Source organism: Struthio camelus, chromosome 3 (genome assembly GCF_040807025.1).
Source record: "Struthio camelus isolate bStrCam1 chromosome 3, bStrCam1.hap1, whole genome shotgun sequence".
NCBI lineage: Eukaryota > Metazoa > Chordata > Aves > Struthioniformes > Struthionidae > Struthio > Struthio camelus.
The window spans coordinates 81,829,366-81,961,449 of NC_090944.1; the positions used below are offsets into that span (position 1 = coordinate 81,829,366).

The following is a 132,084-nucleotide window of genomic DNA, read 5'->3' on the forward strand; positions in this document are numbered from 1 at the left end:
CAACATTTCAGCCACCTTTGAAAAGCTTTGCAGTAAAATACTGCATGCGGTTGTTCTGTACCCGCTCAACATCTGTACGTGATGCTGGCAATGGCAAACCTCACTTTGGCTTAGGTAGCCAAGAATCAATTATTCCTTCTGCTACAGCACCTCACCAATAGTTCAATTGCTTGTTCAGAGTAAGCACCTATATCTTCTTCCAGTATCCAAGCAACACTTTCCCACTCTGCAGATATGGCCCACACGACTTTTTCCTAGAGGTGCACGTTTACATATGGCTTTCTTAACGCACTAGAAATACATTGCTGAATTCACACACACGCTATTGCACCTACCAGGGTAAAGCACCAAGGACGCCTGCCTACTGAGGGTTCACAGTGTCAAAGAGTTCAAAGCGTGCAAAAGGAGCAGACACTTCACTCCTGCTCTTTCTGGTCGCCAGCTTTAAGAATGGGGAAAGCTGAAACACTCTCCTTCCCTCATTTTCCTCAGGCGCTCCTGTATGAATGGCAACTTTAGGAGTAAAACCCAACATAGGAATAACTGGCAGAGAGGGCGAGAACAAGGTTGGGGGAAGAATGGCTCATCTGCTTCCTTCTATGCCAACTATGCATATCCCGCCATTGTAGCCTCATGAGGTGCATTGTATGATATGATTACAAGCACCTTCCTCCTCTTTCTAAGCCACCTGGAAGAGCAACCACAGAAGACACCACAGTTCCTGCTGTAAAACAAGCAAAGGCTAATTATGCCATGAAGCGGACCCCAGAAACACACACTCTTGCAGGCTATCTTTGTATACTAGAGGGGCACTTCAACACCAAAACAAAAAAAAATCAGCTTCACTTCATATTTGTCACAGGCCACTTCAGTTCCTTTCATTAGTCATTTTGAAAAGCCAAAAGGAAGCTTTCATTGCAGCCAAATGTGGCCTTTCTAATGAAAGCTGTCCAACCAGGGTAGTGAAGAGCCTGGGCTGTAAGATTTAATTTCAAGTTGTTTCAGTAACACTTTGCTATTGACATGTCCCTTGAATATTGCCCAGAGCCAAGAACACCCACACAGTATAAAGAGGTAAAGTACAATGAAATCTTAAGTGAATGGGTTGATTCTCTCCTCACTTACACTGAGGCCCAGAGTATCTCCATTGAGTAAAAAGAAGTGAGAATCAGATCCCATAAGTCTCCAGGAAAAAGTTATGCCAGCTGCAAACAAGAGCTATTTAGAATTCATTTTTGCTTACTGACACTTTAAAGATAGCAAAACATTTAGGGCAGGAGGAGAGGAAACCCTTCACAGTACTGACTGCTCCATTCACACAGCAGACAAAGAAGAAAACAGCAAGGGCTGTCCCAACCTTCACTGTTTTTCAGTGTATTACTGATCTCTTCCAATCGGTTCCAAAAGGGGTAGAGCGCTGTTTTCCACAACCACTTCAGTGCCAGAGGAAGAGGACCAGAAGATGCAAATAGGTGAAATGCACAGTTAGGCATTTTTCTAGTCAAGCAATAGGAAGGAAAAATATTTGTAGAGTAGCATTTTGCTGCATGAGGAAAGAAGTAACCAGTGCAGTTTCCATTCTATTTCTGATTTTGCATGTCATTATTACAAAGGAAGAGAAAATCTGCTATACTTAGAAGTTGTGAGTTTTGGTTTTTAATGAATCCAAATCATAAAGTATATCTGCAGGTGTGGAAGGTACTGCAATCAGCATGTTCAGACTTGGGGCTGTTTCCAAACATCATCTGCAATATGTCAGTGGCTATAACCATCTCAGAAGTTGAAAGGGTTCTTGTATGTTATCAGCTGTTTCACCTCATTTGCTACATGTATGTGAATAAGTTTGTCAGGAACAGTACTCACAAGCTGACAGTGTTCCAGACACCAACTCAATACCTTGGAGACTATTAGCAAGTCTCAAATTGAAAGGGATTTTTTTTTTTCCACTTCGGACATAATAGATTTGCTGCTTGCAAAAAGACTCTCAGTGCTTTGCAGACCAACACACTTTCTAGCGACAGGCCTGTGAAAGCCCGTGCCTAGTCCGATGTCAGCTGTTCCCTAGTGACTAAGAATTCTTTCTTCTTTACCACACATCTTGGTTTCAGTGAAAAATCTAACAAAAGGCCCTCTTACCTCAGGAGTTATGGAAGATTTTCATAGAGGCCCTCTCCTTCAAAGGGTGATGTTGGTCCAAGCTTGATCATTTAGACCTAGCTACAGCAGATCCTCTACAAGGAGCACAGGCGAAGGAGAGACAGTCTCCTTGTGGTAAGAAAGAGGTTATTCACATGGGCCTCTTTTAGCACTGAAGACATCCCACTGATAAGGCTGACAATAGTGGCAGACAGCAGCACAAAGTTCCCACTGATCTCCCTGGAGCACAAGTTTCACCTGAAGTGCCAATTTAAAAAAAAAAAAGCTTTAAGACTCTGTAGGTAACCAGAGCTGAATTGCAACTTCAGCAAGGTACAAGATTTAACTTCAGATGTTGCAAGACAAAACAACCAACAGCCTTTTTTCAACGCTGCTGAAATTTCTTGAGGGGAATTAAGAGATGCGGAGAAAGGAGGAAAGGGAGAGGAGCACTTTATGAAGGATCCCCTGCTGCAGCCCTTCAGTAGAGAACTGGGAGTCGCTCAATTGTAAGAGCTCCCCTACTCTTAATTTCGGGGGAAGGAAAAAAGGAAGCAGAGCATTTATCTGAAAGAAGCTCCTTGCCTTTTTAATCCCTCAAAGCACAGGGAAGCAAGGCTCCATTGGCAGGTGACTTTCAAAAGTGAGTCCATGCACCAGGTCACAGCAATTCTGCTGAGCGATACCGGGTGAGGGCTTTTGTTGCACGTTAAAAGGCAACTAGAGCCTATCTAGCTGGGTTCCCGGGTACTTACCACCAGACAGGCTTCTCCTTATGATGATCGAGTCCATGTTACCAACCTACTCAGCAACAGTAGTTTTGTAAAGTGTACACGTAACAAGTCACAAGTTGTTCCATTTATTTGAGTAAATATCTGGTAAACAAAATCATCGGTAAACATTACAAAATTAAATACATTAAAAAAGCTTGCCAGTATACATAAAATTCACAAACATGTACTTCTTTTGAAAAATAAAATATGTTCAGAGCACCCTTGATATAAAATGCCTGGCTAGCGTCACCTACCGGCATATGGTAGCTTATAGAACATTTTAGGACATTTTTCAGGAGGGAGCAGGGATCTCTCTTCTGTTCTTGCTTTTACAAGTAAGAGAACCCAAGTTAAGATGTCTCCCTACTTCTGAGGGCAGAGCCATAAACAAACACTACAATATTCTTTGTCTGCTTTAACAGAGAGGAATCTGCGTTTGATTAAAACCACATCACTAAATACAAGATAGTGCTTTTAATTCATTTTCATAGCACTGCCTCTTCCTCCACTGTGAAGCGTCTTTTAAATGGTGATAGACATTTCTCTAGATATCACTGTAGGCCCTTACTCGGTGTTGGATAATACAGTTCCAAGACACCATGAGGCGGGGAGGAAATGATCTGGCAAAGCATCAAAGTCAATAAAATAACTTTAGGTCTACAAATTAAGCCCTTAAAATTCCCAGTTCTCATATGCTGCGGACTAAATAAGGAGATATGATGAAATTCTTCACTGGGCTGCTTTAAGGGTATTTAGAAAAATGGCAGCACTCATTCTAGTAATCTAAATTGTTGCCTTCTGGTAGCAAATTTGCAATAACCACCATTTAAATAATTTATTGTAACAAATTTTTCCTTCCATCCATGTGAAACAGTTTTCACAACCCACTTTATAATTTATGTACAGACAAGCACAAGAAACTTGACATCCATGAGTTAAATGTACAACCAACTTAAAAAACGTTATCCAACTAGTTGCAAGGAAAAGTCTCCTAGCTCTGTAAGTTTACAAGATCTTCTGATTCACCATGTAGGTTGGCTGCCCCTCATCACTAACTCTTGGATTCTTCTCTTGCTTCAGTAATCCTCAAGTGAAAGTTGAGCAGCATCCAAAATGTAGATATTCTTGATTAAAAAAAACTGACACTTAAAAAAGAACCTTTAGAACACACAAAAAACTTCCTTGAGTAAATGTCAAAACTGAATGAAATCAAAAAAGTTGTGGAGATAGACAACTATTTTAATAAAGGTCTTGTATTCAAAGTCCCATTTCCCTTGCCATGTCTTTTACAGAGTGCTACTACTTGGAGTTATTTATATACTTTTCTTTTGAGGGGGACTGAGTTTCCTCATTCCTCTTATCCGAGTTAGCAGCTCTTTGATAAATTCCTAGGAAAAAAGATTAGAAAATATATTTATGATCCTATAATACCATGATTTTGAGTCAAAAAAAAAAAAAAAAAGATCACAGCAAATTGTACATCTTTAAGCTTTTACTGTTAAGCTGGAATTTCTCTGGCCTGATCTCCAGGAATTTTAAGTTATATGCATACTCTCATCACACAGTGGAGAAGTGAATAATTAAGTTTTTCCTCTGCATGGGTGGTCAGGCTTGGCTGCTAGTCATCTTCCACCCTTCTACTACACAGGACCATCTATCAGCTTGTAAATCAGGTAAAACCTATGACTAGATACAAAGCAAGTCAAGATAGAATTTCACAATCGGTTTAATCCTGCATAGAAATCAGCACTCCTGCCAAAAGAGGTGTTTCTCCCACCATTTTCCATGATGGTACTAGCATTTTGGTTGGCTGCATAGTCAGCTGCAACAGAGAGCTCATCTGCCTGAAAACTCAGCTGTTTCTCTGTTGTCCTGTTACTTTTCAAGCTGTATCAGCTCTCTGACCCGTTCAGCTCTCAGCCCCACACAAACTTGTGCCAGTCGGAGGTAAGGGCAGGGGTAAAGTAGCTAGAGGTAGCAACGCCAGCTTACGCCAGGTGAAACTGGTCGTGGAGCTCAGTGAACAACACTAATCTGAAAAAAATACGTTCTTTGACCCAGTCTTATCATAGTGATAGTTTACCCAGCTTCCATGGATCTTCTCCTTTAAAATTGTGTGGGAACAGAAGCTTACAGAGTTGTACCATTTCCTGAAATGCCTTTGGTATACAATTTCATGCTAACAACTGCAGATATGTTAAAAGCAATATCACCTCATTAATGTCACAATAGTAGAATAATGTTTATCCGTAGTACCACATATACCTACAGAAAGGTTCTTATCTTGAAATCATTTAAATGTAAACATGCAATGTACTTATGGATTTAGTCAGTCAGGTTGATGGGAAAGGACAAAAAGCGCAACTTCCAAGCTGACTGCTTGAGGCTAAAAATTCCAGTGAACAAGGTCACCACCTAAATGACAACACAGTACCTTTCCAAAAAAAGTCACATTGAAACATTTATTATCCAGGTGCTACACTGTGCATTAAAAAATTCTCTGTAATTGTGAATTTTAACTTGAGAGAGAGGTCAGTGTTGCTGGTGGAACCATAAAGCTCGTGGACTTCACCATCACACGGCAAATTTCTTTCCTGACGATTTATGCATGTCGATATAAGTTCGTACATACTGTTGCATCGTGGTTAGAGTACCCGCACGAGGTACAGTTGCGAGTAACAGCAGCAAAGGTAGAGCAGCACAGACATCGGCGTGGGTTATAAAAGCCCATCAAGGATATCCTGTATATATCCTGGCCTCCACTCCTGAATTAGCTAGACCACAGCCAGTGCGGGAATACATCTATGCATGCCAATATCCCCCTTGCCATCTGGATAAGCATACAGCCTAAAGAGTTGATTGGGGAAGCAGATTTGTTAAGGCCCCCGATCCTCCCTCTCTACCACCTTGAAGTTGTATTTTTCCACACATGCACAAGCCTCTGCAACAATATCCACTCTAAGTCTGTCAGAAATACAGCACTTAACCATTCAGAGGTCAGAGAAAGGAGGGAGACATTTCTACTACTAAAAACTCACAGCATTCAATGCACTGTGTATTGATTCTGTACTGTCTTTCATCATCCTTTCGTCCTGTAAAGGCCTGCTAGAATAATGCAAGACTAATGTGGCATTGTGCTGTTTGAAGGATATAAATACTCTTCAGGACTTTTTACTATAATACTTAAATGAAGTCATTACAGAATTACATTTTATAAAGTGATCTTAAAGGTTTTTACTTCGGATTAAAGCAATTAGTATTGTATCATAGACTGTGTAAACTATTTCAACATCTCTTCCAACAAAAAGCTGTATCTCCATCCTACAGCATCAATTTAAGACAAAGTGTGTGGGGGGGCGGGGGGGAAACAGTTCGGAATTCTGTTCTTCCCTTTGGGCTACTTGATCAGACTGCTGTTAAAGCTACAAATACTCTACCTGTCCTTTGCCCATTATCTAGGGAGTAACAAGACATTGCAAGTAAAAACTGGCCAACAGCTTCACAGAAGTAGCAAGCAAAAGAGATTTCAGGAAGGAGCATCTGCAGAATTGATAGGGAAATCTATGGGCGTTATTCTGATTGCATCCTGTCAGGATATCCTTATTTGAAAGGCAATTTCATGTTCTCCCATACCTCAAAGGAACTTGCACCAGGCTTCCTTTCAATAGGAAGTGCAACCAGGGGTCAGCTGATTTTCAGTAGCACATTACGGCTGAAAGCAGTAAGGGTCAGGGAGGATGTGAGAAGAGAGCAGAAAAATAAAATTTGCTATAAACTAAAAAGGGCAAGGTGGGAGAGGAGTTCTTACCCTCATTCTTTGAGGTGGCACCACGAGCACCTCCTTTAGCAAAACAGGGTATTTGCTTGAAATTTTCAATATTAAGGACATCTTGAAACTTCCCAGTGCTGCCGTCAGAGCACCAAAATAAACCAAGCGGTTTGGGGGAACCCCCTAACTAAATCTGAACTAAGTGAGGCTGTTCTTAAGGAAGGGGAAGGAAGTCACTTTCACCTGAAGAAGTTAAAAGTGTTTCACTCCTCAGGAGCTATTTTACTTGCAATATGGGATTGCACTACTGAGCAGTAAAACTCAACAAGAACATTTTGTGTGTGGCAGACATTTCACATAATGCTGTAGCGCCGTTGTGTGCACTCCACAGGTGTGCAAACCAGAGCACTGGTTCAATACATTTCTGATTTGCTTTAAGCGTCATTTTGCATTTGAGCTTGCATTGAGCCTGCAGTTGTTATTAAAGATGTGTTGCAGTGCTTGTGCCTTTCCTTGCTCCTCTTTTGCAGGTCCCCATCAAGGAAGGGCAGCATTCCAGAAGAGGTGCACGTTTTTCCTCTTGGCGGCACAAAGGAAGACTTTGTAGTGTTTTAATAAGCCTTCACTTTATAGCTGATTCAGCTTTATGACATATAGTAATACTCACTTGTTTTCTTTAAATGTCACTCAAAAAGAGCAGTTTTATTGTTTGTGGACATTTTAGTAGAAGCTTAATAGAAGGCTTAATATCCACATCTATCTCAGCCTCACACACAAAAAACATTTTACACGCAGACTGTTTTCTTGAAATCCTCTCTAGGAGAGGGACTGAAGTTAAGCACCATGCATATGAAATCTGATCATGCATCAAACTAAATTAGAAGTAATTCTGTAACACAGGCCGGGTTATCTACTTCTTAATACCTATTTAATTCTCACACTTGGAAAACACTTAACAATAATTCAGTTAAAGATTCAAGAGCTTACAAATTATTCCTTGGAGGACTACAAACAGAAATGCAGAGGGCACACCTTTACTTTTAATGAAAGAAAAATCTAGTATCATTAGTTAATGAAAAAATGAAACATTTACACAAATGCAGTTTAAATTATTTTTATAGGTTTTCTGCAAGGAGACCACCTTTAAATACAGTTTTGTTACAAGTATGGAGACTCCTGTTAATTTATAATACAACATTATTGCTTCTAGATGACATGTCTTTTTAATTCTAAAGGCAAATTCAAATGAGAGAGAGACAGAGACTAAATCTATAGTTCATTTGAACTCATTTATATTCAGCCTTAGGCATTTGTCTTCTCCCTTCTCTAATGCTTTCCCTAGAATCAAAGGCATTCACTTCAGCAAAAGCATTCATCTGATGCAGAATAAAAAAAATAAATAAAGAAGGCAAACAAAGGTGAAATGATAATTTAGCAAAGGGAGGAAATCACTTCACCTCTTTGCTTTGGAGGTGTGATTCACTGTTTTAATGAGGTCATTTGACAGACAATGAATTCCAGGCTTCCCATTCAAGTCTTCCAATTAATTCTGGAGACTAATTAGACTCTGTCTCTCCAGATTTCTCTCCCACAAACAGAACATGTGTAATAGGAGCAGTTCGTAAACTGAAACGTAGGGCTTCTAGTGCTCCTGCTTCACTAGAGCATGAAATGAATCCTGAACCAGCTTTCCTCCACAGCTTTACTTCCTAGCAGCCAAGTCAAAAATTAAGATAGAAATTTCCTGGAGAAAATCTGATGGGTTGGATGCCATAAAGTCAGCCTGGAGACTACTCCACACAACTACTTGGGGAATAAAATGAACAATAGCTCCCAAATGTCATCTGTATTTGTTGAGGGGGGGAGATGGAAGCCTCCTTCCAAACACCTTCCTGTCCCCACAGGCTGAAACCATAAGCTGATCATAGGGGAAGAAGGGAACTGAGGAGGTAGCGATGTGTCACAAGAAAGGGGCCAGAAGCTGCCTTCTCTCAGCAAGAACCGGTAGGGCATCTCTGCAACCTCTCAATCACGTCAGCATGGCCTCTCCAGCCGGGCTACCGCAGCAGCAGTCACGTCTTCTTGTACTCTGCGCTGCCAGAGGAGGACTAAGCACAGTAACCGAGCTTCCCGACATGCCCTGGGCAAGGCATTGGCCAAACGCCACACAGCTGAGCTATGGTCCGACTCCAGTCACCCTCCAATTCAGTAACACGTAAACATGCACGGCTTATTCTTGTCAAATCGCTGTTTTCTCCTCCGTTCTTACAGTACTGCTATGAGTACTTATCAGATGTATTCCTGAGTGCTTGTAGAAATGAAAACATGCAAGCTTAATTCTAACACTGCAGCAAAATATAGGACAGATCTCAGCAGGCAAAAAAAACAGAGCTTCAGTTCACTGAATTCAGAGTGGTCAAATGGATGAACAAGACACCATTTTTTTTGGTTGGTTGTTTTTTAGAAGTGCCTCTCCCTGCACTGTTTTTTCATATGCATGTTCCTTAACTTTTTTTCTTTACAAACAGCCTACTTGATTTCAAGTAATATGGACAAATAATGCAGTTACTGTGACTTAAAAAGTTGTCACCCATTAGCTGAGCTACAATAAATGCCTATGTGTTTCTAGGCTCCTCCAGATGTAATGCAGTATATTGCACGAAGATTTTAAGATAAGTTAGGCTGGCTAAAAAAATGACACATTTTTAGTTACTACTGCTTAGAAAGAGTATCTTAAGTATTGCTGCCTTGTGATTATATTAACAAACAAATAGTAATATAAACTTAAAAATTCATAACATAGTATGTCCAAAAAACAATACGATCCTCCAAAGGTTTAGAGGTTGCATTTCAAAGGACCGAGCTTTCTATTCATGTCTGCATACTAAATACATACATTATGTGAAGAAATACCCAAAATAGTTTTAAAACCACAGTGCTTGGACCACTCCAGAAAGCTGTAGCACAAGCCTGTCATTTGCTCCAACTAGGAATAAAGCTTTGGGAAACATATAGTTAGGGAAAAGCATCTCTCTCCCTTTGAAATGAAGTGTTAAAAGCTGCTGAAATATTCTAGCCACTGAAATAACCCTGTGTACGCCAGAGACTTAATCTCTGGCCCAAATTCTTCAAAGAACATGCACAGTAATTTAACGCAGAGTGTTTGGACATCATGTTGAAAATTGTTATTAATCATAAGTCCCAAGTAAAATAATTATCTTTTATGACCCAAGTGATGCTACTTGGTCTCCATTTTTTCCCATTTTGCATTGAATGGAGAAATACACTGATAAGATGGTCTGAATACAGATTTAATCCTGCCTGCCTGAGTGGAAGAGACCTCTAGCCCATTTGCCTGATACTCTGTATATTTCTACGAGAAAAGAAAGAAGCAGAGAAACCCCAAACCTAATTTATCTGGTGCTCTTCAAAGACTAGTTTTCTGCAGACACTGTAGAGCTCAACCACTTCTTTCAAAGCCAGTATACACACCAGTTGCCTACTCACTGGATTTCTCTCTTGAAGTAGTATACACGTCTCATGCCATTTCACAATCGCTTTGGCAGTCCCTCTAGCAGAAGCTCTAATTCAGATCTGTCACAATTATTTCAGATTTTCTCCAAAGCCCAGTTTAAATGGATGGACTCGTTATTACCAATAGCAGAGATGTAACAACACACATGTAGTCAGTCTCCTTCAAAAAAAACTCATTTATTTCATGCCCACAACAGTCCTCCTATTCTAAGTAAGAGTCTGGTCAAAATTCAAAACTCTATTGTCATGACTAGCAACTATATTTAAATTTCTTTGTTACATTTATTAGTACCATGAGACTCCAGTTCCCCGTGGTGTATGTGAAGAGTCTCCAGCAGACAGAGAGAAGTGAAACAGCCACTCAGCGAAAGTCGGGGTGGGATTTTCCACAGGGGAAAAGTGGCACAGAGGGAATCACTGGCTGCTCTGGCAAGGCAGCTGACACCGGAGGAAGATGCTGCTCCCTGCTCCTCTTAAATCACAGGAGTTTGGATCTGAGATTTGTTTATGCCACTCATTTTCCAGACAGGACCTAACATACCCTTTAAATTTATGCGGTTCTAAAAGTGAAGTGGTGTTCTCTTACACCAAATCTTGGCTTATGTCAAGACTAGATCACATGTACCACTTTTGAGCTACATATGATAGTAACAGAAGAGAAGTGGAAGGGGAGAGAGTGTAAACTAGCTGAAGAGTACTTAAACAAACTTAAACAAAATTAAACACTGTTTAATTTTGTATGATGGCCATGATTACATACCAAAACTTTGTCCATGTTTGAGATTTCAGTGAGATTTGCAACTTGCACCCAAAGCCTACGCTTTGGGTCAGGCAGGTGCTCAATTTCTCTTCAGCAAGCGCAACTTAACTGCCTGACGCAAGGAGATGGTGACTCAAGTAAAAAATACGAAGTATAAATATGAGTCACACATTGCACTGATTAACTTCAATGAGAACATAAACTTTACAGTTTTCAAGCTAACAAATGCATCTCTTAGCCACTGTTTTAAAAAAAAATAATAATCTATGTTTGTAGAAACAGATAAGTTGGTAAGCTGTGCCCAGAAACTATTTTCACTATCTGGTACAATTTTACAAAGCTAACTTCTAATACTGAATGACACGTGAGTCATGCTATGCATCAATCTTTGTTAGCAGATCAACATTTTGATTTAAGGATCATTAATTTAAACTTGATACTACCCAGAAATCATACTAACTGTGTGCACTTTCCTGATTAACTTTTATACCTCTGTTTGGGTAAACTAACTGACTCTTTGCAACAGGCTTACCACTTTACACAAGTTTACATACAAATTAAAACAACAGCAATAACTGCTACCTTAGAAAAGCTTTTAAAAGTTTTAGAGCACATTTAAGAGTCTAGCTATATTTCACTCTGAAGAAAGATTTCCTGGTAGTCCCTCATAAGTTGCTATCAGCTACTATCTTTAGCCAATTTATTACAGAGGCTGAGAACAGCGATTCTAAATTCCTGCCACCTACCAAGTGCTCTGGATAATTCCGTTTCTTCTGATCGAAAAATCAATGTAAAACACACGCATAAAGCAACTCCTCAGTCTTTTCTTAACCTTCAAATTAAGTAAAACTGACTTACAATATCCCATCCACAAAAAAATATGTTCATATAAGATATATTCGTATAAGAACTTCAAATTATTGAAGTTATGGAAGCCTATACTGAAGCTTTCTGCCTGTAGTATTTTTCCTTATTTCTGAACAGCGGAGACATAATATTACATAATTTTTCCCCAGTTAGAATTTAGGAGTACAGCCTTTTTCAAACTGTGGACCTCTTGATGCTTAAATCTCTGGCATATTTGATTTATAGGTCAGAACAAATTCCATTAGCTCACACCCATTCTCCACAAATTTTCTAGAAATCCCTTCATACACCAATTACCTCAATAGTTTTGAATGGTCTGCAAATTGGAAAGAATTGCAAATTTTCCAGAAGAGGTATGTATCCTCGTACAGCAAATTTAAGCCTCCTTATAGAGAGGCTTTTCTTAGCCCACAGATGGCAGGTTAAAAACCACTGTTTTTAAGTGGCCCAGGTTAGCAGTCATGTGGTATTACTGGGTTTACCATGCTACAAACGAGGACGAATTGTGAAAACAATACTGGGAAATAACTCCCCATTTGGCAACTAACCTCCTAGCAGACGGGATTAAGTACTTTTCTCATCTGGACTATCTCAAAAGATTGTCAAGGAAGATGGATATTCTGCACAGATAGAGGAGCTGCTTCCATTCCATCAGCAGAAGACTAAAGAGACAAGTCATAGGTTCAGTATTAAAATCTCACCTTGATCTTAATGCCTGGAGGACAGTTTAGCACCAACACAGATATCCAGGATATTTTGTTTCATGGGAACTGCCATGCCAACTTATTTTAACTGCACTGCACAAAGATGTCCTGCAAATCTATAAATAAGCTTTCTAGTGGAACTCTACCAAAAGTTACTATCCTCTGTCATAAACCCTCATTAGAGCTCTGACATTTGTCCTTGCATGAAGTGTCAAACTTCAGAGCTAGAAAAATAATAATTCATATTACATGCTCAGAAAAGGAGGGAAAAAAGGTAATCATTTGTTTCTCTGCCTACCTCATCCTCCTTCAGGTAATAGAAGGCTGTGAGAGGTCAGCACACGAGTGGTTGCTAAAATCCTGGTAACCTGTTCCTCCCACTTACAACCTCAGCTTTCTTTCACCATATTCTGACACGAACCACGTCAGGTTCCAAGTCATTCAGACCCATGTTATGAAGAACAACTAAGGTTCAAGAGCACTTGCTGCAGAAGGCGGACAGGGGTCAACTGTCGTGTAGCCTTACTACAGTGAGACATCTGAAGAGCTGATTTTTTGGTTTGGCATCTCCGTATCAGGAGGTGTTTGTTACCCACTAAAGAGAAACCAAGGAAGAGCAGAGAACAAGCTATACGAGTGCTGCCATGTAAGCTGTTCTGGGTCAATTCCCTGTAGTGTCGAACAGTTCTTACCAGCACCTGCAATAGCAATTACTGGAGGACTTTCCAAAACTACCGTAAGAATCAATACAAATGGAAAGATCTCAAAGAAAATAGATGGACTGGAAGTGTCCATTTAACCATAATGGTGGTTCTTCCTGACAGTTTGACTGTCTTTGAGCCTCAGTAATTTAAGCGGCTCCAGGTACAGATATTATAGCACTGCTTATCCTGAAAGAGGAACTAAGCTATGTGCAGCCTTGTTTCAAAAAGCAACACCTGGCTCTTAGTCAGACACAACTGAAGGGTTACTAAGCAGGAGAGTCGTATATGCCATCCAGTCTATTAAATGTTATGCAGTGGCTCCTGATCAGAAAGCACTGACTTTACAAAATGAACCAAGACAGTGACCAATAACCTAGTCTTTGTCAACTGCTTTATTACTCTAGTTAACTGCATTTGACTTTTCTTTTTAATGAGTCCAAGTTTTTTTACAATACTTACTCTTCCTAGTTAAGTATCCATTACTATGAGAAGCAGGCCATGGCGGCATTCTACAGAGACTTATAGACATGAATGTCTTAATAGACATTCAAGTTGAAAGTTGAGTACTTTTAACTAAATCCTGCTGGTTCAGGTTGTCCCACTACTGTATTAAGTCCCATTCATAAAGAGAGCTAGCTGAGCTATCTATCTGCTTAACAGTTGTCAGAATAAACAGGTTTTTACTGCCAAAGATAAAATTAAATGGCTCCACACTGAAGAGCATACAACACATCCTCAAGCTGAAATTTCATGCAAATATAGTAGGGCCTTTTTTTCAACTATGTGATAAAAATTGTATTGAGTTCCCTTGTACCCTGATAGTTTTAAACATCATTAAAGTCAGTCAGGACATTACAGAACAAAACATTGACACTTGAGTTTGAATGATAAGCAGTCCCCCCAAAGGGCCCAATCCTAGTCAAATGACAGATATTAACATTCTCAAGAAATAAAGCCCCAAGCCCTTCATCTCCCCATGAATATTCTTATATTTACTTTAGCACAAGCAAAAAAAAAAAGTTACTTTAGCTTGAGCATAGATACACTTTCCACAGGAAAAGAGTATTTAAGAAAAGTTATTTTTTTACCTCTGTTGGTTTGTAGCAATCTACAAGAGTTTCCTAGAAGTAAAACATGAAAGCGTTAGTTTAAATACAGAGTAACAGTGAACTCAAACAAATCTACAGAATGAAAGCTGGCAAGGGAGTATGAAAGGAGAAAGGAGCAAGAACCACAAACCACTGGATGAAGCTGCTACCAACAACCTCTGAGTGTCATAGCAGATCACCTCTGTTCCCTAGATGGATCAGAACAGTTTATGACAGGAGAGAAATAATAGCTGCTTCCTCCAAGCTGAAAGGAATGAAATCCTTCTCTCCCAGAAGACTGGGGAGAGGAGAATCCAAGATCATTTATCTTAGCAATACAGATGTGAAAGGTATCAGCAGCATCACAGTATTTGCAATCCAGAAATACTGACATTAGCTAGGTCAGGCACTCCTAGCAGGGCAGCGGCAGCAGCTAGTTTAGGCAGAAGCAGCAAGGCTACGTAAACAGCTTGGGGGCACGCCCCATGAGCCTGCAGCTGGGCAACAGGCACTGAGAAAAGGGTGTCGATACGCACTTCAGTCAGATGTGACTGCAACGCTGGTGCGTCCAAGCACCAAGTCAGTGATCTCCTAAAAGGGTGCTAAGGTGCAAATCACTGCCCTGGGACTAGTTTCTGTCCTTCTGTAGATCTGAAACCATTATAGATGGAGACCCTCGAATTGGTTCTATATACATCTCAACCAAGACAGTCCCCCTCCTCCTCATTCTTCTATTCATCAGCCTTGACCTTCCGCAGGATTCAGGGAATTAAAGGGTTGTAACTACATCATTTCTGCAGACAGGTTCTGAATTTCCCTACTAATTCCTGTTGCTGACCATCTTGCTCCTTTCCTCACACTTTTGTTATGGGTCACACCAAGGTAACTTGATGGGTTCCAATTACTAGTGGTATAGCTAGAAATATTTTCCAGTGTCCTGAAGAAAATGACAGATTTCTGGTCTATATATGCACGCGCATTTATTTCTGCTGCTGCAGTGAATCAGAAGAACTCTTTGGTCAACATAACTGATTCTCAGCCACATAATTTTTCTATGTTCTTTATTATATATAAAAGACAGAACACATGGAGGAAGAGTTAGGTCTTCCTAACCCGTCTCAGTGTACCTCCCTATATTACTAGATACTTTGAAATTTTGTTTACTCCTGTTATCACCTATCTTCCAGAAATTTCTAACCTTAAGGGATTTTGATTACCTTCATACAGTCTACTAGATTATGCTAAACTCAGAACTAGGATCCTCTCCGTTGTAACTCTATTCTCACAGTAGGTTCGATCAAAACTAAGATATGGACCCAGACACATTAATTCAGCCCCACTCAGGTTTAATAGGAGCAAATAGTTTCACCTGTAATTTGAGAGCTCTCTCCTCTTCATTGGCTGCATCAAGAAGGTCATCAATGTCAATTTCTACATCTGGCATCTCTTCTTCCTGAAAAGGGAAAACTCCCATTTAGCGCGTAGAGATATTTCTTAGCTAACCTTAAAAGCTGATGTGGCAGTCTAGTGATAGCACACATAACCCCATCTGCCAGGGCTCAGAGAAGAAGGAAATCAGTCAGGGAAGGAGGCTTATTTCCTTGCTCCGAGGCCAGTAGCAGGCCGAGCCTCAGTCACGCAGCAGGTGACAGCTCTTGAGCAACCCCTCCCTCAAGTCAGGGAGCTGTGTTACTAATCCATAACTAACAGCACGAGTCTGCTATTCTCAAAGTACTGGGCAAGAAGATGAAGAGAGCAGAAGAGGTCAGGGAAGGGGATGCAGATAAAAACTGCAGCAAGCTAGGCAATTGCTTTGAAAACACCGTTGATTGGACTGCTTATTTTGTAACACTGTGGAAGATCTCCCTTTCTCAAAGTTGGATGATACTTATCCCCCATCAGAAGAACATGGATTTCCAGTGCCTGCACTGAAGCAAGAAATCTAATGAATAGAGCATTTTTTACTTAGGATTTATTTTTTGCCTCCTCCATCAATATACTGGCCCTTTTGCATCACCAGCAAATCAGGCATGTTGTTTCCTGAGAGAGAGCAGCAACTTACACATTTTGAAGCAACCCTGAGTGCACTGCTCATGGATATCACTGCCTATTGCATTTGCAGTTACGCAAAGGAAAAATTCTGCTGGCCGTTTTTTCATTTTCTAACCATAATAGACACTTCGAAACGGTAAAGACAGGTTCAAAACTCTGTAGCTTAAGAACCTCCCCGCACATACAAGCACTCTAGTCTCACACTCCCCACTGCGCTGAGTCCCACCCTCACGGACACCTCAGCATCACAGATGCACAGCTCCTCCATCTTCCTGCTCCCACCGAGCCAACACACTGACACTCTGAGTCTATCCTCTCTTATCTCCCACAAGCACGGCAGCCTGACCTGTCCCCAGCATCCAGATTGCTACCTCTGTACCACCCTGGCATTTCCTGAGCGAGAAGAGGCACCTTGAAGTGTCCAAAGGGGAGGACGGATTTGAGAGTGACAGGGAAGCATCCTGAGGCTAGAGACCACTGTCTATAGCAAAGGCTGCTTCCTTGTATCCCACAGATATTTTTGAAGATCCCTTAAAGAGGCACTTTGACCAAAACTGTGATTTTCAAAAGTTTACCAATTTTGAAATAATTTAGCAGCTCTAATAGCTTATCACTAGTAACACTAGAATTACTCCTCTACTAGACAAAAGAAGAGTTCAGACATCATTAATAAAGTTAGTAATGTAACTCAAGTTAATCTAATGAAAATAAAGCACAAGACAAACAGCTACCTACAACACAAGTTCCAGCTAAAATGCCAACTGCTCAAAGTTTATGAGGGTGTGAGGAGGAAGACAGAAGTAGAATGACTTTAAGTTTTTGCCTTGCCTTTGAAGAAAAGAGGGCAGCAACACAATCACACAGAAGTACGGGCTGTTAGACACAACGAATAAGATATATAAGGCACATCCTTTGCTCAGTTAGCAAGTTCACTTTTTTCAACATGAATTTTAGTCAGAAAGGAAGTGTGGGCATTTGCTAAGATGAATCATAAAAAATATTAGCTACTGAAAGATATTATGGAGTTTTCTAACCTAATGCTGCAGCCTTTTCAACAATTTATAAAGAATAAGGAAAAGGAAGGAGAAAAGAAAGATGAGTCTTCCATGGACTAGAAAGCCATTCAGTAAAAGCAATTGGAATTACAGGGGATAAATATTGTTCCACAGTAGTTTGTTACACAGGTGCTTACTGTCTCAACCCTACACTAATTCACCTATCATACTAAGAACCAGAAATTGGTTAAATAGACCGTATACCTCCTGCACATGTTACCTTAGCAGCTGATTATATATATATATATATAATGGAGTGTTTGGAGTTACCATTAACACTGTAAACATTCATCAAAATGCACTTCCACTAAACTGCATAAATGCTGATTGTGTATCTGTCATGACCCAGAAGTGCTGTTCAGCACACTGAATATTTTGTCAGACACACAGTTTGAACTTTTGCATGCCAGAGTGTCACATGCATTCTGGTAAGCTTAAAAAATGATGTAGAAAGGTAACAATGAGGGGGAAATCCTTAGAACATAAATAAAAAGCTCTATTGTGATCACATTTCACTGGCAGCTGAGAGCTCCTGAAAGGTTAGATTTACTCTGATCAGTACCAGTCACGTGGAAGAAAACCTCCTTTCTATCCCTCTCCACTCTATCTTCTTCAACTTTCTCCTACACCTTCAAGGTCCGTTCAAGTTCCTGCGCAGGGCAAGGTGCAAGTACGGTAGAGTTTACATCCTCACATCTTCAGGTGTTCATTGATAATGTCAAGGAAGCTAACCAACTCCGTCTTTGGAGTACTTGCACTTGCAGCATCAAAGACAGAGTACAGCCTGAATCTCTTCTTCCTAGGCACATACTTCACTATACCATCTTTAGTTACATTATCATGTTACTCCTTGCCTGGATAAACAGCAGGGTTCAAACCCAGAGCTTTCTAATCCACAACTTAGACCTGTGAAGCTGAGCTAGAAAAGAAACTGGCCATACGAGTGAGGAGCTGATCATGAGCCCAGATATTTCTTTCCACCAATAAAAGTAACGCAGTATTGCGCTCCTAGTTACACACAAGTCAGCAGAGCCTGCAGAAGTGACAGATTCTTTGCTGCCAGCAGTAGTTAATAGATCCAGGTTTTATTCTTGATCTCTGGGAAAGCTTCAGCAGTCTATCACCAGCCCAGCCAGGACACATCCCACAAAAAGGGAATATATACTTTCAAGTTGTTCCAACAAAAATCTTCATGTATACAGTGGACTGCATTTTCAGAATTAGGAAATACTTCAGGGCAACGTTTAGGCAACCCAGATTCAGCAAACTAAGTGATACCTTATCTAAAAGTCCTGCCCAACATATCCAGATGGTAGGTATTTTCAATTACATAGATAGATAATATTCCAAACCAATGTTTTAAACAGTCATTAAGTGCTGTTTTGGCCAGTGTCACAGTAATACACTCGAACCTCACAATTCTCCTTCCACTCTAGGTAACAGCAACCTCCATCTCTGGCTCCTCAGTAACTCTTCCAGCTGAACTTCCCAGGATCCCCAGCACACTTCCCCAGCTGCTTATTCACAGTGAGACTCCCATATCCTTCCCCATTCAGTAGCTATCTGCCAGAATGCCCTACTCAGGACCTGATACTTCGGGTTAAGTTAGGGTCTCCTGTCCCCGTCCTCCCTGAAGGTCCTAGTTTCTTTTGTAAGGTTTCTCATCCTTTTCCCCAAGCCAGATATTTCCCCTCACTGACTTTTGGTGGCATATCCAAGGCAAACAGAGCCCAAGATGATGCTGCAGTTTATCCTTCCCCTGGAAAGGATTACCATCTGCTGCTGAACTAACATTCAGCGCTTTCAGTGCCATGTCAGCTGGGTTAGCTTAAAAGCAGCCACCAGTCCAAAGGGCAGCTGTATCAGTAGTTCATTGAAGCTTTGATGTAAGAGGTAACACAGCTCCTCTACGTTAAAGGAAACCATAACAAATAACAACTTAGGAATACGTTAGATATGAGGGAAAATAATTGCATCTGACACGCTGGCATGCAACTGGCTTACATTTTCTGTAACAGGTTATGCAGATCTTCATCGCTTCACTGCAGATTTGAACTCTGATATTCAAAGCAGAGGGAGGGAGGAAGCCCAGGTAGGTAACTCCTGCTTTTACTTTTGGCTGACTAAACAAGCAAGCACTTGCTTCAAAACTTTCTTCCTCTTCTGAACTACTACCATGCCTGCAAGATCCCAGAGTTTGATATTAGCCATGAACAAAGTGTTCAGGTCAGGAGCCTCACCAGGCCACAGCAGCTGTAATGATACAGGGAAGGATAAAACTGTTGTATCTTCTGTTTGCCTGATTCTTTAATAGGCACCAGTGAGACAGATGTGGTTGATCTTACTGTAGTTAAGCAGCTAAATGAAGATTAGGCTGGGGCAAGCCTGAAAGGGGTCAGGCATAGCTGAAGGGCGTATTTCAAGGGGTTTGTTATTGTCATTAGGCCGTACAAGGAATGCAAAGTACTGCCATTTTCTGCTTCAGTGAGAGGGAAATAAGGGATTGTAAATAGCAGATGATGGGGGAAAAAAAAAAAAAGTCACAGAAGAGACAACACAAAGCATGCTGACAGGGAGCAGCCCCCAGACAAGCTAAAATAGAAGAGGTATGGGGGTTGCGGGTGAGAACACCCATCATTTGAAACACTACAGGGCCTGGAGGGGCAGGGGGAAGACACTCTCCTTTAAGCACCCTCTCCAGTGTCACGGTAACAATGTAGGCAGGTTCCACCTGAACATTTAAAAGCCCAAAAATATCACTGGAGTTAACTTCTGAGCTATTTTATGCAACTTAAATGACCATGAGGCTGTCTTCCAAAGTAAATTTGAATTTAAGCTGCACAAATTCTTTGCAGACGACCAGCAAAGGACGCTGGGGCACAGATTTGCATTAATTAGTAAACAGCTGTGGCAGTTTAGGACATTACAACCTCCCCAACTGTTTGTTACTTAGCCCCTGGCAGAGGTTATCCCTGCCCTGAACAGTAGAAGGAACAGAAACAGCTGAGCACTTTTTAGCAAGGCCAGTGTAAAGGTCTGACAGCATCTCCAACCACCTCCAAAAGTACGTTAAACCAAACTGCTGGATTTTGCTAAGGCAGCGGAAAAAAAAAAAAAAAAAACGCACACACACTCCATTCTGCTGACCATGAGGACCGCACCTCCAGCGCGGCAAGAGTGGGGTCCTCATGGACCATCACTGCAGGGATTTATTAACTGAACATATATCTAAGGCTTGAAAACTTAAATGGCAATAGCTGCCCTATGGTTAAGCTTCTCATTACAAAACTAACTCTCAAACTGGCCTGCTATCCCTGTTCCTCACTGGCCATTCACTGCATATCATCCTCTCATTAGCATTCTTGGGAAGTAATTAACTACTTTTTTTTGTTTGTTTGTTTCTTACTTTAGATTTTGAGGTTGGAAAAGAAAGGAAGAGCTGAGTGCAGCAAGAAAGGTTTGCCAGAAAGTTAAGAGCCATCATTTGTACAGTGAATTCAGAAGCAATCTCTCTAGAAAGGACAACAAGACAAAGATGAAGAAAAAGAAAGAGGGAAAGAGCACTGGACATTAAAGATGCTTTAGAGCTTCTGAACATATAAGTCAGGAAGTTCACTCAGACTCCTAGAAGATGGCCGGGGTCTAAATATCAAAAACAAACTGAAAAATAGTACCAGTTATTCTACAAGTATCCATTTAATGTGTCAAAAGAGATTATATTTTTGGAGACATCTGCTAGACAACTAATACAGTTACCTCTAAACAAGTTTCTAAAAGTTAATTTGCAAATCAGGGTGGCAATGACCCAACATAAGATAACTGCTTGAACCTCAGGATGATAAATGAAAATGTCATAAACCACTGGGACTGCAAGCTGTTAGTTGTGTACGTAACTTTGCAGGATTATGACACGATTGCATTTAATATCAGTAAAAAAAAAAATGCCAAATAGTTATTTGTGTAAAAAGCAAGGAAAAAAAACACGCATCCCTTTCTTTGAAGCATTTAATTGTCTTTGGGGACTTGTGAGTCAGAGGCAAAAGCAGATAAAAATGAGAAGAAAAAGAATAGTTTAAGCGATTAAAAAATATGAATCCATAATCAAAAAAGCAAGTTTGTATTTAAAGCTAATTCTGTTTAAGTGAGGAGTCAGAAGGCAACAGCTAAATTAAAGCTGTTTGTAACACAAAAGGGCTGCTGGTGTCTTATCGATTGGTATGAGGTACAAAGGATTATTAACGTGGGATGTTAAAGACAGCACGAAGAGATTTGGGATTCTGAGGGCTAAGGACAATTGCATTAGGAACAAGCGTCCTCGTAGTGGTATAATCCAATTACTACATGATCATATGTCTTCCCCAACCTAAAATATTAACAATAGCAATGCCACAGCAGCCATGATGATCTAATGATAGGAATATAAAAATTGCTACTTTCATTTCAGTTGGTCCATGTGAAATGGATCATACAGCAGTTACGTTGATGAATATTAGGCTGCAAAGTCAATAACCAGTGAACGTATTTCGGAAGCTGTTCTCATAATGACACAATCCTTATCATGCAATTATGTGCTGCTTTCTCCCTCATCAGACGCTTATCTAATTAGCAACCAATCAGTTGAATGTGAAAGCGCCAAAGGAAACACTGAGTGCATAGCCTCACACCCTCAAGCCCGTGCCATCCAGTCTTGGCTCCAGCTGAGAGTTAGAAATGCGTATGTGGCACCTGAGCTGTTCTGACCAGTGTGCTGTCTCTTCTGCAAACATTGAGTTTACCTTTCTTCATCACCTTCATTTATTAAATAAAAGGGCAGAGAAAATGAAAGACAAAGTTACCAGATTTGCCCACTCACTTTGAGACAAGGGTCCTATTGTTTCTGCATACTCAGAATTTATCTGTAGTATTGCATATCTTTATAGTCACCTTCTCCTGTGATGAGCTTGTCTTCAGGTCTGACCTCACATGGATCAAGTTAAGTACCTAGAAAAGGAAGGACACCAAGCGTTCACCTGTTAACACAACGGCTTAAGCAAGTTGCCCAGTGCCTCATAGGAACACCAAATGCTTCTGCCTCTACATAACATGGTATGAATGGATGGATATAAGTTGGGGACACAGTGATTTATCTATATCGTCTGGATCTGATCTACCCTCGTTACTGAAGCTAGCAGCAGGACTATGCCCACAGCCCTGCAGACACACCACTAGAGGGAGGTAACACTTTACAATCACAGCAAGGGCCTACAAAGTTGGTGCTAGAGCACGTCAAAGTCTTCTGAGACCTCGACTCACTTCCCACCTCTGGAGAAGGGCAGTCTTTAGCTTTTGTCCTCAAGTATGCATTTTCCTTTGATCCTGTTGTTAAATGTTGAGTCTTCAGTTTTTACTCACATTGGCTTGGTTCCTACAAAATCCTACCTCCTCTGCTTCTGTTTTTTAGGGTATTGCTTCCACTCCTTTCCCATGCACCTTTGCTCCTCTGGTCAGTCCAGCTGAGCGCCAGAAGATAGGGCACTGTGAGCCCAGAAGGGAGCTATGCTCAGCTCCCAAGTACTGTCATCAGTGGCTCCCTGCAAAGAATTACAAGAGTCCAGCCCTTCCCAGTTGGTTGCCTATATTGAAGCACGTTCACAGAAGACAAACTTTGGAGCTTATTGCCAAACTTTAACAAGTTTGGGCACATGACAAGCTTCTGCAGAAGAGGAGAGGAGATGCTTGATTAAATTGGGAACATTTTCATAAGCTGGTCACAGGCATCTCTAACACAAAGCAAGTCTGTTCCCTCCCAAATTGCAAGATCAGACATACTAAAACGTCCTCTAAGCTGCTGAAAATCCTCTACGTAATATGGAAAACACTGTCATTTTCTCCTAATTTTAGTCTCAACATCTGAAATAACTGAACTCTTACCTAAAAATCTTTCCAAGAAACTCCAGCTGAGGCAGGCACCTACTATGAATCTCTTCAGCTCAGATGATTTCAACTCCGACATGTTTAACATTTTAAAAGCGTTATGTTTCAGTTGTTAAGTCAAGGCTAATGCCAAGGACAATGCTTACAAGGCTCTGCAGGGAGGAATACACACCTTGTTGTGAAGCAGAGGGGAAGCTTAGGTAGGAATCATTAGCACATGACAATAAAGAGGAAGTAACAGAAAGCTGCAAGGAAAGGATATTTAACTAGATGAAAAGGATGGACAGATACACACAATGGCAATGTCTGCACAGGCAGGCACAGTTAGACCTGCACTTGCTCAGCCAATGTGCACGGACTGCATGGTCCAGAAACTGTATCTATATTAGTGCAGCTTTAGGACCAAGAGAATACACTCTTTTGGCAGAGTATTTACATTCCGGTGCCTCAGTATATTAACATGGCAGTTAGACTTCCAGACCAAAGCTCACCCACATCCAGCTGGCTCAGAGAGGAAAGAGCCAGCTCAAGCCTGTCTGCATCTGCAAATCCACCCTACATTGTTTAGCAGAAAAGTGGGCAAACAGCCTGAAGCTTATTTTAGGAAGAGCATATCCTACCTCAAGGAACTCTCAAAGAAGAGACACTCATTGGAGAGTCTGTCTGTACCATGGGAGCAGGGACTCTCAGTTTCTCAGCTCTTTAGTGTACCCTAGCCACATCCCAGTCCCATGTCAGCACATGACTCAGGTGTGCACTGCCCCCAACCAAACGTACACTATGAGAAAAAGCACAAGATTACATGTTAAAAGGATACCGCCTTGCCGTCTAGGTGATTGGAAGAGCATGTCCGTCCCACAATTCAGCCAGGATTCACTGAACCAGCATGGTTGGGAATTCTCCCTTCTCCTTCCTCTCCTTCTCCCAGTACAAGCAGATGTATCCTCCTAACACATTCAATTCAAAATACAAAGATAGGTCTACATAAACAACCTTTTTTTAAAATAAGCCAGTAAGGTCTGGAAGGACAACACTGAATGGGTGGAGGATATGACAGTGACAAGATCCCTTCACGTCTTCCAGGCCAGTGTATAAGCCACACCTTCAACATACTGTTCAGCTACTTAAAGCGATAGGTATGGACTTGCTGGTAAGTGACTCATGATAATATGACTCCTGTGAGGTGAATCCTCTAAGAGCAGGGAGCTCCCTCTTGATCACCAGTGAACAAGGATGAGAGAAGACTCAAACTCCTTCTTTAACTATAGATCAGCAGTTCATTCACTATTGCTGCTGAAGAACCATGTAGCTTTCACAGTATTGTCAACTGTAAATCTTTGAAAAAGGCACACAGGGCTACGGAAATATTGAGGATGACAACAACCTGTTGCTGCAATGTTTGGAAGCAACCGGTCCAGATGAATAGATTAGAGGATGCTCTCTAACAGGCATCAATGCAGTTCAAGGGAAGAGGACAGCAGAGGTGAGAGGGGCTCTCACTCACGTTTCAGGCAACCTTTTGCAAGCGTTTCCGTGAAAAATACAGTTCCCTTTGAAATGCTTAGCTAAGATGTCCTAATGCTATCCCTTGTTAAAAATTACAGGCTCCAGGCATATCTGGAACAAATGGTCTCCTTGACCAAAATGCAAAAACCAGAGAGACAAGGAAGAGGGGTCTATTAAGAATGTTTCTTTGATGGCTGGGACTCTTAGGAGTTTTGTACACTCAGCATCACTGATTCCTTTCTGAAAGTTATTAAAGGGAGCAAAGTTAGCTAAGAGAGAGACAGAGGAACAGACAGCTGAAGATGTATGAGGACCATGTCTAACACCACACCCAACACCATCCCCTTAATCATTTCCACTTACACAGGTTGCAGATCAGATTGAGCAATTTGTCCCATGAGGACAAGAGAAACCCAAAGTTTGGATACAATCAGTTTTGATGATGACAAGTTTAGAAATGTAGTCAAGAAGAAAAATTGCTAACTTTGGAAAGTGGTTCAGGCTCTCACATCTAGATGACGGCCAAGGCTATCAACAGAAACAGTAAGAGGAAAATAGGGTCTCATCTGGGACCCGGATTTTTAAAATGTAAGGGATGCGGTCACAACTCAGAGACTTCTGTTAATTGCATTATCTGAGAACAGAACACATGATCCAGTACTCTCCTGAAAGCTGCTCGGAAAGGATAAATCAAGAGGGTTGCAGGTTTAGTGGTTTGCTGGGGGCAGGGGGGAGAAAATCTGTATCCAAAAAGAAATAGAAGGATGTCAAATAGGATAATCCCTGTATAAAGATACCACCACAGCCAAACTGAGACACTCATCTTATATATTAGTGTCATTTATCAATAGCCAAGAACAGCTCAAACTTCTTTACTTAAAACGGTTTAAAAAAGCATGACACAAACAGAATTTAAACAGCTTCTGGGAATCACTTAAGTGCTAGGGCTTCTTAATGTTCCTATATATGCCGGAGTTAGATACTGCTGCAGCTTCAGAATTCAAATGGAAATGAAAGGTATACCAACAGGGCAATGACTATACAGCACACACAAAACATTTAAAATTTAACCTTAATTAACTACAATTAATATTTTCAATAAATAGGGGAGGAGCACCTACTCAAGCTGAGTGCCTCCATCTCATTGTCCAAGCTGGCTCCTTCTCCTCCCTCAGAGGAGGAGAAGGACAAAATGAACCATTTTGCTTTGTTTTGAATTAGCACTGCCACAGAATGTCTTCTCCTCCTGGATCTCAAGTGACTAAAGAGCAGATAAAGTGGCAGTGATGCTATTCCAATTACAAGGGCTATCCTAAGAGTCTGCCCCTCTGAAGCAGTACCGTGCATGCTGCCTTTTTCTTATAAAATAGAGCTTAAGTACCCCAAATAGCAATAGTACAATCCTGGTGCCTCAGTGATGCAAAAAGAAGCAACTCAGATATGCTCTTACTTCAGCGGGAGTGCCTCTGTGACCGAGGGGGAAATAGGATTGTGGGCAGAGACGAGAATAACATCCCCCATGGCAATTCTTAGGAAAGCCCCCTTCATGGGCCAGCCTTTGTGAAAGAGGACAGGGAAAGGCGCTCAACATCCAGAACAAAGCTTTGTCCCCCCACCCCCACCTCACCTCACTGAGCATCTTCACCCTCCCCCAGAAAATAAGCCTGCCTGCACTGACACTGTACACAGGAGCAGCTGCTGCTGCTGTCTCTACAGATGCCATTGCAGTTTGCCTTCCTTTCAGTTAGGAGGCTACAGGGCAGAAGGACCATGAGAACGCACCGGCGTTTCCTCAGGACAAACTCCTTATCTAGGCTACGTGCTGGCCAAATGCTAACTTTAAGTCAGACACGCAGGTCCTACCACAGAACACGGTTAGCACGTATAACATTTTACCTTGTGTACGGGGTGGGAAAAAACTAAGACTGACAGCTCCCAAAACTGTGTCAAAAGTCAACTGGAAGAGATGAAAGGGAAGTTTAAGTTAAAACACAGTCAGACAAGTATAAATATAGCTAATCCCTTCACTGAAGTGAAGTTACTCAGGGAAAGAGAGGCAGGGCCAACTTCAGAGAACGTTTCAAAATAGAGAGGCTACGTAACTGGAGGCTTTCAGAATTAAAGCAACACAAAACCAGGGCAGTTCTCCCTGCTCTTGGGCTCTGACATGCCATTGACAAATGCTGCATGTTACATCTAAACTACATTAGTACTAAACAGTTTTGTCCAAACAAGGTATGGAATAAAAACATGGTACCTCTTAGCACACAATAAAAGTGCAAGCAGCTGAAAAACTGCTGACTTATTTATTCAAAGCTGAAAGTTTAACAACGGTAGTAGCTTGCAAAAGACAAAGCATCAAGTTTCTACCAGCCTCTTCAACATAGCTTCTGGCCTACCTACACCGAAGGATGAAGGTAGCAGGATTTTCAAACGGAGCATGAAGTTTGGGGGGATCCTTGCATCAGTAAAGGTTAACTAGCCATTAACATTCTTTGAACACTTCTGCGCCAGTGTGACTGCTACTGTCAGGGCACCTCACTGTTTATATAGCCCATATGAAAATGCCAGGGGTGACCTCAGTCAAATATTCTAAGACCTTTTCTGCAAATGAAGAAACCTTGGTTTCTTCCCAATCTTCTGTTTCCACAGTTCTGTTCTGCTTGCTGGTAGGGCCACAAAGCTACTATTGAAAGAATAATGTGCTAAGAGAGCTAAACTGAAGTTTTATTGCACTTCATGCTCTGCCAGTTCAGCTGAGACTGGGCATGTCTAGCAGACACATTGCCTATTGCTGGTCACTAAACCTCCTGTCAAGTTTTCCTGGCTGGAAGGAAGACTTTCTGTGCCCCTTTCGAAGGCCATGCCTTTGTAGTTACCCCAGCTAGCGTGGGATGGCTGCCACATTTCACTGAACGCTTTCTCCCATCAGCAGCAGGGAGATAGCTCTGCACGCATGGATGCAGCCTGCAACTCCAAAAACAGCACGGGAGGCTTGTGCAGACACCCCACTCAGCAAAGGGAAATAACAGAGCCTTTTACTTCTCTACTTCTCTTCTCCCTATTTCTGTTCGATAAATTTTTCCCTCTCAGATTTTTTTTTTTTTGATTATACAGGAGCTAAGGAAGTCATTTGTAAAGAATCAACAGCAGTAACTTTTCCTCTAATTAGCTGCTAAATGGGCTTTTGTAGAAGGGAAAAAAACGCATACATACACTACTTAGGTTTTTTCAGCAAATGAATTTCTTGGTATCCTGTGCTTTGACAACCAGTTTTCAAAAGAGTCTATTATGTAGGTGACTGAAAATACTTATCCTGGGCCTCGGACTTGCTATTTTTAGTTTGGCATTTATCTGTTCCTTGAATGGCTGACTGAAACTCTAGTCAGGGGTCATGCACTTGCAGTACTGATTCTGGTCTGTCCATACACAGTAGTTTTTGTGAGAGCAGCTGTTTAGGAAGCACTTGCTCAGATCTCCTGCCGCAAAACATCCAACAGTGAGAAACCAAAATAGGCTCTGACTTGGAACAGAACAGCTCCTAGGAATCCCGAGCTAGCCAAAAATACAATTTGGCAAGCCTTGCTTGCTTCTTGGCCCCATCATTCATTTAAATACTTATTTAAATACTTACATTGAATCATTTGAGAAATGGAAGTTGAGTGAGACACGACTTGTTATTTTACCATAAGGATATTTGATAACTCTAGAAAAAATGTGACAGTCCTTGAAAATCAGATGGATTTAACAATGACGTCGGTGCAGCTGCCCAGTATAACGGAAACATGGCAACTTCTCTCGAGTAGAGAGAATACCTCATTGTACTTTCCTCGCCTGGCTGGTAAATCCTTGCCTACCTCTACAAGGAACAGCCTTTGTGCGATGCCAATGCAGATGCAGCTGCTAAGTTAGAAAAAGCACCTTTTCCCAACATTTCTGTACAGACAAAACAGCACAAGGGAGTAAGAAATGTGCAAGAAAAGCTCAGTTTCTTTATCACTTGACAATTTAATATAAGTCTCTCATCTGAAGAGTTTATATCAAGGGAAGGTAGAACAGGTAAGTGTTGAAAGGTGAAAGTTAAACATAAAGTTCAGATTACACTATATTCTCTACCACATTGGTTAGTAATGACGTATTCATTCCTTTCAAAGTCATCATTTTCAATGTAAGCATTCAGTTCTCCCTTGTATGGAAGCAATGTCTACCCAGCTGCTTTGTTTACTGGGAATTCGTCTTTCAGCAACGCTGTTCTGGACTGAGTCACGCTTGCAAAAGCACCAGTTCACTACCTGACACTTTTTTTCACAAGTCCCATATGTCATCTCATCCAGTCAATTATCCTCTAATTGCCAGTCAGTTTTAGCCCAGCTCTTTTTCCAAAATTATTTCAATATACCTAAGTACAGCATGTTTGAGAGTAATTTAAGCTCCAGACTTCATTTTAGGACACCTCAGTTTAAAAGCCCTTTTTTGACAATACTATCTTCCCATTTAGTTTCAAGTATACACGTTCACTCTTTTGTGAGCGTCTCTGATAAATAGGTTCTAATTAGGAACCATGTTTCTACATTAAAAGCATTTCCTTAAGACCAGAGCACTGAATGCAAGCGTTGAGCCTGTTGCATCAAAGAAGTCCAAAGCACCATGAAAAGAAAAGCTTCCTGAACATGCTTCTGAATCTCAGTTTCTCCCACATCGTTCTACACACTTCACAGTGGAGCCCCTTCTGACCACACAGGCATGTTTAAACATTCCAAGACAAGCAAATCTCTGCTCATTGCTGAAGAACCATACTCTGAGCTGCCAATCTTATAAAGCATGACATTTTTGTCTTCAGGATTCTGCCATCTTGAAAATGGAAACTGAGCAAGTATCATCTGACAGAGTCTGCAGATAATCTGAAACAACTGTTTAAAAAATGGATACCAGTTTAACTGCCCGGCAAGGTAGCCTGTGGGTGCTGCAGTATCAGGACCTCTCATTTCACCCCCAGTATCCTGAAATGACACACTTTTGTGGCTGACTTCTCACTTTGCTGTGGTCAGCCTAAAAGTTTGTTTTCCCTCTTCTGCTTCTTCCTCAAGCTTTGTCTTTTTAAAGATGAATAATAAAGATGTCACAAATATACATTAACACATTTTCCTCCAGTTTTCCCAGAGATACAAACAGGCAAAGTCAGGACTTGTCAAAGATCTCTTTTCATCTACATTGCTGGAAATGTTCAGATCAAAGAAAAATGTGTATTTCTGCTCCCAGTGGCATTCCAGAAGAACTAAGAGTTATGGGCGAGATGGGTACCTCTTTTTCTAAAGAAGTGAAGGCTTTGTGGTTCTATAACCATAGCCTGAAGAGTCATTTAAGGCATACTGAAGGAGGAAAGTATAGTGTAGGGCAAGTATTTGTTGTTTTGGCTCGGTATAAAAGTACAAAATGAAGTCGTTCTGAAGTGTCTAATTTACTTACAGCTTTACTTTTCAAATGCTGAAGAGCCCATCATCTTCCAGGACACACTCTCTTGCCTGCAGCAAACGAGCGGCAGACCTTTTCACATTGGATAATGAAAACTTGTGGTGGGCTACATAATTGTGACTGTGTTAGCAAGCCCAAGAAACACAATGCTGCCAAAGCACTGGTGTCCCTCTGCTCCTTGGATACACAAACAGTTGGATACAGACAATTCTTTTCCAGCACAACTGTAAAAATTCCAGATGTTCATGCAGCAGCTGTTAGCCCTTGCAAACTGCTGTTTGAGACAGCAGCTGAAAGATGATACAAGCAAAGAGAGCAAGTCCAGAACTGAGGAGGGCCCTTCAATGAATCTAAATGAGATGAGATTATAGATTGACAATACCAAGAACAGAGAAATTGCAATTGGGCTGGACTAAGTGGAAAGAACTCCAATAGGCTACCGAAGGATGAACACAACTGACTTTTTTTTCATTGCCCCTTAGTACCACAAGTCCCATGTACATGCAAAGAAAACAACTATTTAGGCTGTTTCCTGTGACTGAAGTACAGCTCTAGGCAAGGACTATTTTTAAAAAGCTACATTAAACCTAGCCCTTCATTACTGGGTTGGAGCCCTGGCAGAAGTGCTACAGTCCACATGTTGCCAAGATAACAAAAGAGATAGTCTACCCTTAAATATGTTAACTAACAACATATCTTCAAAGAAAAAGATGGTAGTGGGGAGAAGATTTGAAGGGAAGTGCAGTTTTCTCAAGTATCCCTTAAATGCTGGAGGGTGCCACCCTCAGTCATCATGGATACCAAAGCTTTACTCTTTCCCAGAAAGGAAAGAACCCACAGGCATACTCAAGATCCTATTTCTAAATAGTTTCCTGGTTCCAGCTGGATAACACACACCAGGCCTACCTGGAATATGAAGTACTTAAGTGTAAATCAAAGCTCCTCTCCAACTCTGGGAAGTGCAGAATACAATTAGGCTGATGCTTCTCTTTAGAATTGGTCCAGAGACCAAAATACATATGCATTAGCAGGGACTTCCTCTTTGTCTGTGGCTGACTAGACTCAACTTTTCAGACAGAATTCAAATGAGTACAGCAGTCTTTCAGTTTTCCTCTAAAGTTATTTACCTACTATGCAAAGCATTTGCAGCTGCTTAGGTATATTAAAAATATAGTCAAACAGTAGCTTCATTCAGTTCAATGTTATACTGAATCGCAATACTATTTTACGTTATGCCATCCAACAGTATACTATACATACAGTACACTAACCCTTCAGAAGCATGTTAATGTACCACAAATTTATATACCTATATATATGTGTGTGTGTGTACACATATATATGAACAGTTACCTGTTTTTACAGAAAGTTACCAGAAGAGAAAGAATCTGTACACAAACTTACGCAATGGAAAGTTTAGGTAGCAAAGTCTTGAAGAAACATTGCTAGTTGTAGTACAGCATAGCATTTTAACAAGCCATCTGCTCATTACAACAAGCTAGACAGGATTCAGCTTCTAGCTGCAGAGATGCTACCTACAGCATGTCCCTTGATCGAGCAGACAGTTGTCGGATATTGCCAAAGTCTTGCCACATTCATTTCAGAGAACATGTTATATGTCTCTGCCACCAGCAGAGTCTGGATTTAAAAACTGCCTTCCCAGGAGGCCATGCCTTTGAGCGAAATTAGTCACACTAACGAGCAGTCCAGAGTCAGGTTCCTCCAGCTAGAGATATGCAGACATAACCAAGGCTATTTGCTCAAAGCTCCGAACTTCTGCTCTCACCTCAGAGAAAGACACGTTTTCTTTTCAGACACATGAGCACTGCTCTTCTCAGAACAAATACCAGCTCTTGGAAAAAGATGCAAGAACCAGCTTTCTCCCTTGTCCTTTGCAGGCACGACCATTAGTCTTGCAGTCTCTCTTCCCCCCCACACCTCTGCTATGTTTCTCCCTCCAAACAGAGAAATTGTGAAACAGCTGTTACTTTTGCCAGCTTTGTGAGAGGCAAAGAACAGCAGTTAGAAGTAGCAGCAGGGGAACAGGACTGTGATATACGCTGGGTCCCATCTGTTGAGAGACCAGCATACAGCAGACAGAGGGTAGGGGGAGAAACAGGAACTCCAACGTACAGTTCAACAACTCCTTTCTCACCACCAACCCTGTGTTCTTTGGCTCAGCAACTAGGGCAAGGGGAAGGACAAAGCACTTCACATTAAATGTACAATATCAATTAATTTAGTATCATGATAGCACTCACAAGCAAGTTGTTGGGTTAATACACTGTCCAGTCAGTATTTTGGCTTAGTTGTGCTCTGCCATGTGGCAATCTAGACAAAGCAGATGGTCAATAAGCTCTGTTAAACTGTCCGGGCCAGCTACTATAAAGAGACAAAACAGCTCTCTCCTAGTTCCAAAACTCCTGAACTAAGTCTTAGCAAGCTCAGTTTAATCCCTTCTCCTAGAAATGCCGGCATCTCAAGAATCAAGATAAAACTAACAATCTTCCCAAGACTCCAATCGCAACTTTAGAGCAATCCAGGCTCCATCCAAAAAGATGCTCAAGTTCATTAAAAGCTGCAAGAATGTGAGAACAGGCAACATCATCCGCAGCACACTGAGAAACTGCTGGCTTGCTAAATCATGCTGTTTTACATCACAAAAAAAAGTGTAGCACTTCCGTCAGGAGAGCTAGGATTAAAGTCAAATATTAGTGCCTCAGCTTTTGAATTCCAAGCAGGGAGACTAGCACGGCATAAGTCTTACTTAGAAGGATGAACAGGTTAACAGATCAAATTTCAAAACATTTTCTGCTCTTCACCAAAAAAAGTTGTTGCCATTCTTAAACTCTGAAACCATCTCAAACACTTTATGTCTCATGTACCTCCAGATAGTACTCTGATCCTCACAACAAAGGCAGACCAGGAACACTCTTACAAAATAACCAAGCAGAGTTCAAGTCTGGTTCAAACTGCACCAGCTTTGTTGGGTTACAATAGAAGGGTCCTGACATGGCATGCTGCTACACCTTGCTTCATTCTGCTAAAATCCATCTGTTCCTGCCACAGCATCCTCCCTGCCTACTAGTCTAGAGACTTTTAAATAAAGGCCTTGTTTTGAGATGTCTTCTGAGACAAAACGTTCACATTTTGACAAAATCATTCCTTCCCCTCCCCTGCCACTTCCCATGACAGCAGGTTTTCCTTCAAGGCCTTCAGGTGCTACAGTTAAACTTCTGTGTTTCACCCAAGGAAGGGAGCATTGTGCAGTGTTAGAGCAGAGCATGGTTATGACAGCCCTAATCCCAGCTGCAACAAACTCAACCAGCAAAACACGACATACATGCAGCCCTGGGGCTCCACAGAGCTATTCTGAAATGAAGCATCAAAAAAAGAGACCGGTATTTTTAGAGCACTCAAGCAAGAGATGTTACCGTTTTATCTGAAGATAGGAAGTTCTGCTCTCCTGAAAAAAAGCAGTTGAACCTGTACGCCAAGAGTCTAAAAACAATTAAATTTTTTAGTCTCTAGTAAAACAGACCAACATCTTAAACAGAGCCAACCAAATAATGAATATGTTTGCCTAGCACAGGGTAGAAGTGAAGGGGTTTTTAGAATCATGTTTTAATGCAAACGCTCACCGCTCAGCAGCTCATGCGTCTACATCCTCAGACTTCAGTCCCACCTACACAGAGTATTATATTGGCTATCATAATGCCAGCATGTTTTGCTCCCATAAAGAAGCCAGGCAATGCCATTGTCTACTGTTCCCTTGCAATACAGTGGCTGAGCATGAGGTGTGCCTTCTGCTTTAGCGCTACATCAAGCTGAAGTAGCTGAAGTTTGCTTACAGTTTAAAAGTTTGACTTCAGTTCTCTGTAAACCACCGTGATGAGAGAACAGAAGTATAAATTTACCTTTCAGGCCCCAGAACACAGGGAATAGTGCTGCAAAAATACCGTAGCTAGAAGTTGTTTTGATTATGCTATATTTTGTTCCATTTTAACCCTTATATTTACAGTAATTGAAAGTTTCCCTTTACAGTCAGACCAGCAACCTTATTAGAGAGTCCTGACATGGCGTTCAGTGACCTGATATCCCTGTCTCTGAGAGCTCTTGAAAGGCAAATTCTTGAAGCATCCTTCTGGAAATCAGGCTTTGTTTTCACAAGCAAAATATCAGCAGATAAACCTTCAATGCTCAGCACCTTTTCAAGGTCCAAAATTGCCTTTATCTTTAGGATACTTCTTTGAAGCCAACCACCTTAGATGAGAGCTTCACACTTCCAGCAGCTCCTGAGGGGGCCTTACATCACCTCACTTCGGCACACTACAGTCATCATCACCAAACCCCTCAGCAACAGATTTTTCAGGAAGGACTATCTCTTGCTTGTATTTGCAACCGACTGCCAGTCACAGCAAGGCCCTAATCTGAGTTGCTTGCGTGGCAAAAGCTCCTGCAATAGCCGCCAAAATCATTTTACTCATGATAAGTTTGCATGAGTTGGCATCATCAGGAGCTACTGGCAAGAGGAATTAAGGGATAAGGAGACAGATCAACTTTGTTTATTTTCTAAATCATCTCATGATTTGGGTAATATGGGCTCACAATTTCTGTTTTGGACTCAGCCAATACAATGTTTTCACAGCAAGGACCCAGATCAGCTTGAGCAGCCTCCATGAGGCTGCAACAGCATGCATTTCCTCCTTCTGGACAATGCTGGCTGCTTTCTAGCCTCTGGCAGCTTTTCAAAGAGCCATTCAGAGATCCACGTTTCAGCTACTCATGAGCAGCTGCGAGTTTCAGTTTCCTTCCACCGTCTTCCACCTTGGAAGAACACGGAGGTTAGCTTTCTCCTTCCTTCACCTTCTCTGCTTCCAAAGAATGGATCATGGGACTGCCAATACTCATGCACATGAAGCCACTCAGTATACAAACAGTTACACCCGACTTAGAGCAGACATCTTCCAGAATGAGATCCTTAACTGATCAAAACTATTTGTGTTGGGCAACATCTTAAAGCAAGGCTACAAAAACAGCAGGTCCTCTGCTAAGGTCCAAAACTCACAGGCTGGGATTTCTCTCACTTAGCTTTAGACGTTTACCACCCATCTACACTAAACAGCAGGAGACTATAAAGGGAGCCTCAAGCAATTAAGCAGCTCCTAAAAAAAAAGGAGTCAAGCCACTTAACTGCCTCACGTTAAACCTGGACAGTTTTGAATTAATGTGCTCACTATACTGCAGTAGTCTTTGTGGCAGAAAATGATTTTGCACTTCCAGGTACAAAGAAAAGGAAGAATAAGTCTGTCAGCATCCTTTCTACTCCACTTCTTAAAACAGAGTTTAGCCTTTTCTGGTTAGCTCATGTTAGTCAAACAGGGCTGATAGTTTTGCATCCTTCTCACACATTACTTCATCTTTAAAATTGAAGATGGAAACGCAGGAGAAGAAAATTTAAAGCAGTGAAACATTACAAAGTAAACATTTCCAAGAACCACAATGCTCTCAGTGACACACTGTATACACATAGCACATTACATAGCACAGCATATGCATTTACGTCTAGAGACTTTGGGTGGCAGTGAAGCGTGCATAAGCAGCATAACATCATTATTATAGGGCACAGATAAGGAACTCAGAACCAAGTCTTTCAGTAGACCTCCTTCTCAGATGACGTAGGCCCGCAAAACACTTGTATACAAACCCAAATACCTGCAGCAGCCTTTTCCCATTCTAGGGACAAAAAGATTACTGAAAGAGATGACATAGCCCTAATTAATCACACACTTTCTGCAGACAAAAGACAGAAACCTCATGGAGTAAGACCTCATAGCCAAGGTACAAAACTGATGCCATCAAAAAGAACCAGAAGTGGCCTTGTGCATCTTTAAACTGAAAATACCTACTTCAGTCCTGAATTAGCATATGTTTAACACAGAACAGCCATTCCAAAGTAACTTTGAATTCAAAGTATGTTACTGAGTTAAACAATGTAAAACAAGCAAGTCTATTTTTAACTGGCTACTTTTCTCATAAACGTCCACCGTCTGAGATTTGAGGCCCTTTGAAATATCAGCCTGGGCACAAATATGCTTGTGAGGAACATTCCGGCAATCTCTGCTCCTCCAGATTCTCACAGTCCTGTTTCTATTCCCACCTACAGTGTTTCTCAAATGGGAGGTATTCCAGGGATACTAGAGGCCATAATCAGGTCTTCAGACATGAAACTGCATGAACATGCATGCAGAACCAGGTGGAAGGAAGGGAGCAAGATCAAAGTCAGGCACTCCCCTTCCCTCTCTGGGAAAGAAAGATAAGAGAGGAAGCTCCATACTGTTTCTGCCTCACATTCCTGTTGTTTCCCGCTTTAAAAGATTTCAGCCGCCAAAATAACCTTCAGCACAAACGACACCTAACGCATCCTGAAAGAGTTAGCTTTTACAAGACGTCTTGTAGGTGGAACAAGAGCGTTCATTCAGTTTCCAAGGCAATGTATAAACCCACTGAGGTTTTAGGGGTATTTTGGAGGTGAGTTGTTTTGTTGTTTTGGTTTTTTTACACTGTAGCACACAAAATGGCAGTGACTCACCCCACCAATGAAGTGGCACATCAGCAAAGCAGATTCAGTGGATGACAAGAGTAGTTGGAAAAAAGGAAAAAAGTCTGATTTGCTAGACAGATAATTTTCTTTAAGAGAATGTTCACTTTAAAGTAAGCATTTTCTCCCAAAAGCCAAAAAGAAAAGGTTGCTGCATGATAAATTGCCAGAGTCAAAACAGTAGATTTATGTCAGGTCTGTCAGAGACCAACACAGGAGCTACTCAGAAGAGGACTATGTACCACATTTGCAGACCGAACTCCTCGTGTCTATTCTTACATGGAGCAGAAACAAATATGGGCTAGGGAGCAACGGAGCCAAGGCAGCTTGGGTTTCCTGTGATTCGTGTCTTGATTCTCAGGTGCCCAAGTAAAGCTTTTCCCCTTATTAGGTGCATAACAACTTGCCTTTGTGGATTCACTAGCATCTAATACAGGACGCACATCTTCCCTTCAGTGAGTATACTAATAGGGTCTCTTTCTAAGTTTTGTGAAAAAAGGCAGCTGAATATTAGTGTTGTCATTATCCCATGATATCACGAGCCCTCTGGTCTATTTCAAACCAGTGTTACAAGCATTAGCATGCCAGAAGACCCACACGTGGATTTTTCTGCCAAGCGCTTCTAGCTTGCCATTTTAGCTTAGTAATGGAAACAAACACAGTCAGTGCTGCTAAAATACAACCACCCTGTTCTAGTGGAAATACAAACTGGCACCAGCTACAGAAGCAGCTTTCAAGACTTGTATTTGAAGGGGTTCCGCAAGTTCTTTCAAGCTTGGAAAAAGTACTGATGCCCATAATGCATTCCTGCTCAGCTTTTAAGGACCATGCAGCACCAGCTCAGAAGACTTTCCACAGTAGCAGAGCACCCTCTTAAAATCAGAGGTGGTGAATTAGGGGTCAAGTAGCCCAAGGACCACTTTCTTGCCCAACTTAAAAGTCTAAGGTTCAGAGAAGCCCCCGTTCAGCATCACAACTGCATGCAATGGTTCTTTATCCAACCCACGTTACCAGATTTCTTTAAAGCTCTCAAGTACTCTCTTTTCAGTCATTCTAAAATATGTTAGCATGCCACATTAGCCACAAGCTGCAAGGGATGCACATTTCTTCAATGTTTTCTCTTATCAATGAGCAAGGAAACAAAACAAGGAAAGAGCATAATCAAAGTGACAGGTGGATTTTGAAAATCATCTCAGGCTACAGCTAATAATAGAATACCCAGTTTCAAATTAAAAGTTTGGGTGAGTTGTCTGACATGCTCAGATGCTAAAAAAAACACTTGTGCTTTTCCACGAGCTGGTCAGGGAAAGCAAGCATGCCAAAATGCAAAAGCAGCACGAAAAGCTTCTCTTGCAGTAATTGGCTTGAATCCAACCTCCTAGACAGACTCTTTCCTCCAACGAAGGCGAGCAGGGCTCTGCACATATGCAGCCTCCAAAGGCAAGCTCAACTTCAGCAAACCCAAGCCAGAGTGTTTGCGACCCTGCTAGAAGAGCAACTGCCTGGATCGGGCCATGCTTCTCAGCACACAGCGCTGTATATAACCAGCTCCTTCCCACCAGCCCTCTGCTTGCCTGGCCATCAGTGTCAGTCGGTGCTAACCTTACTATTCAAATGGCTAGTGAAAGCGGAGTTTAAAGTTCACCTCACAGCTTACAGGACGTTTCCAGAGTGAGTGTGTGGTTAGACGCTGCAGCTTCCAAGGACCAGCAGCAGCAGCAGCAGCAGCAGCTTGGCCTTCTCCTGCACACCTCTATTTACTGAATGCCTGTGCCAGAGCAACAGCCTCAGAAATGTCTCGCTCCTGCCTGACTGAAGGCTTCAATGATTTGAGCCATATAAGAGGAGACTCTACCTCCTGGCCCAAAGACGGTGTAAACAATTGGGAGATGGCAGGCTATTTTCTGAAAATAGAAGAAAAATGCTGCTATGCCTCTTAATTAGCTACATCTGGATACTGTCTGAGGACCACACTTTTTCAATGTAGCCCTTTGCTAGCTTATAGCTACATTTAACCCTCTTTAAATATTTCCAGGCCTACTGAAAATGGAGTATCTCCACCAGCCCCATCCTCACAGCTTATAGACAGCACATGTACAGCACCCTGTACCAGTAGTCCTCTCACAGGCAGAGGGCTTGGGTAAAACACGCAGGGCCCAGCTCTACACACATGCTGCCAAGCACGGGAATCAATACTCTCATAAATCCTATTCTCACAATAGGCAACACTACCTTCCAAACTAAGTTTTCACAGCATAAAATCTAATTAATATAGAACGGGTGCAGCAGCCATCGGTTGGTCATTCCAGTGCAGCAGAAATAGATGTTTAGGAAGCGTTTTAGGAACAGGAAACAGTCTAACCTGAGCTTCTCCAACTGGTCCACGGAATAGGGAGTGAAAGGAAGGTGGCAGAATCCATCGTCACTCACTAAAATTAAATCTATCTCGTAGTCTGTTGTTTAAGAGCCCCATTTCCTACAGATGCAAGCAGGAGGTGAGCTGTACCAGGAGGTACTCCTGCATGTGCTGCACCTTAAAAATGCCAAAGATCCTTCACGTAATGCCTTTGGCTTCCACCACTGAATAAAAACAAGCTAAGACATAAAACACTCTATAACACACCAATATTCAAAACTAACTGTACAAACTTGCATTTCCCCATCCAAAAGGATTAAATAATTATATATTTAATTAGAAATTGGGACAGCAGATTCACCTTGCTTCTGGGTAGACCAGAACTCTTCCCCTGCTGTGGTTACAGATGCAGCTCTGAATAACTGTTTATGCAAAAACAGTTAGAAAGGCAAGTTAACTTTTAAGTCCCTACATGTCATTCTTACTAAAAAAAAAAAAAAAAAGGCATATCCATAGAAAAAAATGCATAACCACTTTTTATAGTTTGAAGAGGTTCCAGGATGTATACATTCAAATAGCAAATATTGACATGAAAAATCCTGAAACGCTTCAGATGTAGCCAAAGGAGAAATAATAGCTGGTTGAGCTTTCCAGTCTACAAGGAAGATTCCAACTGCACAGAGGAATAAGAGAGGGTAAATTAAAGTTGGAGTTAAAAATTACTCATCCCTTGGTAGGTGCAGCTTGATGGCTTGCATTATATGCACATTCAGCCTGGCAACCTGGCTCAGGTGGCAGAGTTGTTTTGAGCCCTGGGCCAAAGTTTTACGTCAGAGCAATTTTACAATGCCTTAGCAGCCAAGGCTATGGTAGCTTTCTCGTAGGACCATTTTTCCATAAAAGAAGGCCAGAACGGTTGCTTAACACTTTGTCCTGTAGCAAGGTAGCTTAGGCCTTTACTCACGCATTACTCTTAATAAGACCACACAAGCACTCACCATGCATCACCGCGCTTCACTCCGAGCCTCCCTGCCCTATTTGGAGCTACAAGCAAAAACCCGAGTGCATAAGAGTGCTGCTTATGCATGGGCTGGTACTCTTCCACCTTTTGATGATTACAGCCCTGTGAATACAGCCCTAAAGCAATCTCAGTCATTTGATGCTTTCCCACAATATCTTTCTCCCTCCCCCCCCCCCGCCCCAAAACATGCCCCAAAGACAGACAAGTTCCCACAATTCACTGGGACATAAAGAGCCGCTTAGTTTACTGCCACAAAAAGAACTAAGCGAATAAAATGCTACAGCAGTCCTAGCAACGGGCATATGTGACTGGAGTGTATAATACACACCGTAATCCATCCTGCTTACAAGTTCACCGGGCCTCAGCACCCAGGTTTGCCCACCTGCTCGGTATCTGAGTTAAGGATATATTTTACATGTAATGCTACCTTGTACACAGAGAGAAGAGTTCTGAATTTAGGAAATGGGAATTACAGACAATGAGTAAAGGTAGTCTTGCACTTAAAGTACATGAATGAGACTAACAACCTTACAGTCGGATCCCACCATTGAAATATCTGTGTGACATTGGGCAAGTCATAATGCGACTGCTTCCAACTCTGATGTGGGGGAAATATTTAGCTAGCCCTTAGTTCTGAAGCTTTGTTCGTTAACCTTTGAGCACTTGAGACTGACTATGCTTCAGAACTAAGGCAAAGTAAATATTTACCTGGGAAACAGGAAGACTAAAATACTGCGAATAAAAGAATTGAACTAAAACTAAGCTCAGTTTTAACACCCATCTTGAAGTTACTTGACTGTCCTCAATTGCACAGCCCCAATGTCATATTAACAGGCTTCTCCCTGTTTAATCGCATATAATTTTTCTTGAGATGTGTGTTTAATCCTGGCAGTTAAATGGATCATTACGATTGGAAATGTTCATCTCTTTGGAGATGAACTGGATAAAACAGGCTAAGTTTCTTTCTTCAAAGCTACCATTAGCCTGCTGATAGTTTTCTTTAAGGCACCATTAACACAGCAGCAAAGATTGCTTTACATTGTTGCAAAGAAACTATTATCCAACTAGTTCAATTCTTTTTCTCTTCCCTCATCAACATGAATCTTTGAAAAAAATTTTGCAGATCTGCATCTGAATATTATGAAGATGCAACTGGAGAAGTCAGCAGTTTCTACATATCCTTTTATTTGATATTATCTATCACTGCACTTCAAGACAAAGTGATAGCAATGCGGTTGTGTGGCTCACTTTTGGAGGGATATTGGATCAGAAAAAGTACTCGGGCTCTTACTATCTTTCCTTCCTTTAACACCTCCATCCATCTTTCAACCACTTGCACTTAACCCCAGCCAGGGCTCCCAAGAGTTTCAGATACTTCCTGAATACCAGGAAACTCAGTATCATCTGTCTGGAGACTCCCTCAGGTCTTACATATGCCTCCTCACATTACTTAAATGGGCAGTGGGTTTTGCCTGCTCCCCTCTTCTTTCCTCCCCACTCTGACTTGCAGAGTCATTTTCAATATTTCAATATTGTGAGTCTGCTGCAAACTGAACCCTTCAACGTATCAAGCAGTTGTGATATAAACAAATTAAGATAAGAAATAACGTTCCAGAAATAAACATCTATCTGGGTTTCACGGTTGAACAAACGTGCTTCAAAAATGAGTCTTTACATAAAAAAGTTAATTAATGGCACAACACACATCTTCTCATCAAGGTTCACATGACCACTCTCATTATTATAAAAGAGCTAGATCTATATGGACATCTCAGACTTCAACACATCTTTAACCTCACACATTAAAGCCTCAATTAAAATCTGATTTCCAGAGCTTGAGCTCTCCCCATGAGGCCAAGCAACACAAAAGGCCACGTTTCAGACATTTCACCTTGCCCCAGACAGCTTTAAGAAGTATCCAGGACTAAAATTTTCTATAACAACATATCCGAGATCATGCTTTGTTCACAGGCCAGCCAGTCCCAGAAGCCAAACTTAGCTTAGTGTCAGCGTGCCGAGGGCACCACCAGCCCTCCCTGCCACGGCCCTGCTCCTGCCCGGCCAAGGGCCACCCGACCCCCACCATGGCCCTGGCCCCAACTGGCTGGCGCCTGCCTGGCCTCAGCCTACTCCCACAGCCCTGCCTGGCCACCACAGGGCTGCTCCTGACCCGGGCGACCCTTGACAGGCCTGATCTGGACCCCGACCTCAATCTGGGAGTCACCCAACTTTGTAGAGAGTCAGTGGCAGAGGCATCTCCAGCGAAGCTGCAAGCAGAATCGCTCCCATCGCGTGCAGGGGAATCAGCCCCAGAATTACTATGCGCTTTTCCTTATCTGTCTCCAAGGGGTGCACAGCTTTTCCTTTGCTTGTTGCCAGCCAGCCTACGTAAACAGTATTAAGGCTCTGAAGCCATGCTTTGACCAGAAGTTGGCTTCAGCATCATTGCTGTACACTACTAAGCACTACGAGATTTGGGAGGGGTGGTAATTTAAATTAGGGGAGAAGAGATGCAGCTCTTTCCCCAGCTCTTCCACCCCATTATTCATTTCCTGCAGTGCTTCCTATATTGAGTCAGAGTAATGCCAAATGGGCACATCTTTGCATATTTTAATTCCCTTCATAACACATACAGAATACACACACACACACTCACACACACTGCTTGCTACTGTTTTTCCCCTTCTCCTTAGCCCAGAGCAAGCAAAAGACTCCATTTTCTGCAGCACAACCATTTCCTTGCAACAGCGGTAAGCCAACTGCTCCACACGCTGCTCCTCTACCAGTGAGCCTCTCCTAACATTTAGATGGCTTCCCTCGTTTTGCCTTTGTCCGTGTATTCTGTCAGACTAGGTTTTAATGTGTCTTTCTTCACATCGATTTGCTAACAGACTGATTTCAAAGTAGAAAAGCAAAAACTAGGATAACTGCTGAAAGAAGCAACCACACAGTATGGAGTCAAGATGAAGAACATGCCAGTGGTAGAGGACAGAGTCAGACGCTCTCTAGCTTCATTGCTTTGATGTCTAATACTGCAGCTGTGAAAATGAGAAGAGAAGAAATCTGCTTTTTTGAGGCGTAGCCAGCTAGTTTTCTGCAGTGTTTCAGAAGCACATCCCTAGTGCTTCCGTTCAGTACTGTGGAAATAATTGCATGTATAGTTCAAGGTTTGCCTTCTTATAAAGATAAAAAAAATGTTAAAAGGATGAGAAAATGATGACAGCCTGGAAAAACAGCAGATGTCATAATGTGACTGGCTGAACAAGTCACTGTGAGACTAATGTTGAAAGACCACTACTTTCTAACACTAACTATTTGTACCCCAGCTGGAGTACTAAAATTAAATAAGTGTTAAGCTGGGCTTGGTGAGTGGAAAATTGCTTCTACCAAAAATTTGCTGTTAACATGCCTCTCAGAGGCATAGCATGCAGGAAATCAGCTCGTAACTGTCTATTATTTCATCTTTGCTATAGCCTGTACTTCAGACATTTGGAGTTGGCAGTCCTTGTTCTGTGAGAATCTCTTTACAGCCAGCAACTATTTATCTTACTGAACACCTGTCGTCCCAGAAAAGTCTGAGGATAAGCCACTTAAAAGGTCATTCACCCACCAGTGGTAGGTAACCACATCTGGAGTGGGATGGCAACTGCACAAGTGTACCTGTAGATACTGCCCAAGACCTTCTGGACAAGAAGTTACATAGGACAGATTCTTTAAGCGCATTTGGGCATGCCATATGGCTTCGGAGTTAAATGAACAGACATCTCTCGCTTGACTATAGAAACTCTAGCAGCTGTTGACAGTGATTGTATTATTTCTCCCTGTAATCTGCTTCCAGTGTTACTGTGGATACTCCAGCATAGGCATTGCTTTAAACGTTATTCAAATCAGTTTTCATAAAGTTTTCCAGCACCATGCTGGTTTTTGTCCCAAAAGCAAATGCTAGAGCAAGTAAAGCAAACCTACAACATAACAACTGTCAATCTCATCATTTCTATGCCCCTTGACTTCTGAAGTTTTCTCTCTTCCGCCAGATTTAGTGAGTGAACATTTCTGTAAGTCTTTAAAGTCTTACAAAGAAGAGAAAGAGAGGAGGGGGTCAGGAAACAAACTGGATCAGGAACGTGGGGAAGAGGAAAAAAGCGCTAAAGAATTATTTCGGAGCTTTTTGTTTGTTTGTTTTTAAATGAAAAGCACCACCTGGCTCTATACAGCAGTCTTCCTTGGTTGTACGTGAAGACACACATGATGGATTTATATGTATCAAATGACCACCTTCTATTGCTGGTGCTCCTGGTGCCAGGAGTAAAGCAGCAGACATCACACAAGGAGACATCTACCCATACACCTGGACTAGAAGTACCCACTACTTCAAAGAAACAACATGGAAAAACACAGGGACTGGGCAACCAGCCAGCCATAGGCTCTCCATATTCAGCTGGCTACCTGACCTTCTTTCTCCCTCTCCAGTTCCACGCAGCTTTCCATTTTCTCCTCTGTTACTGCAGTCCCTGCCTACCTGGCCCTGATAACCCAACACTTCCTACGGTCTATCTTCCCACTCCCTATTACAGAGATGGACAAAAGGCAAGCTCTAGAGGAGAGAGGACAATTTGTTCCCCACTAACAAAAGACATTGTGTTTAGGGCAGCACAGGACTTGCTGGCACAACAGTGGAGAAATAGGTGGAGGACAGGTGGGAAAATCCCCGTCTCCTCACAGCTGTTACCAACGCCTGCAGCCCTTCCATTTTCTAGGACAATGGTTCTCAAAAGAGCTCCCAGCCACTCCGTCCTCTCAAGCACCTAGTTTCAGAGCAGGCCTCAAGGCAGAGGATATGCCTTTGCGGTATGCATCCTTAGAGGGTTAAACACCCTAGAGCCACAGGCAGTAAAAGCAGGGATGCAGCAAGCAGGTGGAGGTGTGGGCAAAACACACCCAGCAGCAAGTGGAGCAGCAAGTTATCTGGGATTCATGCCATCGATACTGAACTATGGAAAACAAGCACCACAAGAAATACAAGATCAAATTCCACGAGATTCTGAATTTTGAGAACTCTACAATTCATGCTCTCCATAAATTTTATTATCAAAGTCAGTCCTCTGTTACGACAGCTATAGCTCTTTACCAAATAAACATGCAGGGTGAGAAGATACTGCAATTACAGGAAAAAGATTTTACGATGCCAAAAATACCTCTTCGTTTCCAGAAGAAAATACAGCACATCAGGCCTTCCACTCAGCCATAAGTTTAATCTAAAAAACCCACTCAACATGCAGAGAAAGTAAGGAATCTTGTACTTTGCAACTGCAGTGTCATTAGTAAGCATAGAGAAGGAACTGACACCCAGCCAAAGTAAGGTTTAGACTTCATTTAGCCTTCTTTAGTACTAACACTGGTGTTTCACTGTTTTCATAACTGAACTGTCAAAACAACTTCAGCATATCCAAAAATATCCATAACACACGCTGGTTAAGGAATTGTTGTCTAATTTGTGCATCTCTTCAGAAGTCTAAAGGAATCACTGGAGTGTGAAATTGCTAAATGAAGAAGAGGCATTGATCACAAAGTACATTGAGCAAAGTAAGAGGGAAGCATTCAGCACTTCCTAACCATGCCCATGACACGGATCGAATCTCAGCAAAAAAACATTTGCTAAATTCAAGTTCTGTCTCCAAAGTAAAAGCCTCATGCCCTTATTATAAAAACAGGCCATGCTAAGTCAATGCTTGCTTGTCACTTCTGTTAAACAAAACACTCCGATGCAGATAGGGAGTACACATCATGTTTTTTGTCCTTATCCACTTTCACACAAGGCAGAAATAGTTCAGTACTAGCAAATACATGTTGTACTTTAAATCACTGTTACATAGTCATCCTTGAGAGGCACAGTAAGTTAAGCCATCAGGATCTTTCTAAATGGTTGCACTTTCAGGCTTACACCAGTGGAATGACTTTCCATACACATGCTGTCACACGACGTCCCCACGTTTGATCTACAATAGCAGATTCTCTGTCCACCTCAGAATAACAGAAGCTCGACTGATTGCTTCCCTGCAAATTGTACATACCTCTGCATGGAGAAGAAGGCAGTAGTTTCACATTAACTAAGCCCATTTTGTGTGGCTGCACCACACAGAGGGCAGTGGTGAACCAGAGAAGCTGAAGAGAAGACTTCTCATCTAGGAACAAAGCTCTTGTGAAAGTAAGCTGCCCTATATGGAAGCAAAGTTTGAGCATGCTCTGAGCTCTGTAGCTAGACAACACAGCAGGAACATGCAGGTGCCTTGGTTAGAGCACCTCATCCTTGCACTTCCACATTAATAAGGTTTTACCTGGAAACTATATAGCGTACTTGGAACCGATTTACTAGCCTATGGAAAGATCTGTTTCCCTTTGGGAAGGGAAAAAAAAGCCATACAGAACTAGCTTAAGATTGCTAAGCACAGAACTCCCACTTCAGGGGAGCCCTGAGATTCATTAGCAGTTTTCTCCTTCAATTACACCACTGTGGTGACTCGCTACAACCCCTGATGACTAGGACAGTTCCATGGTAGGTCAGATCTGACAGATTGATTGCTTGGTTTAAAAATGGAAGTGAAAAAGACCCAAGAAATAGATTTTAAGAAAAGATTTCAAAGCAATAGGATCAACCCCAGGCCTTCTGTGCTTTGGAGAGTTCGGCTAAACAGCAGTGCAATTAAGCAGGCGTGCCTCTTGGGACACTTCACAGATTAATTATTCCATCAGAATGCTTGAAAAAAAAGGACAAGGAAAAAGACAAGGAAAGAGTACTGTGAGACACTGGAGCCTCTAATTGCCCCTTCTCAGTTTTAGAAGTCTTGTAAAAATAACCTATTGTCTCCAGTACTAATTGTCTCTTGGCTGAGAAGTTGTGTGTAAATTGACTTCTGCAATAAAAGTCATACAGCATGGGTATGTCAAGTATCTGACAAACCCATGGCCTTCTTACCACATTTCAGTCTGACCAGCTGATTATGATATTATCAGTCGGAATAACAGTTTTAAAATGCAAGTATTTCTTCGGTCAGAAGTATTAGCTCATCTCAGATTTGACATGGGAAATAAAAAGTGTGTCTTTTGTGGAGGAAAACTGTTTTCTTCAGTAGTACCAAGACAAATATTTTTGCATTTCGCAGAATCTAGGAGCAATTGAATCTTACTGTTGAAGAAATTTAGTTGGCAAGACTTCTGGAGAGCTAACCATTGTTCATAGCAAGTTCGTCAAGTGGTGCCTGAGCATATCAATGTACTCTACACAGTAATTACTACTAGGCCTCTTCTTCTCTCTCCCCCAAGATACTAATTTTGGGCACCAGGAAGATCAAGTATTAGCAGTTGAAGCATTTTGGCCCTGGTCCATCAGAGTTAAGAAGCATCAGCAAGAAAGAGTTCCAACATGGTTTAAAAACAGACACTCCTCTTCCCCAAGGGCCAGAGACATCAATTAGCTTCTCAGGCAAGCCCCCAGTCTGCCAAAGTTAGAAGAGTGCCTAAGGCATCTTTATCATGAATTTATTAAACTGCTTCAGATCTAGGAAGTGGAATAACCTGCTGGGAGTGTCCCACTGGAGATGACAAAGCCATGCAATAAGATAACTAAAGACTACTGTTTGATTCCAGTCTTTCTCCAAACTCACAGTCAGCCCCAAAAATGTATTTTGGCACATGGTCCTCCCGTCTTCCAGTTGCTACATCCAAGGTCCTGCAAACTACTCACCCAGAGGAAGAGCCTACGATTTTACTATCAAATGTAGTCATTACAAAAACAGTTTAAGTTAAAATATGACATGAACATATCAAAATCATGCCTCCACTTGCAGAGAACCCAAGACAAAAAGACAGTCTTGAGATTATAAAGTGAAGTATTGACCTCACTTCCTCTTAAAATACATTCTTTGGTTATCAGAATTACTTTGAAACACTACAGAAATTCTTCCATATAAGAGTTTAGTCTTGATAAACAAACAGCAGTCGGATACCTCTAAGCAAGTTTATTAAACTAGACCAGTCAACTAGTACTACAATGACAGCTGAAGTAAGAACTGAGATATTTGTGGTTGCCCATGTGCAACTTCCCACCAGCCTTCCTACCCGCATTAGATTCTGACCAGAGTATTTGCTGCTCAACATTAAGGAAGGAGGAGGAAGAATTCAATTATAATCCAAATTTAGGAAGTTTTGTTAATTTTCTTGGAAAGAAAACTAAACTGTTTTGCTTCAGTGCACTTGAAACAGAAATACACAGCTTGACGATAAGTCTAAAATAGCTTGGTTCCTACCAGCACAACAAAAACAAAAAGCACAATAATTTATTTCAGAATGTCCAGACTTATTGACTTCACTGACTCAATGACTAGCAAGGGTAATATGTGCTTCAGGTGTTATCCTTTAAAAATGTAAAGCAAGCAATTGTAAAAGCTCAAGGCATGCTTTGTGTTTATAGTAAATGTGTCGAAACGTTATATATCAGTAACCCACAGTGGAAGAGATCATTTGTACCAAACTATGGTTAATTTAGATATCTACGTCAAATAAGTTATCACTCAAGTCCTAAAATAAATTAAGATCTCGAGCAGCTAACATCCTATATTTTCTATAGTATTGCTAAGCTAATTCAATTGAACACTGGGGGAGTACATTTCTTCCAGAATCCGCAGACATCTACCCAAAAGGAAGATTCTGTTATAAGGTAGCAAGTGACCTACAGTATCTTGATATTTCTGCCCCGCATTGTGGCCACCACTTGACCCCGATGATGTCCAGAGTAAGGACAGATAGTGAAGTGCATTTACAACCTAACTAAACTTCACTCCAGTGCAAGAGTCCAGGCAAGTCCATCCCAAGCAAGCATAGGTCTTTTGTTTGTGTCTTCCTAAAATTTATGAAGGAAGTGAGAAAGAACCTAGTGCCCAAATGGTTTAAAAGGCATTTCAACTTATGAAATGATGTGGAAAAAAATGTCATATAATAGAGTTGCTCTGTTAAACAATTACACCAAATGCAAAAAGCTTATCTGCAAATGAGAGAGCAGGCTCTGTGACCCAAAAGGTCCCTCCCCGTTCTGTGTTGTGGAAAGTAATCCTATTAAGACAGTCTGAGAAGAGGTTTTTCAATAGGCATTGGCGGTGCCATCATTTGCATTTATGAAGTCCAGCACACAGGACCGAAGTGTGTGATCCCTTTATCAGCAGCATACTCAGAAAGGTGAGTTGTTTTCAACCTAGAATTTTTACTACTACGAAGTGGAAGTGTCACCTGTGGATTAGCACCCACTGCACAAGCTAGACACTTAGATACTTGCCATTAAGCCTCTTTAAATGAATGCTGTCTTTTGTACCAGCTTTGCTGCACATGAAGAACAGTACGGCATTGAATTAATTAAGCTATCAACGTTCTAATAATTAAAGACCTATACTACATACTGTGATTCCTCCCCAGGCTGAGATCTACCAGATCTGTCAGTAATGATAAATATCACATGGATTAAAAAGATACAAGATGCCTTCTGGGGCTGTGATCTGTCTGTTGCCTGAAAACAGTCTAAGATACTGTGTTGAACTGGTTCCTAGAATAGATATCATGCTCCTTTGGAGAAAAAAAAAAAAAAAAAAAGTTCTGCTATTCAAATGTGAGGCTCAGAATTAAATACTTATCACTTCAATGAATATTTGATTTGTTTCTGTGTGTACCTCTACCCAAATGATCCTTCGTTCCAAGACACTCTTTTAACAGGTTCAGATCTGTTAGAAATTTAGGTAGAAATTTATTCTGCCTTTGAAATATAGTCATACTGCTGCTATACGGACTGCATGCAATTACGATTTTATTCCCCTTCTCCAACGCTGATAACTTTGAGAAATCCTGACTTACATAATTCCATTCCAAGTGTCACACTGAGGTACAGCAAATGCAACTGCCAACGTTTTACGACAGGCAGACAGAAGTTGCAGTGACACAGATGGATGGCCATGTCCAACCCACTCAATCTGTGTTGTCAAAAGGAAGTTTCTGGAATTAGACAGAGGGAAGGGAAATAAAAAGGGAAAGGAAAAATGAGAACTTAGCTCTCTTCTATTGCAGGCAAGACACAAGGCTGCACGAAGAATAGATTGATATTGCTGCTGCTTTATCACCTGTGGTGACAAGAGACAAGGTGACCACAATTCAGACTGAACTGGGTTAGAGATGGGACAGCACATTTTTCTTCTCTGTTTCCTGCACTCCCCGAGAACAACTGCTTTGCACAGATTATCCCTAGAACGCACTCCAAAATTGTTCAAAGGTTTGTTTGTTGGGTCTGGAGCCAGATATAGTGTCTTCTCAAGTCACTGGGCACAACCTAATCTGAATGGGGAGCTATGAGAATGCAAACAAGAGTTCAGGCAGCCTTTGCAAGGCATAGATCAGTTAAGAATTGGATTAGTCTTGTCATGCCTAAGCTATCGCACTGCTTGCAAAATGAAGTTTTACTTCAAGGATAAATATCTTTTCACTTGGATACGAAATCTATTCAGAAACATTCACTGTGCCTTTTAATAGGTGGCAGATGTGCCATGAAATACATATTTTCCTCATTTAAACGGGGTTATTTTTGTTTCAGGTATCTGGTTCTGGAGCAGAATTTAGATCAGCTAATGCAAAGCTATGGGAATAACGGGTGGGAACCCATCCTGACTCGCCCCAGTACACAGTGCACAAGTCAGCTTGGTGTCCTGCTCACGGTAAGCAAATTCAGCTGTCTACGGATAGATCACCCACGTTGTACATTAATTGTGCTGCAAGTGCAGAGACATTCAAGACTCAAGTCCAGAAGCAATGCAGATGTGTGTGATGACTTGGGCAGGGGAAAGGGGTAGGTTGGCAATTTCTCCCTCCACTTCAGCTGTATGTTCACTGCATGACTTACAGCATAGTTTACATTGTTTTTTTTAATCCATGTTTTTTCCATTGTATCCATGTTCTTCTCTCTTCCACTCTCTCCTCGCTCCCTACCCTCCTTACCCCAGATAATCAAGCACTGGCTGTATGTACAACAATTCACCTAAAGGCAGAAGAGTCTTTGTAGCCGTGACTGTTTGAGGATACCGTTTATAGTAAGTACAATTATAAAAGGTAAGTGATATAAGCAATCAATCATTTCTTGCCGTGTCAGAAAACAACCACACCTATCTCTTCAGCAAAGAGACCAGTTCAGTCTTGAATGGAACGGGAAAGGACCAAAGATTTGATATGGAATAGTTCATGGAACATGAACAGGGTTTGTGTAGTAAAACTTCTAAATTAGAAGTCAAGCGTATTGCAGCTACTAAAAATAAGATAGTGAGCCAAGAGCAGAGCATAAATGACATCCAGACTACACAAAGTTTAAGTGGTTCCTACCCTCGCTGAGATGCAATGTAAATTTTGCATTTAAAAAGGAGGAAGGTAGCTGAATGGTGCATTTCCTGCTAGAATTAGTTGTCTTCAGAAGCCAGGATCAGAGTTTAAGCAGCACATTTAGAGACAAAAGGCTCTGGCCATTGCCCTCGGGCGCTTGGCACCCTCACAGGTAGTCTAGCCCACAGGTTCTCTGAAAGCAGCAGCGTGCATTTTACAAACACTGATTTATAGCAGCACGCATTTTAAAGGCCATTTTGGGCTTCCTACTTTCCACACTCGGACCCTTCAAACAGAAATCCCTTTCCATGATATGAGAAGCCTTTGCTAGCCCAATGCGAGCCCATGTCCAGTGAAGGTGCCTGATCACAGTATGCTTTGACTAGCGCAGATCAGTTCAGCAATGTTCTCCCACTCAAGAGTGCTGCAAAGTTCATGCCATACAATGTGGAATTTCGACCTCATTAATAGACTTCCAAAAGAAGTAATTCAGCCACATTTCTAAGCAGTTAGACGAAGCTCTAAGTACTTTGTTTGAACACAACTACATTATAATGCTCAGTTTCCTGAACAAAGAAATCCTATATTACAGTTGTTACTGACTTGCTTCCTTTTAAGGAGTGACTCCTCTCTTCTCTCTGATTCTCAGACCCCTTTCAGTCTCTTTCCACTTTAGTTTCCTTTAAAAGTGAGTTCACACTTAACTACCATTGGTGAAGTTTTAGTCCAAGGTAGAGGAAGTCTATTCAAAGAGTCAGAGAGTCAGCAAAAGTTTCTTTCCGTGTTTTTTTTATTCAGTGGAGTTCCTCACCAGATTAAAACATCTTTGTGAGAAATGAATAATAAATTTCAAACATTACCTCATGATAGCCTGAGGAGTAAGTAGTACCTGACCACACCATCAGGCCCACGTTACTAAACAGCAGCCTCAACAGCGTGCTGAGCAGGCTGTTTTGCAAAGAATAGGATGTTAAAAAGAAGAAGAAAAAAAGTGTTTGGCCTTCAAATCCTTGCACCATTTATTCAGTGCTCTTCCAAACCCAGAGCAAAACCCATCGCTGGTAACCACGGTAACTGCCTCAGCTACACAGGATCTGCAGGGCACGCAGAGCTACTGATCGGTGACAGGATGGGCTGCAGAAGAGAGACCATACTGTGCAGAAGGCCAGTAGCATGTAGGAACACAGCCCCAAATACTAGGGAAAGAAATAGCCGTAACTGAGTCCAGTCAGCCCACAAGGTATGTCTGTTTTGATGCAAATACTCAGAGAAACCGATACCCTGTACCGCGACTGGTTATGCAGCACATGCAGCACTGCTTTTGATAGACCATCAAAACTCATCAGCCCTGCAACTGGATTCTGCATTGAGAAATATTTTAGGAATGTAGTCAGGGTAGCTAATTTCTTCTAATGCCAAGGTTAAGTGATTAGAAACCCTCTTGCAAAAATCCACCATTTTCAGAAAGCTTGACATGAGACAGCACACTTTTCCGGCAACCCATCTTCTACACCATGCCACTAGCCTTACCATTGCAGACAAAACGTATGTTTGGCAGGAGGGAACAGGAAAGCTACTAAGTTTTTACTTTTGTGATCTAGTTCTACAAGCTAGGTAAGTGCCTTCGTCATGTTTTCTCCTGACTAACACCAAACAGTTCAAATTCAAGCGCACGAAGACTGACAGACTGACCAATATTACCTTAGGAACAAGCTGTCACTGCTAGCATCACCCAGAAGCTCCAGGAAGGCAGCCAGAGAGGGGAAACACTAGCACGACAGCCACAGTCAGAGCACCTGGGGAAGACAGCTCCATCCATCCCAAACAGTTTAATTGCCCCCTTACTTTCCATCCCCCGCTAATACCATTTTTTACTAATAGCTGCAACTATTGGCCCTGCCAGCTTGAAATCCCTTACCCAGTTCAGGGCTTTATGCCACACTTATTACTGTAGTACCCACATATCAGGAAGTGGAAGACAATAGCACATAGTGATGATTCTCAGTTCAGCTTGGCTCTGCACTCTTAAAGGAAATGCTTGAGGGGCTTTTATGGGCAGGTCTTCCAGTCGTTGGTTTTGGGGGGGGGGTTTGTACATTGAATTTTTAACATAGCATTCCATAATAAGCATATTTTGCACTGAAATGGGAAAGGGGAATTAAGCTTTGGCATAATTCCCTCTTACTTCCAGACCAGCATCTTATCCTTTGCCAAGCTCTCAATACACGATTAAACATAACATAATAGAGTTAGTTATCAAACTGTACTCAGCAATAGCTCATCTTAGAAGGCAAGGCTTCTCTTCAGCTTTTAGAGTCCAAGATTTAAGGGTTCATACATTTCTGTGCATCAAAAAGATTTCACAACAAACCCATAGCACAAGCAAAATCCTTCTTTATTGTTTACTAACGTTTTACGTAAAATCTGTATGCTCTCCATGTGCTTATTCCACCAGCATTCTGCTGTCTGTGACAAACGCTTTACTTGTAGGCAGAATGTAATGTACCCTCGAGCACAGTGAGCTACTTGTGAAGTTGAATGGCTTCTGGGCCAAATCCAGTGGCCTTTCGCATAAAGTTGTACAAGTTTGGCAGGTGCATATAAAGTAGATCATGTATCTGGAAAACTAGACTGTCATCACTTCCATGCTGAAACACAAATTGCGAATCATAGAGGAATGAATAGTGATGATGTAAGACGTTCTGTACAGCATGGTTTAGCAGTTCCCAAACAATAATGAATTTAGCCCAAATGGTGAGCCTCTGCAGAGAAACTATTTTTAGAAACAAGACACCTAGTAAAGGTCAACCTTGATGTCAGCTCAAGTCCTGTGATTAAGGCACAGCTTTTTCCATGTACTAATCCGAGACCGTATCCTCAGTTCCAGTATTCATACAAGCCATAAAACATCACTTTTTTTTTTAATGACAGCTGCTCCAGGAACAGCGACCAGCCAGGACGCTTGCCTGGAGCACTTGTCCTGAGTATGTTAGTCTCACAGACTCTGGTGCCAAACAAATCCTACTGTTTAAGTTATCTACCTTGGTAACCCTTCACTGTTCAGGCTGTTTTTAACCCCTAAAATCTGATTTATGTGGAACTAGTCTTTCTGAAGATGGTTTTCTTATCACATATATGTGGTCAGCATCACAAATAGCCTCAAGCGCTGTTTACTATGCCACTTCCCCCAAGACCATTATCTTGCTTGACATCTATTTTTTAAAACTAAAACTGCACAGCTAAAGAATAGATTCACTAGAAAAGAACACAAACAAAACTGTCTACTTATCTCCCAATCTTGTCTCCTAAACTTTGTCACCAAGCCAACACATACGAACAGGCAAATATAGCTGATTTTTAACTTGCAAGTACTTGTGAGGCTGTGAATACACATCTAGCTTTAAATAAAGGGACCCTTTCTGGAAATGTCCACTCACTGACAAATCTCAGCATAATTCAGTAGGAAACATTATGTAAATGGAAAGCAGTGGGCAGACACTACATTTATTCAGTCCTACAAAGAGATGCCCAGGTCTTTTTGCAGACTTTAAGAGCACTGCTCTGCAAAACACCCTTTACTTCCTTATTTCTGTTCTTTCCAGGAATGGAGTGCATTGCTCCTTACCCCGAAGCGTGCAAAGATTAGAAATGTAGAGCTCCCAATCAGAATAGAGAGGAAACACGGACACCAGTTTGCTCTTCCAGGATCAGCAATTTTACAGCTATTTCTGACATTCTGGAGCATTTCAAGCTACTTCAGAATAAGCATCATCACATTAGTAAATTAAGCTAGATTCCACAGAAGTTAAGCTGAGCAATTCTCATTCTCTAACCTGCCTTCAAAGTTACTAACAGTCTGGATAGGTGGTTAAGTTACAGTGTGAGAGCTACATCCATCTAAAAGTAATTCAAGCACATACATTCAAGCAAAGCATCTTACATTAAATTGTTCAAGTCTTTATTCACTATACTCACCAAGTACCATCAACTTTGTTTTGATAGCCTATTGTTTGATCTTTTGACTACTGCCATCGATGCTGACACTAGAAAGAATTCCAAACAATAGCAAAGAAGAGCAGACTTAAACATTTTGCCCTCAGTCTTCAGTGCCTTCCTTCCAATCCTTCAAAGGATTTTCATCTACTATGTCAAACCATTCTTTCCTAAAAGTCATCTCATAAAGTGAATCAAGATTTGGGGTGGGGGGGTGCAGCCATATATGGGCCCCATCCTCATAGGGAGCCTTTTAGTAGCAGATCGCCTTCCGTTTCAGTCAGATATAGCAACTACACAACATAGATATAGCAACTACACAACATACAGAAAAATATGGAAGAATTTTTCCTAAATATTTCCATGCAGCACGTCAGACATTTGTATTCTGTGAAGAGCAGAGATAACCTCTCCGGACCATGGTTTGGATGACCAAACGTCCTTTCTTATATACAGAGGGACTATGCCTGCATGACAAAAAGCATACAACACAGCCCAGTAAGGCCACATGTGTTTGAACTATGTGAATCAGACCAAAAGCCAGCAAGCCGGTGGTCACTAACTACAATATCGAGAATCATAATTCATACAAACACAAATTCATGCAGACATCAGTTCACCAGTTCATGCAAACAGTTGTAAGTACTTCTGACCTCAAAGACATTATTTCAGCCTACAGGCTAGATGGCCTAATAAATCATGAGGCTGGACAGGCAAGTCACACCAAAATGAAGTGTTATAACTGCTTATTTTTAAACCAAAGTTTCCATTTATCTCTTTCCTTCCCTTAGTTCATGGATGTAAATAGTTAAATGGGTTTAACTTGTCACATGCACATTTCTGATAAGGGCAACTCCTTTTGACAAATTTGCTGAGAAACTGGTTTTGAGATGAAAGGGAGTTTCTTTAAACATTTGTATATACATGCTTAGATGTGCAGGGCTGGTTATTTAGGCTCTCACATCCACTCAAGACATCCACACCTCGGGAACTGTCAGGCTCAAGAGCCCTGGAGGGAGATGCTGGCTCCAGAGCTGTTAATTGCGAAATTCACACTTGGCTTCAACAAATCTCTCCTCAGGAGTCTCTAATGAAAGTGAATTAGACCTACAGAGGTGAAAGATGAGTGAACCACAGCCTAGACTTAATGTTTGGATCTTTTATAAGACGAAATACTAACATGGGGGTGGGGAGCAGGGGAGAAGAGAAGACTACCCTGAGACTAGAAGATTTATACTTCTACCGAAGCCTTGGCAAAACAAAGTGCTGGTAATTCCTTACTACAGTATTAAGTTTGCTTTATATGGAAGAAAATAGTGCTGAAGATTATTCCACTGAATAATCTTGAAATTCCCTGTCCACCTGCTCTCTACAGAAGAAAATTCATTCTCAGATACTCACTTTTGTACACAGTAACAGAAAAACAGGCTTGAAATTTACAAGTTAAATCTCAAAAAACAGTATTTTGAATTCTCATTCTGATGCTTTCTAGCTGCTCGCTGAAACTCGCTGGCTGTAATTACCCTGCTCCTTAAGGCCGGGGTAACACAAAAATGCTGTCTCCCAGCCGCCCATATCTGCACAGAAGCGCTTCCCGCACAATGCGCTGCTCTGACATTTTGCTGCCTCCAGGCAGCCCCTCCGCGGTGCGGCGCGGTGCGGCGCGGTGCCGGGGTGCCAGGCCCGCAGCCCGCCCCGCTGCGCCGGCCGTCGGGGCCCCGCGCGCCGCTGCCCGCGGAGCCGGGGCGGAGGCCGGGCGGTGCCCGGCCCCGGGGAGCGCGGCCAACTCCTCCTCCAGCGCCCGCCCTCCCAAACCACACACGGCCCCGACCCTGCGCGCAGCCCCGGCGCGGGGGGGGGTCCGCAAGCCCGAGGCTGGGCCGCCCCGGCTCCCCTGCCTCCCTCCGCGCACCGCCCGCCGCCGCGCTGGAAGCGCGCTACAGCCGCAGGCACCGGCGGCCCGTCGGGGCGCGCAGCCCCGCCGCCACCGACAGCCCCCGGTCCGAGGGGGGGGAGCTCAGCCCCGCGGAGGGGTGTCTCGGCCCCGAGGGGTCTCGGCCCCCCGCCCCCGGGGGGAGAGGGGAGGCGGCGGCGCCCCGCGGCCGGGCCAGCCCCGCCGGTTTCCCGCGGTGCCCTGTGCGGGGCCGTGTGAGAAAAACCGGCGCTGTGCCTCCGGGCGGCGGCCCCCTCCCATTCACTTTAGGGGGGAAAAAAAGAAAAAAAACCAGAAAAATCCCCTTTTTTGCAGGGTAGGGGGAGATGCACCTTTCCCGAGAGGAGCACCACCGAGGAGCACCCGGGCAGGGCGGCGGAGGACGCCCGGGCTGGGAATGTCATTTGGAGGTGGCTGTGACAAGCCCCCTCATCACGCGCAGCCGAAACACGGTTGCGGGTGGGAGGAAGCGTCCGGGGGCGAGACAGGCAGACGCGCGCGGACAGGGACCGCGGGGGCGGCCGCGCCGGGGACCCGCCGCCGCCGCCCGAGCACCGGGCACCGCCGCCGCGCACCTCGCAGCCGTAGAGCTGCCCCAGCTGCTCCACGATCCACTCCTCCAGCACCAGCCGCTTCCGCAGCTCCTTCCGATCGTATTTCACCGTCACTTTGCCTTGCTGGTGGCGCCGCTGCTGGACCTGCACCACCGCCGCCGCCGCCGACACCGAGTCCTCCCGGGAGGAGCCGCCGCCGCCGCCGCTCCCGCGGGGGCTCTGGAAGAAAACGCGGCTCCCGCCGCCGCCGCCACCCGCCGCCGCCGCCTCGCTGCCCCCGGTCGCCACCGACATGCTCCGCTCCGCTCCGCCGCCGCCGAGCCGAGAGGCGCCGCCCGCCGCTACCGCCGGGCCGGAGCCGCCGCCGCCGCCGCCGCCGGTGGCGCGTGTGCCTGGCTCCCCCGCACCTGCCGTTTAAAGGCGCTCATGGCACGGCGGCGCGGCCGGCCCCGCCGCGGGGGGGCCCGGCCCACACCGGCGCGGCGCGGAGCGGCGGGGCGGGGACAGCAGCGCCGCCGCCGCCGCCGCCGCCGCCTCCCCTCCGCCCGCCCGCCCGCTGCCGGGGCGCCGGCGGGGCGGCGCGCGCGGCCAGGCTTTCCGAAACACCCGCCTGCGGCCGGGTTTTTACCCGCCCCAGGGGATCTTTCTTTCCCCCCCCCCCAAGGAAGAGGAGGTATTGCCTTGTCTTGCACGCTTACCCATATCATACCTCTGCTTACTGAAGCATTAAAGCGCTGAATGCGACCGCTTTCTTCTCCCCAGGGAAGATGACTGGGTTCATGGCAGTGAACCCAGACAGAAGGCGAGCATGTCAAGCAATTTTCGTAACAATTAGCCGTTTGCAGATCTTCCTTGCACAAGACGCCATTTGGCATTGGCGGTCCCAGGCGGCGTGATAGCTTGGCATCTCGCAGCAGGCGTTGAGTGAAATCACCGGTGTCCCGACAGGCGCACTAAAATCTGCCTGTGGTCACGAGGAGCAAGCTGCCATAACTCAGACGCCAGGTAGGGGGTCCTGGACTGTTAGAGAAGAGGTTCACCTACGCCGCAGGGCAGGTGACAGCCCTGTGCACGTGCAGGCCTCGGACTGGGAACGCACCAAGTCCCAAAGCTCAGGTGTTGCTGCTGAGAGAGCAGCATCCCTTGCACACGCACTGGCCAAATTTGGGGGAGAAGGCATTGAATTGGCAAGGGGTAGAGGGGAACAGGGTGTGGGGAATGGGGCCTGTTATAACCACATGGGTGTTTCTTCTATCAAATCCTTGTCATTATTAGAGCCGTGCGATACTGATAGCGTTGCAGCCTCTTGTCTGCGTTTGGCGCGCTGTTTCACATGAGGCTAGCATGAGGCATTTGAGTCCAGTACAAGCTATCTTAGGTGAAGCTCAGTTTGCACTGCTAAAAAGGTCGTAATCTAATATGATCAAGAGTTAAAATCTCGTTATTGGTCTTGAATGATGTGAAAGCTTTCAGATTTTCATCTAAGAAAAAAGCTAATTCTTCAAAGCAAAGCATACAAAATTAAGCTCCTTATCTATATTTAGCGACCAAATGATTTTCAGAGGTACTGACCAACTGCAATTTGGCGTCGGTGGAGATCACGCTTGAGGCCTGAGCTATGGGCAGAGCTTGAAAGAAAGCCACATCCCACAAGTCTGACTTTATGTAAGGAGTCTGCCCCATCACCACTGCAATCTTCTCGACCACTACCCAAACAAATCTGGACTATACAGCTGCGGCCGTATAGTGCTGCCTAGCTTTTATAACTCCGGGTAAGTAGAGTAAGAAAGTATCTTTGTAACAACTTATTTTCAGAGAAACCAAAAAGATGAAGAGATTTTAAAGGAGGGAAGCAGCAGGCTTTTAAACTTTTCTGTTTGGAGTGGCTTATAATTTGAATCTTAAGCTTTGCGAATTGAAAGTCTAGTCCTGAGGTTCTCAACCAAAGTATTTGAAACTTTCCTATGGAGAGCAGAAACATTTTCATCTTTATAATACATTGATAGACTGCTGTTGTTTTCATTTGCTGGAATTTGCTACGATTCAATAGTTTGCTGAGAAATAAATGAATTAGTGCCAACAGGAAGTAAATATTGCATGAGAGACATTTTAAAGCTATTCTAAGGATCATATGCACCCATGGAATATAAAGCAGGAATACCCAAATTGTGACCGTAACAGGATATTTTCTGCAGCCAAAAGAACACTGAAATGTTCCACACTGGGCCAAAGGCTCAAGGCAGTACCTGGACGGGAAATAGTGAGATTTTTGTTCCCTGGTGTAGCAAATATCAGGTGTACAGATGGCTGAAATTTGCTCACCGACTCCGAGTGTGAGAACCCAAAAAGTCGTAACTGAAGGACTTTTTCAATCTTATAGTAACAAGATATAACAATCACGGCAGACATTAAAGAGTTGGCACCCATTATTCAAATAGCACTTTCACCAACACTCTTAAAGCAGAAAATGAGGTGCTGAAGATTCAAAAGCATATCCTCAGAGGTTATCATTTTAAAGTTACATTTCTAGCATAGTGCACAGTGGTTGGTAAATGTGGGTGGATGAGGAACTGGTAGAACTGCCAGCATTTTCATAAGGCAGTTTTATGTGCCATTGGTTTTTCATTCAGTTTTTAAAGAAAGTGCATTCCTCAGGAAACCCAGGCAAAAAGTACTGCCAAGAATTTTTATTGCAACAATTTTACTTCCTTTGAAAGAAAGATCTAGTTGTTTAAAAGTCAAAGTTGAGCAAAAACGTTTAGATCTGTTAACATCCTGGGAATGAGCAATGCAACACTGTGTGGGCACAATCTCTACGTTACTCCTGGGTATCTGGAGGCGTATGAGAGCATTTCTCGGAGTAAGAAGCTACGGAAGTTTCCTAGTGGCTACTGTTAATGGGTACATCCATAATAAGGAAAAGAGTCAAAGAGGCTGGAGGGAGGAAGAATCCTTCCCAGCTCTTCAGCCCCAATTTCAAACCTACCTCAAAGAATGAATTCAGGGGATAAGAGACCAAGCTTCATAGGAAAGAGTCTTCCAGCAGCTAAATCACAATTGTAGTGATGCGTTTCATCTAAAGCTAATGGCTGATCAATAAAACCAAAGGGAAGCTAAAGTAGGATGCCACTGATGTGCTCTGTTAGTGTGATCATGTTCCAGTCTCTCTCGCAAGAACATTGCATTAGGTGAAATGAAGAGTGAGAGGCCCAGGATAAGTAGAGAAGAACATATAGTATGAATTAGGAAACACCAAAGGCAGAGGAACACTTGCATTGCCTGCACTTTCTCATGCTTTTTTTCCCAAAGAGCAGATGCGGGAATCTGTGAATGTAAGCAACATGAAGCTGTATCCTCTTCCTATATAGATATTGCGTGGTCCTAACCTGCTTCCCAGGCATTTGAAGGAAAATATTTAAGGCCAGCTGGACTATTTTTTCAGGAGGCTCACGCAGTGACCCCTGACGGTTCAGGACCGGGAGCATTAATCATGTATTCGTCTTTAGTAACTCAGGCTGGTATCAGATGTATTCTCTTCCTAAACAATTGGCACGTCAGTCAGTGCTAGCCACAAATGTCATTGTTAATTCACATCTGTGGCTAAAAGCTTCTTCTCTATCATGTCATTTAGGATATAAAGTTTAGGCTTGTTATCTGCAGTGATGGTCTAAATACACGTATTTCCTATGCGATCAAATATTATGCTCGACAGAAACAAGACTCTTTCTTTCTTATGCCATTCTTTGCTGTTGATAAGTTCCACAAGTTTGCCCTCTCCGGAGACTGCTCGAAGGAAGGAGCCTTCCAGTTTGCCTCTTTTCCATGGCCTTCCACTGTTTCATAACAGCCTCTCTTAGATGTTTCCATGTCCTTGTCTGACAAATTATCTGAAAAGTTCCTGAACTCTGGAATAATATGTGTGTGTTATGAAATCTCATTCAGTTTAGTATCTGGTATTTTCCTGAGGCATTTTCGTTTTATGGGATTCACACATATGTCATTTTAATGGTTTCTGCTTTGCATGACCATGTGTTCAGGAAGAATTTAGAGTGGAGTTGAAGACTCACAGCCTGGTCATTAGCTGGAGATTTTCAGTGACCCAGAACTATTGAAACTGCAAAATACATGCCAGTTTGTGATTTTATTTCCTTCTCGATAAGCATATTAGCTTTTGTATGTATTCAGAGTCATAGAAATTAACTCAATTTTCTCTTCCGTGTCTTGTTAACAAAATACTTGAGATAGATAGGAGTTGCCAGGGATTCTCCTAAGTTTGTAGTGATAGACTCCATTATTTCTGTAGTGGTAGGCAGTCTCTGTCTACTAAGAGCTCTGTGGCGTTTTTGTTGATGAGCTGTGATACTGTGCTCCAGACACACTAGCGATATACACTGTCGTAGGGCTTCCTTTTCTCATGATTATTCTAAATTTTCATCAAACAGATAGTCAGGCCTGGTGACTGTTGCATTTCTGGTGACTGCACCTGAAGAGTCCGAATATACTGTCCCAGACTATTTAGTGGTATTTTTGTGCAAGAAAAGGATTCCATCAACGATGAGCCCTGACACCACACTCATTGCCGAGGGGCTTTCACTCCTCGGGTTTGGGTACTGGGGTCCCACTTGTGCATTGCCTTCTCAGGTTCAGGGTTGCCATTCTCCCCATCAAAAAGCAAAAACAGTTTTTGGGACTATGACCATAATTCATAAACAACTGCAGAGCTGAGCTTTGCTTCCATCACAGTGGTAGCCCATGTATGTCAGATGGTTTATAACTGTCATTTTTGTGTCTCCTGTTTAAATTTAGCTTGGGGCAATGTGCTGTTAATGGGCTCTGGTCTCTGAGTGATTTTTTACTTTGCCTGTCCTGATTAGCGCCCCTCCTTTTGATTGGCAACTTCCTTGTCTCCTCAGACATATTTTCATTTTGTTTTCATTTCCAATTGCTTTTCATCAGTTTGTGATATTGATGTTCCATACTCCAAAGACACTCTGTTTACAATAATCTGTTATTCTCAGCACGGCAGAGCTTTTGTTCTTGTAGCCATCCTTTTAATACTGCAAAGACCTACTTTTCTAGTTTGTTTTACCTTTACTAAAGAGCTTGCAGAGTCTTTTTTTTTTACAAATACTTGTCACAAATGGCTATCTTTTTCTCTTTACCCTTTATTGTGAAGGAGATATCGCTGGTTTCAGTGTTCAGCGCCACCTGTCATACCCACGGTGCAAGCAGTAATGCTAATACTAGTTGTTGATAAACTAATGACACAAAGCAAATATTTGTTACATTGGAGGGTTTGCCCTGGTTCCTCTTCGTTATTATATAATATATTTATAGCTTGAGACGCTCTGATAATGAAGCTTTGGAAGACTGTTACATTTTACTATAAGATAGTCGGACAGTCATGAATCACACAGTCCAAGCTACATTTGGGTACAAAGGGGCTGCTACACAAGAAGGGAGAAAAAATAGAAGAAAACACATAGATTTGCATGTCACACGTTATTTTCTACAAAGTAAATGGACACGACGGCAACCTCTTCCTGTCTCGGAGCAGAGATCAAGAATGACGTGTGACTATAGCCTCATTTCTCTTCTGTAACAGGAGTGGCTGGTGTTTGCGATGCCCTAAAGTCGTATACCAGTGGACATTCCTCTGAGGTGGGACTTCTCCAAACTCTTGTCTTGCACACATAGTGCAGGACCAAACGTTAACTCCATATAGCCGTTTCCAGAGAAGGTCTGTTAGCCACTCCTCTGTGCTAGTTGTCCGTAGGAGGCTTATTTCTTCCCCCGGGACTGCCTCTGGCTGACCAGCCCATTACCTCAGGAAAACACCTCAAGTGCACATGCCCCCAGGGGCTCCTCCTGGGTGTGCTTCTCAGCAGCCTGCTTGGGCCCCACCTGCTGTTGAGCCTCCCACTGCTCTTGCAGGGGCCGACGGAGAGTGGGCTCCAGGTCCTCCAGAGCAGGTGGTCTCTCAAGAAAGGCTCCAGTTTGCAAAGCTGGGCAATCTGGGTGCCCACTGTTGGGTTTCAAAGAGCAGACAAATTCGGAGCATTCCAAAGTATCAAGAACAACGTTTCTGAGTATCTCTGGTGAGCGCTGTTTGACCATGTTAGGATACACAGGCTCTGCTCAGTAAAAAGAAGTATTCGGTGCCGAGGATGGGTAGCAAGTAAACAAAAAGTAGGTGAACTCTATTTATTACTGTCAATAACATCATCACTTCCTGATCCAAATCATCCATGATTGTTTGTCACCACCTAAGCTGTCACTCTCACTTAGAAAGATGTGGACAGCCTTCCTTTTTTTCTGGGAGGCATTAGAGGGGAGGTAGGGAATCAATAAAGAAAAAGATTTGAAAAAACAACAGCAAAGCAGACCACAAAGCAGGACTAGACAATTAACATCCCAGAGCCTTTAGTAATATTGATTGTTGTTTTGCCCTTGAGTCCCACTCTGCTTACACGGGAGTATTAACCCTTTGCTGTAATACAAAGGGAGAAAATCAGTGACACAGATAAAATGTTTGAGCGTGACTGAAGGTTAGAGCAGAAAGCAGCCACTGAGAAATTTGGGTGCCAATAGTCCTGCTTTGTGTAATGTCCCCTCACCCATGCACCTTGAAGCATTCTGTGGAGGGTCATATGCAGAGTCAGCCTCAGGACTGTCCAAAAATGGCATAGATAAAAGAACCTGGGCCCTGTTCTTGGTTGTGGTACATGAATGATAAGTCCTCAGTTGCCTCATATGGAAAATGTGGGAATACTGCTTGGCTGTTTAGGGTGGAAAGAGCCTGTGTTCTTGCTGGCTGTAATAAGCATGATGAAGAGCACAGATTTATGAAGAGTAATAAGTAATTGATTCCATCCTGGTGCCTGTTCTTTCAAGCTAAAAGCTATGAGGGCGCATAAACAATCAAGAGAACTAGTTGGTCAAAGTTTTCAGCAAACCCTGAAACCATACCCAGCATGGCTGGAACAGAGAGCAAAATGAGGGCCAGAGCAGAACAAAATCTAGAGCTCGGGTGCGTTTTTTCAAAGGGTTTTTGCAAGAGTGCTGAATACACTTTTCTAAGCTTAAGGATAGTCCACGTTACTACGCAAAATCTAATAAATAAAGAATACGGAGGATGCAAGCATTTACAGAAAGGTGTTCAGCAAAACGTAGAGCAGCAGCTAAACTAGTTCATCAGTTTGTATATATGTATAACATATAACATGGAGCAATTCCATAAAAGAAATGCAAATATTCCATGTTAGTTTGCAGTAGTCATTTGCACAAATACATGATTGGAAACAGCTAGTTTGAGAGCCGTTCTGTCAAAATGGACCAAGGGAATCAGGATCACAAACTGAACATGAGTCATGAACATGTGATGAAAAAAACGTACATGTAAATAAGATGCATAAACAAGAGTATCGTTTATAAGACACATAAGGTAACATTATTGTTCTAGATTCTGTGGGTAAGTCCACCATTAAAGATGCAAGACTCCAGAAGAGATTGGACCAATTTGACAAAAATTGGGGAAAAGCAACAAGAATGATCAGAGATCTAAAAGACGTGTTCTTTCTTTAATAACCTATACAGAAGGACTAAAGGATCTAGAAATATTTAGTCTAAAAAACACAGAAGTGTCCATAGACATGAGAAAAGTAATGTGCTCTCAATCTCAAGTGGCGAGTTCAGGAAATAACGAACTTAAATTGAAGCAAAGGAGATTTTGATTAAACATGATGAAAAATTTTCCGACGGTAGGGATAGTGAAATGGTGAAATACACTGCCTAGGGAGGCGGTGAAATCCAGGTCTTTGGAGGTTTTTCAGGAAGAAAAAGGCAAATATTTCTCAGGAACTCTACAGGGAGGGTTTACCCACCCGGACGGCAAGGAGACGAGCCTGTCGGACTACATGCGTCCCTGTAAGGTGCCCAGGGCCAGGCACTAGCTCAAGCACTGCTGGCCATCTCCTGCCAGGCGGCCAGTGTCCTTCCCGACTGAGCGCTGCCCGGCATGGGACACTGTCTCCAGGACACGTGGGCCAGGGAACGTCCCCAGACCCCCAAAACGGCCACCCCGTGCTGGGGACGAGGGTTCAACTGCACCACGGCACTTGCCCCCGGGGCTGCAGAGCAGGTCTTGGCCCTGTTGCTTGCACAGGCACAGTCTCCAAGGGCCTTCCAGCCTTAATTTCTGTGGGTATTTCTATACCAAGCTATTTTTACCAAGGAGAATTCAAGAGCTGTCTCTAAATACATGCCATTTAAAAGAATAAGCTTTTATTCTTTTAACAACCATCCAGCTCAGGGGCATCCATGTGATTTTGCTGCGCTTACTTAACAACTCTGTATAAGTAACATCTGAAAAGAAATATTCCGTGTATAGGCATAAGATGTACATAAATACACAATAGCTATAATAATTCATTACAGTATTACCAAGATCAAAGTCCCCTTATCCTAAGCACTCTTACAAATCTGCAGCAAGAGGCAGTCTCTCTCCCAAACATTGTGTAGTGTGAGTTAAGAAAACTCAGTGAGAGTGGAAACACATGATCTTATGAGCCATGTGGTTACATAAAGGATTTTTTTTTTTGAAAGGATAAAAATGAGATTGCCTGTAGTACTGTTCTGTAGAAGACATAATTTAGCATTTCCTTCACCACTTAGGCTTAAGTCTGTTTCCAGTAGGTTCAGAGCAGTATGGTTTATACATCGGCATGACTGCTTTAAGATTTAATTTTCTTAAACAAATTTACAGATTAGTTAATCTATAAAATGCCTGCCTAGAATGCCTCCATTTATCAAGCTTCAAATAACTGAATAGTACGGAGATGATTTAGGGGATTTTGCCTACAAATATTTTCCTATATTTAAATTTCTGACTGTAATGGGAGGAGAGTTAAACACTGTCTGATGCAATGAATGTGGATTATTCTTTTTTAAGCTGTTGTCAGCTTTAAAGCTATTCTGTCATTCTGGCCTTGCACATTTCTAAGCGCCACTGAGTGTTTGGGTATCAGTACTTCACAAAATTGCTTCCTAAAGTGAAATTCAGAAATATGTTGCCAAATGGGCCCATGCATTTCCTGCAGTGGTGAAAATACCACCTACATCAGGGTTATTGTCTTTTCCTTTCAAACCGCCACAAGAGAAATACCACAGGCATCAGCTAGTTAGTAACCTCCGAGCGCTGACCTGTTCGCTATTCACAGGACGCTTAATCAATATATTAGCTTTAGACAGGGTACCATTAGTAATCTATGCATGAATTTTATTACACAGCTCAGTCTCTATCTGTCCCACAGCCTGCAAATGCCCCGCCATCAGGTACAGCTACATTAAAAGGTGAGTTATGGGAAAATGAAAGTCACTAATTCCATTTATATTCAGGTGCTATGCAATGTGAAAGGCACAGTATTGAGGTATGTTTGTAATACTTTACAATTAAAAAGCGGTAGTACTACGTTATTTTTTTCAAATACAGTATCTTAGCGAACGCTAAGTTAATCATTCTGTTTGTTTATTAGGGCATTTCTAATGACTCCTACTGTGCGTTCTGGAACCGCTCTGTACTGCTTCTCAAAACTCACTACACTGACCTTAAAAAAAACCCTCAGCATTTGAAGAAATCAAATGGAGATATAGGCTAGCTTCTGCAGCTTAGTACATTAGTAATTCTTCTTTAAAATACAGACAATAAAATGTTCCAGGTATGTTGTAAATGGGGAAAGATTGCAATCTGCCATGGATCATCTTGAGAATGGGAGATCAAGCTTAATGAATCAAAGAAAAACGAGGCAGTCATTGCATTGGATAAGATACACCTGCTAAATTATATGCTTTCTGATGATAGGGCTGGTTTAAAGCAGCTATTCTAGAAAATGTAAGGTTGCTATGAAAAAAAACTAGAGAGACAGAGCCCGTGAAAAAGACCAAACCAATGTCTGAAGCTATGTGTGAAACAGTCCTTCAAATCAGACACACTGTTGTTGAAATACATATCTATCTATCGATCTAACTATCTATGTTATCTATCAGCACCCATTTTCTGATATATAAATGTACTTTGCACTCATATTTTTGCTAGCAACAATGTGTTTGTGTTCATCCACCTAAATTATTGCTGGAATGATACTTACTACAGCTCTGTAGTGCTAGGAAATGAGGTAATTATAGGTAGAGTCAATACATACATTTTGACTGCCATCTCCTTTCAGCGTTGAATCCCAAGCCCACAGTTAGGAAGCTACATTTTCTACACAGTGCAGCAGGAAAAGCAGGGACCTCAGGAGAGCGATCCAAAAAAGTTGTGCTTTAGTGGAAGATGCCTGAAACTACCCTGAAGCGATGAGTCTATATGGCCTGATGCAGCCGTGCACTGTCACCTCGGCTGATTCAAACTGAGCATTAGCAGCAGAAGAGCAGCGTTATTGTAGCACTTTGTTTGGGTGTATATACCCTGCTTCTCACAGTGTGACTCCAGCAGAGGCTCTGGAGGCTGGCCTAATGAGCAAATGGATGTCTAGAGGCATCCGCTATCAGGAGGCAATTTTTAGGCAGGAGGCATTTTGATCCAAGACCAACCTCTCCAGTTTTATAAGTGAGTCTCTATGCTATTTGCTATTTAGATGGCAGGAAACAAAAATGTACTTACCGTATCCCCTTAGGAGTTAGTCCCCCCATCATAGCCTAAAACATCTCTGCAAGCAATTGTCCTGAAAAAAGTTACCAAACAACCTTTCTACAGATTTTTAAGTGATTAGAAGTATTGTGTTCTGTCATGGCTGGTGTCAGGCTTTATCAATTCTCCTACCTGGATTTTGGCCTATGGTATGTTAGCAAAAAAATAATACTTCCATGAAAAGACATCTGCCTGACTTCATCACTTGCTTGACACACCTGCTAACAGAAGCATGTCCTTGCATCATTTGAAAAGAAGGCAGCAAGCTACTCATTTGAGTTGCATTTTTAGGAATTTCTTTTAAAAAAAGAAAATAAAAAGGAAAAAAAATGCATAGACTTTATTGGCTGAAGAGAAGTGGAGAAATTCATTCTGAATTCATTCTAAATTGGTGGTACTCTGTATTGCACCATATCTCGATGAATAATTAGACTGATTGCGCAGTATTATTATTATAATAGATAGGATATTAATGACAGTTAACCATCGCGCCATTAAGGAATTCAGGAATAGCCAGTTGTTTGTTTAATAGTATTCTTACCCAGCTGATCTCCCTCTTCCCTATATTGGCCAAGGGATTTGTGAATCCTCTAGGTTCATAGATTAACATGACATGACAGAACTTTACTTTATTTTTATGTCAAAGCATTTACAGTATATTCATCAAAATTAATAGAAGGCTTTAAATAAGCCCCTCTCCTAATAACACAGCTAGGTTGTTTATTTCCAATTTTCTTACAAATACTGTCACTCTTAGACCTCATTCTTCATGTCAGGGAGCTCTGCATTATCAGTGAAGTCAGCTGAAGTGTTTTGTCCATTAGTGTCCCCATTAGCCATGACAAATCTTTCTCTTGCTGCTTGTGCATGCTCTGACCGCTCTTTCGTCACTGCCTCATGACTGGGAAGAGATTAAGATGCTGACTTGACGGGTTATAATCCCTCCCCACAACGGGAATGTCTGCTGCCTCTGCAGCAAAACAATGCTCTGATATCTTACAACTGCCAGTCCGAGTCTAAAAAGTGGTGATGGCCCCATCTGATGTAATTCAGCTTATCATGATTAGATGTGGGAAAAAATACATACATATCTAACTGAAGCATGGGAATTTTTTATTGAATTACTAAGGCACTTGGAAAATGTGTGGTAACATTTATTAAATAAGTGTTTGGTTTCACATGTGACCAGGCTCACTTCGTTATACAGGATGAAGGTTGGAACCTGCATCCTGTGAAGTGTTTGGAGCTTTTCTTGATGGCTGAGCAGGCAGCTTTTTTCCACGTCCTTTCCAAACCATCTTTATGATTCACAATGATCTTCTGTTTCCTTCTGAAGCTGGCTTTATTTTATTGCATAAATGCTCAGAATGGCACCTATTTTACAGAGCTTTGCCAGCACTTTAATATATATTGCAGCATATTACATACATTAAAAAAAAATACCTTCAATAAAATGTAGCAAGATGGTTGCACAAAACACATCTCTCTTGCATTTTCTTCTGTGCTTATTTTCCTGCCATCTGTTTTGCACACAGTACTCACCCTTGTGGAGCAGCTGCCAGGATTTTGGCATTTCCATTGCACATGCTATGTTTCTTCATTGTTACAATGCCAAGCTTTTCTTTAATTTGAAAAACAACGTACACAGGTTATACACCAGTTGACAATCCTGAAACAGTATATTTGAAAAATAATGATTTCTGTAATGCCTCAGAATGCCTGATAGAGCTACTTCATATCAAGCTGGCAGATACTAATTCTCCATTAATGCTTAAATGTCATTAATTGCCGTACTGAGGTACCTAAGGCGCCCATCCGATTTAGAAAAATGCCAGAAAAGTCCTGAGGATCGTTAGTAAAAGAGCACAGTCTTGAGTAACACACTTAGAAGTGCAGAACTATATGCTGTGTGGTGCTTCCCAGAGGGCACAGCAGAGAGGAAGGTAAAAGTGGGTTTCCGGCCCTGCTGCCACGTGGGAACCCTGCTGGTGTCAAGGGACTCCCAGAAGTCTCTCCATGACCCTAGGCACTCTGGGCACAGGGCATGGGCCTTTTCATCCATTAGCACAAAACCTAGGAAGCTGCATCTCAGGTTCAGGTTGGTGCTATCTCAGTAAATACAGCAAATAATTATTATTACTGTTATAATTATTATTATTTACTTTTATCTTCTGAGTGGAAAAAATGCCAGTTTCATCATTTCTCTGATTACTCCTATGTCTTTTCCTCCTTTTCCCTCATTGAGTTGTGTTTGTTTGTTTCTGGGCCTTCTGCAGCGATGAGCAGCTTCAGAGGACTACAGAGCTATCTTTTATTCAGCAGCGGACTATAATTAGACAGTTAATTTGGGCTGTTGTGATTTGCCTTGCACACTGGGCATTTTCTCTTGCTATTTTTTTGGCAGTCTTCATGTTGATTTTGTGGCTAAAATTCTTGAATGCTCACCCATGTCTGAGCTTGTCATCCCCCTTTTCATCTAACAGTATAATTCAGTCTCCTGGTAAGCTGTTTCCTGATCTTCTCCTCAGTATAAGGGATATTATTTCTCAGAGGGGAAAGGCCACATCACTCATTTAACCCACAGGCTGCTCAAAGTACTGCCCATGATTGAGCCTGAGGGAAACCGAGCCGGGCCTGGAGAGAATGGGGGGAAGAGTTGAGCTAAAAACAGGTGAAAGAAAAAAATGCAGGAATACTCCCTGAAATATGGGACATAAACTCAATGCAGCTCTATCTGTAACTCATTCATGATTCATTTCTGCGGCTGTCTGGAAGGCTGAGCTCTCTTAGCACAGCTTTCCGCTATCCCCCTGTGATGTGTCACCCACAAGCAGGCCACCACGTGCCTGCCAGGAGTCTTCCAGTGCCCATCGCAAGCCTGTTCCTGCGTCACACATAAAGCCTCAGGGTGAAGCCTGGCGCCACCGTAGTCAAAAACAAAACTCCACTTCAACAAACCAAGAGGTCACCCTGCACTTCAAGCCACACAATGCACCTTCTCTTTCGTGAAGTGATGCCCAGACCTTAATGGTAGTAGAAAACAGACTGAACAAAAATGCAGGCTTAGGACCTTAGGCAAAGAAGAAAATCATTTTTCTTTCTGAAATGACACATCCTTCGGGGAAGGGAAGCTGGCTTGCAGGATGCAAATACCTGTAATGCCCGAGGTCCATATTCACAAGCAGTTGAAGCTAATCTAAGTCCTTGCTGCTGCCAAAAAGGGCAATCACATCCCACGCCTCCCGCCCCTCAGCTGCACGTTCCCGCTGCCCCTTGGGCCACCGCGAGCACTCCTGCAGTTGCGTAGTCATCTAGACCACTGCCCTGATCCACCAGGAAGCAACTTTTTCAAGCAAGGTAGGGGAAGGAGAGGAGGACTTGACCCCAATACACCTAATCATCTGGCTGCATGAATACCTGGGAGGCAGCAAGTAGAAACATTAGGCCACAGGCCAGGACAAGGTGGGATAGCCCCTTTTGGAAGTAACCAGTGCTTAGATCAGCTTAAACTGATGGTAAAGTCGTATAGTCAGCTAGATAAGTATGCGCAGCCGTTGTGTTTAGAGAACATGATGCTGAATCTCACTAAAATAAAGTTACAGATCTGATTGTAATGTATCATTAACCAGCACAACATTAATTCCAGTGCTTGTATATGAGAGAATCACTATGATATACATAAGAGTAATGAGGCACTCAAATAGATGGCCCCAAGGAGATGCAGTATTTCTCCTTGTGGCTTTCTAAGAACAGGACACACATGGACCAGCTGCCCCTCTACAGCCTTCCCAGATTGCTTTTGCTGTGATTCCATAATGAGAAAAATATTGCAAAGCTATCAATGAAACAATTTGAAAAGCTAAATGCATCTGAGTACTTTATAATCCGTGTCTCAGCCAGAGAACACATCAAAATTATCTATATGTTCTTCAAACAGTTACAGCTTCATCCCCATGTTTCACGGGTGAAGCAGGCCCCCTGCATTTGAGGTCTTGCCAGCAGTAAGCTCTGCAGTAGAGCCACAATAACTGCCTATTCCAAGCACCAAATCCAAAAAGCTGTTAACCTGTATTTACCCTAAAGCTGTCATTGAACTGGGGTCTGTTACAGATTTCAGTAATTTTGAAATGTTTGGGAGGGGAAAGAACGGTGATCACAAGGATTTTTATTTTAAGAATAGCCAGTGAAAAGTTTATCACAGCTATTCCATTTGTGGCAGAACCATCCCCTTGCTGAGGCCTTCAACATTTATTTCAATCACTAACCATTTTGCTTCATGTGCAATGGTCTCTAACAGCCAGTGGAAATAGATGCTTGGATTTCCATAACACTTTTTCAGTTCTCAAATCCACTTTATCTGATCCCATTAATAAGAAAACAGGTTTGATGTGGAGCAAATTCAACATTTATAGCCAACCAGATGCTTCCTTTCCTGCCAGCAGGTATTATCAGGTCTTTATTGATTGTCCTTTTGGGGCTTTTTCCATGTATTTAGTTGGGAACCATCTCCCATGTGCAAGGCTTTTCTTACATTACCAGGCATCAGAAATCAATCAGAGTGCAGGAAACAAAAATCTTGATGGTTCCTCATTATTTCAGGCCCCATCAACAATGCTTTCAATTTCATTTGGAAAAGGATTGGATATTTTGCTCATTTTGTGGCTTTGGAGCAGAGCCAGTCATGTTTGGTGAAACTGAAGCCTTCAGTAGGCAATGGTGCCAGATACTCTTATCTCCCACTACCGCTCACTGCCGCCTAGACCTGCAGCCCCACTTACACCACCACCCTAGTGTGACCACAAAGGGCTGCAGCGGGACAGTGGCTTTACATTCCTTATTTCCTCCTTCTCTGCTGCTGCAGGCTACCCATGCCGCAACGCCCACAGCATTTCCTCTGGCATGGGTGCAGATGCAGCTGGCTGGCAGTGGGCAGCGCAGGGCCACACATGGGGCCCTGTCTGCATTCGGGGTGTTGAAGACCTTGCCGGGGATCCCTCCTCTCCTTGGGGCTGGCTTTTGTGTTGCTACTTATTTTTCACCTCAAAGACACAGGACCTTAACCAGAAAATTGGACTTAATTTTTGGAAAAACAAAAAAACACAGCCGTCAGTAAGGCATAACAACTCAAAGGTAGTTAGACAGATATGAGAACTTATTTCTCTGCAAGAGTGCTGCAGTTCTCAGTTCTCTCTTTGGTCTTTTCGGTTCATTTCTTTGTACTGTAGCTTTAACCATGTCTAATAAATGGCTGGCATTTCTGTGGCTTGGGCTGCCATCATACTGATGGTCTCTAAGGCAGACTCCAGCAAAATCATATCTTGTCCTCATATTTCCTTTTCTGAGTAAGTTTAGTTATTTAAGAATAAGTTCCCCAGCTTCTCTCTGTATTTTCTATGTGACTGTTTTGTTTGAGACTCAAGAGTCTTCTACTAGTTCAAAGTGCAACAGATTGACTAATATAATAAGCATCAGGATTCTGAAAGAGTATTTCTAAAGCATGTACATGCTTGTTCAGCTCACAATGTTTCTCTCAGTGGGAGAGTTACTATGGTTAGAGGAATATGTTATGTACCAGTTAGTCAGGTAGCCTGGTGATTACACATAATTTTATTAAAGGAACATCATGCCTTTTTGTACCATTTCGCCTGCTATTTTTTACTATTATGTACTTTTTTGGCAGCTTACTTTTTAACTTTTTTTTAACTGCTGTTTTCAAGACTCACAGGAAATTAGATTTGAAAGTTTTGATTTCGTTCTTCCTTTTCAATAATTATGCACTTCCCTCTCTGTTTCTGTTTTCCTCCCATTCCAACGTGATTAATGTTCAGCATTTCAAAAATAAATCTTGCAATTACTGACAATGCGACTCAGGGCTACAGTTTCCAAAGATCAAAAAAAGAGTAACCCACAAAGAAATGGAAGTTTGATTTTTACATTCTGACAGGCAGGCCAACATGCAGAGTCAAACATATCGTTTGAGGCTAGCTAAGATGGTAAGCCACAACCTTCAAGAAGAGGCAGCGTGGACTCACACTGCCCCAGCAAAAGCCCAAGGAGGATTTGTTCCCGAGGTGGCTGCAGGGAAACCTCAAACACTGCTGTGCTGCTTGAAGAGAGGACACGACAGGTTCTTGCCTACCGTGGCTGTTTTACACAGGCAGATGTGGGAGGACTCCTCTCCCCCACCTCTTACATGCCGGATTTGGACGTTTCTGCAGCTGCAGCTCCAGCTCAGAGGCAGGCTCTGAAGCAACCTGGCGCAGGGTTCCCGCCGTCCCACTGTTGCTCAGGCAGAGCCTGGCCTCCAGCACCTGCAAAGCTGGAGAATGCTGGAAAAGCTTTCTGCACTTTTTTGCAGTCCTTTGGTTGCTGGGGAATGGAAGTAGAACCTGGAAAGGGAGAATAGGACCTTGTCTTTAGCAATTCCTAAGGAAAAATAATGTTTTCTTTACTTTGGAGCGAGTAATGGTCATGTGATAAATTTGCAGGAGAGACTGGGCATGGCAGTTTTACTGCAGGAAGAGCTCAGTGAGGTAAAACACAAAACTCTGCCCCTTTCTCTTCTCTCCAAACTTCCTTTCAGGCTAAACTTAACTTACTCTATGCTAATGTTGAAGAGTATTATCTGCACATTGTTTTTGTTAATTTTTTTAACCTCAGGAGACTTCATTCATGTGAGGTAGCCCAAAGTGTAAAATGCACCATTTAAAAAAAAAAAAAAGACCAGCCCTGTGTTGCACTGGATGTTGCTCATTTTAAACTTTTCCATCCCAGACGACTCTTTTTTTTCTGTGATGTGGCCTGCATGTCAAAAAGCTCTCCTTCCCATCATGAAATATCGAGGAGTAAGTGGTATACAAGTGCTGTGTAAGTCAGGATTTGGGAAGAAAGAGCATTTAGCCAGGAACAGTGTGGAGCATGAGTAGCAGGCAGATGTCTGAAGGAAGGCATGGGACTTCTGGTCTGCACAGCTTCTCGAGGGCCAGAGAAAAGCCTGCGGTGTAGGGAGAGCCCAAACTTCTCCATTTCCAATAGCATTGAGGAAAGCACTGGTGGACCAAGGCAGCTGAAGGAGAGGACATAAAGAAAGATTCACCAGAGGATGCTGAATGTATATTTTATGATGCCTGCTACATGATATATACACTAGCACACGGACTTCTGAGGGTTAACTCCACGCCCTGAAATTCCCTTATAATAACAGTAGGTATCACACGCAGATAAAATCTGCATCGCTACATCATTCTTTCCATCTCCCTAGGAGGAGAACGTGAAAGCTGTCAGGTCTGGCATACATGCCGTCCCAAGGCCTACTGCCCCTTCCCTGGCCCCAAGCTCTTCATGCACGCCTTCCTGATGCACTAGATGGCTTAATTTGATCTTGACAAAAGAAAATTAAGTAAGAGCAGTATTACTGAAGTTATTGTAGAGAATGTCTGTCTGAATCAGATTTAGCTTTGTGCATGCCGAGAGATAATCTCCGGTTAAATCCAGCAGCAACTGGGAAAAAAAAAGTACAATTTATTCAGCTCGGTAGTCTTCAGATGTTCACAGTGCACTAACTACAACTACTGACAATACTTTCTAAAATTCCCCTTTCTCAGGCTATTTGGGGAAGCTAATCTGGACAGTGACCCTCAAAATGCATTTCAGCTTCCAGGTCCAGCTGACTTATTAAATTCAGAGAAATATCTTTTCCGGAAGTCTCTCATAAGCCGTAGGTTTAGATCATCTAAACATAACTGTCTCAGATTGAACTGCCTGTTCCGCTATTTTCCAATTTGATCAAGTTGATTAAATAGAGATGGAAGAAAGTTTTACCATTGCTGCAGAACAACCAGATAGAAGGCTATTCTGCTGACAGCCCTTGTGATTAATTTGTGATTAAATTCACATTCAGATGTCAGATCCTGCATAAGGGTAAAATCATTCTAACCCTGTTGACTTCATTGAAGTTCTGCCCATTTTCATCAGTTGAGGCGCTGACTAGAGCTGGACTCTTCTTCTGAGCAGTCTTCTGCTCACTAATACTGACAAGTGAGCTTTTCCTAACACTTTGCACTGTTTCTGCCTGTTGGCTTAAGCAGAGTTCCTCTTCAGTGCTTTTTGCAGCTTGAACATGAAGCGGGGACTCTGCACCAATTCCTGCTGAATCAGGGCTCAGTGCATACAACCAATCACTTTTCTCACCGAGGAGCTTAAAATAGCAGCCCCAGCCCATCCTAGCTCACTGGGAAGCCTGTCAGCAAATCTCATGTTTCTATTATTACAAGACTAATTTTAGAATAAGAAAAGAATTCATAGAAGTGATAAAGCTCTAGAGGGTTTTAAAAGATTCCAGGTGGAGATGGGTCAGCACTGCAAATATTTGCACAACAAAAATATCAAAATTTCAAGGTGAATTCACTTCAACGTGTTCATCTTAAACTGGCTTTCCATAAACATTTGGGCAATCAAAATTCTGATCGACTGCAGTATTTACACTTTGTTTCTTATGGAGCTGCAAATACAAGTGTTCCTGGTAAGTGAGCTTAACATTAGCCTTAGCAATCGCTCAGTAGAAATACTCACACATTTCTGAGGTTCCAGCTTAGGAGAGCAGGTAGGTGTCTGCTTAGATCCATCCCTATTTCGGGCAATATTAAAGTATGTGCTTACCTCCCAGTCACTTCCTTCAGGCACAATTCTGAATTCATCCATCGACATATGGACCCCAGAACTCAAATGTTCGTGAGACTGGACAAGGTGGAGCCTGGGTACCATATGAGGAATCAGAAGCAACTAGCAAGCTGAAATAGCTGGCAGCTTGCTATTATCCCAGAAACTTTAAAAACCCAGAAAAAAAACAAGTGTTTGAAAATTTTCGGATAATACCGTTCAATTAATAATTTAATTGTAAATGCTTGTAGCTATCCTATAATTAAGGAGCATCAATTATTTAGTCATTTCTATCAAACATCACTTTCAAATCAGACCAGTCTTAACATGTGGTATGTTTTGTGTGATCAAGCCCCTTTCGACCAGATTGCAGTCACCCTAAGAAAGAAGGCTTGGTTAGTAACAGAAGATAAAGGAGTTCTGACACGTTCCTAAAAGAGTAAAGTAGAAAATTCCTCAACGTCTATGAGCTCTATACAACAGTATAAGGTTCTAGTGCTTTCTCTAATTATTGTATTGAAAGGAAAGTCTGATTTCAAAGTGCATACCTGCTTGCTTACATAGGTTTCTGGGCTTTCTGGGCTGTTTCAGACATGTTCTGCAGGGTGCCTGAAAATCCCCTCCGGGGCAGCACACCACTAAGTGATAGGCGTAGTTGTGTTGCTGAACAGGCATCATGGACTGAGGATTGAGAGGGCAGTAGGAAACCACCCAATGTCAGTAGAAATTTAAAATAATAAGGAGAAGTGACTGATTTCAGCAGGGAACTGAAGTAAAAATAGATTTAAACACTAATAACTTGTCATGCCTGCAAACTTGTGAAGGCTGAGCCCTGCATTTCAAATATGCCATTATGAAATATGACTTCACTGTTCTTCATGGACATGTCCCTCAGGGTCCAAATGCAACTCGCCATAGATTGTTTCACATCTGATTAACTTTGAGCAAACCTATAAAATCTATTACCATTACCACAGTCAGTGTAAGAAATTCAGATCCTGAGGAATGTGTTTAAATTCACAGTGTCCTCTTTTCTTTTTTTCAGGCTATCAAGGATGAAGATGATAAAGAGCAGGGTGGTTTACATTTATGGGCAGGATTTGGGTGTAATTTTGTATTTCAGTCCTAGGGATAGGCACCAGGACACAGATTTATACATCCAAATTGTGGAGTACCAATAATAAATATATATAAACTATTTAAAAAACACAAGTATTAGGGGCCTTAACACTGCATGCTATTAAAAAAACAAACTACCTGTCCTAGGCCATAAATAAGAACTTCCTTTACCCATATGCTTATTCAGAGAAAACGGAATTTAGAGTCTCTAGGGACAGCTTTGAAAATTTGGTGTCAATAAAAAAGCAAGACCTGAAGATAGGAAGGTTTCAGAAAAAAAAAAATAGCCTAAAAATTCTGGCTAGAAGCTGAATGTATTAGTAGCAAGAAGAAGAGCTGCTAACTGGTGATGCTGACTTGTGCTGTTCCTTCTGCATCTGCAGCCATATTATTATTATTTTGCCTCAAGCATTGCTGTGGAGCTCACTTTAGCTAATAATCATGCAACTAACACTCTGTCAGCCTTAATATCTGTGGGAAACAAAATGGAATTTGTCCCTACACTACTAGCCATGCTTTCTAAACACATTTCCTTTGGCCGTATGTATTGAACCTCACATTTAATGGGTGCTGTACTATGTGCCTACAGGATATGTGCGATACAGACAAATATTATAGGGCAGTAGGTAAAAGTCTACACAAACTTCTTTTGCATAACCTTGAAATATAAAACTGCTTAGGTCATCATTCTGTCTTTGGAGTAAATGCAAGGGATTAGAAGCAGCAGGTCAGTGCTCAGACAGCCAACAACAACGCCTATTTGTTGTAAGGCACTGTTTTTGCCTGAGGTCATCTAACCGGGTATATAGTAACCAGAACAAGATGCAGCACAAGGACAATTAAAGCTTCCATTTTGAGGAGGAAAAAGGTCTAATCACTCCTATGTGAATCAAAGGGGTGCATATCCAGCTGGGGTAAAATCAGAAAGGACTCCTGATCTATGAGAAACTTAAACATGGGGAGGGATTCATCTCTTCAGCAACAGCCACCCTAACTGTGGCTGTCCCCGAAGCGATGGGTAGGCAGCGTGTCAGATGAAAAGCTGGCTGCCGCTTGGTGCCAGGACCGCGCTCAGGAGCGGGCTCCAAAGGCTGAGCGCACACTCCGCTTCGGTGCCTATGCTACAGGGCTGCTGCGGTGATCCATTTCTTACGGCAGTGAACTGATCTGTGAACTGTCAGGAAAGCATGCGTGAAGGGAGCTGGGCCAAAAAGAACAATGAATTCCTCTCAGTTAAGCTATTGCTGCTTCAGAGTCAATCCCTCTGGACTAGGTTTTCCTGTCTCACAGATTCCTTTGCATTAAAGAAACCAACGAAAATCTTGCTTTTACCACTGTTTTCTGCTTTCTGAACACAGTCATCTCTCCCTCTCTCTTGTCACCTGTTCAGTTCCTCAATTCTCACTATTTCAGCTGAGAGGAAGAGAAGTATTTGAGATTTACTGGTTCTTTTCAAGAGTTTAGCTACCGAAAGAGGGATCTGCCCTCCTGACTTGGACTCAAGAAAGCTTGAGTTTAGGACCTCTTAGTACACACCCAAATCAAGTGCAATGAGGCACTTGATCCCATAGGAATCTCCGGCCAAAAAAATATACACTTCCTACAAGATAGTGTAAAGCATAGTGTCTTCACTTGAGCTCTGCTATTCTCCAGCAGCTAAGGATCTGGTCCTGGGTCTTTCGATATTCCTGATGTGAAGAAAGGATTGAAAAAACAACTAATGCATTGATAGCTATTTTAGTGTTGTTTAAAATAAAAGTAAAGGATGTAATTCTTCATGCTGTAGCATGTAATCACCAGAAGTGCTCTGGAAGAATAGAGTATTAAATAGGTAGGTATATTAATTCTCCCCAAGTCCTTTAATTAGCTTCCCTTCAATTTCCATGTCAAATTCAAGTTCCTTACGCCTGCCCCAGGATCTTACAAAGCACCTTTTCACTCTTCCCACATGCTGCCATGTTTTGCTTGGTACCAGAGTTCAGGTAGAGCTGGTTTGTACCATTCACCTTTTCTATACACATCATCAGTTACCATATATGTCGTAGGTTATTGACATGTCTGTTCAGGTGGAAGATCTCAGTTACCTACCTCCCTTAAAAGAAAAAAAAACACATAAAAAAATGAAAAGAGGGTCCCAAGAAACCTTACTCTGCAGTCTGTATATTGTTATGCATTCTATATTATGCCATGTAGGTATGCATTTTACTGATGTAGCTTCAGAGCTGAATATCTCAACAATAAAGACAGTCTTATAGAGACAGAGGCGGTATATGTAAGCATCCAAATGCAGTACTGTTCAGCTGCAGATATCACACAGTTCAGGAAAGACGTAGACCATCTGGAGTAAGTCTACGGAAAGGCAAGAAGAGGAGTTATGAGAAAAATTGAAAAATGGGGTTGGTTAATCCGGAGAAGTGGAGATGTGAGAAGTATTTCATTATATAAAACAGTGACTGCAAAATAACTTGAATGAAATAATTTCTGTGTGACTGAAGACAAGGAAAAATGTAATGGGTTTATGCTGCAGCAGGAGAGATTTAAGATGGCCTTTAGGAAAACCTTTCTAATGGTTAATGGTAGTTAAGCCCTGGAGTATCAACTGGGGAGGGAGTGGAGTTCTTCACTGAAGTAATAGGGGATAAATTCAGTGCTCGGGCAGTGCTCGCTAGAACATCCATCTCTTGCCACTCAAAAAGGCAACTGACTATAGATGGCAACTTCCTAGGGAGAAACAGGAGAATACCTTCAGCACGGCAAAATGCTCCTACTGCAGTTTGTTGTGCTGTGACACAAACGGTTTTCTTTCCATTTACCAGTGGACGATATTTTCTGAGTGGCAAAACTATGGACAGTTCACGCTGTCTCTTAACAAGTGGAAAAACAATCATCCTAGCATTCAAGTGGTGAGCTGACTTGTTCAGCTAGTTAATAAATGCTGCTAATTACACTGTGATTTTGAAGTTTGAAACCCTAAATTTGCACTCCTATGCTTGAGATAGCACAACAGAGAGTTGAGGGAATTAAAACAAAAATGAAAAGTATGTTCTTGCTTTATAAATGATATACAAAATTAGCGGAGTCCTCAGAAGCTCTTCACAGAGAAGTTATCTCAAGCTAGATCTTTATCTTCAAGAGTTTCATAAAAAAACGAAATCAGAAAAAAAGTTTAACGTAATAAGCAATCTGACAGAGCACCCTGGTGTACCTACCTAAGAGCTACACTACCTGAAGTCTGTCCTTGGTCGCAAATGACATGCAACATGCGACTCATGAGGGCCTGAGATCTGATATACTATGGTCTTTTTAATAATTGAAAAGACACTTTAGTTTAAGAAACACATTAAGGCACAAGTGTTGCCTGGAGGTAAAAACATTCAGCATCTCTATCTGCGCTAGCAGTCACAGAAGAGCAAAAGGCATAGGGCATAAGACCTCATCCTGCCAGCAGGAGCATTTTGGTCAATGAGTGAAGGTCCTGGAGAAAGCCTAATTATATACAGCCTTTATTAGGCACGGAAGGTATTCATTTTAAATAGTAAACAGCAAAATAAATACAAAATTAAATTTGAGGCCTCATAAATAACTGCATTTGCAACATTATATTTAAAGCACATTATAAAAATAATGCTACTTTTAAAGTATGTCCCTCTTAATATACAAATTTGAGTGAATAATGTAATGCTTTCACTGGTTAGGTTCTAGCACACACAAACGCTCCTGCATGCGCGCGCGCGCACACACACACACACACACACAGACACACACACACACTCCTACCTTTATTCTAGCAAAAACTGCTCTGTTTTCATTTCCATAATTGATAGCATTATAAATGTCTGCATTTGTTACATTCTTTTCTCTGGAAAATTGGATGGAAACTGCGTACACATTTTGACACCGAATAAAATCTGCTTAGGCTTAACAAGACACTTTCATTGTTCAAGAAAGAATAGCCATTTACATATTAGGGTAAGACTAATGTGGAAAAATCCATTTGCGTTTTACAGCGACAGCATGTACTGTCTAGGAAAAAGGGCAAATTTGAGTTTGCTTAATATTATTGTCTTTATGATAACTCTGCTGTGTGAGTAATTCTTCCAGACTTACAATAAATGGGACTTACAGTGGATTGGGCTCTTAGATCATGAAGGAATATTAGACTCTTGCCCTCTATTTCAGTTCAAAAAAATTAAGTTTAAAACAAAGAGTTCCTACCTGAACTTTCAAATTTAAAGCAGAAGATACTTTGAAGTTAACCATGGGTGCATATGGGAATATTGACTTATCCTGTAAATGAAAGAGTTAAATTTTCTCCTGCTTAGAAAAAGGTATTCTTTCGGATGCCCTCTAGCCATCTGCCTGGTCTATGCTACGCTCTGACTTATAATCAGTATAATTTATGAAGCAATCAATATATCCATTATTAAGACAGAATGGCATCTCATATCCAACCAAAAGATCTCAAAGCATCTGCATGAGCATGGCTGTGATCAAGCTGCTGGGTTGCTCTATATCACAAGTAGGGAAACACATCACAGAAATAAAAAGGGACAGCCTCACATGGGAATAATGCGCTAGAACGGGAATAGCCAGAGTAAGAAGGCCATATTAAATATACGCTCTTGAATCTTCTGCGTCCTGGGGCCCACTCAGTTTCATATACTTAGATGCTCATCATCTCCACTTGTCGTTCAAGCTAGCATCTGCTCTCATTCATTGTAACCCATTCCAGGTTGCCCATGGACTACTGCAGATCTTGAAATCCCTTCTGCTTCAAAGAATTTGAGACAGCTTCTGATCCTTTCCCTCCTGCTTTGAGTATGCCCAAGCTCCATGTTATTCAGGCTGAGAAGTACTGGGCTGTTACGAAGCTCTGTCTACATAATAATTTGAAGACAGATGCAAGTTTGCTTCAAGCTGGTAGGAAGCGGGCCAGTTCTGATGCAGAAGCCACGTGACTGCATTATCAGCACAACGCTGAGCTTGATGCAATAAGGCTGCCGGAGAAGCAGAATACATTAGCTGAGCTTCAGTCAGCTCAGAGCACTGGCAGAGCAGGCTTACATCTGTCTGCAGTCTGCCAGGCAGCTCTGCATAGTGCCTGAATCGCATAATTCCCCTTTTGGTCTTTTAGCCCCCACACAAACTGAAGCAGGGACAGAAGCTAGTTCTGTTTGCTTCCTACAGATGAATTTGCTGATATTTGGCTTCTGTCAGAGACAGAACACCTGCCTGGACAGAGTCAGCTCTCGTCTGCTGTACCAGCATTTCTATCAGAGGCAACAAGTCGGCATTTGCCAGAATCCCGTTATACTCCTCATCTATACATTTCCATTTGCTCAGTTTACTATTGAGAAATTATTTTCTGCACTGCTACCTGCTTCCACCCACTGTGAATCAGCTTGCAGACACCTGCAACAGTCCTTACCAAAAAAATTTTGCAATTCTTCTTCCATTTTGGATCCACCCAGGAACAACAGAGTGCTAGGAACGGGAGGCTTGCAAAAGAGTTGCTTTCGGTAGGATTCATGGGCTAGCATCAGTTAGGATGAAACCTACAGTTAGGCATTTTGAAGCACATAAACACTGCTAGGCAATAAAAAGAACTGATTAACCCCTAGGACCATACACCCGAGGAAGGGTGACTAAGGGGGCCCATGTGCGGGCAGGGGCCAGGCCACGGCCAGGCTGGAGCTGGCACCGCTGCGGCATCGCGGGGCAGCGACTGATGGCCCCGGACTGGGCCAAGATGGGGCCGGGGCTGGTGAGGGGCAGGACCAGGGAGGCCTGGGGGGGCCCTCAGCCCCCTGACATCCATTTTTTCCTTTCACACTCTTGTTTTCACATGCTCTGCCTTTTTTTCTCCTGCGGGTATTTCGCTGGTCTTTTGTGGCATCTCCCTGAGGTAATCCTGTTCATCTGCTGTCCTGCCTGATCAGCGGTGGCACCAGCGCGGACAGCTCTCCGAGACTTGCGTACTTCGCTCCCTTACTCCGCAGGGCAAATTACGCAGCCCCGTCGCAGGAGATGGCAGCGCAGCAGCAGCGAGAGGGTGTGCTGAGTCACGTCTACCTCTGATTAAAGTACTAGAAATTCCCAGGTGTTTCCCCTGCCTAGATTTCCAGGCTCCTTCTGACTAAATCCCCTGTCACCGTTACCTGTCTGAATCAAAAATCCCCATTTCCTGGCTCATAAGCAGCAGTCACTCCTCCACCCCTCAGAGAACACAGCTGTGCCCCAGGGACCATTTCGGCTTTCATCTCCTCCTCTCCCACCCTGAAATGGCGGCTGCAGCCGTTCCCACGGCCGCCCTGCTCCGCCGCATCCTGGGAGGCTGTTTCAAAGCCACCGCGCTGCTCCGCGCCTCAGTCCCCCCGCCAGCGTTGCTGTCCCCGAGGCTCTCTCTGAGGTCATGTCCCTCTCAGTTTTTATCTAGAACTTTCTACCACACATTATAAGGCTTTTCGCCAGACACCCGCTCCTTTACAAATAACGGGTTAATCTTACCTGCCTTAGCCGTTTTTAACCCTCGCTGATTTGTATCGCAGGTCAGAGAGTCCAATTCTGTTGCGCCCCGATGACATTTTGTTTAAAATCTGTAAGTATTTTGAGCGACCCGGGGCTGAGCGGCCTCGTTCGGTTAAACAGGAGGACGGCTAGAACTGAGGTTCTTCACTGCAAAAAGGCAAACTGTGATAAACAAAGAGAGCCAGGAAATGAAATCAGTTGAGCTGAGGACCTCAGAGAACTGAATGCATATAACACTCCACAGTTTTTCAAGGAAAAGGTGAACACTTGTATAGAACTTATTTTGCAAGAAAAGGAAAAAAAGCTGCGGGAAAGGGACTTAAACTTTATCGGATGAACAGCCGTATCAAAAAGGATATTAGGAGTAAGCAGAGACACCAGGGAACAGAAAGGAATCATCACTAAAAAAAGCCATTTCTTAACATCAGTAGCAGAGTAGTAAAGGCAGAACCGTCACCAGGCGAGCTGATTTAGCCCACGCTAGATCTGAGCTCTGATGAAATCTCAGCTTCAGCAATATCATGTAGCAATGAGTCCTATGTGGCAGTTGTGCATTTAGCCTTTATTTTCAAAGTTCAGTATTTTTAAATATCTTTTGTTGCAACTAATTTGACTGTCCCTAACATTAAATCACCGCTTCTCTTACATTCAGAGAACTGTCTTGTTGGTTGTCTCACTCAGTAGCTGTCTCCATTGCCCTTTTTCCCCAAGGCAATCGTTTTTTTTTTCTCCCAGTTTGCAAATCTGTCAGTGGCTCACACAGTTGTCTCCTAGGCTCACATTTCAGTGACCCCATCTCTGCAAGCCGCAGTCCTTCTCACACTTAGCATCAACTCAGATCAACAAGTCCAGTCCCCAAAGCACAGCTGATTACATCCCTCTACTGCCAGATAACTCCAATATGTGCCAAATCAAACGTGGAACAAACCTAGATCTTTGCAGACAGGTATGAGCTTTGCTACCATAGGTGTCTGTGTGCCCCCTCGGTTTGAGTACAAACGTCCTTAGGGCACGCTAGTGCAACCACAGTTTGTCTCAGGCATCCATACATGACAGTCAGGACAAATGGCGTTTTTTGGAATTGTAATAAAAGAGCATCCGTTTCTTCCAAAAAGTGTATGTAGGACTATATGTCATACACACCAAATGAACTATCAGCGCATTTTTTTTTCTCTCTTAAGCAACTATCTCAGTTTGGTCCTGTCTTTATAGCGTCCCACTCACTTGCTTTCAGATACAGTCAGTGACCAAGTTCCTCTGAAATTCGTCAAGCTGCCTTTTCAGTGGGCCAAAGCTAAAGTGAAGCTAAAGAAGCTCCAATGTCCCATGGAGAACTAAATGGTTAAAAGAAAAGACATAAAGGATTACAGTAAAAGGTCAATCTCCCAGTGGAGGAAGGTCACCAGTGGAGTCCTACAGGAATAGGCACTGATTGATCTAGTCATAAGCAACCTGGAAAACAGGACAAGATGAAGTAAGTTTGCTGACAATACCAGGTTATTCAAAGTAGAAAATTTAAAGCCATCTGCTAAGAGCTGCAGAAAGATGTCATAATACAGAGTGACTTGGAAATAAAAAAGGCAGCCAAATTCAATATTGATAAATGTAAGGTAATGTACATGAGAGAAAAAAAAAACTTCATATACGCAATGTTAGGCTCCAAAATAGCTATCTCCACTGTGGAAAGCAATCTTGAGGTTATTATAAATAAGTCTATTAAAATGTCAGCTCAGCGCTCAGTAGCATTTAAAAAAGCAAATTGAATGCTAGGAAAGAAATAAAGACCAAAACAGAAAATATCATGATGCCACTGTATAGATTCATAATATGACTGCATTTGAATGGTATATGCTATTCTTTCTCCCTCCTCCCAGCTCAGAAAAATGGACAGAAAAAAGATGCTCCAAAGTATGGAACAATTTGTATGTGACAAATGATTAGCCAGACTAGGAGCCTTTGTCTGGGAGACCAGAATACGAGGGAGGGCATATGATAAATTCTAAACAGCCATAGGTGGCTAGAAGGAAGCAAATGGTGAATAACTGTTCACCGTCTTCCAGTATGGGAACTTCAATGAAACCCCTAGTGACATGGGTCACTAAAGGAAAGCAAAGGGGGATGTGTTTCTTCAAACAACTGTATTTCAGCTGTGCAACTCATTGTCACAGGAGGCTGAGGGCACTAAATTCTCTGTGGGCTTAAAAGACTGCCAGACAAGCCTGTGAAGGTGAACGCATTTGAGGGCTGCTGGATAGAAAGACGCAGAATTTCCATACGTTATGATCTCAGGGGCGGTCTTTGGCAGTGTCGCTGCAGGCTTGCTCTGCTCCTGTGTCTTTCCCCGGTGGGCACCCATCACTGAGGGGGTATGCTGGGACCCAGTACTACAGTTCTGATAGTTTTAGGTTGTCCCCTTAGGGGGTCAGAATCAGACCCAAAGTTTAGCTTTTCCTCCTCAGAAGTGAGGTGGGCAAACACAGCTCTGATATATATATTTTACACTGGTATAAAATATAGTTTGGTCTAAGTCAGAAAGGAGGTGTAAGCTGTGTGACTTGGATTAATTTGGCATTCAGTGGGTGTGTGAATGATGGCATACACACCAATGGAACAGATGGTCTGGGCAGCAGAAAAAATAGCTAGGTAGCTATAAAAGAAAGCAATCTCCCTCCAGCCAAATTCTGATCATCATTTCACCAGGATAAACCTAAAACAATTCCACTGAAAGGACTGAGCTGTTTACCTCTTCCACCTGATGAATAACTTAAGTCTTTGATGAATTTGGCCCTTTTTCTTGCTAGAATTTCATCTGCTTCCTCCAGGCTGAATTTGGCGCTTTAGGCTGTTAACTCTGTCTTGTTGAATCTTTTATGGAGTAGCGTTTACACTGATCTCCAGGGAAGTGAAATCAATCTTACATATACCTTTCCTCAGCCCTACACATCCCCAGGGTGACTGCTGGTGTGAAGAGGTAGCAAGACCAACGGGTAGCAACGTGGCCATAAAAATACTCATGCCACTGCAGGCTGCTCTAGGTTGCTCAGCATCGTGGGCAAGCACAAAATCCTAGAAACCTGTTTCACTCCAGCTAAATGACTCCTGAAGTGGTTGAAAGGCGGCTAAAGTATCAATCCTTAAATAAAACCACAGCCCTGGACTGCAGTAAAGATACATCCCTAACGGACATGTCCTCCACCTCTCTTTTTCTTCTCATGTCCTTTTCTCCCCCGGCTAGTTGTTGGTGCTCTGGCCACCTTGACGTCAGGGGCATGCTCTACTCATGGGACACAGTGAGACAGAGCACACAGGTAGCAGTATTGTGCAAATAATGTGTCAGATTGGTCCCAAAGTAAAAAGCTTTTTGCATGCCCTAGATTGAAAGCAAGATAAGTAATGACAATACAAAAGTATTGAGATGATAAACATAATACTAAAATGGAGAGCTTAGTGATAGATCTTCATCCTAAAATAATATTTTCTACATTATTAGTAGAAAGGAGTTTTCTCTGTTTTTGTGTATTCTGATAAATACAGTTTCTGTTACCTTAAGGATGAAAGCTTGTCAATACTAACTTTAAATACTCAGAGGCTGATCTGGTTGCAAGAGAAAAAAGAGTGACTCATCTGGTTGCACATTAAACATTGAATTCTTGTAAATGTATCCTGTATATTTGTGTACTTAAACAAGCCTCAGATATGAGGATGCTGTATTGTTTCCAAGTAGAAACTGCATCCAGATCTCTGTGTGGGTGGATAGATAGTGGGTGGGTATAATAAAAAAAAACCTATGATGTACTGTATATATTCTTCCGTTGTTTTCAAATATGGTTCTGAATAATTAATATCTAAAAATGGAATTGTCCAGTTCTCCCCATGTGCATCACTGTTTACTTCAATTAACCTAAATTTAGCAGGAAATGCGGAATAGTGCAGCATAAGCAGAGAAGACTCTCAACCATTTTGGAAAGACCTTATTTCAGAGATGACAACAATCTTAGAGTCAAGTTCTTAATTTTATTTTTTATTGCTATAATCTGCTGCTAAAGTCTGCTGATGTATGACTCAGCCACTTGATATGCTATCATGAACTCCTTGTTTTCACAAATCAGAGGGAGAAGGGTGGGGGTCTCTCACTTCATCCTCCATATCCAGGGCATCATTTACCAAGCAGATGCAAATATCCATGTGCATCAGGCATCTTAATTTTAACTTTAGCTTAACTTTTCCTTTGAGACCCACCAAGAGAAGAGGCTGACTCTTCTGCTTGCAATTTCCTCCACAGGTTTTGCAGACTCCTTGCAAATTAGCTCAGCTGCACACAGTGGGGCTGTGCTGGGGGCAATTAGATTAGTTGAAAGCACAGAAGCATCCCGGAAGAGCTGCTAACTGCCTCCCACAGGCTCTGCTCTCCCCTGCCCCGTGGCAACCCTGCCAACCCCCGAAGCACTGGGCTTTCTGCTTCTATGCTAGGCTGTTTAGAGGCATCAAGTCCATATGCTCCGTCTTGTTACAGGAAGGATACTGCGCACTCTCTGCTCTCTCCCCAGTGGCCACAGCACGTCGCCAGGCAGCCCCTTGCTCTGCAGGCACAGAGATGACTGCACAACCCACGCCTCTCCCCACATGCACCCTCAAAACTGCCAGGGTCCCTTGCCACCTGCTCCCGCAGAGACCAGTGCCATGCCTGCCCCTTTGGTGCATGTAGCCTAATACCCACCTCTGCACACTCAGGACCTCTTCCCCTACTGGTACATACCTAGTGGCAGTGCCTCCAAATCTCACGCAATCACAGCCACCCACTTAAAAAAGGAGACTGAAGTCAACTTCAGTCCTCAGCACGCCCAGTCCGGAATACTAAACGAAGTCCCTATTTTAGGGTCTAATGAGGTTCATCCTTATGTCAAATGGCTTCACAGCTCATCTGCTCCCTATTCTGAAGACCTTCACCTACCTCATTGACTTTATCTCTTCTTTATTTAGTACCACACAGCTTGGTATTAGCAAAGGACAGGTAGAACCAGAGAAAACTGTGTTTGTTAGTTCAAAAAAAAAAATTATCTATGACTCCTTTGAGGAGATAGCTGGCTGGCTCTAGCTGCAACCTCACATTGCTGTAGCACATCAGAAATGGAGGCAGGTGCATTTTGGCAATGCATTCACACGGAGCTGTGAGTATAGCTTGGGATTTCAGGGAGCAAGCTTCAGGAAGAGGATTTTATAGAAGACTGAATAATCAGATTTAAAAGGCCGAGTCCATGCTTCTTACACACTTGACTCCAGTCAAGACTGAGTATCTAAGCAATGGAAATTTCACCAAACTAGCAGAATGTTCTGCGTATCATTTCTCTCCAAAACTTCAGAGAAGTACAAATGACACCTCTTCATTTTCTTTCACATGTCCAAAACATGATAAAATGACTTACCTAAAGGTATATTCCTAAAACATATTTCCTAAGCATAAAGGAAAAAAATCTATTGATCATTTCGCATTACTCCTATACCCTCCTTATACGTTCTTTCAGTATAATGTAAATTAGAAATCATGTAATTTTGCATTTATATTTGTAGATAATGATAAGCAATTTCAACATTTCAGTACACACATTCTGGGTCAGATCTTCAGCTTCATCTCTAGTGAAGTTAGAGCATTATGTGTATATATTCATACCATAGAATCAGAAGCACCTAATATAAATTCCAGAGGGAGCAAAAGGAAAGCAGCATCCAGTCAGGAGTTATATAAAGGTCTCAGAGTGTGACTTTAAAGCTAGAGACTGACAGAGAAAAAGATTGGAAATGAGCAGGGAACATTATTAATATTGCAGGATCTGGAGGATACTAGAAGATTTGGAGAGTGTTTTCTAGGGCCTGTTCAATCTTTTCATACAAGAGGAAAGGGAGCAGGCAGTATTCCTTAACCTGTTAACAAAGCATATTATTTTGGTGAGGAAGTGTGAAGCAAAAATAAACTAAACTTGTTTGAGTTGTTCTTTCAGAGTCCACTGAGGAAAGAGCAGTCACAGAGGAAATATACAGAGTATAGAAATGGTGGTTTACAGCAGTGTATTACAATTACGGATCATGCAACTATTGTTTAAAATGAAAGGCTTTAAAGTCTATACTTAAAAATGCTGCGGCAGGTGCTGTATGACTGCTTTAAAAGAGATAAGTCGCCTAGTCTGCAGGTAGCTTGAATGCTTTCTGCTCATTTATAATACATAGTTCCGGCCTCACACAGGTTAATCACAACTTCTGAGGGCAGATAGAAAACACTTCTTTTAAAATATTCCAGGAATTATTTTCTCTGCCATATAGCTTATCCCTCAAATGCAAACCTGCTTCATTTTTTTAGGAACTCATTTAACCCATATTGAAGTCAAAGGTCAGACTAGCAAGGGAGCTAGCTTCCAGCTTTCTGACCATTGGTAGCATTCCAGCTGATGATGGATATCAAGGACCTAGACTTTTTAACATTAATTTCCCTTATTTTATTGTTCTTTAAAAGCAGTGGGGAGGAATAACATTGTTTCAAATGTGTTTGTACAAGGTGTGAAGGCTGTGGTGGACATCTGTTCCTGAGATAAAGTGGCACCTTCCACCGTAAGGATAAGCCCACCTGTGGCTTCATCCTTTCAGGACAGGGCCTGAGGCTAAAGAATGAGCTCTCACAGTCACTGAGAACCACCTCGAATGTCACTGTCCTCCACCTTTCAGAAAAGATACCGTTCTTGAGCCTTGCCTTCTCTGAAAAAAAATGTATGTTGTATGTATATGCATGTATACACACACGCGCGCACACACACACACACATATATATATAAACAAAAACAAAACCTATTAAAACAAAGCATTACTCCAAACATACTTTCCTCCAAGAGGGTGATGAGTATGAGCAGTTAGTGGCAAATATCAGCTCCATCATTGCCCACAGGCTATGCTCAGATATTACTGTGAAGAAAGCAAAATGAAAAGCCACATAAAGCACAGTGGAGCACTCTGCTTGTGCCAGAAGCATGAGCTGTGGAGAAAAGCACATCCCAGCAAGCAGGAAGAGGCTGGCAGAAATCTGAACAAAACATCCAGGCTGCCTGCAGCCTTGAGGTAACCATGCAGTGGCATAGCAACTATGAGGTGTTTAACCCTGTCCCAAACCTGTATATTTTTTGCAGTACCTGAACCGAGGAGGAAGTGAGTGGACCTCAAGATTTTACCTACCAATACAGAACCCACTGATTTCCTCCACCCTCAGGGTACAGAAGAACAGTTTCTCTCCATGTCTCAGCTTCTGCCCTTGCTCCTCTCCCAGCGAGAATCTGATCACCCCATAAAATGTTATGTTCCACCGTTGGGGCCAGACTCAGCAGCTTTCAAACCCAAATCCGCTTTGATTTGTGCCAATACAACTGCACTGTGCAGGCAGTTGAGACTTTGCCCCAGCTCCAGGAGTGTTTTGCTAGCTGTGAGGACAGGGTGACTCTGCGTTGGCCATGCTAGGCCACCTCGGGGACAAAGTGAAAGTTTCCTTGTAGGAGTCTGGTGATGGGGCTGCGGGAGGAATTGGCTGCTGGTGACATGGTTTTGTAGGTGTCATTTTGTCTGTGTAGCCACCTATGAGGGGCAGTATGGAAAGCAGGGAATTAGCCCAGCATGAATGAGTGAACATGAGGGACTTTTGCAGGGAACCGTTAGGTGCAACCTCGCAGCAGAGCTGGGGTGGCCTATAGGGTGCAGAAAAGTGAATTGGGAGGGGGTAGGGTGAGAGGGACTTGGAAGCTCAAGACCTGGCTGGCTGCTTCAGCCCCTTTTCTTCAGCTTGACTGGGCTGAAGATGGCCAGGCTTAACTGAAGTCTTCCCATGGACCTCACTGGACCACGGCAGCCTGAACCACAGCTGACTGAGGAGAAGGGGAAACTCTTGCAGAAAACCCTGGTCTTGAGCTATAACATCTGTTACACAAATCGTGAGTTACCTTCTCGCTAGAGCGGACCAGGATAAAAGTGCCACATTGTTATTCCCGAAACAAATCATACGGTTTGTTTCAGCAGAAGGTATTGCAAATTATCAAATCAAATGACCAAATTCTTATCCTCTTATTTTAATGCAAATAAACTTCAGAAAGTTTATGGGCACTTGTCTCAGCTAAACAAGTAGTGTAGTGCCCCAGGAGCCTCGGTGCAGAAATGATGCCTTTTCACGAGCTCAGTGAGTATGTTAATGTAATCCCTTACCTACCACTGTACTGTATATAATAAAGGCATGAAGTTCAAAAAATCTCTCTCCTTTGTTTGCATAACCAGAAGAAATTAAAGAAGGATTTAAAATTTTAGAATTAAACTCAGATCACTTTTGCCAAGGGAAAGGCATGGCCTTGAAAGCGGGAGCAGGGGTACAAAAGTTTGGTGCCCTGTTTGGGAGAGGCAGGTGTGCAGATAGGCAGGAGGAGGCAGAGGAACAGGCACGCAAAGGCTGTATCCTGTTCAAGAGAGGTGGGGTGAGCAGTGCACTTAGAGAAAAAAATCATATTGATGCACTGTCTAATACAGAAGTTGTTCAAGCAGATGTTTCCTTTATGCTTGCTAATAAAGGCAAAAGCCTGTAATTGAAAAAAAAATAAATGAACAAAAAAACCATATGCCATTTCTAAAATTCTAAAGCTGAAGGGTTGTGCAGGAATGTTCCTGCTGCCTTTGAGTCTGCAATGACAACCTGGATTAATATGTCTCTACGAATGTTGGAAGGCCATGAGCTCACCGGGGCACGGGGAGGGTGACAGTTCGGCAATCTGTTGCAAATATTTGGTGGCTTTTTTACAGGAGAACATTATACTGGGTACATCGTGCAGACTATTGCTAAGCTGCTTAAAATAATACACAGATTAATAAGTAATTGAAATTAGCCTAATGGAATAGGAGGCTACACTCCTTATAATCAAGTAATAAATGATGCAAAATATGGCAGGATCCCAGACGCCATTGAGAATAGGTGTTTAAGTGGTAGCTTAACCAAATGTGGTGCCAGTACACAAATAGTTGTATTAATTTTACTGAACAGGCTACAGATGCTTATGCAATACTTAAAGGCATAATATGTCTGCCATTCCTTTCTACGTCAGATCGCTGGAGAGACAAAGGGCAAATATCTACAGCCTCACAATGAAAAGGCTCAAACATCACGGAATAAAATATGAGATTTTAAAAAGTCTTTACCCTGAGATGATATTCCATCCCAGGACATATCAAATAGCAACTAATACCAGTAAAATGATTCTCAGACTTGGAATTTCAGCAATAGCTCATGAAAAGTCAATAAGCAAAGCTGAAATGCCCTGTTAATACCACAGTTGAAAAACCTACTGTAAAGTCCTTCCCTCGTCATTGTTCCTACAGTGCAGTCAGGGCACGTGCATGCTGTAAGTAAACCATTAAACAGCTAATGGCACAGTTATTGAAAAAATACAAAAATAATACGAATTTTTTTTTTCAGTAGAATACCCACCCACAGAAGCAGTATTTCCACTAAGAAGAATTATTTACTGTTGAAGCAGAGAGGACTGTCTTAATATATTTTACCTATTTTCTTCCTGAAAATATAAGCTGAGTAACAGTTGTATAAATACAATGTAATTATAATATAGTTAAAATACTAATTTGTATCTGTCATATCAGCTTTAAGTCACATGATTCTCGTGCCCTGTTTCCTGGAAACAGAGAAGGAAAAATCATTCTCTCCTCCTCTGGATCAAGAAGTCACTGGCAGAAACGAAAAGGCTAATGAATGAGAGGATGGATATTTTTAATAACGTTAAACAAAGCAGATCAGTTTTACTGAGAGCTACTTAAAGGTACCAGAAAACCCTATACAAAGTGTTAGCAATTTCATTGACCTCTCAAGCCCCACATACTATCCAAAACTTTCCATGCCATCTGGTAGGAAGTTTACACAGGACCAGAGAAACGTCTGACTCTAAGCTGATGGGCCTAACAGTAAGATTTAGGAGGCCAATTTAATGGAGTAACACATTTGGATACTTTTCCCAAACTTATCCAAATGTCTTGGCCCTCAAAGAGGACACTGGATTTTTATTGAGCGAATGGGGATTAAAAAATGTACGGATTCAAGTACTAAGAACTTGAATATATGCAGACTGTATACCAGCAGATAGAATGGGCTGAAGTCTGGCCACCTACGGATCCAGCAAGATCTCTTCTACAAGATCTAATCAGATTAGAAAAACAAATGAATTCAGTAGTTGTGTCAAAATAGGTTATTGGACTGTATGTATATTTTATAAACAAGCAATAACAATAAGCACGTTCAACAGTCAAGCAGCTCTATAGTCATCGTATAGCGACACCTCAGTAACTCTTCTGAATGTGAATGTGACTTCCAGCCAGCAGTACGAGCTATCAGCCAGGCACATCTCACTCAGCCTACTGACTTATTGCATTGGTACTATGTTCGCCGCACTAGTCCTTCAGCTTTTCTGTAGCTTTTGCAGATACAAAAACATGGGCAGGCTTTTACCTCCAAAAGTGTCAGGAATGTGTGTACTACGCTCTCTCCTGACCATGTGAGGAAAGCCTTTTAAAACGGGGCTTCATGACATTCAGAATACACAGTCCCTGTGAACTGAGTTACTTCTAATCACAATTTCCAAATTTCACATAGAAATAACTTCTGTGCAACTGAAACTGAAAACTGCCTGAGAGTAAAAAGGATAGTGCTGTTTATACCCGCATTCATTCATAATCTCTTACATAGATTGAAGAACAATTTGGTGAAGTAAGAATATAATATCTTGATCATAATACACAAAAGGTCACGGTCGTTCAAGTCCAAGTATTTTATTTTGCTGCTTTTGAAAGAAATACAGTAAGGGACAAATTGGTTTGGTCAAAACGTTGGGATCTTCACCTCTTTTCAGGACTGAGCTTCCAGGGAGTTTCTTCTGATGTTCTGCAATAAGTGGTTTTTTGCCGCTGGTTTCCTGGAGGTTTGCTGCCTCCAGGTGAGGCAGGATAAGAAAAACTAGCAGAACGGCTGTTATCCCAACATTTCCAGGCCGCATCTCAAGGGAGAAAGCAGAAACTCTAGTTTAAAAAGTCTTTTTCAAGTGTATTACCAGTCCGGTTCCAGAAATTCACAATATGCAGACAGTTGAGACATGTATTCGAGCGTCTGGATGTTTCATAATGATGACACAATCCAAAGTGTTGGGAAAATGTGAAAACTTACACTTCGCAGAATCACAGAATCGTTCAGGTTGGAAGGGACCTCTGGAGATCATCTAGTCCAACCTCCCTGCTCAAGCGGGGACCTCTAGAGCATATTGCCCAGGATCACATCCAGACGGGTTTTGAATATCTCCAGGGAAGGAGACTCCGCTACCTCTCTGGGCAACCTGTGCCAGTGCTCAGTCACCCTCACAGTGAAGAAGTTTTTTCTCAGGTTTAGGTGGAACTTCCTGTGGTTCAGAAACAAAATCTATGTCATATTTAGGACCTGTTTTGTTAATGCAACCAGTGCATCTTCTTTACACAGTTGTCCTGGTAATCTGTGTCTGAGCCTAACCAAGATCCAGAGAGTCTCCCAGGAATGTCCTAGTCACATCTTTATAGCTTATATCTTATATACTGGGACCGTACATGAGTTACTGGTGACTGGGGCACAACAGCTGCTCTTTTATGCTAACATAGTCTGCGGTATTTCCATGCCCAGTTTGTCACTTGTGAGGCAACATGTGGGAAGAATGTGAGAAAGAATATTGGACAATTATCCGAATTCAAATCATTTTGCCTCAAATTCCACTGCCAAACGTGTGAGTTGCAGCCTAGTTTAAATCTATGTAAATTATTTAACTCCCTCATCTAAGTTAACCCTTCCCCCTCCGAGGTCCACAAAGACTTTTTTAACGAGGACAGAAACAAAATACCTGGAATAAAACTCACATAAGAGCTCCATTAGTCAGAACGTAAGTCATGCAAGTCAGAACACACCTAAAATCCATTTGTCTATGTGACTTTCAATGCAATAGTGACAGCTGTTAATATGAAACTGTCCAGAAATACAAGGAGTTGGTTTGTACCAAGGAGTAAAAAAGAAGTCAACAAGAATATGACATTTAAATATTGTTTAAATGTATCATTTAATTATTCAATGCAATGACCTAAAAGTGTGATGTTAACATGAACTAATTTATCTCTCATAGCCCTCCTTTCGTAGATGTCTGTCAGTATTTTCAATTCCCAAAAAAGAGACGTAATTGTGATTGTGACCTAAAGCCTACCAAAGTCAGCAGAAGTCTTTCCTTGAGAGGGCAAGCTATGTGCTTTGCCCTGCAACAGAGAGAGAGGATCTACTGACGCTTGCTTCTGCACCCTCAGACTGAAAAAAAAAAAGGGCTTCCAGCTATCGCAAATTCACTTTTTATGCCTGTAACAAAAAATACATCAGGTGCTACTTTATTGACAAAACAGTGGCTAAGCAAATAGAAGTATGCAGCAAGGACACAAGCTATCGTTTATCATTAACTATTTGAAAACCGAGAACAGTCTTTGGCTGTTTTCAGCCATCAAGGTTCAGAATTAAAACAATTCTCTAGATGAATCTGATTGTTTTCCCATCTAATCCTGGCTGCACTCACTTAAGGTAGTAGAAAAACATGCTAGCAGCAACCTCAAGCTATTTCAGTTTGCATTTTTAACATGCTGGTTGATTTATTAAATCCTAGCCAATGATTCCTCAGCATTAAATAACAAAGGTTTATCCATGAAATTGCTTTAGAAAAATCATTTGGAGAGCTATCAGCTGTAACACAATGGGTTAAAACTATAAATAATGGTTGCTACAGTCATTTCTACTGTTTATCATTCACAGGAAAAAGAAGATAACAGAGGGATCTGGAAGGAAAATTGCAGTAGACCTGAGTATAAAATGAGTTTTGTATTTTGTAACGGAGGTTAAAAGGAAGCCTTAAAAAGAACGCAGTGGAGGACTCTGGCATATTCCCTAGCAGACCAAGCTGTCCAGTGAGCTCATTACTCGTACCGCTGCTGGTAAGTCAAACGTTCTTGCTATTATATTTCTGGTTTTCTGTAGAATCAGCAAAGATTTGAAGGTTCCACTGCCCTTACAAACATTCCTGAACCCCTGTGTTTTCTGAAGATTTTGGAAATTGCCAAGAAGAAATAAGGAGTGCCATGAAGTTCAAAATGGCTCATTTAAAGTAGCATATTAAATTCAGAGCATGTGTAAATGACATATCCCATCTAAAACTGCTCACAGAGAACTAATTGGCTTCTTCTTGGGCTTTGTATGAAAAACTATGAGTGGTTACTAACAGAGCAGTGTTGGTGGTCATGTCCAGTTTATTTGCTAGTTCAGCAACGTCTGCAAAGCATGGCACTATTTTGTAAACTGTTAGAAAATCTTGGCGTTATTGATCAACGTCAAGGCTGCCCCCAGCTTCCACTGACTCACTATTCACGAGCTTATTACCAAATTGATTTCTATTAACATACCATACTGCACAAGAACACATGGCTGAAACAGCAATGAGCCGATTTTTCAGCTACATATTTTCCTTTTGGGAAGCAATTCTCTGTAGTTTTACGCATAATACCAAAGTTTCATTTATTTCAAAAAAATCCAGACATCAACGATTTAGGCTGTCAGTCTTGCACTTCCATCCAGTAAGCGAAATACTTTTCTGTGATTTGAATATACAGAAGGAAATTTTTTTCACTGGATAGGGAACACAGATGGTACAAGTCTTTGCTTAGCTAAAAGTGTGAAGCACAGGTTGCTGTGCTCCAGCACAAATACAGGCAGAGTGTGTGTCTGCAAAGGTTAAAATATGCTGACTGCCAAAAACGCGTGGGACTGTGGGTAGCCTTTATTCTCCCAGTCATTCCCATATTAATGGTGCTGTTTAGGAGTACAATGACTTTCCGTACACCCAGCGGGCTCAGGATGTCAAATTAGGTTTTCACTGTTTCTTTATTAAAGATAATATATGTCCACAGAACTGGCTGAAATTCCAGTTACAAACGTACTGCTCTCCCGTCTTATTCCCCAGAACAGTATTTCTAGGAATCCCTCTGCTTGTTCTAAGCATAATTTTAAAAAAAAATAAAATCGCTACTGTCCTTCCCCTCCCAGACTGCAATTTTACACCCTTGCTGCCGAATGAGGCGTTTGCCAGCACAATTGCACTGACCAGAAGGTGCTGAAGGAATGTTTGGTGCATTCCATGTTGGAAGAAATGCTGAATTTTTCCCAGGTCCAGCCTAGAACCCTGGTGAACAAGTGGTACTATTCTACCAGCAATATTAGGATGCATTTGCTGCGCCTTACGCTACTCCTGTTTTTCCCTTGCTCACCTCTATGCTGGATTGCGATGAATCAGTCAGTTCACTCAAATAGTGCCTATGCTTGAGCAGTGATGAGAACAATTACTATGCAACCTCTCCTTGCATGGTGAATTTCACCTTAAAATAGGTAATAAATACAGTTAATAACTTCACTTTACAAAAATGTCTCCCTCCTCTCATCCCTACCCATCATCTTTCTTTACAAGGAGGGTTTTCTTAAGATTTATCTCTGTACCAAAGCCTCAGTGCCTTTTCCATCGTAGTATCTCTTCTCATACCACGTGGTGTCTGCCTAATGCTGTGCAGTCAATTATGCAGTATCTGGGCAGAGAAGCAACCGCAGCACATACCAATGTTATGTTAAAGTAATCACATGATCCGTCTTTCTTAGCCTCATCCTTACCGCTGCTAGTAGTGGGGAAGGGTCTTTAACAACAGTCTCAAGCCTTTTCTCCACCTCTGTCTTCTTCCCTGTGTTTAGTAAGATACTTGCTCTGTGTTAGACGCAATTATAATGTAGTCAGGCATACAGAAAGGAGAGTTTTTTGTAGTAATATCCCACTTTAACAACCAGTCGAGCTCGTACTTTTTATACATTGATTTTTAATACAGCAGTAAAGAGACAAGCAAAATTATACACACTCACACACGCTGCCAAGATTGGGTTTGGCTGTTTTTCTGTTCTTAAAGTGGGTAAGCAAAACTGTTTTCCATACCTGGACTAAAATCATCTTAACTGGAACTGTACTCACCTTCTCTAACTTGCAGCACTGTGGGATGTATACATAATCAATATGATATGAAATAGTCTCATAATTACATTTTTCATTTAGGAATGTGAATAATGATTCCTCCTGCTGTTTTCATAACACCAGTACTATAACATTACACAATTTCACTTGGCAGGAATGAGAAATACTACAGAAAATAACAGAACACAAAAGCTGAGTTATATACCTGTAATTGCTCAGCTCCCACTGCTAACGTTTACCATCCTACCCTCTCTAATTTCTGCTGAATGCCTTGGCTTTTGCTCTCACAGTCTGAAACCTGAATCTCCCAGCTACAAAGAAAAGGTTATCACTTCAATTCATTCGTGGGCAAACTGTTCAAACTCAGCTGTCAATCAATGGTCCATGCCAGCATCCAAGAAAATGTGTATTTTTCACGGGTGTTTAGATGACAGATTCTTATAGGTAAGCCGGAATAGAGGAAATATGTTTGATGACAGCATCATGCCGACGACACATTTTCTGCAGACAATCTTTGCGTTGTGTGTTAACTGCTCACAGAGCATCCAGAAGACACCAAATGAGAAGGAAGACATATTTCTTATTTGAGCACATATTCCAACGAAAATGAAAACACTAGTCCATAAGAAAGCAATTGAGATGAGGAAGCCTGGGTGGCACTTTGCCTTTTCTTTCTGCTGCCTTTCCACCTGCTCTGTTTCTTTCCATCCTATTTATTCCATCATCTTCCTGTCCCAACTCTTTTTTCTTCCTATTCTTCTCTTACTTTGGAAAAAGTGTATCAACAGGAAGGGAAAAACAGATGCACTCATATTTTACTCCCAGTTTTGATCATTTTATGGATTTTGAATATGAACAGGGATTAAAACTAATCAACAGATGGTTGGCAACATGAATATTCATGAACTCTGAAATACTGTATTACTCTGTTAGGGATTTAAATATCTTTAGATATAAAGAATGTAAGTGTTGTTTAATCATCACACTTTGGAAGAGAAAGCTCGCATTCTCTTCAACTATCCCACATTCTTACGAAGTGCACATTTTGGACAATAAACTGTGATATACGCAAATCCTTAGAAAAGGGAAAATGAACTAGAAACCTGCCATGTATCTTCCTGAATCTCTAACGCCCTCTGTTTGAAAATCAATCTGTTTCAAAGTTTCACTTCTGTGGCAGGCAGGAATAAAATATCTTAAATGTTATTGAGTAAACTAAAAATTAATTTAGATTTGCAACTGCATAGCCTGAAGAAAATCCAAGAAACTCACTAAAATGAACCAGTAAAGAAACAAGCAATTAAACATAAGCATTTATTTACACTCAGACATACATTAACAATGGAAGCAATCTATTTTATATAAGTAATAAGCTGCTGCCACCTTCTGAACAAAACTCAGAATAACTATGATCGTGATCTTTCTCACAAGGCAAAAATAATGAGAGATGTTTTCTGAGTCAAGAAAATTAGGCAACAAAGCAAGTTCTGCTTTAGCGTAAATGTGAAAAAATCTGCTGCACTTACACGTTCTTGTTAAAGAGGTGACTCTGAGGACAGCCTCAATACTTCTAAGTACAAATCTAGGCATGTCATCCTTATTCCAGCTAAGAAAATGCTTCAGTGCCAAGCAAGCACAAGTGCCGCTGAAGCAATCCAGCAGTACAATTAACTCTCTTCAGCGATATGCTTCTTTAACTCTAAAACGTCCATCCGCTTGAATAAGGGTCTACCCTCTCCTGGGGAACACCTTCCTCGTTATGAAGTGACAGAAAATCAACATTTCTCTTGGCGGTTTCTGGGAGAAGGGCCAGCAAGTGGGAGCTCTGCTCCTCTTGCAGAAGGCATCCTGCCTCTCTTGGATGTGCTGTCACCGCTGCAGGCAACCCAGGGCCACCTCACTGGTAAAACTGGATACACTGGGGGTGGTGGCACCAGGGAGCCACTAAAGCCCTGTAAATGGGCCCCTGCTAATGGGCATCATGTGTTGATCGAGCACTAGGAGCTTCTTCTCTAATAGAGGAGCCCCAAAGCCTTAGTGACTGTGAACAAGGAATGACCGACATGCAACATAGCATGATTGCTCACACTGCCAGCTCCAGCCATCGCATTGGTGGTATGAGTTTTATCTATGTTTTACTTTCTGGTAGCACAAGCAGTATCACAGGGTGCAACAACAGCAGAGCAGTAACGAACCAGAGTCACAGCTGGCAAACCAGCGCTTCACAGTCTCTGCCTGTGGAGTAACTCTGTCACGAACAGATCAGTCACCTTTCCAAAACTTTACCTCAGCAGTAAAGCCATAACGTTTCAGCTTGATTTTCAAAGGAAATGTGGATTATATCATCTTAGTGTCTACCTGCCACATCCTTCTTCCCCTTTAAGATTTGAATGCATTGACCAATTTCAACTAAATCTGATAGGCAATGGAAAGTCTTAAAAATCTAATTTCTAGAAATTCAGAGAACCCACACAGTACAGAGCCAGAGAAAAGCAGTCTTCAAAAGCTGCACTGCCGGCTGACCAATCTGCCTCAAAGAATTCCTGAACTACAGTCATGTAATTTGGGGGAGGAGGAGGAGGAGAAATTAGAATAAAAACCTAAGCTGCATGCAAATTGCCTGGGCAACATCTAAGGCCTATGATGGCAGAATATTAAAACAGATTTGTTTCTGGGGCAATTCTGTGTTACGCTGGAGACTTGGTCTACAAGAACCCAAAAATGAGGGAGTTAAGAGGTACCTTAAAGCCACTCCTAATACACTTTTTTTTACCACTGGTGTCCTATTCAAAATAACCTACCACAATGATCACTTTTACATGTATCTATTAAGATAAGATCTCTGCAGTAATTCATAATAGGGGTCTGTGTTTAAAGGTACTTGCAGGAATGAAACAGAGAGGTATCACTTTAGCTTGACCTCTTAATACTGAAGAAAAAATACATTCACCACTCGTCTGTAGGCAGTGCAAGGCCCATCACCATCTCTACCCGTTTACTGGCATGTTTGCATTTCTTAGTGCTAACAGATCTGAGTGTGCCGCTTCCTTGCTCCAAGGCTCCATCCATCTGAGCAAACAGCAGTGAGGCAGCTGTTTGGGGGGCTGCTGATTTTCAGGGAGGTTAATTTGTGTCACACAGTCAGCGAGGCCAGTATTTGTTGATAAAGCTAAAGCAAAAATTATGACAGATTTAAAACTGATGGTTTTTAATTTGAAATATTCCTCTAAAATTCATTTAGCCTTCACTGCAAGAGCTTCCGTGAGCAGTTGTTAACCAGCATGCTTGCAAATTGTTGCTGAAACAGAACGTGTCATGATTTCGCTTGTTGCATTTTTGCACAGTGGAATTTTTTTTTTTTTTAACTTCTGAGCAGAAAGGCTACTTCTAGGAGGGAGACCTCCACAATTCGTTGCTGGTTTCCCTCATATTCGCACACCCTCCGACGGCTTCAGACACCACCTTCCCCGCGATTGTTTTTCGGTGTGAACCCCATGGGCGGAGTTAACCTCCAGAAAAATCATTGTGCCCGGGGTACGAGCCTGTGGTTTGCGCGAGGCGCGCAGCACTTTCCCGGAGGCGTCTGCCAACGAGAACATTTTAAAACCGGCTTTTAGAGGAGAGGGAGGGAGGGGGAAAAAAAAAAAAAAAGTAGTTGTGTAAGAGCTGCGGAGGGCTGGCGCGCCGGCAGAGCGACGCGCGCTGCCCGGGGGCCGCCGCTGCCGCCGGGCGGGGCGGGGCGGGGCGGGGCCGCCGGCCGGAGCTGTTCGGGGCGGCGGTGCTGAGCCCCGCGGCGCCGCGCTGGGCACCGGGCGGGGCCGGCGCCTCCCCGCGCCGCGCTCGCGGGTGCCGGCGGGGGGAGCCGGAGCCGCAGCCGGGGCCGCCGCCGCCGCTGCCGCCTGCGCGCCGCCGCGGGCCATGGCGGCGCTGGTGCTGGTGGTGCTGGCGGCGCTGGGCGGGCGGGCCGTGCTGCCGGGCGGGCAGTGCGCGGCGCCGCTGGCCGACCTGCGCTCGCAGATCTCGGGCGTGGAGTCGCTGCTGGAGGAGTTTCGCCGGCAGCTGCAGCAGGAGGAGCCGGGCGCGGCGGCGGCGGCGGGCGGCGGGGAGCAGTGCGGCGGCGGCAGCAGCAGCAGCAGCAGCTTCTCCGCCAGGCCCGACTCCATCATCCGCACCAAGGACTCCATCGCGGCCGGCGCCACCTTCCTGCGGGCCCCGGCCGCCGTGGCGGGCTGGCGGCAGTGCCTGGACGCCTGCTGCGCCGAGCCGCGCTGCACGCTGGCCGTGGTGCAGGGGCCCGGGCGGCCGCGGGAGGCGGCGGAGCTGAGCTGCTACCTCTTCAACTGCACGCACCGCGGCCGCGCCGTCTGCCGCTTCGCCCCGCACCGCGGCTACAGCACCTACAGCCGCCGGCCCGCCGGCCTCGCCCCGCCGCCGCCGCCACCGCCGCCGCCGCCGCCGGGTAAGGGCCGCCGCGGGCCGAGGGCGGCGGGGGGCCGCGGCCAAACGCCCGCCCGGAAGGGCCGCGCGGGGCGGCGACGCCGCTGCCGCCTCCCCGGCGGCCGTTACACGGCGGGTATCCGCCCGGCGGCGGCGAGGCAAATGGCGGCGGCGGGAGGGCGGGAAGGGCGGCGGCGGGGCCCGGGGCGCCGTGGCGGGGCGGCGCCATTTGCTGCCCGCGGCCGTTGGCGGGCGGCTCCTGGGGCCCCGGGCGGCCGTGGTGCCTTGCACGGGCGCGGGGCCCTCGAGGGCCTGGTCTTCGGCGTGAGGTGTCGAGGGGGGCCCGGGCCCTTTGTGCGGGTGTTGTCCACGGTAACCGGGAGCTGATGCCTCGCCCGTGAGCAGTCAGCTGTGGGAGGAAAAGGTATGGAAGGCCGGGCGGTTTGGCGGTCAGGCGCTCGCCCGCCTTGCGTTAGGCGTGTGGGGAGTCCCATCTGCGGCAGTCCAAGGATTCATAAGCGGCGCTCGCATACATAAGGGGTTTTGCAGCATTTGTGAGTCTGAAAGAAAAAAACAAAACAAAACAAAATGGCATTTGCATTTTTGCCTCTGCAGAAAGCTTTGGTGCTCGGTGTACCAGATGGTTGAGAGCCAGCAGATGGGAGAAACGTGGTGGTGAGCCTGGCGCTCCCCGGTGAGGATCAAATAGACCATCGTTGTATAGATTCCCTCGTGCAATTACCGTTCTTAGCGCCTTGAAAATGTAAACTGCGGGGGACACTTATGGCAGAGTCTAGTGGGGTCGCTTGAGAAGGATTTGCACAGCAGCTGGACAAGCTGATACCCTTCTTGGGTCCAGCAGCTGTCCAAAGTTGTCACCTAAGCGAGTCTCTTATGTACTTAGTTTAGAATTTTTCCTGCTTCAGAACTTAAGATTTAGACAAAGAAGAGAAAGATATTTCGCAGATAGTCAAGAGGTGACATAGATGGTCTGTCACCTCTAGAGTCTTGACCACGTCAAAAGAAGCAATTTGGTCACCCTTGAAGCGTATCTGAGCACACAATAATCCAGAGCAAAAAGCTGTAGATGAAAGCATGTCTATCTTTAAGAATTTAGACTCTTTGTATTTCCTACCATCTGATCCAGAGAACTTACAGTCCCTCCCCCACCTCCCGCACACAATCTATTATTAGAAAATTAGTTGATCTTAGCTCATTTCATCTCAATTTCATTACTTTCTGTTGACAGTACTTCTTAAATGTCCTCTTCTTCATCATCTTCAGTGATTCATATGTCTACCCAAGTAAGCTGGTCACTACACGCATCATGAAGAAAACCGAGTCATAGTGTGAATGAAAACACTGTATCCAGACTGCATCTGCTATTACTTGCCCCCTTGTCAGGGGAGACTTTGCACTTGATTCCCCATCCAGGTCCACCTTTTTTATGAGAAGGTCCATGGAATTGTACTGGAGAAAAGAGAGAACAAGGGCTCAATTTTTAGAGGAGTGAGGTACCTAAATATTTTTGCAAAGTGTGTGGGTAGATAACTAAAAAACTACAGGGAGAAACTTGGGGAGAATGAAGAGGAAAGCTTAAGATGGCAAAAAAAAAAAAAAAAAAGATACATTTTTGACGTTTACAACAGGGGGAATGTTAAATCAACAGTATTATTTATGTAGCAAATTTGGGTAAGTGTGTACTATAACCAGGTATGAAGTTGCAAGATAGAAGGCTTAAGACTAGATTTTAAACCAAAGTCATAGAGAATTAGGCTTCAAATGTCCTTCTTCTTTTTGAACTGCCTTAATTCCTTTAAAATCTAGCCCTAATGTAGAGTGCGTTTATGACATGATATAAATAAGATTATTGATCAAATGATACTCTAGCTATTAGAAATTTTGAATTCCAGAGCTCTGTCTTTTTGGCAGCTTTAGTGACTATCGGAACTGAGCTTGGAAGGCATTTTCTGTTGTAATCTGCAAATTGCTTTGTCCTGTTGGGTTTATTTAAAAAGTCTTCCCTGTGGCTAAGTATGATATCGGAAGCAGGGGATTATGGCTTCTTAATGCAATTACTTTGGAGCTGAAGCAGAGCCACATAAGGGGAATAAACTCTATTCAAACATCTGTCAGCCATGACATAAAACAGGAAAGAAAAAATTCAGATTAAATTATATTGCTATCTGATGTTATGTTATCACTGCATTTTTAAATTACATTGAAAAGTTCATCTGGATAACAGTGCATAGCAGGAAGGTGAGGATTTATCTCTTTTCTCTTATGTCACACGGTGATTTAATTTACCGGAATGAGCTTTGCATTTGAAGAGTTTCTTTCATACAGGGATCATGTCTTACCTATTTTTTTTTCCAGAGTATTGGGCTATTGGGTCTTCTGCTGTTTTCTCTTTGATAATCCCAAACCAACACTTATTTATAAACATAATGTCCTTGTAATGCCAAAATACTTCTGAGCCTTAGTGTACAGTGATCGCTAGTGTTTTGGTTTTACATATATTAATGATCTTCAGTATACCAAAACCAGTTGTGTATTTAATTCTGGGAGCAACTAATGACAAATATGTATTCTTCAGATCAAGTGCATGGTTGTGTCCTTCCAGAAAAGTCAGTGGTGGGTTGAATTTTTGAGATGGGATATTCCAGTGTATCAGAGCCCTTATCTTTCATTCATTTTACCCCTGGTTTATGCTAGTTTAACTGTGGATTTACGTGAAGGAAAAACTGAAGCAGTACTGTTACCGATCGGCAGCCTCAAGCCATCTGTGCTGTATTAACAATAAAGCCCCATATACATGTGCTGAAAGAAGGGGCAATCCTTTTTGCCTTTGTTAGGCAAATTTTAAATTTTTTGATGTCGAAAGGAAGAAGAAGGACTTGAATACCAGTGTATAACTTTCCTTCAGTGGCACTCATTACTGGTGAGCAATGGAGGATTCAACATTAAGGTAAACTGATGCCAAGGAAATTTGGGAACAGGTAGTAAAATAGCCTTTTTATGACAAAGCCTTCATTCAGACCACTAGCTTTATTATTGGCAGTCCAAGTCTATATAGAAGATGGGGACAGCAGAACAAATAAAGCCTGTCATGTCCCCCCCAGGAAAAAGGGGTTATTTATAAAGCTGTAGCTCCTTTTCTAGAAAGCAACCAGTTCTAGCATCTCAGAGTGTTACTCTGTTTTATCAGTTTAATATTACTTATCTACACTCAGTCTAAATAAAGGTGAGGAACAGAAGTTAAAGTTTGCATTATGAGCTTGATTTTTTCTACGAACCTGTGTCTGATCATCCTTTACACCTGTGAGCCGTGATTGTGAATTGCTCCCAAGTATGCCTCCTTGCTTTTTCTACTGACTTTTTAGAGGCACATATTATCCAGCTGCGGGGATATTTCAATTTTGGCAGGAAGTGGCTGTGTATTAGCGTTTTCCTAGTCTCACAAAAATGTGCCCAAGTACAGCCAAGACTAGATATATGCTCAATAAAATTTAAGATACTACAGATGTATCTTAGTATGCTGCGCTCTGCCCTGCGGTGGGATAGATTTTGTCTGCCCGGGCCACTCACTAACCCGAAGTACAGAGCTGGCAGGAATTTCTATGAGCTGCAAAGTTTTCAGCTTCCCCAGCATGAACTGGCTCAAAACAATTTCTGCCACTGCAGTTCAGGCTGCTGTAGTATAAAGTTAGTCTGGGAAGAGAAAAGATGCTTATTGCTTAAGGTCCAAGGGAAATGGGGTTTGCCTTTGCTTCCAAGAGTCTACATGAGATTAGTCGAGTCATTTAAAACAGACTAGTGACCCGAAACCTCTTTCCAAGTTAGAAGCGTAAGAGTGGGCTGTGCTGTTTCAGACCCAGCTCAGTTGAGTTCATTATTCTCTCTTTGACAGTGGCTGGTGAAGTAAATAATCATGTAAAGACTATACATAATTCATACATCCAAATAGAGGTTGCCTTGGCACCATAATTCTGGTATTTATTAACAGTGAACAGTTTTTTGCACCTAAATGGTGCTTTTTAAACACGCTTGATTTTGAGAATTCTGTGTATACACATTAGGCAAAGCTGCTTGTGCCACCCGGATTAGTAAGAGCTGTTTAATACTGTTCTATTATTAGACCCTGTTTTCAGTTATTTGTACGTTTCTTAAGTTAAGGCATTTGCCTTGAAATTTTCTGCCCCTCATGTTTGCTGTCAGCTGGATTTCTCTGAAGTTTTCAGAAGACTTGTCTTAATTACTTCTGCGGAAAAAAGCATATAAAAAGTTTGCTGTTTAGTTGGTGATAAAAAATTGTACCATTGCTCCATTGCTTTGTTGAGCTCCAAGCCTTCAAGCAAGCACTTGAAATTTGACCAGAGTGTGTGGAAGGAGGATTCCCTTCACTAACTGTCACTTGTGCAGCTCTACGCAAACTAAGTGAAGTTATAGGCATGTGCTTAGTAGATTTTTTCAGAGCTCAGCATGAAAATTCTCTATGTGTGTGTGTGTGTGTGTGTGTGTGTGTGTGCACGTACGTATATATAGCCGCCTTCACTGAACATGCTGCACACCCAAACATTGTGCTGTGTACTTCCTCCAGGAAAAGGAAGATGTTTCCTGCAAATGCTTAGGCGTGAAAGCTGTATTCACAGTATGTCTCAGTACAGTTTGGAGAAGTGAGCTATGCAGACTATTTGCAGACTGTTTGGCCAGAGGGAGGGCAGAGGGAAGATTGAAGAACAGAAATCATCCTGGCACTTCAGAGTGCCAGGACATACGGTACACAGGGAATGAATGAAACTGGTGTTTGAGATTTGCTCTAGAGTGTATGAGGCAGGGAACTACAAGATGCAACGATCTCATGGCTAAAGTTGTCAAATGCTGACTTGTAGAACTAAATTATATCCATCTCTCTTCCCTGCACTTCCTGAATGTTGCAGGGCAAATTAGCTAAACCAGTTTTTACTTAATGCTCACAGCTTTAATCAATAAGAACGGTACTTTAAATATTTCAAAGTGCTACAGATCCTAAATATTCTGAAAATCAAGCTTTGAACGTCTTAAATCAGGCATTTAAAATTGGTGGTCATTCCTGATCACATTTGTATCGTTATATTTTTGTGTACTGCTTCACCACGTTGTCAGCTTATTTTGAGTCTTTCCTTTCCTTACAGTCACTCCTGTAATATATTGTTAGGAACTGAGTGCTTTAAAAGGTGAACAGTAAATGCCGTCTGAAGGTGCATGTAATTCATATTTACATCAGTTTTCCTTAATTCAGGTTAAAAAAAAAAAAAACAGCAATGCTAGCAGTCCTGTTTGTTGTACTAGGCAAACATCCATATATGTAGCAGAGGTCTGCTGTGTGACGTGCCTGTAAGCAAATAGAAGTTTAAGGATATACCAGCAATTTCCTCAAGACATCATTGAACAATTTTGAACAGTTAACTGTACTAAAATTTAGGTAGATAAAATTACTTCACACATAATGTTCACTAATGAACATTATGTTTCTGACATTCTTAAGCCTTCAAACAAAAAGAAACAATATGTTAAAGTTGCTGTTTCAACCAGAAACACAGATACAATGGCTTTTTTAGTGAAAGCTTAGCTTTTGGAGAACTCTCTTTGTGGGCTTGGACTGCTGCAATGAGAAACATCTGACAGCACATTCAGTTAACTGATGCAAATACTCTGAACAGTGCACTTAAGTGAATGGTCTCTCATTGAGATTTGGGGAAGGAAGATTGCTGCTCTGAGCGCTGAGAAGTGTGTGTGCTCTTTCAGGTAGATGCACCATGGTGGATGAGTATTTTAACCAAGAAAAAAAAGTCTTATATAAATAATAACTCAGTTTCCTCTGACAAATAACTCAGCTCCTTTTTTTTTTTTCTTTTTTTCTTTTCTGAAGAACATGATGAGCCTCCGCAGTGCAAGGCAGGACAAGATATTTTGCTGCAGTCACCTGTCGACTGGGTGCTTCTGGATGGCCGAGAAAGTTCAGATGACCATGGAATTGTGCAGTATGAGTGGACTTTGCTGCAAGGTGACTCATCTATTGAAATGAAGGTACACATGGAACCTCACACATAGCCATTTATTGGCAGTTTGTTGTATTCATTATAGTTCAATTTTAAATGCAGGAGTAAAAATATTACACGTATGCAAATGGATCTGGCTACCAAACACCAAATTTAAGATGAATATACAACTTGAGCCTTTGTTTCATGTGGTTTATACAGTTCACCTGCATCCAGGATGGCATGAGACAGCCCATGTCAAATAAGTAGATGCCGATATGCTATTGTATTTCAGCTCTGCTCTCTTCAGGCTTTGTTTGTGCTCACTGTAACTGCTTTTTGGTTTCTCTGATCCAGGCCAGAGAAACCCCAGTAATTCAGTTACTGAAAATAATAAGGTATTTTCACCTACAGTTTTCTGTCAGTGTTTGTGGAGAAACTGCAAAGAAATTTGTGATGTAAACCTTACAAGACATAAGAGCTTGCTGAGGCCTCCACCTAGAGCAGGAAGGACATGTCAAAGGGGAGAGGGAATAGATCATAGTCCTTACTATTGCAGAGTAAGGACAGGAAGAGTTTACACAGCACAGCATCGGCAACACGAACAGTCCCAAACCCAGGAGGCCATGTGTGCTCTTGCCACCGCAAGCAGTACTCAGCACTTGCCACCTACATCTGTTCAGCTCAGTTACATCAAAGACAAGCTGGATAAATCAACAGTATCGGCAAAGCTCCTCAAGATTTGTAAAGACGGAACAAACCAGAGCTTCACCTAGCACAAAGGGCTGGCTAAAGGCATTGAAATCTAAAATTGTCATCCAAGAGATGAAAAAGAAAAAAAAACCTGAGCAATTGGTTATTTCTTAATTTCCTGCAGGGCAATGTAAGTAATATGTGATTACTGAAGATCACCATGGCAAAGCTAGGAAACAATCTGCTGGATGAACCTTAAGAAGACAGTTGGGTTTTTCTGGTGAATAGTTACTGAAATTTATGCACAAGTAATTTTTTGTAACCATACCCTTTGAAGAAAACACAGCAGGGGTATTCAACAGTATTAGTTAAGCCAGTGCTGCATGCTTCTGAAAGTCTTATCTTCTACTGCAAGATCCACATCTTTGGAAGGGTTACCACATTCAGCCAGTTCTGAATTACTTGATGCTCTATCACAGTTTAAATCTGTCGTGTCAAAGACCACTGTGAGTTGTTTATCTTCATTTATTGTTTAACAGGCTTGAAAATTAAAAGGCCAAAAGGCATTCGTGAGGAGCGCAAACAGCATAATACATAGAAAAGACTTGAATGAGGCGTGAGTAGTTGCTAGATATCATCTGGGTAAAAGGAAGGTTTTATTATCTTGAGTTGTTAATCTGACCCTTTGCAGCATCACTAGCTTTCTTTTGAAATTAATATGTGATGTAGTAATATACCTACAAAAGGAACACAAAAATTAAAAGTTAACTAAAAAATTGTAAAGTTCATGTTTTTACTTTGACTTTAATGTGCTCCATAAAATAGAGACGGTGCTTATGTTTGTTTAAGCCTGCAACATTCACATTAATCTTGGTGATTTCTTTATATTCAGTAACTGAAATCAATTCTGACACAGGTTTGTGCTTAAATAGCTACTTTTCCATTGTCTTCAAAAGAGCAGGGATTTCTCCCACTGATGTGTGTCCTGATGATTACCATGACAGTTTAATTTTTAGTGTTGAATTAATAACTGGATTATTCATGCGAATATCTGGTGATATAGTTGGTATCCTGAAGTTACTGAATTTCTTGTAATCTATTAGAAAACTAGACGTGAATCCATAGCAAGCAGGGATAATGAGGCTGTGTGTTTAGATAAGATAAAAGGCAGCTGTTACGTTGCACTTTTGTACCAAAGAATAAATAGAAGGCACAGGAGGGGAAAGGACTGCTTAAAGAGATCTTATATTGTAGAAGGAAGCCAGTAGATTTTTTGTTTCCGCTGTTGTAACAAGCAATCTAACAAGTTTGCTTGTTAGATTGCTATCTACATACTGTAGCTGCAAAGCTCTGCGACAGGTGTGGGGGATTGTTGTTTATTTTCATGATGATTACCTGGAAATTTACTGTCTAGTTTGAGCCAAAGTTCAGAACAAAGCAGGTACAGCCAGGCATTGTTCGGGGCAGAACAGAGATAAACAGGAAAGCACAGAGGCCCTCAAGAGAAATGGCGTATTCTGAAGCCGGTGGAGTTTCTCTGGATTTTTGCTGAGAAGGGAGTTGGACTCTGTGGCTTATGAGTTTTAAAAATCATATTTGCTCTCCCAGCAACCATGGTGAAGAGCAGCAGATGCTTTTTAGAGTATGTTTAGCTTTGTAATACAGTAAAAAATAAAAATGCAAAGTGTTATATTCTTCATCAGGAAGTGATGAACAGCACAGATAGATAAATGAGTGCACTTGGATATATGGAAAAGGAAAGAAATTTCAGTTAGGAAATTAACAGAAGAGAATTTATCAATATACCCTGCTTTAAAATCCTAGGACTCTATTATCATATTTATTGAAATTTCCTGTTCTTTTCTAGGCATTAAAAGCAAATTTCAGTGAGTAAAACCAAAGCTTTTTATTGAATTTTGGTTTTGATATTGAAGGTATCTGCAGAGGATTTCAGTGTACTTTTCAGTTACTCATCACTATAAAAATAGGCCTGTGCTCTTCACTTGTAAAAATGCGCTAGATGTCCAGTTATGCTTGCTCATGGCCTTACCTATTTTTTGGTAATTATTAAAGTAGGTGTTACTGAATTCACAGACAGCTGGAGTTATTTGTGTGTGTAAACTGTCATGAGTTTAAAAAAGTCAGCATTTTATACAAATATCTTACTGATTCTACACAAAGTTATTGCTACATTACTATTTTACTAGTAATGTCATTTTGGTACCTATTTTAAGTTATCATAAAGGAATTTATTTTACTAAATCTTTTCTGATATAATCCAATATAAGTTGTTCTATATATACGAAATGACTTTCTGAAATCTAATGGTTAGGGCAGTCACCATAGATTAACATACTTGCCAGTACAGAGCAAGCCATGAAAATGAAAGAGGGACGTGGAAAAATTCAGTCCAGACAATCTGTAAACTTGCAAGTCATATATCAAATGTCATACAGGAAAGAAGTAGGCAGTCTTACTAATAAAGCAATGCTATCAGTCACCTTATCAAAAATCAATATATTTTAAAAGGCACTTCTGTCATTAGATATGTATTGGTCTACAGGTTAACTAGATAGAGAGTACAAGGTAAAATATTCTCATATATTACTGGCTACCTTCTGAAATTACATTTCTCGTTACTGAAAAATTGACTGAAATGTACGGATTCCATTTATTTTCCAGTGTTAGGATCCACAGCTCCAGGCAAGTAAGTGTACCACTGAAAACAGTACACAAATGTTAAGCATATTTATTTTTCCGTGTGGAAAGCAAAAAAAGATCAAACTGTGATAGGCTGATATACATGCTTGAGTGGTTTGGCTAGACTTAAGAGCAGTGTTTAATCTGTCTGAGAAGCACTGGTCACAAAATTTATGGACGGATCCTTTATACCAATATGATTTTTTTTCACTGGGTTTCTTTGATCAGGTACCACAACCAGGAACACTGAAGCTGTCTCACTTTCAGGAAGGTGTATATATTTTCCAGCTAACTGTGGCGGACACTGCTGGACAGCAGAGCTCTGATAATGTCTCTGTGACCGTTCTTCCCATGGTTCATTCTGCAGTAGGTGAGAAAATGACTGAAACCATTGGCTCTATGATGTCCAGGGCATGATATTCAGAGCGAGCGTCCTGATGGAGGCAGAGATCTTATTGTCCATTTCTCTATTACCGTCTCTCCCTTATCCTTTATATAATGACATCTCTCTCAGTTTTGAATTGCTGTTTCAAATTCAGGAAGCAAATGTCACTTTTTTTCTTAGAGCAGTAACACTTTCAAGCTTCTAAATATTCATCGCTGTATTGCTAATAAGCATGCAGGGTTGGAAAAACGAAATATTGCCATATGTGTCAGGCACATTGTAACAGTTCATTGTATGGTCCCACAGGGTGCATAGAACATGGCAGGGCTCATACTATAGGGAAGACCAGTTAAATGCAATTAATAATGTGTGCGACTCACAGATTGATGATAATATTGGCCTGCATCTGTAGTCTAAAAGGTGGGATGGTTTCTTATTTTCATGCATTTAAGCTTTTCTGTTAAATGTTTGTTAAGCAGTTGTTGAAGTTTTACGTTACTGTGAAAACTGAAACTGAGCATCATTTTTTAAACTCTGAGCCTGAGAGACACATAAAAAGAAAGTCAAAAGCATAAAAGATAGAAAGGAAGTTGCATTTCAGTGGCTGTCAGTTTTGGGATCTTTCTTAACTGAAAAACAGCACGTATGCAGCTATGACTAGTGTAATTACTTCTAATTACCTTGTAATTAGCAAGTTGCTAATATAGATCTGCCTTCTGGTGCAAAGTAAAGGTTAAACTAGCATGGTGTATTTGGATATGTTACTATATTCAGCTGAACCAGTGAAAGCTTTACTCTGCGCCAGCACGTTATCTCTACGTTAGAGGGCAGTCCCAGTGGCAGTAAATTGGTATTATGAAAAAACAGTTATGAATCTGTTTAATAATGTCTGTGTTCCAGTAATGGATGATAGAATTGTAGTAATTAATTCAGCTAAAGCAGGCTAAGAGTTTTGCTGATTTATTTGTTGCTGTGGGCATCTGTGATGTCTTTTGAGTGGAGCAAGTAGAGGATTTGCTGCTTTTTCTAACTCCCCAAGTACATTTGCAATTCAAGTGCTCCTGCTATAGTTAAACCAATGCACATGCAGGACCTGTGCTATTATTAGCACTGAAGTTAATGAGATGCATTTTCGAAGTAGGAGTTTATTTGGTTTTAAAAAGGCAGTACATGTTCATGCCATACCTTCATTAGCATTGCTCAGCTTTTAAAGTTGTTATGGCACGTGGCAGTATAGCAACTAAAGGCTGTGACTTGCTCATGTAAATCTATTTGCTGTTACCACATTAACCAAACACTGAACTTGATAATGCTTTACAAAGCAATGAAATACACTGCTGTTGGAAAGACAATAGCACATATGTAAACACTTGGTAATTACAAGATCAAAATGGGTTTCAGGAGAGCTTTGAGTATGTATGTGCAATTGTGAAATGTCCAGAGACGTTCTCCATTTCTAGAGGAATCTAAATACTAAAGCAAGCAGCAATCCAGTTCTTTCTAGTGAAGGTCACTTGTAAGATCTTGTGCTTGTTCCTGTTCTGACATATGCTGTATTTGAGTCAATGCATTGCTCATGTGAATAAATGAGGAGCATTCTTTCTTTAGTCTTTCAATTAGGTTACAGAAAATATGCCGTAAAAGAGCCCATAGCTATAATACAGCTCATATGTGTGCATATAAAATAATACACTGTCAGAAGTACAGACTGGGTATGTAGTATGAGTTATGTGTTTGAAAAATGCAGTTAAAGCCACAGAGATCTCATTCATTTGTTTTCAGGGCTGTCCTGAATGTTTTAAGCCTAAAGATCTCCTTTCAGCTTAGGCCCCTAGAGCTTAAGGTGCCGCAGGGGTGCTGCACAGACTGCAAGGTGCTACAGGTTGAGACCTCCTTTAGAAAAAAAGATTTCTAGAACAGCGATGAAGGTGCAAGGAACAGCTCTTATTCATAGCTTCTACGTCCATACAGCGTTACAGAGCTGGGCCAGGCCTTTCTTCAGCTTTCTACTTCAGGTGTGGTCTTTCTTGACATAGTCTGGTTGTACTCTTGCTTGATACTAGAGATTTTAGCCATTGACTGAGTATTTACTGTTTGGATTTCTCATTTGGTAATAAGAGAATTATTTTTCAACAGCGTGTGTTGGGGTTTGCTCTCGCTACCAGTTTATCTGTGATGATGGCTGCTGCATTGACATCACATTTGCTTGTGATGGAGTGAAACAGTGCCCTGATGGATCTGATGAAACTTTCTGCCAGAACCGTAAGTGCACTGTGCGACAAGTTGATCATGAAAGTAATCGTAGACTGTATGACCAACGGGAAATGATGCTTTCTGTGTTCTGTCTTTCCATGAACAATCAGCTTGCTGTCAGTCTAGAACTTTTCACTAGAAATAGTATGTAGGCAGGTTTGATGTTAGTGTATGGCAGGTGCTGAGAAATTATCTCCTTTTTTTCTAAGTATATTAAAACTGCAGAAGTCTCAAAATGACAGAGTTTGAGTTAAAGTTCTCATCATTTAAAAGATCAGTTCTTGAAAGCAATCATGCACCTTACAAAAATCTGAAATGCTTGGAAGTCTGAGCGAACAGGGGAACCAGCTGATCCACTATTGCTCTGTTAGCCTTTGTTATTCATCCTCAGTATGTACTTATGCTTGGCAAAGTCAACAAGAATCAGCAGGGGGCATCAGAGGGTGGATTGGCATGATGGCTAACTACTCTTTCATTACTATTTCATCTGTTGGATTTCACATTAGAGCTCATATGTATACCCTGACCTAATGGCTGACCGGGGCGATTGGTAACTTGTTATGCAAGTAAAACTAACATTTCATCATATACCTGAACCTGATGAGCTTGTTTAGTCTATCTCAAGGCCCATGTTGCAGGGTCTTCCAACAGAACACTCCCCATTCCATTTAATTCCGTATGAAAATGATTGGTTTTGTTTCTGTTAATCCAGTCAGCCCAGGCCGGAAGACAGTGACTCATGCAGCTCTTGGAACTACCCAGCAAAGGACTGTAGGACTGACTGAAAATGCACATGAAAACTTCTCTGCAGACAACACCCTGAAAACCACTGTAAGAAATGAACTGTTTCTTTCACTGGCTGCAGACATGTCTAACCAATCGCTTTCTCAGGGACCAAAGAAACAAAGCAGTGGATTTGTGCCAGGTAAGAATTGAAAAAAATCAGTTTCAATGAACTGTCTTCTATTCAGCAAGAAAGTGTCTTTTACCTTAAATTTAATTAAGCTGTCCTTTGGTGCCTTGCTAATAGTAAAATTTTGCAAATGTGAAAAAAAAAAATACAAAAGAAGCATGGAACAGTTAAGTAACAACTCGGTATTGCTTTATAATTGTCTAGTCTCCTTACAGGTGGCAAAAAGAGTTAAAACATGGAAATGCTAAGAAAAGAGTACAGCCTAAGGAACAAAGCATGCAGTGAGCTAAATGCAAAAAAATTCTGCCACAGGTTCAGCTGTATAAGCTGATGTATAAGGCTCTTTAAATCTGTAGGGGGATACCTTCAGTAGAACATACCAAAGTACTGTTCAGCTCAGAGAATATAATTGCATCACTTCTTATGCTAATTGGTGAAGAGTTTGTGGGGTTTTTTTTTCCCCTGAATCAAATATCTTGATTTTTATGGGCACTTCTTTCTGAATTGCATCTCCAGGGCCAGAAAAATCTTTCCTTGTTACAGGGAAGGCTCATTCTTTAATCACAAAACTCCCAAGTCCCCAGAAGTGGTCGCAAGCCTGTTGTGAGTCAGTGTGCAGTAATTTTACAGGCAACAATTACCAAACATTGCCTTAAAACTCCAGAAGCTACAATGAAATTGGTGTGCCACTTAAGGTAGTCAAAGCAGGTGGTTCCCATGCTGGTGATTTAAAATGATCTGAAATGACAAATGAGTGAAATTAAAACTGTGTGCACAGAGCCTTTTTAAAGTGAACGCAAGACCTCCCACTTCTGTTTCTTCAGGATTTAGACTGTTTCTTGCAGCCAGAGATGCAGCTAACTATAAGCGTAGTTTTATTTTCTTGTTGCACCAGAGCAGTACTTAGTGCCCTCTGATGCTGGCCCTTGTAAAGGGCGCTTCCCTTCTGCACTTTGATGTTTTGTCAGGCACGCACTTGCATTTCATGTGTGGTGGCTGCAAAAGGAATGAAAACAATGTTCTCCAAGAATTTATCTGCCTCAGTGAACGTGTAGAAATTTATAATAAAATTACCTTTCAAATGCTTCCTCCTTTCTGGCAATGTAAATGAACTCAGTGTTCCTTACTGGGATGACTTAAAATTCTTAAGTTTGCCCAGAATCCTTTTGACTTTCGTAGTTCTGAGCAATGCTTGATATGGCACTACCCAAACTAATGTTCAGATCATCCAAGAGCATTGTGAACACCATGGAAATTCAGCTGGAAAGTGGATCTTAAAAATTGTTGGGCTTGTGATTCTGGAAGTAAAACCAGAATTGATGTATCCAGCATAAAAGTTTGGCAGCCTATGATCTACAATTATGATTGAAACTGAATGCAAAAGAGTGGTTCTTCCGCACAGTCATTTTCAGTGTTTACCCTTTTGTGGGTTATTTGGACAGTTTCCTCTATCAATGTAGCATTTCGCACAGCAGCAGACAATAAAAGGAAAAAATGTAAAATTATTATAAAACTAAAAAAATTGTGATGGGCCATCAGTGATTAGCGTAGTATCAGAAGCTGTTGTAAACTCTTTGATTTTAAACAGGCAAGACTTCCAGCTGACCATATCTCACCTCAGTTCTTGTTTTTAATACTGCTCTATTGACAAGGCTCAGTCATAATTTAATCTCATTTAAATTATACTTAAGGATTTCCTTGTAGAATAGCAGCTCACTAACCCAGTAGTCCACTACTTTTAACCAAAAGATGGCAAATGGCACACATGTCAATGCATTTTTAAATAGCTTATGGATCAGTTCCAAAGGGGTTGCATGCAGTGGGACCTGAATGTTAGGTATCCAAGTCCAAAGGGCAAAGGCCAAAATCTCTTCTGAGTTGCTGTCTTCTCAAGGAGGCACTTAAACTCCATCAGGGTCACATGCATTACTGATTCCCAGAGGTCTAGAGAGCATCTGGTCCTGCCCCACTGCCAAGCATTGCAGCCTTCATGGACTTGAGCAAACAGACATCTAACTCATTCGTAAAAATGCACCCAGACCCATTCAATTAGGCTTCCCTCAGTCACAGTCCTATCAAGGAGGTTATAAACCAATTAACCTAATAAACCTATTAACGAGGCTCCACAGAAATGCAGAGAGTTACTCTGTACATGTGTGCGTGTTTTATGTTAGAGCACTGGCCCAGAAGAAGAGCTGGATTCAGTTCCCTTAGAGGCACTTCAAACTTATGGAAGTGTCCAGACTGCGCTCAGGCACTCGCCACCTCCCGGCTCAGGCAGTCCTCTTGGTTTGGAGTAATGATAGGGAGAGAAAACAGAGGACAAAACTCTGTGATTTAGTGTTGAGAACGCTTCCCTGGGAATCTTGACTGCTGGTCCCTCCTCCAGGCGTGTGTATGTATGTGTTTTATCCTGTGATTACTGAAAGTAAATACAGTCACTGTGCTCATATACACCATCTTTGGTTCCCCTGCCTCGCTTGGTTGCGTTAACGTGACCCATTGCTTAAAAGAGAATGACTTTGTTAGGAGGGACGGAAAGACTGGGGCAGTTCTAAGAAGCCCATCAGCAAAAGTGGCCAGGAAGGGCAATAATTGCTAGAAGAATTCTGAAGAGAGGTAAGCGCTGAACAGAAATCATACCAGCAGCCTCAAAAGTTCAGCAAATTGACTGGCACCCTCTCCTGAAACAGTGCGTCACATGGTCTGCTGCTGCCAAGGCAGCACCTGTGCACCTCATAGTCACAATACAATAATATTGCTTTTTGGCTTAGAACGGACTTTGCAAGCATCCGGAGTACTGAAAACATACTGTTATAAATCATTGTCTCATAAATGAGATTTAATACTAACATGGTGAGAAGATGTCTTTTTAAGATGTATATTAACAGGTAATGGCTTTGCAGCAGCAGTGCAGGTTCTAGCTTTTCACTTCAGAGAGCTCCATTCAGCGTCATGTTTTTCTGGTTTCTTAGTTGGCATTTGTAGATTGTCATGGAAATACAAGCTAGGATGGGAAACACGAGTCTTAGTAGATACTATGACTTCAAGGCAGAACAAGTGAAGATGTTAATGTAAGAGTAATTTACCTGCTGGAGACAGCATGTGGCACATTCTAGGTGGCCATTAGACATGATACTTGCTCCAGGAGTTTTCAGCAAACTTTTCAAGAATAGAAGCTTTTACCAAGAGGTTTCAAGACAGGAGAATTGCTTTGCTTTGTTTTCATGTTTGCCTTTGTTACAGTGGTGGTTACAATGCCAGTAGAGACAGGACTGTTCTGCTACTTAACTTCCCATCAGTAACCTTCATCTCTGAGAACGAAGATATTCAGCAGAGGGATCTTTTTGTCAGGGATGATCATATTTATCTTTTCTCATTTTTAAAAGGACCATGAGCTGTAATATTTTGCGCTGTTGGAGAACTGGTTGTTCTTCACAGCAGAAATGAAAGTTCTCCGCATATGAGGGTAATACTAGCAAAAAATTTATCCCAGAACCCCTTCTCTCCTAATAGTTTCCCTGTTCCCAGTTTCCCATAACGTGCTTTCTCTACTCTAGTAGCCCCCACTTTTGGCTCTGATTTGGTATAAGCTTTTTGAGGATTTACATATAAGCATGAAATGGGGTAATATGCAAGACCAAGATAAGAGGAGTGTTTGCAACCTCTCGCTCACCTAGCAGGGGATCTATTAACAGTAAAGAAAAAAAAAAGTCATTCACTGTTGACAATAGGTGAATCTGTTCTGCACTTCTGCATCTCCAGTGGGGTTCTTCCTCTAGACTCCTAGTGCGACTCTAGAGGAGGGCCACATCTCACTTGGAGATTACCCTGGCATGCAGTGCATTGAGCCTTCTGTAACAGGCTCATGATTTACTCTAGTCCAAGCTAGAAGACCAAACATTTTCTTCAGTAGTTGGGAGTAGATGCAGGAAAAGGAATTTAATATCAATAAAGGACTCCTTTCCCTTTGCAGGCACATCTCCAGAGTGAGGTAACCCAGACTGCATCTCTTCCAAAAAGCCAGCACAGCATTTCTGCACAGCTGCTGCCAAAGTGCCCCAGATTTCCTTTCCAGGGAGGCTCTCAAACCCAGCTGTGCATTCTGGCAGTGCTGTACTTGTGAATGAATATAGCAAAAACAGAGTTGCAGCAAAGCACACTGGAGTGATAGCCTGGTTTCTGAGCAGCAATGGTTATTCTAGCAACCATGGTCATGTAGAGAGGTTGAAACTGTAAGCAGCCTGAAGATTTTCACTTCCCAGCATAGCAAACGCAAGTATATAAATCACCGTAACAGCTTTGCGTTCCCCTGGCACAGGATCTCTGCCTCTCTCTAGGCTGCCTATACCAGCTGTTCTGCAGTACTGTTCAGGGATGGGATTACAACATTTGACTGAGTGCCCAGGCCTTAGTCATGTTTTCGCTGCAGAGGCATCAACAGCAGTATCCATAACTTAGGTCTGTATAGCCCTTTCCAGTTACGCTAAATTAAACTGCAATTTCCTAGACACAAACTAGAAAGTAAAGAGAAAGTAAAAACAAAACAAAACCCACAAAAGATACTTTAGCTTAATAGTGTCATAAATACTACTAGGCAGGCAAGAAGTCCAAATACATAAAAATTATATCACTTAAGAGAAAAATCCTCCTTTCTCCAGCTCTCTAGAGTTATCTGACAAAATCTCACAAGTGAGCTTAGGACTCTGACTCAAAGCAGCACCAGCAGGATGAATTTCAAGTCGCTCAGAAGGTCTATGTGAATTCCAAAGTGAATGGATTTGTGTCAGAGGAAAACCCTCTTACTTTTCCTGTATCGTTAAAGAGATGCAGACACTCACCATGTCAGGCTCCAGGATGTCTTAGGGATGATGGTTTTTTTTTTCCAGTTGATAACGGATAAGATGTGGAGCGGTGGTCACTCTGATAGCCTCTCCAGGCCGGTAGAAATAGCCAAAAATCCCAGCAAAACTCTACAAGTTTTCTTAAAAGGATTCTGTTATTTTACTACCCTTCCGCATTTTTTTCCACTAGACTTCCCTATATATTCATATATATTTGCTAAATGCCTTTACAAGCAGTTGACTTAAATATTCCCTTTATTCAAATGGCAGAAAAACAAATTTCTAAACCAGGCATTCAGACCTAGTTTTGTCATGCAGGCTAGAGCAGCCTCTAAGAGGAGCTGGTGTCTTTTGGGTATTTCCAAAATTAAGGAAAATATTTATTTAATTGTATTTAGGGAAAACAGAAACCAAAAAAACAGCTGCTGGCTTAGGTCTCTATTACATTCAGGTCATTTTGTGCAGCTCTGATGCTATAAAAGTACCTTAAAGCCAGTGCAATTTACACTTAGCATTTCCATAAGGCCTTTTTACATGCTAGAACAACTTAGAGCACTCCTAGTGTAAATGAGGAGGACTGTAGCTTGTTTCCAGGGCATTTCCTGGCAGGTGAAGTTAGTGTTTATAACACCCTTAACCATAATGACAGGACAATAAACACAGAGCCTGGAAGGCTGTTCTGTAACTTAGAGTGAGGACAGTAGTACTGACCTCAGGGCAATACCAGTGAAACAATTTAAGTGTCAATTAAAAGGCATGGGTATTTGCTGCTTCCACTGGCTAGCCAGCTTTCTGCAGTGCTTCAGAGTGGTTCTCAGTGGGTAGGAAGTGGATGTGGTGTATATTCCAAGCTATTTGACTTAAACACTTCCTTTTAACACCCACCATTACCAGAAATTCTAATTACGATGTTTCACATTCATATTGTACTGATGTTGTGGCACAACATATTCCCACATGCATTGTTATAGCTCTGAGGGCCATCAGGAAATTTTCACCTCATAGCCAAAGTGCGTTTCAATGTTTATGTTACCTCTAAAAAACCAATATAGTCATTATATTTAAATAGGCATATTTCTGATTTTTGTGAGGTTGTTGGTGGATTAAGCTGTCATTCTTGTATTAAGTGGCTCTGAAGCGGTTGGCATAGAACTTTAGTGCAAGGGTAGGAGGAGGGAGTCCCACATACATTACTTTTTGCTCTTGTGAAGCAAAACTACTGTTGTCTGTACTCCCAAGATGAATACTTCTTGGTAGAAAAGAAGTGTGTGTGTTATTTCTTCTTGTGTAGTTAGAAAAACACGAGGAGAAACTATTTCAAAGATGATGAACTAGCCTCTTCAGCTTTATGTAGAACAGAAGATGTAAAAGAATACCGTTTGTACTTCAGTACAAACAGTACTTCAGGTCTGCACCTGTATCATTGGGCAGAGGGCAAAATTAAGGCAATTTGTGCAGCCAAGCTATGCATTTCCTGCTTTACAGACTAGGGGTGGAGATGAACGTGATTTGAAGTGGCCTGATTTTCAGCTATATGCAACTGCTTTAGTAGTGTTTTAGCTCATACTGGTCTGGATCCCATTATGGAAGTTTTTACAGAGAATTTATATCTATCTTTTAATGAGTGGAAATTGACCACACTTGGGTTTCGTTGAAATGTACTGTGGTTTGTGATGCAACAATGAATTTACATTTTAACTTAAATTTCATGTCACTTCAAAAATTCAAATTATACAATAGGTGGCAGCAGTTCTTAGACTGCTTTCACATTATTTAATTTCATGATCAAGACTTCCTGAATCACTGAACTGGCATTATTCATTTATCTTGCTTGACTTTATGCAGATAACACTTCCTCAGGGAAAAGAACAGATGATAAAAATGGAAATGGCATAACTGTGCCAAAGAGAGATCAGCTTGAAGGTAGTCGTCCAGCCCCAGAAACAGGTAAGACTGACCATGTGAATTCCTTTAGAATTAGGGCTCTTCAGTCAGGTGTTATAGACCTAGATATTCTAGTCAAGAATGGAATAGTGTACTTCCATATTCGGAACCATTCTTTACACATATGATCATACAGTATCTTTTCCCAGTGTGAGGTGCTCCAAATATTGGCACATAGCTGATAGACTAGCTGTATTTTTTTAAATAGTTTTCAGATTTCCTCTACTGAATTCTCACTGTGTTAAAAATGTAACCTTTCTTAACCTCTTTGTAGGTGCTGTATTACCCTTGGCCTTAGGCTTGGCCATCACTGCTTTACTGCTGCTTATGGTTGCTTGCAGACTGCGTTTAGTGAGACAGAAGCTTAAAAAAGCTCGACCCATTACATCCGAAGAGTCTGATTACCTCATCAATGGGATGTATCTCTGAAAATTGGATTCAGGTTGCTTGTTTTCTCCCCTTTCTCCTGTATCCATAAACCTCTGCCTCTAAAAAAGGACCAAAATCTTTAGTTAAGTTTCAAATTTAGAAGCCTACAAGATAAGAAACATGGTCTTCCCCTTTGGTGATACAGTAAAAATGTGGGTAGGTGCACGCAGTCAGAAAATAAGCAGTGTTCGGGCAACAGGGAGCAGCTCCAGTTGACTCCATGTAGCAAACACGGCAAGGTGGAGAAACCCCCCTGGATGGGGGGTGCCTGAGCCCTCCCACAGAGCTTAGGGCCCAGGCGGCCGCAGCGCACCCAAGGGCTTGGGGGCCGGAGCAGCCAGGCCCACCAGCACCAAGTCACACTGTCAGAGCTGCAGAGGGAAGCCAGTCGGCACCCTGCCCTGCTCCTCTCAGTGCTGCCAACCTGCGCTCCGCTCTGCCTATGGGGACGCTCTAGAGAAACACGTTACTTTACTGTCCAGCAAAGACTGATTTGTGTCAGTTCCACGTGACACACTGGGAATACTTTCATTAAAGGGGTTTGTTTTGCTTTTTTAATCAAAAGCAATCACTATTCAAGCACCAGCTTTTGTAACAACATTTGGGATTTAAGAAACAAAACAGAACATCTTTTTTCATTCTTAGTTTAAACCTCTGTGCAGCTAACAGAGTCGCACATGCTAAATGCTAAAATGAAAAATACACGTACTCAAAAGATGGGTGTGGACTTACCCAGTGCCAACAGCAGTCATGTCTGATTCTAGAGCTATGCCTGTCCCCAGATCTCATGGCTTTTTCAGCACTTTCCATCCCTAGCTCAACACATTCCATGTTGTGAAAGAGCAGCAGGCAGTGCCTTTTATCTGAGGGACTGGACAAAGCCTTGGTAGCAGAGACAGGATTTGTTCTGTTGGAGATAAAAAGAACGAAGTTAGCATTAGCCAATCTGATGCAGTCAGTGCGACTGCTGCTTCTGCCACCACAGGTTGGGTACTCAGGACTACACGCTCGTGCAGTGTATTTAAAGCCCTGTCCTGCTTTCCCAGGAGTTCAGGATTCTTGCTGGTTAAACCTTAGCTCCCTGCAAAGCTTGAAAGCTTCAGCAACTTGCTCTCCCACCCCAGTAAAATTCTCATAGAATTATAGCAAGTAATTGATATGTGTGAGTGAATTTCAGATGTGTTAATAGTAAAATGTATACAGTACATGTTATATATACATATTATATATATACCCACCTTGCTGTCTATATGTTGTTTGACTGTCCAAGGATGTCACATTCATCAAGGGTCCCAGTAGAAAAAAAAAAAAAAAAAAAAAAAAAAAGAGGCAGATGAGGCATGCATCTTTTTGTATGTCGTCTTTTGTACTTCGGTAACTTCAAGTCAACCAGAATATTGCCATGATATACAAACAGTTCTTCAACTAACTTGCTCGGTCTTGATTACCTTTATGTAAAATAGCTCTAATAAACCTATTTTATTCTTATATTTCTTGCACTGCATTTATTTTCAGCTACCAGCTAAATTTGCCTGTTACATTCCTCTCAACAGGTAAGAAAAAACATAGTATGAGAGCAGGCAGAAGCGTATTTCTCTTCTCTGTGAAACGGCCTTAAAAGTTAAGCTGGAATTTGTATGGCAGACATGTATGTTGTTGGCCCTGAGAACAGGGCCAGGAGCTCCCATCTCCATCCATGACCTGTCCCTCAAGAGCAATACTTGAGCTGAGCGTGACAGCAGTAGAGGAGGTAACTCCACCAGCCTGCCAGGGAACACGGTTATCAGTGCAGCTTGCCCAAGGCAATGGACCAGAGTCGTCCTGCCACGTTAGGCCAAATCTAGTTCATACTTCAGCATACGCTGGGTCCAGGAGACTTTCTGCTCATATCCCCTGTTTGAAACTTGTGAATACAGCCTCTTTTCCATCACAGCCTACGGGCAGATGTGGCAAATAGTACAAGACCCAAAAGACTACTTTATAAATGCAGCCTTCTAGGAAAGAAGCACTGCCCATTTCGTTGGTGTGTTTTTTCCCGTTACTGAAAAATTGTTTACTTGTTTTGTTTGGGTTTTTAATTAAACATCTAATCCTTCTTTGCCACCTCCCCTAGCAGCAAGAAACGTAGTCTTTTTTTTGCTGTGCCCGTGCTGCTCCTGTTACCAAAATCCCCAACTCCAGCAGCATAGCCAGCAGGAGAACAACAGGTTTGTTTTTGTTTCTCCAGGAAGTACTACAGCTAGCTCACGCACAGCAGAGAGCGCAGAGCACAAGCCAGCCAGCGAGTACAGCTGTAGTGAGAGGATCCGCCTAGCTTTCCAGTAGCTTTACCTGACAACAGGCTTTGTCGCAGTGCTGGCGTTAGCGGAATTAACCTTCAGGATTTTGCTTGTGACAGCGAAGAATAAGCACCTCTTGCGGTGTGCAGCATTCCACACAGAGCTTCAGCCAAAGAAGCAGACAGCAAGTGTAGCACAGGCAAGTGGCTATCACTATGTTATAGTTGCCACAGTTTTTTGCCAGAGACGTTTCTTTCCACAACGTGAAAGGGTGACGTTTACTACTATGTAGGCCACCAACCCAGGGCCTGTACTTCTTGGGTGGCTGCAAGCTCCACAGCTGGACTAAAATAAAAAGAGTTTGTGCTTTAACCAAAGACCTAGACCTAGACCATCTTCAATTAGATTAGGAGCAAGAAGACAAAATTAGCAAAAAATAACAGATTTGCTTGGCGGCTCATAGAATTAACACACACTGGTCTCAGTACAATTTGCTTTCTACATGCTGTTTGACTTTAAAGGAGTGAGACTGAACTACTGCGCATGAGCAAGCTGAGCACTAGCAGAAAAGGCTGTGGCGAGATACCATTGCTGAAGTGCTGGAGGTACTGACCTCTGCTCCTCAGGCTGCTGCCAACCATTGCTTCCTGCTGACGCCACGAAGCTTGGGTCTTTTTCTCTGATCGCAAAAGGGGCACCCAAAGCTTACAGTTACCTTGCTAATGGCTTCTAATGCAAACTTTAGGAACTAGGGTGCTTTATGCTGTATTAATTTTACTACAGCAGAAGCTAGATGTTCTGTGTGAAATTCGTCACTACTTGAGGTCTGTCAGCTCTGGTTTTCCCGTCCTAAACACTGACTTTTAAATTATACGTATAGATAAATGTCCACATAATTAGCATTTTAAGAAGTGGCCTGGGAATATGCCCATTTCAGCTATTTTTATTACCAGTATCCTTTAGACAGATACGCAGGGAATATGAATCACTTTGATGGCATATAGCTGGGGATATTACTACTCTGTGTATTAAGGAGGGTCATAACTTATTTTGCAAGCGTGTATTTTACTATTGGTTACAATATATATAGTTCAGTTAGGTGGCTTTATGTATTTTAGATTGTTTCACCTTTCAGACGTACAAACGCAACACTGACCTGAGCTTTAGCCATAATTAGGAAACAGAATTTTTGTCCACAGTTCAGATTGCATGCTGCCTAGTTTTGCAGGGGATCTTAGCCTGAACATCCCGCTTCAGTCTTTCCATAGCATTGCAAGACTATGGCGGCAGCAGTTCCAAAAACACATTTGCAAAACAAAAAGGCTGAAATAGGTCAGTGTGATGCTCCATTTGCTTTTTAAATCCCAGATAAAGCAAAAAGGTCTCAATCCAAAACGCCATAGCAGGAGTCAGAGGCACGAACCAATAGCAACACAAACACGCCACCCCAAACAAAGAGGAAGCCTTCCTAATAAACCGCGACAGAATTTACAATCATGCATCACAAAAGTCTAAGCTTGCTGCTCTCCCGAGCAGCAGGAATTGGGACTTTAAAGGCAAAAGCTAAAAGAGTAAAAGCAAAGGAAAAAAAAAAAAAAAGAAAAGATTCAAAGGAGCTGACAGACATAAGAGCCAGGCAGAGGCAATAAACACACGATGATTAGTATGAAAGAAAAGAGCTCATGAAAGAATCAGCTTGACCAGAATGAGGAAAGGGAAATGTGCTGTAAACAGGATATATTTAGGGAAAAATATGTAGAATTGTTTTTGCTGGGTTTTTTTTTTCAACTAGTATTACTTAAAACAGGTCAGGAAGTGAGAAAATAATGTTGTACAAATACAACATTTGCAACAGAAACATTTGCTGAACATCTACGCTGAAATTCAGTGTGAAACAAATGAAAAGTCTAGAAGAACTGAATCACCACAAAAAGTCAGTTCAGAGGAGAAGTTTTTAAAGATACTTGTTAGAATTCTAATTTTGCATTTGTAAGGCTCATGGCTGACAGCTATAAATCACTCATAAGTCAGTGAAAGAGTATTTTGAACAGGCTGAGAAACTGAATAAATAAGACAGAAAGGTTCAGTACTACGAAGGATTGTGGCTTGTCAGCTTCTAAGCCAACAGGAATTTATAATCCTGTTTGGATCAGGACAAAGCAAGACATTTGAACATTGTTTCTTCACAACTACCAGCTCCTGATGCACAGAAGAGACACATTTAAGATGTTTAACTTGAAATCAGATGACAGAACAACATAGATATAAAGGAAGCAGGAAACTTGAATGGGTGCAGGACTGGAAAGAACTTGAAAGAAGGCAGTACAATGGAAAGTAGGGACTATGGCGAAAATATAGCTGAAGGCTAATTTTATGCACAAGAGACTACTTTCCTTAGGCTGCCTCTAAAGCCAGAGGAAACAGGCTTCCCCAGAGCTCTAGTCAGAGCATTAGCCTAAACAGATGCTCTGAATCACTCATTTCCATAACCAGAGGCCTTTTAGGGTGCCCTCTTAGTCCACAAGACACCTGACACAGAATTTATTGATTAACCTCAAATGTATTTTCTCCATTAGAGCAAAAAAGAACGTAGCAGAACATGGTAAACAAGACACTTTACCTGTTCATAATAAAGAAACATAAGATGCAAACGTACACCTAATCACGGCTGATACTAGGACTTCAGTTTCTATATAAGTTCAGGGAAATGTTCCAAGGATATGTAGTAGGTCAGTTCCTCAGAAGCATGGGGTCGAAATCGTGGGGCTACAAAGAAATATGAAAAGATCACAGAGAAACTCTGTCAGCAGTCTTTATACAACTCCTAAGTTTTTTGCTAAAGCAGAGATTTGGTAAAAAGGCCGAAGGTTAAATCATTCAAGTTTTCATTTTGGTGTAATGAGACACAAAGTGTGTTCTTTCAATTTTTCCCTCCTGAAGTTTTCAGGCAGTTTTCAATGGGCAGTTTAAGCTCCTCCATACATGTTTCAGGAGTAACTATGTCCATTAATTTCATAACTTAAAGGAATAGGATTTCAGTTCCTGAGTAGTTTGTGTTGTGTGTCTCAAACACCCTGACAAAAGCATGAGATGACAGTAACAACCTTTCATAGGGAGATGCAGAATGCATTAGCCACATTATGAATTTGTGCTGCACATTAAAAATACCACGTGGAATTGAAAGTAGCCCTGTAGGTCAAGGATGAATTGTTGGAGGTAAACAGGATGGATAGAAGAAAGTTTACAGCATCTCTGCCTGTGTAACACCAGGTCTCAGTCCATGCTGAGATTTCCTCATACTTGGATTACCCAAAATGAGGGAAATTGGGGGCAAGGGGGAGCATGGAAACCCCAAACTTTCCACTGGTGCTCTTAGCACCGTAAGGGCTTATTTATTACAGTTAAGACAAAGGGGTTGTTTGATACCTTAAGACCGTCTGTGCACAGGGGCAGAGGGGCAGAGGGGCAAGGACTGAAATGGAGCAAAACAAAGACAAACTGCGTGAATCCACAAAACCCTTTTAAACCCCATGCTTGAATCCAGCCACTGAATACCACAGACTTTTACACCATAACTTACACTTGCTGAAGCCTAAAGTCTGGAATTTTGAAAGTCCAATAAAACCTATTTCAGATCTCATTATCTCCAGTATCCCCCTGCATGCTTCCTGCCTCTCAGGCAACAGTTCCCCTTCTTCTTTCAGTCCCTTTTTTTGTTCTGCGCTATGTGCTTTCGTGACCTCACTGTATCTTTTTTCTCAGCCAGGACCACTCCCACTCACTCCACTAGACTGCCTCCTCCACATCGCTTGGGATGAAGAAAAAAAGATTCCACAAAGGTAATTATGATGAACCTAATTGCATTATAGTATGCTCTGTCTCAAAAATGAGCTAAACGCAACCAGACAAATGCATATATACAAATCTTTAGCTTAGTTTTAAGTTACTCTCTCATCCTTTGCCTCATGTCAAAATAAAGCGGGAACTGCAATCACATCCTCTTTCTTCGAGTCATGCTTAAATCAATTGTGGCAGAAGGCTCTCCTAGGGCACGTTAATAAGTAAAAAGGAACGAACCACCACTTCACTGTAACAACGGGTTGCCACCCTCCTTTGTGGCAGGAATGACAGAATCGGTTCAGAGTTTTCCTCAGGACATCCTAACTTGCTGCTTTGTGCCAACTGTTAATTCCACAGCAACTCCACACTCTAAAACCACGGAGCTTGTCAGCCTGTCGCAAAAACTGCACATGCTGGCAGAACCGCTGCCAGCTGGATGCTCCGGTGCCTGCTGTTCAGAGTCACCCAGCATTATTGTCCTTTTTAAACTTGCTGACTTCAAAGAAATTGCAGGAATCATCCAGGTACACATCCAGAGTAGCCTGGTGCACGTTCTCTGTGCATTAGTTTCCCTCCAAATAAATCATGTAATGGTCTCTATTCCCTCCAAGTTAGCTGATGGATTTGAGTGGAAGTAGCAAATAAACAGGCAATTCCTGATACTGAAGCAAACAGAAAACATCCACATGCTACACCAAATCGCTCTTCTCTGCCTCACACTCACAGCTGTGGTTTCCGAGATACATGCACGCTGTTGGCTCTTCTGCTCAAACTCTGGAGGCTTTCTACTATCTGATCTCTGGAAACAACTGGATGCGTGTCTAGCATTGGTGCAGCCAATCTGTTCTCCCATGTTGTTTTGGCTTAGAGGTGATCGTTAAAATCTAATGAAACACCTCTGCACCTCCTATAAAGAGAGAAACTTTAATCATAGCAACTGGCAGACCAAACACTTAGCTAGCTGTAATCAACAACTTATGGCAGCCAGAATTCATACACTGCATATAGTGTAGTGCATATAGACCTATAGGTCTAGAAC

General features: G+C 42.1%; 2 protein-coding genes across 2 annotated transcripts; one reads left to right on the top strand and one right to left on the bottom strand.

Annotated features, from left to right (window-relative positions):
- Window positions 1-2,979: 2,979 nt before the first annotated feature.
- On the bottom strand, window positions 2,980-58,485 carry PPP1R14C (protein phosphatase 1 regulatory inhibitor subunit 14C). Its single transcript, XM_068938754.1, has 4 exons — window positions 58,213-58,485; window positions 15,705-15,788; window positions 14,336-14,368; window positions 2,980-4,297 (listed from the first exon to the last, which is right to left on the bottom strand). Exons 1-4 carry the CDS (start codon window positions 58,483-58,485, stop codon window positions 4,223-4,225), a joined length of 465 nt encoding a protein of 154 aa, XP_068794855.1. The 3' UTR covers window positions 2,980-4,222.
- A 45,717-nt stretch (window positions 58,486-104,202) lies between these two features.
- LRP11 (LDL receptor related protein 11) lies at window positions 104,203-126,414 on the top strand. Its single transcript, XM_068938759.1, has 7 exons — window positions 104,203-104,767; window positions 110,657-110,814; window positions 114,387-114,528; window positions 116,680-116,805; window positions 117,509-117,721; window positions 124,399-124,500; window positions 124,772-126,414. Exons 1-7 carry the CDS (start codon window positions 104,227-104,229, stop codon window positions 124,924-124,926), a joined length of 1,437 nt encoding a protein of 478 aa, XP_068794860.1. The 5' UTR covers window positions 104,203-104,226; the 3' UTR covers window positions 124,927-126,414.
- Window positions 126,415-132,084: the final 5,670 nt, after the last annotated feature.

Bases quoted from the DNA above. Each gene is read 5' to 3' on its own strand.
- LRP11 (XM_068938759.1), top strand. From the start codon at position 104,227: ATGGCGGCGCTGGTGCTGGTGGTGCTGGCGGCGCTGGGCGGGCGGGCC. The intron at 110,815-114,386 runs GTACACATGGAA...TTCTTTGATCAG, and splicing joins ACTCATCTATTGAAATGAAG to GTACCACAACCAGGAACACT. The intron at 124,501-124,771 runs GTAAGACTGACC...ACCTCTTTGTAG, and splicing joins TCGTCCAGCCCCAGAAACAG to GTGCTGTATTACCCTTGGCC.
- PPP1R14C (XM_068938754.1), bottom strand. From the start codon at position 58,485: ATGTCGGTGGCGACCGGGGGCAGCGAGGCGGCGGCGGCGGGTGGCGGC. The intron at 15,789-58,212 runs GTGCGCGGCGGC...TTCCCTTTTCAG, and splicing joins GGCAGCTCTACGGCTGCGAG to GAAGAAGAGATGCCAGATGT. The intron at 4,298-14,335 runs GTAAAAAAATAA...CTTTTTTCCTAG, and splicing joins ATTGCTACAAACCAACAGAG to GAATTTATCAAAGAGCTGCT.